General features: G+C 41.9%; 4 protein-coding genes across 4 annotated transcripts; 2 read left to right on the top strand and 2 right to left on the bottom strand.

The window, feature by feature from the left end:
• Window positions 1-4124: 4124 nt before the first annotated feature.
• Window positions 4125-33749, top strand: TMC3 (transmembrane channel like 3). The gene is made up of 21 exons (XM_077829335.1): window positions 4125-4288; window positions 5979-6054; window positions 10155-10236; window positions 12174-12280; window positions 13145-13243; window positions 13346-13488; window positions 15471-15618; window positions 17033-17076; window positions 17237-17384; window positions 18305-18414; window positions 18580-18658; window positions 19195-19449; window positions 23939-24067; window positions 25043-25110; window positions 25355-25483; window positions 27260-27370; window positions 28029-28154; window positions 29869-29947; window positions 30148-30190; window positions 31443-31719; window positions 32428-33749. Exons 1-21 carry the CDS (start codon window positions 4125-4127, stop codon window positions 33290-33292), a joined length of 3282 nt encoding a protein of 1093 aa, XP_077685461.1. The 3' UTR covers window positions 33293-33749.
• A 1028-nt stretch (window positions 33750-34777) lies between these two features.
• Window positions 34778-39700, top strand: STARD5 (StAR related lipid transfer domain containing 5). Its single transcript, XM_077829010.1, is given in 7 exon segments — window positions 34778-34931; window positions 35918-35967; window positions 36105-36237; window positions 37170-37287; window positions 38333-38426; window positions 39060-39217; window positions 39220-39700. Coding segments are annotated over 7 exon segments (669 nt in total). The 5' UTR covers window positions 34778-34841; the 3' UTR covers window positions 39246-39700.
• A 7477-nt stretch (window positions 39701-47177) lies between these two features.
• On the bottom strand, window positions 47178-100320 carry IL16 (interleukin 16). The gene is given in 22 exon segments (XM_077828615.1): window positions 47178-47646; window positions 48199-48324; window positions 49630-49882; window positions 51069-51170; window positions 52307-52490; window positions 54076-54574; window positions 54746-55351; window positions 56488-56626; window positions 59599-60077; window positions 61634-61721; window positions 62678-62810; window positions 65093-65210; window positions 66240-66453; window positions 66543-66616; window positions 69316-69430; window positions 72307-72417; window positions 75620-75762; window positions 78609-78717; window positions 81175-81283; window positions 82778-82914; window positions 91786-92194; window positions 100271-100320. Coding segments are annotated over 22 exon segments (4404 nt in total). The 3' UTR covers window positions 47178-47440.
• A 29737-nt stretch (window positions 100321-130057) lies between these two features.
• CFAP161 (cilia and flagella associated protein 161) lies at window positions 130058-143875 on the bottom strand. The gene is made up of 7 exons (XM_077829094.1): window positions 143789-143875; window positions 136871-136960; window positions 136446-136684; window positions 134727-134811; window positions 132792-132950; window positions 131301-131374; window positions 130058-130253 (listed from the first exon to the last, which is right to left on the bottom strand). Exons 1-7 carry the CDS (start codon window positions 143873-143875, stop codon window positions 130058-130060), a joined length of 930 nt encoding a protein of 309 aa, XP_077685220.1.
• Window positions 143876-144179: the final 304 nt, after the last annotated feature.

Genomic DNA, 144179 nt, shown 5'->3' on the forward strand with positions numbered 1-144179 from the left:
CAGGAGGGACAGAGCAGAACTGAGGAGGCAAGAGGGCAGCGTGCTTGTTTCATGAACAGAAGACCACAGCCAAACCTGGTTGTAATACACTGGCAGAATTTAGGGTGAGCTTTTGCTCCCTGTGACATGACAATGTCTTATTAGTTAAGTTTAGAGTCTAGAATGCATCATATGATTTTGTTTTATTTGTCACCCTTTTTTTGCCAGTATTTCTGCTTACTACCATTTGAATTTCTATTTTTTGTTAAATAAATTTATACTTGCTTCCTCTACAAACAAATCTAAATGCTATGTGTTAAGCAGAGCTGTGTTTTGTGGTGTGCTGGTCCTTTTTGGAAACAGAGGATCTAGGAAGTCCGTGTGTGTCCAGTGGATTGGGGCTGGGCACTATAGAGGGATGGTTGGAGGACTTGGGGTTGATGTGTTCCTATCATTAACTTGTAAAGCAAAAGCGAGACCTGGGAGGCAGGGCTTGATGTTGCCACAGCCTGGTGGTGTAGGAGGACTGACATGCAGCACGCACAGACAGGGCTTTCACATGGTAAGGTCAGATAGTAGCGAGGTGCCTCATAACTGTGGCTACCCCTAGGAAGCATCACAAATGCCATGTCATGTTTGTATGATATATTTACATATATGTTTTGCACAAGGTGCTTGTATTAATGTATGTATTTTGTTAGGCTTGCTACTGTATCCTAGGTCTGCGCTGATATGGAATTGAATCCATGGGGTCCATGATTGATGTGATTCCGGATGATAAATATCAGAGTTTACTTTTTAACAAATAGGCTAAATAAAAGGTGTGATCCTAGATTTTTGAGTAAAGCCCTAGTCATGATTCCGTAAGGGTAGGGTGGGACAGAATCCTCCCTCCTTCCCTAGTTGGGAACTTCAGGGCATTCTTCTGCAGCCACTGCTACAGCACACAGCCTGCTGTAACAGCCACGCCCAATGCACATCCCAGGTGCAGGGATTTTGGCCAATGGAGCCACATAACTGTCTAGGTCCATCCCACAACCACTGCTACTGTGATGACATTAGCCCTGGGCCATGTTTGGTAGTTTTCTCCCAAACCTTTTCTGAAATCGTAAGGGGGCAGGAAGAGTGTCTGCTGTTTATAGGTGCCTTGATCTGCTGGAATTACCTGCTTTAGGAGTCAGTTTAGTCATTACCTAAGGCTTGTCAGGCTGGTGAACTAGGTACTCCTCTCTCAGCTGTTTCTATCAAATGCCCTACCGACTTTCGTGCTTTGGCAGTTCTAACTCCTACACCCAATGGCTGTGTGAACATGATAGGTTTTTGCAGCCTGAAGTCCAGAAGAGAGTGAGGATTCTTCAGTAAATCAGAGTCTATTTCCATTTTGCCTGAGTCTTCCCCAATGGGGAAAGTTCAAGATCCATAAGTTATGTGGGAAAAGGAGATCATATTTTCAGCTGTTAGTAAAGACAAAGAAAAAATGTTGACAGCTCTACTTTGCCCGAGGCCCTCTTGCAAGGTGGTGAGGCAGAGACTCTGGCAGCCTGGCCAGTGCATTTGATTGTCTTACTCAGATGTTAATATGAACTTGTGCTTTCACCTCAGTGCAGTGGTGTGGGTTCTGGCCCTTTAAAGGTATGTCTGCACTGCAATGTAAGCCCAGGGTTAGTAGAAGCCATTTGGTTAATGAAAACCAGGGCTCCAGGTGAGGTTTGAAGTCACAACTTCAGCATGTCTCTACTCAGCACTGCTCTATAAGTACTAGGGGGTAGCCAATTGAGCCACTGGAGCACCCTCACCCTTAGCAGACCCTGGATTTGTTAACCTAGGACTTGTGAGTCTACACTCAGTTGTAACCCCAGGTTAGGAATTGTTGAACCCTGGGTCCCAACCTGAGGGTTCAGCATCTTCACTGCATTATGCAGGCCTGCATCCAACTACCCGTATCCCAGACTTCCTTGCACCTTCCCAAAAGGAAACCCTTTGTTCATGATCCAGAGTGGAAAAACTTGACTGTCCACCAAACTGGACTGTCCAGGGGACATAAAAAGTCGGCCTGTGGGATTGTAGAATACTTTTAGTGGACCCCCAGAGCATGAATCCAGTGGGGCTGCATCTACACTGCAAAGCAACAGGGCTTGAACACTGGGTCCCAGCTTGACTCAAGCTCAGACCCTCTACCGCTGGGGGCTCCTGGAACCCTGGGGTCTGAGCCTAGGGTTACCACAATTTGTGTGTAAACAAATGGGGTGGAAGTGGTTAGACTTCAACCTGAGTTTGAACCTGGGCTTACACTGCAGTGCAGACATATCCTAGAGATTAGTCACTATCATACGTGGCAATGGCATCTGTGCTCTGGATTTTGGACTGCAGGATGCCCAGACACACTCTGGGAAACTAGGCAGAATGCCTCAAGGATACCAGACTGAGCATCTTGTGTACTGCCACTTTAAGACTATCTATGCGTTGCCAGGTTTCAGGTCTTTCCCACTCTTAGGAGCACCAGATGCAGGCGAGTAGCGTTCTGCTTCTGCAGGGCTCGGGAGTCATTTTTTGCTCTCTAGTTCCAGATAATAAGGTTTGCTGTTTAAGGTACTCACCTGTGAGCCTAAGTCTTCCTTCTAGCCTTCCAGAATTCCATCTGCTGCAACTGGGGCTAACATAGCTTCAGGTATTGCCAGAATGACAACAGTACGTGGGTCTGCTGCAGTGAAAACTACAAAGTCCTGCAAAAGGCAAAAAAGTGTGAGGCAGCATGCCAGCATGTACGCATACAAGGAGCCACCCCACAGGTGAGAGATTTTCTTCTGTTCCACTTGTAATGCAAATTGGATAAAATTATTATTGATCTGAGTGAAAAGAGGCATCACCCCTCTAATGTTTTTTTCTGCTATAATCTATCCAAATGATGAATAAGAACATGAAGAGAGAGAGGAAACCTTTCATTTTATTTTTCCTTAAATCCTTTTTTTTTTTTTTTATAAATCGTGTTCCTTATAGGACCAAAATCATCTCCAGTGAGATGATTTCCAGTGAGGATTTATTTGAGTGATTCCAAAGGAATCATATTTTTCAGCAAAGCTGCAGGGAAGTTTTAGTGGGTGTCATTCCCAACAAATGTAGGAAGCTGATACGAAATTTTTGGTTTTGTTTCATGTAGCATTGCAATTTTGTTTATATAAAGGAAAATCTTAATTGCCGGAGCTCCCCTGTAAGCATGAACATTGTTTGTTCTTCACTTACAGTACACAGTATGCGTTACAGACAGGGACTGAGAGCCTTAGCTCCACTGTTTAATTTGTAATGAAAGAGGTGTCAGGGTTCAAGTAATTTTTTTTTAACATTCATAACAGATGCAGCAAGCCCAGAGGTGCCAGGGCTATGAACAGCCAAGCCTAGAGGTGCCGGGGCTCAGTCTTGGCAAGCCCTAGAACAAATTAAGCACTGTTTAGCTCAACATATACACTAACAACATCAGAAAAAGATAATTATCTGCAGAAGCCAGTGTATGGGTACATGTTTCATTTTCAGGGATGTGCTACTCTTACAGTACCCCTGTAACAGGGGGTCCCACAGTTAATCCCCAGTACTCGCAGTGTGGAGGATTGAAGAGCTAAAGCACTCTAGGCATTTGTTGTCCCCATTTTAACAAAGAGACACTGTATCCTAATCACAATCAAAGTAGAAGGTAGTGCTGCTTCTGGCAAATACATTTGTATTAAGTGCACTTGCTGGAAATGTTTACATAGCACTTAGTTCCTGAAAAATATACTGAGGACAGGACAGCATGGTGTTTCAGCTGTATGGTTTGAAATGTGGGGAGCTAGAAGGTTTGAATTCCTGTTGAGGGATACAGGGATACCCCAAAATGCTTGATACTGAGTGCAAGCTGGTGCATTCCAAAGGCAAAAAAATTGCTCTTCAGAAGTATTTTTCTGAGCTACAGGGATAAATGTCATCTCTGGCGTTGATAGTCTAAGAGTAGCCAAGGAAAGCGGTGACTCCATCTACAGCAGAGAAGTCAGCCCAATCCTCCCTCCAGTCTGGTGGGCTCCTGTTGTTATGCTGTTGTTATAGACTGGATTGTATATGTGTCTATTCTTTGCAATAGTTCTGAATGGCAATAACTTGTTTTGTGTTTGTCCCCCATGGGTCTGGGTCTCTTCAGTAACTCAGGTGATGATAATGGTGATTTAAATACTGACAGCAATGACCCAGAGCAGATCTTCCAGAATATACAATTTCAAAAAGAGATCATGGCAAACATCCGTTGCAGACCATGGCCTATGAGACACAAGCTGAGGGCACTCAGGTAATGGAGTTTTCATGGACACTTTCAATCCCACCATTTATTGCTGCTTTTCCAGCTCTCACAAATTTGTTAACCTAAATTAGGTGTGAGCATGGGAATGGTTTAGAATTGCCAGAAAATCATGCAGCAGCTATCTTTCTACTACTCCATCATAGAGTAGTACAAGGTTGGGAAACAGGATTTTGAAAATTAAAAAGCGTCTAAAAGTTGATTACAGCTCATTTTTGTACGTATTCATTGAACTTTGGATCAGGCCAGAAGAGCTTTGTCTTTATCTTTGCCCAGCATCTACAGGGTGCCGTAGGTATCACACAGCTCTTCATTCTTTACCATTTCAGCCTTGTTTCTGGCTCCAAATTCAGAATCTTTGTATTGCTGGTTAGTGGTGATGAGAGATTTTCCTGAGCCATTTGGAATATTAAAACTGTTCAATGATTCTGCATTAGAATGCTCAGGAAGGATCACTGAGATGTCACCATATGTATTGTACAATCTGTCAAAGATACTCAGCAATATGTTATCAGCCAAATTTTGTCCTCGTGCTCTGTGAAACACTGTCAAAAACAGCACAACTTCCCACTATTCAGGAAGGCTGTGTTTGAAAGTAATGAGGCGTTGGTGGATGAGGGGACAGAATTTGGCACTTCCGATTTTAAATTATGTTTCAAATACCAGAGACTAGTACCCATGTTTGCAGATTAATGAGGTACATGTAGACTGTTGACAGCATGCAATGTAGTATCATCATGACAACAGAGTTTAAAGCCATAAGTGTTAATGGTTCCAAATTTGAAACACAGTATAAAAGTTCATAACTTTCTCCAATATCTTATCTAAACTGCATCAGTCCTTTCACTGTGCATTCCATTTGACTTTTGTTTCCCCTTCTATGAAATCTCTCCCTTGTCACCTCACTGTGTGCTGGAATGGCACTTTACTAACAAAGTAGGTTCATTTTTCTGCCCACCTTTGCCTTGTCTTAGGAAGCAAAGGGAGAATTTTCTCATATCCCTGGAGTGAGAGTCCGTAATTTGCAGCTAAACCCGAGCTGCCTTCATGGATGAGCAAATGCTCTGTTCCTGTCCTGTCTGATTATCTATGGTCCCTATTCAGCTCCCACAAAAGTAAAAAATTCCCATTAACTTCAGTGGAAGTAGGATTAGGCCTGTATGCATATCTTGTCCAATACCTCTGATTAAAATGTAACCAGTAGTTTAATATTAATCAATTGCTATATTGATAAACCCCAGGCTTTAGACTATACTTTCAGAAGAAGTGTTGGTATCCACATAAACTGAACTGAATGAGGTATTATAATGCTTTTACTTTGAGATGATTTTGGTTACATTATTACAGAAAAATTCTAGAAACCAGGGAGCAGGGCACAGGAAAAAATTTTACAGAAGCTCTCCCTAAAGTGAAAATCTTACATTTGTTTTGCAAACTATTGGGATCTGATCCTGTGGTTCTTTCTCAGACAAAACTCCCATTGATTTTAAATGGCTAGCAATACTCTTATTTTAAGGAAATGAAGTTTTGCCTGAGTAAGGACTTCAGGATTGGGCAGGTAGTCTGTTGTGACAATATTTCCCATTACTTGGCAACTTTCATTTATGTGTGGTATGGCCCATGTTCAGAGTGTAATAAGATTTTTGGTTACATGAAATGAAGATTCTGTCTTCCTCTGCAGACAAGCTAAGGAGATTGTGTTGAAATATGAAGGCAGGCTCACTAGAACAAGAGGTTACCAGGCAGCTGGTGCAGAGGTATGTCTGCTTTTCATTAAAACTACAGCTCTTTCCTATAACAATTATCTGGAATTCTCATTTACAGAAGTACCTATTTTCTGTGAAACACTGCTCCCCAGTTCAAGAATTGTGTGGAAGAAAAATCCAGTTATACGCTTCTTTTTTCTATTAAGAATTTAGTAATTACATTTTTGCAAATTAATTTAATGTATGAGGGATGGGCCTCGTTCCAGTAACATGAGTATTTTTTCTTTTCAAATACTCCAGCAAATAATGAGGGTCTGCCAGAAGGTTGGTGATGGGAACAGGAGCCAAACAATTTGTATTCTATAAAGAGTTGTTGTGCTGAAGTAGGAGACCGAGTACAGTCGTTTAGTATGAAGAGTGTTTCTGCCTTTTTGTTTTCAAGGTAATGTTATGAACGCTTATGGTAGAGATCCTGTGGAAAGATAGTATGTGATCTAGGGTTGCCACCTTTCTAACGACTGGTAACCCAACCCTCGAGGCCCAGCCTTTGCCCTGTCTCTTCCCCCAGGCCCCACCCCTGCTCCGCCTCTTCCCCCGAGGTCCTGCACCTGTCACTCACAGGGTCTTCACCAACACTGCCGAGGCTGCTTTGTCTGCCACCTGTGGGCTGCACAGGGCCACGCACCACCACCAGCTGCATAAGCAACTGATGCTGCATTGCCTCCTTCCTTCCACTTAGGATTGCCACCTTTTCCACAGATCAAAAAAAAAACAGACATCAGGCCTTGTCAAATGGCATCCAGGGACACAAGCAGAAACCTGGACTGTCCAGGTGAAAACCAGACAGGTGGCAGGCAACCCTAATGTGATTGTGTAATTAAAGACTGTATCATAATGCATACGCACAAGGAGACTGATTAAGCAACCTCTGTTCTGGTACTTCCTAATTTCTGAGGGCTTGCATTTACAAAGTTAATAATGTGCTTGTACTTTGGGGCGGAGTGTGCGTGAAATAGAATATAAAATGCAGTGCAGCCAACTAAAATTTCTAAAGCTAAATATTTATCTTTTTTTCTATCGACACAACAGTACTTTAGCTTTGCTCTTATGTCATCAGAAACAGTTGATAAAAAATACAACCTTCCTGGATAGTGGAGATTGTGTTTTATTTAGCTGTCTGTGGGGTCGGGCACATGTGTGCACGCACAAACACATTAGGCATTATGAGTGAAGTTTTGCCATTGACTTCACTGGGGCCAAAATTTCATTCGGTTTGAAAGATTTGAGTGCCTAAGGACTCTGAGCATGCAGACAACTGCTAAAATGCACAGGGTGGACTCATCATTAGTTAATACTAGCTATATTGTAACAAATTTTTGGCTTTCACTTTATACTTCACAATGCCCTCAAAGTCTGTGGGTATCTCATCTAATTATCCATGTTGTGTGTTTTTACTTGTTTCTGTTCTGAATACATCTATATATTTCAGAAGTTAGTTACCAGTAATTATTGTGTTTGGCTTTGCCGGCTATGAATTAGGGAAACTAGAAAGACTTTTTTTTTAAAAGGGTTAAATTCAACAGCAGAAGCGAGAGAGCTGAATTGTTCCTTAAACTAGGGAGACAGGTTTAGACAGTTTTTTTTTCCAGAAGAATATTGACCGATGGCCCATTTGGCAAACCATGAAATACACAATAGGAGCGTTACACCACCAAACTAAGCATTCACTGGTTGAATATCCTGAGAGAAGGATACTTAATTAGCAACTTGTAAGAGTTTACCAACCCTTCCATAGGTTTTGCACCCATCACTGTAGCCGTATTTTTTAAAAAAGAGCTGGCAAATGTATGTAGTAGTATTTTCTAGCAATTAGATAAAATCACTTCTAAAGTATTGTTCCTTATGATTAAAACTAATAGATCAATGTTTGTTCATCTAAAAATTATACAGAAACATGACTATGAAGGTGATCAGTATGCAGGACTAGAAGTAATTTTTTTTTTAATCACTGCTGCTTGAGGTTTTTTCACATTGACATCCAGATATATATAATTTAAATACCTGCAGTGCAACCTGTACAAGTTGCTTGATCCCTTTCTCAGCCTTATGAACACTGCCTTCCAATTAAAGTAGCAACTTTGGTGCAGTTCATAGCATCTATTAATTCTTGCAATAACACCTTAATAGCATCATAAAAATTAATTAACTTTGACCATGTGATGCATTTGTTAATTAAAAGTTTGCTTCTGCTTTGGCTTTAGCAGATTAGACTATTTGTAATATGTTGACATTGCCATTTGCTAATATATATATATATATATTCATTCAAAATAACAAGATCTACTGTAAATTTGTGGTTAAAAATGACTAATGTACATAAATGTTGTTGCCATCCTGAAATTCAGTAATGAACAGAATATACAATATTTCTCTACTTTTGACTAAACAGAAGCAGATAGCATAAGAAAATGTCTATGAAATTATCTTGAATTACCTGATAAAATACTGCACTTGCATATAGTCAATTTACAGTAGATAGTAAAGTTATCATTCATTTCTGAATTAAATAAGAAAAGTTATTATAATGTTTTGTGAGTAGAGGTTACCGGCATGAAATAATCTGAGTGCATATTTAAGGTTATATTTTTATTTCAAGGACTTTCAAAATTTGTCCTCAGTTGCGCACACAGTGACTTGTGCAGTCTCATTTGCACATGCAAATGCCATTGTGTGTGAAAAATCTACCTATTGTCTATGAAAATAATTAGCCACACACAAATTAGAGGCTGAATTGAGATCCCTTTGAAAATGTGTCCAATGGGTTCAAAGTAAATCCTCATACATAGAGTTGAGACCGTGTGATTATGCCGCAGTTCAATATTAATGATCGCTGTCTCTAAGAAGAATTAGGACTTAGCTCAGAGTTACTTGCTCTTATACATTTAAAATTAGGTGTTGTATTCATTCATCCAATAAGAAATCTGGTTTCTTATTCAGTAGGATTCCTTAATAGATTACATAAACACTGTGATGCTGCCTTAGTCTGGTGGTAATTTCTGAATCTGTTTAAAATTCTTTGTGCTCATAAATTAATCTATTCTTGCATTCTCTTTCTGATGCATACTTTACTTCACTTAAATGTTCATTTTCCTTGTCACAGGTTTAGTTTATTCTTATCTTTCTTATTTCTTGTCTAAGGGCCACAGGGTGCCCTCAGTCACTTTTGTGCAACTCTCCTTGAGTTTATCCCTGATGATGTTCTGTAGATGGAATTTGAGCTTGAGAAAGAGCAATGTTTTCATCTCTCTAGAAGAAGAGTCTCTACAGAGTAGGCAGAGGGGGCAAATAAGGCATGATCCCCTACATCAAAGCAAAATAAATCTTCTTGTTCTGTTGACCTACATGTTCCACAGCAAAGCTCTTACCATGTAGGATATGTAAGTGTAACAATTCTCACCCGCAGTGAACTTGGAATCTTGAGCACTGAAGCCCAGGCCTCTATCATTTGAGTTAAAGGAGTAACTGCATTAGCTGAAAGCAGAGGTAGGGTGTTATCCTCAGTGTGGACATAGACTTTAGAGGTATGTTACTTGAGGAATTCCTTTCAACTTAGAATGTAACTCTTATGCAAAGCATTGAAGGTTCCTTTGCCGCTGTTAATATATACCGCTTCAGACAAATAATGTGCTGATATATGAAAATATATCTCAGGTATATTTCAAATGGGTCTAAATTTAAAATATATTGTATTTTTGTGTGGGTACCCTCATTGGTGGTTCCAGATATAAAAAGAGTGGAGGAAAATACTCTTTGTATGTATTCTCTTAAGATCTTTAAAACGTCTCTCTTATATATGCATGTGTGGTTTAGTGGTTAGAGCATGCACTTGGAAGTTGAACTCCTGGGTTCTGTACCTGGCTCTCTGACTTCTGGAAAGTTTCTGAACTGTCCATCCCCCCACCATGACTCAGTTTATGCATCTTACGTACCTCACAGGAGAGCTGTGAAACTTTTTAGTTGGTTTTTATAACATGCTTTCTGATGCTAGATGAAAGATGCTACAACTGGACAAAATACTCTGACACCTTTTTGACAATTATTGCTTTATGTGCAAAAGTTACAAATCTCTTATTTCTGTGCCCTTTTCTTAGCTCTGGAAGAAGTTTGTTCGGCTTGCATATAACTTTGTGGTAATCTTCATTCCTTGGGAAATGAGAATAAAGAAAATAGAAAGTAAGTATGGAGATTTAGTGGGATTGTGCAATGCAAACCAAGCTGAAATACTAGGCTTAAGGGTTATGTTTGAATTCACTGAATTAGTGAAAAATACAACCATATTATAAAAACATTCAAGTTTCATCAAAGTCATGTGGTTGTCATTAAAAGTCAACACATTTATTACTCTTGGTGTGTTAGATACCACATTCGTTTGTCAGTCATAGTCTTTAGCAATACTAGTATGATGTTACTACAGTGTGGCCACTACAGTTTAAAAGGCCCTGTAGTGCTATAAACTGCTGAAGTATTTTTGCAATACAGACATAGGGCCAGATGTCTGTACTGGGTCTGGCCCAAGATGTGCTCAGCACAGGACATGGAGTGGAAAAACTGGATCAAAGCCATCTATCCAGCCATTTGGCCTCTGGTATAATTTAGACAGTGGCAGTTCAGGCCACATTTGCTTTTGACTCTTGTCCATCCCTGACCTGCCTCTTACATCAGCAAGCTGGGAGCAGATGTCACAGAGCCAGCTTTGTAAGGGAAATTCCCTAAATCAGAGAATCTCCACTTGCCCTGTCAGAAGCAAAGGGAATGGAGCTGGGAGTCAAGACCTCACATATAGTCTATATTTAAAAATTAAACTTTCCCTGCAGTGTAAAGTGCTTTGAGATCTATGGATGAAAAGCATCATATAAGAGCTAAGTATTGTGATTGACCACCTGTAATAACTATATTAAAGGTGGTAAAAAATGGAAAATGTATTTTCCTGACAATGTTCACATCTAGCTCTAATCTTGTTCTAAGTGGAAGGGATTTTTCTGTATTGCAGATATTTTCACGTGGATAAAAACTGCTCCACAATTATGACAATTTATTGGCAACTACTGTATTTATTTAGTTGTAAAATGAATGTTCAGATCAGACCATTCAGACTCTTTACACTGCTCCCTGTTTGTAGCAACTAAGGGAGCCAGCAGTGTACGTACCAGTGGGCTCTTCCTGCTCCTTCCAGGTGACAGGCAAACATCCTCCCTGTCTACATGGTGGAGTATTCCCTCCCAAAATGCAGTGAGGGCCTAATACAATCTGCCCCCACCCCACACACCTAGTTGTTAAAACCCTTCTGACCTTCTTGAAATTACAAGCACCCGGACTGCCCATTTATCCGCTTCTGCATCACCTTAATGACCAACATTGTTGACCCAACCAGTCGTGTGCTGGGGTCCCTACTCCCACCTATATAATGGAGATTGTGGATGTCAGTCTGAGGCCCCACGTGACTTGCTTTGCACAAAGCGTGCAATACTTAGGACCAATTGTGATCATGTGGACAGTGGTGGAAATCAGAATTTTTGTGTAATAAAATTGTAAACAAAGAGGGCCTGATTCTCTACTCCTTAATGGTGTTATGACTTATGAATAGTTCTGCTGTAGCCAGTGAAGATGCACTGTGAAAATCAGAATTGGAACCACTATTTTCAGTCCAGACAAAATCAGGAGATACTGGAAATATCACATTTTAAAAAAAGACTGATCTTATTAAATTTCCAGCCTGATTTACAGACCAAAATGGTTTGCATAAACTTAAGATGAGAATTCTTAGATGCTGAACTAAACAGGTGAGATTAACTACTACTAATAGCTACACATGCATTTTGACACAAGTTTCTGTATAAACAGCAAATAAGAAGATATGTATAGCCTGAACCAAGAAGATTCCTGTGATCATAACTACTTCACTGTAAATATTTGTTGTGATTTTTAAACCTATGAAGAGCAGTTTATATTACAGTGCGGTATATTGATGTTATAGCATTTTCTCCGTCTTGATCTGTGCATTGCAGAGAAGGAAAAGTTGTTTTTTTTAATGATCAACTAATACTTCATTAATAAGTGATACAGCTTCTGACAGACTTCCCAGCTGATATAAGTATTTCCTGTGGTTTCAGGTCATTTTGGATCCGGAGTTGCCTCTTATTTCATCTTTTTGAGATGGCTATTTGGAATCAATATTGTGCTTACCATAATGACAGGAGCATTTGTGGTCTTACCAGAGGTTAGGACATAACTCCAATATCTATAGGAAAAACACTGAGTGTAGCATTTCCCTTCCTAAATTAAATAAATGTTCTGCTCAAAGGCATAAATGATTTTTTTCGAGTGTACAATTTAAATTATTTAAAATACCTTCCTCTGTTGAGCGTTATTTCTGCCAGAGGAGAAGAGAAACTTGCCATTAATGTCTCAGATGACATGACATTATACCAACCGACCAATGTAATGTAGATGTTTCTGATTGCTGATATAAAGGACCCAATCCTGCAAGGTGCAGAGCATGTGTTAAACACCCAAAGCTTCTCTTCACTTCATCTGGAGAAATCAGTGCTCAGCATCTCTCCGTTTTTGGCCCTTAGAGCCTGATTTTCAGATGTTCTGAGCATCCACAACTCTGACACTTCAGCTGGAGCTCTGTGTGATTGTCTGTGCAAACCAGGCCTTTAGAGTCTATATTTTCTTATTTATAAAGAGAAAAAGTCTAGCACACCAATCTAATATAATAGGAAGCAGGTGTTAATGTACATCAGTATAAATTATTTAAAAATTGATCTTCCCCATACATTAGACTGTGCTTTAATAGCTCTTAATGTCTATACAGTAATAACTTACCTAAAAATTAGACTTCAGGGGCTAAATTCTGCCATCAGATATACATGACCAACACCCATTGACCTCAGCAGGAGTTGAATGCAGAATTTGTCACTATGCTTCTAGTTTAGGAGAGTGAATGACAGTAATAGTATTTCTGATACTTCCCCTCAGGTAGGCAGTTTGTTGCAGCTTGTTTCAGGCTGTGCTTGACAGACCATGTGATAGAACTGTCTGCTTTACACAGTTTTTAAGACCTTTCCTCTCTTATCAGCTCCTGGCAGGAGCGCCATTTGGAAGCACTATCAGCAAGACCATCCCAAAGGAGCAGTTTGCATCAGCACAGGACCTGGACACCATCTGGTCACTGGGGGCAAGGCTTAAAAGCACACTTCGTTGCTTTGTTGCATGAATTCTTCATGTGTTAATTTAGTCAGGTGTGGGTGCTGATGTTGACTGTATGTTGTCTTTACAGGGTTATCTCCAGTACTCTGTTTTATTTTACGGCTACTATGGCCGAGATCGGAAGATTGGGAAAGCTGGGTATCGGCTGCCCCTGGCTTACTTCCTTGTTGGAATGGCAGTGTTTGCTTATAGCTTCATCATCCTCTTAAAAAAGTAATGTTTCCCTTTTATTGATGTTTGCCCAGAGATATATATTCAGGCTGTATGAATGATATATTCTTTCCCCTTCCCTCAAAGAGTTCCTCCTGTATTTAATTCTGTAATTCCTGTATCGTATTCAAGCCTGCTAATATCAGAGAGGTATCTTTACTGGTAGATTAAGGACAGGACCGGGATCCAGGAACTCCTGAACTCTAACTGTAGCATGTTCTTTTGCTGTCACTTACCCTCTCTCCTTCAGCTTCCCTGTCTACAAAATGAGGGCAATGTTTAGCAGACGCTCAGGGTGTTGTGGGCGTTATGTAGTTAATGTCTGTACAGTGCACTGAAGATGTGGGGCCTGATTTTCACTGAGGGCTTTATGTGGCAAGTATTATGACAAGAAACTTAAACTGCTACCTGTACATTTTCTGTACTATGATTCCCATCCAGTTAAATACAAAGATAAGAATGCTGTCATAAAACTCTTGGTATTGCTTGCACTGGAACACTGCACAGTACTCAAATGTGGGCCTATTTATTTCCTTTGTTATTTAGGTAGAAGGACTGGAAGTAACACAGGCAAGAGAGCCTGCCAGTGCTGACCATAAATCTAAAAATGTGCAGTACTTAGTGGGGCAAGGTCACTTTATCCTCTCTCCATTCACTTTCCCTTCCTCTCAGGGTAACTAATTGTCTGATAAGTTGCAGCCCAGGAGGATTTTTAGTATGAGCTGTAATAGCTGTGTCAGACACAAAAATTATCACTCTTCTTTTCATTAGATGTGTTATTTTAGGTCAGGATGGTCAGTGTTTTGGACACTGGTTCACACAGTGATTACACATTCAGGTTCTGGATGAAGTTTGCTTTTCTCTACCTGCAAAGGGTGCTGCCTTAGGTCATTGACTCTTTGTTTGCCCATCTGTTGTGACCCTTCTACCATTTCCTATCTGAGGTGAAACAGTTCTTATTAGCCTCTGGTAAGCCACACCAGATGCACATTGTATTCTGTTATGTGAAACATCTGCGGAATAATACATAGTCATATGGCAATGGCATACGCTGGTAGGCCCATATGGCTATTATGTACCCAGACGGGCCAAATGTCCAGAGAAAAGGAGGAGGTGACTGAATTTCTGACTGCTACGCTGATCCAATGAAGACAGTTGAACCAACTATTTGCTGTACAGTAAAATTCTACCTATTTAATTATTTTCTATGATACTTAGAGAGAAACATGGTCTCATTTAATGTATTCTACAGCACAAACTCATATTTAATATTCTGAAGAAAACAGAGCACAAATATCTTTGATTAAAACAATATAATTTATTTTCATATTGTTGGGGTAGTTTTTTTGTAATGATCACCTAACTTCTTTAAAGACCTTAAATTGACTTATTACATCCTTAAGAAGGTCTACTCAAGAAGGGTGGACTATTTTTTAAAACAATAGCTGAGTAAAGTATCACTAGTTTTTTCATCTATCTGTTGTCTTTTTACTGTGCCATCACTATTGTTATCTGCATTCATAATACAGGATAACCATCGATCCTGTGTAAGATTATCACATTTTTGCCAGGCTATCTCTTGATCATAGTGATAATGCTCTGACATTGCTATGACATCTTTCCTCCAGTCAGATCCTACACAGGGGCTTTAAAAGTGAATTTAGTCTGGTGAAAGGTGTAAGATGGACAGCCCTTGAGACTGAAGTCTTCTGTCAGACACAGGCAGCAGTGCAGATTTTCCCATACAATCCAACCAATGTGCTTCAACTCTGAATTGAAGTATGCATTCTTGGGGACAAGGAATAGTTCAGTCTCTGTATCTTTCTCTGTTCTTAGGTTCTCTATTGAGATTGCCAACAAAGATACCAGTTAATTCCAATTTTGGTCATTTTTGTGGTATAGACACCTGTGAACCAATTCACATCACATAAACTGTCACACATTTACAACAATTAACATTTATTATTATTATTATTCTTTTCCAGAATGGCAAAGAACTCAAGAATGAGTCTAGCAAGTGCCTCTGATGAAAATTATACTTTCTGCTGGAGAGTGTTCTGTGCTTGGGACTATTTAATAGGAAATCCAGAGGCTGCAGAAAGCAAAGCTGCTGCAATAGTTAATAGTATCAGGGTAAGCAATTAGACTCTGAACAAAAGCATAGTTTAGGTCTATTGCTTTGTAAATAGCAGAGTGGTTTTTCATCCGTTCCATTCCATACTATTTCTTTCCTGTTGTGCATTGTTTATTTCTGACTCTGATTACCTAGCAGAGGGCTAGTATCAAATATCTTATTGCTGCTTCATGCACTTGATCTGTGCGCCCAACTTTCACTGATGACATGAGTTATGGTCAACAGGCATGATATGTAAATTAGAGCTTCGGGTCACTTTGTCATGTGACATTTTTGTCAACAGTGTCATTCAGTTTCATTTATTGTGTGATGTTCCGACAGCAACATCTTAATCCCCATTATTACATGTGTTCTTTAGAGTTAAAACCTTGAGACAAATTCTTCCTTGCTACAAATCTAATGAATCTTTGAATCAGGATCCTTTTAATATCCTGATAATATGCATTTATATTGTACTTTCGCCAAAACAGTTCAGGGGCATTTTATAACTAGATCAACATTAAAAGCTGCATTAAACATGAACCTTTTCCATTTAGATTTTTAAAAACAGACACAGCTTTCCTAATATCCAGAAGTAATTGATTCCATAACCTTGGCACATCATCACTAAAAGCTCTTTGTCCAAATGACTCCAAATTGTCTAGGACAAACCAATAAACACTTTGATTTGTATCTCAAACACTGGGATGATTTATGCTGATATTATTTTGTAACATCTACATGTGGGTGTAACATGCCTCATGGGAAACATGCAAGTGATGTATGCAGTGTTGTTGTAGCTGTGTTGGTCCCGGGATATTAGAGAGACCAGGGTGGGTAAGGTAATATCTTTTAATGGGCCAATTTCTGTTGCTGTGAGAGACAGGCTTTTGAACTACACCGAGCTGTTCTGAAATGCAAGCTCAAAAGTTTGTCACTCTCACCAACAAAAGTTGGTCCAATAAAAGATATTACCTCAGCCACCTTGTCTCACACGGGTGATGTGTCCTTTCTCTGAACAACTCATAATCTAAGGGTCCCATCCTACATTAATAACTGCTAGTGGGGACCTCAGGTGCAGTCCTATTGAAGCAAATGAGACAACACAACCCACAGATCCACATTAGTGAATCCTAGAACAGGACTGGGATCTAAACAGTGAACATATTAGAAAGGAGTGAATATAGCATACACCAGGAAAGAGAGGGTGATAAAGTTCTTAATGTCTTTGTTCCCCCAAAATCTCCTTTACTGCTTAAACCCACAGCATGCACTACTCTTATTAAGTAAAGAAGCACAGAGCCGTATGTCAGCTGTTCCCTAATGCAGTGCAGGATCTGGCCATTTTAACTTCTATGGTTTGTAATGGGTAGAGGAAATGTTTATTGATTTTACTGAATGCTGCTAAAATGGTAATTCTGTGTTTCTTTCAAGGAGGCTATATTGGAAGAGCAGGAAAAGAAGAAAAGCAAAAACCTGTATGTATACATGGCTGAGGCTATTTTCAAAACCACTGTTTAAATGCAGATATAACATAATGTTGACCTATTTGTTTTATGATCTAAAAAAAAAATGCAAGAAACACCTACTTGTGCAAGGTGGCCTATCTGTAGCATTTGTTGTGTGACTCTTTTCCAGGGCTGTGACAATATGCTTAAGGATTATTGCAAACATCCTTGTGCTTCTCTCGCTTGCTGGAAGTATTTACATCATTTACTTTGTTGTGGATCGATCCCAAAAATTAGAGCGCACCAAAAAGGAACTGACGCTTTGGGAGAAAAATGAGGTACAGTATGTCAGAGGTATTTGACCTCTTTGTTAGTCTGTAACTGTGCATTCTGGTTAGAGTTCTGTGTTCTGCAAAGTCTTCACAAGCCTCTTGGCTGGTTACAAATTACTGTTGATTTTGCTGATATCTGTCCATAGTATGGGGAAAAACTCTGTCCAGCAGCCCCTCAATGGGTATAGATGAGCCATGGGATTACTCCAGGTAGTAAAGTTAAACACATGCGTAATTGTTTCCAGAGTCAGGGCCTTAAACCTATGAAGGAAGTGTACACTTCCTATGCGTCATGGAGCACAATTCTCCAAGGGTCGATTGCACTGGCGTTTTAGGGCTGCGAGAATAGGTCAGGGGAGACATGGGGGTGGAACTTCTGCTATATGGATCCCCTGCACAATTACCACCTCCACTGCACAGCGAGGGGTTCTTAGTGGCCACAGTGGGAATGGGGATGCAGCAGTTCCTCAGGACACAGGGCCTGCAATTCTACATGGGCCGCAGAAGGAGGAAGCTCTCTGTGCATCCACGTTAAGAGCCAAGCAGATGCTGGTCCATGGGCAATAACAACTATTTCAAACGTATTAGCCTGAGGATAGCAACTGATGAGTCAGATCTGAGAAGAACACTCTTCAGATTTCTTATTGTTAATATAAAGGTAATACTTCTATAATAACATAACATAAACTATAATTAGTTACTAAGGTGAGAGGCTTCTTAGCAATATTCCAGATCAAAAATTCTGGGTCACAAATGTCCTTACTCTTGTCAATGACACATTTAAAAGTAGAATTTGCTGAGTTATCGCAGTCATCACTAAATATTTCTACTGCATCGTCAAGATTTCAATCAGCAAGCAAAGAATTCTTAACGTACCAAAGAAGGCTATGAAAAAGCATCATAAAGACTGTCTTTCTATTCTGTAGGTGAGTGTTGTTGTTTCACTAATTACTATGATTGCACCCTCTGCATTTGAACTTGTGGCAGCACTAGAGATGTACCACCCTAGAACCACTCTTCGCTTTCAGCTTGCCAGGTAATAGGCATATTCAGTATCAAAGCAATTTTTGGTTTGTTTGGTGGGAGGGAAGAAATGTACTGATGACACATTTTACTTCAGCCAGCGTAGAACATGAATAGAAGTCTTCAGAATAACCCTGCTGGATGACTCTCCCCCATATACTATGCTTGTTGTTTTCAGGGTTCTCGTTTTATATCTGGGAAACCTCTACAGTTTAATTATTGCTCTGTTGGATAAAGTGGACAGCATGAGTATCGCTGTAAGTAGAGCTGCTATTACTGTAAGTCTTAAAACTAGCTAACTTTACACATAGAACTATTATTGTAGCATATTTAAAGTCCAAAATAAATTTGTTTGAAACCCAAATATACCTATTGAAATATAGTGGAACTCTGATTAGAAGATCAGTTGTGGTATTCATTTATAAATCTTTTCAGTCATCTAGAAATTCAGATCCATAGGGATGCTGATAAATAACACAGATAGCCATTCTGTGCATCGTTTAACTACTTTGGTAAACTGGGTCACCATTTTAGACCAAATATTTCAACCTGGTCTAAAATCAACTTCCTGTTTTGTGCCTACAAAGCTAGTAGATCATTTGCACATACAAATCAGGAAATTAGGTGCCTAGCCACCTAACTAGTCCATGAAATTACATGGCTGAGCACATAAATGGGTGCCTTTGCAATTTTGGACACATGGACATCTGCACAGTTTTTCAGACAAATGGAGACCACAGCTGAAAATGTAGCACTTAGACACTTAGATTAAACTTCTGTTCCATTCTTTCAGGAAGCTGAAGCTAACAGCAGTGCAAGTAACTGGATAGATTCTACCACCTTCTTAGCAACCAGAACCCTTCCCGAAGAAGACAACTTATCTACAACTATCCCTGATATGAGAATTAGGAGAAACAGTACATTGACTCTGGAAAAGAGTCATACTCAGAACTACACAATACCTCTCGTGCTGGTTAACCAGACAACTTCCCATCCCTACAACATGCAAAGTCAGAAGGATCAGTGCTGGGAAACATATGTTGGTCAGGTAAGTCCCTTTTTTCCCTATTAAGAAAAATAGACTAAATACATTGCTTTGCTTTACTAACAAATTAAAAAATCACATGGAGGTGTTATAGTTCTTTCCAGAGACCTTATCAAGGCCAGACCTAAGAATATACAGAGTGACATGGATCTAAAATAAGTAGTACCTGTTGTCTCTCTCTGACCAACCCTCCCATTCAATTCACCTGGTAGAACTTCTGCCCTTATACAATGACAACCCACCTGATTTACTATTTATATGCCAGATTCAAAGACAGAAAATCCAGCTGTTGAATCAGACTTGATTTAGCCAGCAATTGTGGGGGCACAGAATGGGGGCTCTCTCATCCAAGCAGGGCATCTCTAAGAATGCAGAGGAGCATGAATCCCCCTGCACTCAGAGTCATCACCACAGCAGTCCCAGGGTGGCTGGGTGGAGTCCCTGCAGGGAATTCCCCTCTGGTATTTGCAGTCCTGCTGGGTGCCTGACAGAGATACATAAGTGGGAGCTGGAATGAATAAGGAAATCTCATAGAAAACCCCAGGTAACTATTGCCACTTACTTTCAAGATTTAAAAAGTAAGATGAGTGCCAGACCCCACCAGTCCTTGTTCAGGCCTCGTATCCCTACCCTACTCGGGCAACTGGCATTCCCCTGGGGGTAAAAGGAATTCCTGGGTGGCATAGAGGGCACTTTTGGACAGTCCAGGACTGGAAAGAGGCAGAGCACAGCACAGCACACTGATCTGGTGATGGCCAGCCAGAAGAACAGTCCCTAGGGAACCTCTGTAGATGATGTAACTTAGATATTTGTTTCAGACATTAGGAGATTCTACATTTGACAGGGGGTGGCCTCTAGTCAGACTGAGGGTCAAATCAGTGGAAAGATGGCTTGGAGTCCTTCTTCCTGCTCCAGTTATAGATCCTGCATTGAACACAGCTCAGCTAGACCTGGTGCATCAAGCCCATAGGGGTGTACTACTGTTCATATCTTGTCTCTTAGGGCTTGTCTACACTTAACAAGGGATCGACGATCAATGCATCGGCGGTCAATTTGGCGGGTCTAGTGAAGTCCGACCCGCTAAATCGACCGCAGATTGCTCTCCCATCGACTCCTGTACTCCACTGAATCGAGAAGAGTAGGGGGAGTCGACGGGAGAGCATCTGCCATCGACATTGTGTAGTGTGGACCCCGCGGTAAGTAGATCTAAGCTACATCAATTTGAGTTATGCTATTAACGTAACTCAGATTGCATAGCTTGGATCGAATTTCCCCTGTAGTGTAGACAAGGCCTTAGACTGAGCAACCAACCAGCACATACTCAGGATACTGAGAGCACATTGCAACTAGAACTGTGTGAAAATTTTGCAATGAATTGCCCAATGGGCAAAAGTTGCATATTTTCAAATTTGGAAGGGTGTGGCGGGGGGGAGTTCCACATATCAGTGGCAGTGCTGTGAAAGTCTGTCCCGGGGCCCAGGTTGGTTAGGGGATGGACCAAGGGGAGGATCTGAGCTCTCCATCACTTTCTCTGTCCACTTTGCAGGGATGGATGTGGACGTTATTATTCATTATGCTTTGACAGTGTTTCTGTGTTGTGAAATGTCCTTTTCTTTCAGAGCTTATACTCTAAAGCCCTGATCTTGCATTCACATCTGCACTGGAAGACCTCTGCAACTGTGCACAGACTCAGAGATCCACCCGGACAGATCTGAATGCAGGATTGAAACCTAAACCAATCAGGTGATTGTGCACATGCACATTGTCCCATGTCTCTGCATGACCTATTCATTCTGTTCTTTAAGCCAGAAGGGAATTAGATGTTCTCCCAGTACTTTACACAATAGGAAACTTGTTTTCAAAACCCTGCCAGTCCATCAGTATGGATGCATGGGATAATGGTTGTTGGTAGATTGCCCCTATGAGAGGTTGGGATTTGTTTGTAGCCCTTATTTTGGATTGCTGATGATAGAACAAAAATACTAAGGGGACATTTGAACTAACTCTACTCCACCCATTATGTCTCAATGTGTTTTGGTCTCAAAGGGCTTCATTTATCAGTGCCACACTTCCAGTCTGGTGGCCTGAACCTCATTGGATTAATGGGCCTCTGCATTGTTTAGTCCCTTGTTCAAAAACAACATAAGAATGGCCATACTGGGTCAGAGCAATGGTCCATGTAGCCCAGTATTCTGTCTTCCGACAGAGGCTAGTGCCAGATGCTCCAAAGGGAATGAACGGAACAGGGCAATTATCAAGTGATCCATGCCCTGTCATCCAGTCCCAACTTCTGGCAGTTAGAGGCTTAGGGACACCCAGAGCACCAGGTTGCATCCCTGAACATCTTAGCTAATAATTTATCCTCCATTAATTTATAGAATTATTTTTTGAACCCAGTTACAGTTTTGTCCTTCACAACAACCCCTGGCAACGAGTTCCATGGGTTGACTGTGCGTTGTGTGAAGAAGTATTTCCTTATGTTTGTTTTAAACCTGCTGCTATTAATTTCATTGGGTGACACCTGGTTCTTGTGTTATCTGAGGGGGTAAATAACATTTCCCTATTCACTTTCTCCACACCAGTCATGATTTTATAGACCTCTATCATTTCCCTCTTAGTCATCTTTTTTCTAAGCTGAACAGGCCAGGTCTTTTAAATTTCTCCTCAGATGAACGCTGTTCCATACCCTAATCATTTTTGTTGCCCTTCTCTGTACTTTTTCCTATTCTATTATATCTTTTTTTGAGATGGGGACCAGAACTGCATACAGTATTCCAAGTGCGGGCATACCATGGATTTATATAGCAACATTATGATATTTTCTGTCTCCTTATCTCTTGCTTTCCTAATGGTTCCTTACATTCTGTTCGTTTTTTTGACTGCTGCTGCACATTGAGCAGACGTTTTCAGAGAATTATCCACAATGATTCCAAGATTTCTTTTTTGAGTGGTAACAGCTAATTAGACTCCATCATTTTGTATGTATAGTTGGGATTATGTTTTCCAATGTGCATTACTTTGCATTTAACAACATTGAATTTCATCTGCCATTTTCTTGTCCAGACACCCAGTTTTGTGAGGTCCCTTTGTAACTCTTCACTCTTTACTTTGGACTTAAATATCTTGAGTAAATTTGCAATCTTTGCCACCTCACTGTTCAACCCTTTTTCCAGATCATTTATGAATATGTTGAATAGCAGTAGTCCCAGTACAATTTCCCTGGGGGACGCAGCTATTTACCTCTCTCCATTCTGAAAACTGACCATTTATTCCTCCCTTTTGTTTCCTAGCCTTTAACCAGTTACTGATCCATGAGAGGACCTTCCCTCTTATCCCATGACTGCTTTGTTAGCATAAGGGCCTTTGGTGAGGGACCTTGTCAAAAGCTTTCTCAAAGTCCAAGTACACTATATCCACTGGATTACTCTTGTCCATGTGCTTGTTGACCCCCTCAAAGGATTCTAATATATCGGTGAGGCATGATTTCCCTTTACAAAAGCCATGTTGACTTTTCCCCAACAAATCATGTTCATCAAGCAAGAACTCTTTATTTAAAAAATAACAAAAATATTGGGTTCTTTAGTCTGGTTTGATCATCTGGGGCAAAATTCTCCTTCCGGATTTGTCTCGCAGATCTCTATTCTGATATTCTCCTTGCCCTATAGGCATGCAGCTCCCAATGAAATCATTAGGACCTGCACACTTGTAGGGTGAAGAGAATATTGATATCATAGTGGTCACTCAGCTAGTTTAGTGTAACTACATCCTGCAGGTTCTATTTATTGTCTTGTGTTTGGGGCAGTTGAAAGATTTGGATGATTGGAGTTCTTAGAGGAATGAGGTAGTTATTTATAATTGGTTGACTTTTTAAAAAAAGTATGGGCCAAAATTGTTTGGGGCTGGAGTTTTCTTGTTTAATTATGTGTTTGAATTGTGTATTTTTTAAGACTCTGTTAAAGTCCCATGAACCTTGGATAGCCACACACAGATACAAGTTGTAATAATAAACAGATCCAATGTGCCTCTTTCAGAGCACTGTGATCTCATCTTTAACTGGTTATGCTCTTGGTAGTTAAGAGGCAGTACTTCTTAGCACTAATCAAAAATGCGTTAAAAACAACCATGTACAATAAATCCAGAAGCATGACTGCTATAGCAGAAGTGAAAAACTTTGTTAGTTAATAAAGATAACTTTTCAAAACAGACAGATTGAGTCATTAAAAAGAACATTCTAATCCACTATAACCAGTACTTTATCTGATGCAAGCAATAAGCAGCATGATGAACGCTGGCACCAGACGTTTGCCCTTCCTGGAACAGAAACATGTAAAGAAACATTAAAGCAGGAAAAACTAATTGAAGGGTACATTATAGATTCAGGGTATGTTACATCAGGATTGTAAGCATGAGTCAAGTGCAAATATCTCTAGAGCTTTATGCAAATCCTTTGCTTTGAACATGACTCAGTAGCTTGGTACAAACTGTGTTTCAGGAAATGCTGAAGCTTTCAATTATTGACATGATTTTCACAGTGGCAAGCATCCTGCTAATAGACTTTTTCCGTGGACTATTTGTCCGATACTTAAGTGATTGCTGGTGCTGGGATCTGGAAAGCAAGTTTGTAAGTACAGACTTTTATTTTAGTAAAATCATTCTGAAATATGATGAAAATTGGACAGGCTAGGTCTGTCCCTTAAGGCCCTTGAGTTCATCAATAGTTTCTCTGGCAACAATTAGGTTATCCATATGGGCACAGCAAGCCTAAGGATATATGTACACTTCAAGCTGGGGGTGTGATACTTGCACTAGTCACTGCTCAAGCTAGTGCACTAAAAATAGAACATTGCCGTGGCAGCACGAGCAGCGGCAGGGGCTAGCCACTCCGAGCGTGTGCCTGTCAGAGCATGCTAGGTTAGGTACTCAGGGGGGCTAGCCACTCACACTGTCATGGCTACACCCTGAGCTAGCTCAAGCATGTCTTCTTGAGCTGGGAATCACACCCTGAGCTCGAAGTGTAGACTTGTCCTAAGGGCATAGGTAGGCTGAATTTAAACTGGAGGGCACAGAGCAAACAGTGAGATTACTTCAAGCTCGCTGCCAGCTGTGGCCAACGCACTGACTCCCACATCATTCTCATAATGAGATCATGGATCAGTCCCACAGTCAAAGATGACTAATAGATGGACCTTTTGAAAATGGAGAGAGTGGGTGGCTTCTAACTTCCTCTCCAGCTATGACAATGCCCCATGAGATATCAAGTGATGCAAGACACAATAATTATAAGCACACAGTCCTGAAAAATAAAGATCACAGGAAGTAATGCTTGGCTAGAGAGCAGCTGTTGCCATGAAATCCTGATATACAGTCTTGTCTTTAGTAGCTAATTTAAAAAGTGGAGTGGAGTGCAATTAGCTTGAGTGTCCCAACCCCCCAAGTGCAGGTTTGACTACATGCCTGCTGCATGTCGAAGAGCGATACTTACACTGGAGATTTCAGTCTGCAATCTATTCCATGAATTTATATAGGCTCATATTTTAGATAGTAGATATTAAAAATATTGAAACAAGTTATTCACCATTCATTGTATTTCTTGTAGCCGGAATATGGAGAATTCAAAATTGCAGAGAATGTGCTACATTTGGTCTACAACCAAGGAATGATTTGGTATGTAATATATATAAGCATTTTTCCTGTCCTTGGTTGGTTACCAAGATAATTTATTACCTAAACCTCAAACTCACGATATATCCAAATAGGAGTTTAGTAAGGGAGCATTGCATGATTATTAACATTTTCACACTGATACAACATGAGAGGTTATTTAGAACTACTCATATACCTTACTGTAACATAACTAAAATTGACTGAAGGCATGTTGATTACTTTGAAATTATATATTTCTTTCTAGGATGGGAGCCTTCTTTTCACCCTGCCTCCCAGCATTCAATGTTCTGAAGTTGATTGGGCTTATGTACCTGAGGAGCTGGGCTGTGTTAACATGTAACGTACCACATCAGCAGGTTTTCAGAGCTTCAAGGTTAGTTAAAATAAAGACAATATTCAATGTAAGGAGAAGAAATGTATTATCTGACTAAATGAAATGAGTAGCCTTGAATGCTGGAAATAAAAAGTAAAATTAGATTTAATATATTAACTTTGAGGCCTTCAGCAAAAATCTGTAAAGGAAAATATAGTAAGTGAAGAGAGGGAGGTAGAAAGCAGCATTGTATTGGAGAGAATTATCAAATGAAAGTGCATCACAAGGGCATAAAGGGACCTGTGTAGCTTGGGATTTGTGATTATACACAGAACCTTTCACATCTACGTCACAGGGTCAAAGTCAGTAGTGACTGTAAGTTACTACTGGATGCCTGTTGGGGTTTGAATCTGGCCCTTTAAGAGTAAATCATATGGAGTATCCAATTTATAGAGTACAGTAGATGCAGCTTATACTATCAAAAAAATGTTTTTGCTGTATAGCTTATACTGGTGTCCACAGTAAAATAAGCTACACAAGCAAAAGCATTTTTTACATCAATATAACTGTATCTACACACTAGAGCTTTTGTGGGCATCGAAACATTGCAAAAAAAAATCATACTCCAAACTGTCATTGAATTCAACCATTTAAGTAAGTGTTTGCAAGATCGGTGCCTAGTGTTTCTTTATGTATAGGGCCCTACCAAATTCACGGTCCATTTTGATCAATTTCATGGTTATAGGATTTTAAAAAATCGTAAATTTCATGATTTCAGCCATTTAAATCTGAAATGTCACCGGGTTGTAATTGTAGGGACCTGATCCAAAAAGGAGTTGTGGGGTGGGGGGCCACGGCGTTATTGTAGGGGGTGTTGTGGTACTGCTACCCTTACTTCTGTGTTACTGCTGGCAGCGGTGCTGCCTTCAGAGTTGGGCAGCTGCAGAGCGGCGGCGGCTGCTGGCCGGGAGCCCAGCTCTGAAGGCAGAGCTGCCACCAGCAGCAGCGCAGAAGTAAGGATGGCCTGGTCTGGTACTGCCACCCTTCCTTCTGCGCTGCGGCTGACAGGGCTCTGCCCTTAGAGCTGGGCATCAGGCCAACAGCCACCACTCTCCAGTCACCCAGCTCTGAAGGCAGTGCAGAAGTAAGGGTGGCAATCCTGTGACACCCCTAAAATGACTTTGCGACCCCCACTCCAATTGCCTTTTGGGTCAGGACCCACCATTTGAGAAATGCTGGTTTCCCCTGTGAAATCTGTATCGTATAGGGTAAAAGCGCACAAAAGGCCAGATTTCACAGTACATTTTTCATGGCCATGAATTTGTTAGGGCCCTATATATGTACTATGAAGTATCAACTACTGTACCTTACATTACACAACAGTGTTACCTTTGTTACATTTTTTTCCTCAATACCTCAATTTCTTGCCAAAAGGTAAATAATTAAGGACTTTTTTTCAAGACTTTAAAACATGTCAAAAATAACATGTTCTTAAGATCTAAAAATAAATGAATACCCAAACCTTCATAAATATTTTTTAAACAGAACTTTGAAGCAACCTGAGTTTTTGCAGTGTGGATACTATAAATAGTTATCTGGATGTATAAGTGATATCTAGAGAACACAGCAAATAGAATTTTGATCATTAAGAATCTGCGCAAGGCCAGTGTGTACGGACTGCCCAGATTTATTTCCTGACCACAACGGAAAACAATGTTGATGTTTCAGAAGTGCAGCTCTTGCACTTGTCAGGTTGATGTAGATTTGTATCCTGCACATTGGCTCTGGTTGTCTGTATTGTTAATACAACATGAAAAATGTTATGTTTTCTTGCAGATCTAATAACTTCTACTTGGCTATGTTGCTCTTTATGTTATTCTTGTGCATGTTACCAACTATTTTTGCTATTGCCCGATATAAACCATCTTTAAGCTGCGGTCCATTTAGGTAAGTTGTACTGAAATAATAACTGTAGTGAGTTGTTAGTTCCCTTATCTCAATAAATTAAACAGTTTTCAATGGAAATATTGCTGGATTACTGATAAATAAAAGTTAATTTGATGTCCTACTTATAATTAATATATGGTGTCCTACTTATGCCAAAAATGTCTAGTTCAGACATAAAATGGTGTTAAACTACCTGAATATATACAATGGTATCTGACCCAAGTCTTTTAATCTATTTTATCAGCTGCAGACATTTTGTCATTATCTGCATAGTTCAGTTGTAATATGTTTGCATGATGTAATGGAATTTACTACAAGTCATATCATCTCTGAACATCAAGAACAAAAACAACAAGGAGCTCTTGGGGCACCTTAGAGACTAACAAATTTATTTGGACATAAGCTTTCGTGGGCTAGAACAAAGTATCTCATGTCAGACACCCTCAAACTGAGGCACCCAAAATTGGTGAACACATGGAAATTCTGGCCATATTTTAAAAATAGATTGATTCCATTCAATTTTGCCATTGATTTCAATGGGAGCTGGATTAGTCATAATGGTCTTGCATAAAAATATGTTTTATTCAATGCAATATTACTTTCAAATGATAAATGCTGACAATTTTCTTAGAGTTCAATTCAACTTTTTCCCCCTTAGTGGACAAGAGAAAATATATGATATTGTGTCTGAAACAATTAAAGCAGATTTTCCTGTATGGTTCAACACAGTGATTAATTATATCAGCAGCCCTGTAGTTGTCCTCCCTGCATTATTACTTCTATTGTAAGTATTTTACATTTCATAGTGATATTACTCTGTATCAGTACTGTATCTATCTGTAAATAGTTAAATCTTAATAGTTGGGGGAAAATATTGCGTGACAGTAATTTTATAAAACCAATTGGAAAAGTCTTGTTGAATTTATGGATTAGGGATCAGTCGGGAGTGGGAACATGCTTGAAGCATAACATCAAATGTTTAAGATAAACACTTCCTCCTTCAATTAGTTTCACTGGAGTGAGTGCTCTTAAATATTTGATGGCATGATATGGCCATTTGATTTTCATATGATTCATATGAGCCAATCTATGTTAGTCTTTAATTTAAACAACAAAACCTAGCACAACAGCCCTTTATGGGTCCAGCAAAGGCCAGTAGTGGTAAAGTGTTGAGACACAGTTAACAACCATTGCCAACGACGTGGAATACTGGGTTTGCTCTCCCAGTGTTCAGTAAGGTTACTTGCTGTCAAGGCTTGGCCTAATAGTAGTTCTATGAGCTTTCCAGACCTCTGTTTCTCTTTCAGGAGTGTCTCAGAAACCAATCTTCTGTTTATTATTGGTCAGTAGTTCAGTATATGACTGCACACAGGGCTTAATCTGTCATCTATAGAAGCTACTCACTCATCCTGATTACTGACAGGATAAATTAATTATCAAGGCCTGCTCTCAAATGTTAATTTAATATAGTTTTCTGCAGTCTCTCCAGTCCTTTCCACCCCACTCCTTAAATAATCACATCTGGGAGTTGATATTTATTTTGAGCTGTTTGAAAGATACATCACTTTCACAAAATATCAGTCAGCCCATATTTTCTCCTTCATATTCATTGGATATGTTAATTTCCTATGATCAGGCCTGGAAAACATTAACCTGGTCACTTCATTTGAGCCAGGCAGATGGGCATTTCCTAATTAATAACTCCTCCACTGTTCCCTTAAAGATCTTTTGTACCTTATCTCTGTTATTGTTTTGTTTCCTATTAGTTTCCACCTAACATCCTTGTTTGATTTAACTCTATGCAGTCAGGCAGGATAACAACAAGCAGGTAAACCGAGGTGTATATGATATTCATAAAAAAAACCCTCATGCACACATTCTCCACAGAGGGTGAGAAAGATGTTAAGAGAAATAGCCATTGCATAGCAAACACTTCACAATGTGCAGAAGCATTATATTATACTAAGTTGCACTGTGTATCGAATATGCAAACCTACTATATTTTGTATGGTGTCCTCAAAGCTGCTCCTATATTCTGCCCATCTCCACAAAAAGAACTTAGTTTTGAAAGCTAAAAGAGCAGGGGGAGGGAGTGAATGCCACAATATGTATTATTTTGTTTCTGTGTGCAGTACTCAGAATGAAGGTCTAGATTCTCAGCTAGTGTGAATCAGAGCAGATCCATCTGGTCCTAAATATGTTAAACAAGAAGGTGGGATTTTTGCACGTGAAAATAATGCATGCACAATTGGGAATGTCTGTTGAAAATTTAGTTTTTAATGTCACCTATCTGTTAAGCTGTGAAACTCCAAAGAATTAACTGCCAGACCTTCAAAAAGCTTGTTTGTCTTTTGCATCCCTGTCCCAATGCAACGGACAAAGCTGGAGAGGAACAGAAATCATATTCCATTTCTGTGCCATGTGAGCCTTTCTGAAAGAACATTGCTAGGAATGTTTCAGATGTGATTCACAGATAGCCCTGTGTTCCTCTCTTCTAGCATGCTAATTTATTACCTGCAGAGTATTGCAAGGTCATTAAAATTCACCAACAGGCAACTGAGGATGCAGATCCAAAGTGTAAGTACTGATTGAAAACATTTATTACACGCTTCTTGGTGGCTTTTCACAAAGCACTAATCTTAACTAAAATTCTAAAGTTGATTTAAGTGTTTTGTATCATAAAACTAATCCTGTATTCATACCTCTTATTTGCTAACTTGTTTGCCTTCTAACATCCAAACTATTAGTTAATCATCCATATATTTATATTTTTTTAGGAAAGAACCGAAGACAAGAAAAAGGTGGTTCACATAGCAGTAGGTAAGTTGGGAGCTTTTATAAATACATCTGTAAATAAAGCATTTGGCCATTTTTATCTCTTGTATGCACAGTAAGTACAAATAAAAAATATATTGGGTGCAGTATAAACCTGCTACTTCTAGTGTCAGTTTTAGCATAAGCCTAGCATTCACTGTAATTGTTTTTATCCTATGAGGTGATTATGCGATGAGGAAATTATTATACATTTTACAACTGATAATAAGTGAAATGTGGATCTCTCTAAAGACCTTCTAAAAGCTTTAGGTTGCCTAATCAAATTAAAAGCATGGGGCCAGATTCTGCTCTCATTCATACTAGTGTCAATCTGTAGTAACTCATTGGCTTAAACGGAATTTCTGTGGATTGACATTGATGTAATGAGAGCAGAATCTGGCCTATATAGTGTAAACTAGTTTGAATTATTAGCACTGGACTAGCAAAAGAATTTAAATCTAGATGGAATGTTCAGTTTCACCTTTATCTACTAATTACTGTGTAACAATGCTGGTAGCGTTCAAACTTATACATTCATGAAACCCCTCATTCAAAAATAAACGTTTCTTACTGGGCCAAATCCAACAGACACATTAAATGGTGGTATATGTTATTTGTTGGGTCAAGAAGTAGGAATGTAGTATGCAGCAATAGTATACTATTTGTAATAGAGAATATAGTATACAGTAATATTTTACAATTGGTAGTATACAGTAAATTAGACCAGTATGGTTTGGGGGGGCTCAAATTCAGCTCTTGGCATTGGTGGGTGCAAATGCCACTGAAGTCGATGGAAGCTTCGCCCACTTACATTAGAGTTTAATTTGGCCCAGCTGCTGTTAGTAATGGTGGAACATAAGCTCAACTGATGCTCTTGGGAAGAGAAGGCCTTATCTTTATATCCTCCAGTTGGTTTCTTTTTCCTATAATCCTCATTTCATGGATTTGGTGTGTAAATTACACTAATTTTGCATACGTACTAAATGCCAAATCAGTGCAATTTACAATACTTTGCCACTTGCAACAATTTTCTGATCAACAAGCACCTGACATGCATTGGGCACCATCTATCCAGCTGGGTTCTTATACTGACTCCGATCACCACACCATCTCGGTGCTCAGTGCTTGTCTCCACTGAATTTGCCCAAAGGATTCTATGGGAACGCCATCCATTTACTGCAGGCTGAAGTTGAACCAATTTGTTTTCCTTCTTAAAGGTCTGACAGCTCAAGTTACAATCACTCTCTGCTTTTTCTAGCCAGAATCCAGAATTTAGAGGGAAATGACAAAAGACCAGAGCAGGAGAATGACCTCACCAGTCAGGAGTCCTCAGCTCGGTCATCAACACCCCGAAAGAATGGCAGTGTCTTGAATTTTGAATCTCCAATGACCAAAGGCAGCAGAATACAAACAATCTCACAATCTGTACCGCAAGCTGATATTTCTAGGCCAGTGAATATAACTCCAACCCCCTTACCACCAACTCCCACTGTTCCTAGCATACAGAGGCGTAGAATTGAGCAGGTTGCAAACAGGTGAGGCTGTCTCCTAGTTCTGAAATGAAATGTATTTCAATATGTCCATGAAATACTTGTTTTTATTTACAAAATCTGTGTAACCAAATTAACTCTGTCACGAACAAAACATTCGCAGAATAGTTTTTAAAAACAGCTTTGCTCACAGGCACTTGGCTACTATGGAATGGTAGCAATCACCTTTGTTTGTTAGAGTGGATTATAGTACTTTTGTGCGGATATAGTTTATAAAGTTCCTAAACTTGTTTAAAGTAAAGATAAAACCCTCCAAATTACACTACATTAAAAAGCAATTCAAATAGCATATTCTTTTCATGAAATTGACAAATATAGTAAAGGTGAAGCAATATGTCAGAGGATTCTCTAAGCCTTAATGAAAATTAATTGTTACATATTTTGGATGGCTTTGTGATTAAGGCATTTGCTTGTTGCTTAGGATGTCTGAGCTGGATTTCTTGCTCTGCCACAATTTTCTTCTGTGACCTTGGGCAAGTCACTTAAGGCCAGATTATGAATGAAACTCACAGTGTAGATCACTTGCTCACATGAGTAGCCTATTTGACTCCAGTAGGACTTGTGTAAGTAAGGGATTCACAATCTGTCCCCAAACCTCTGTGCCTTAGTTTCCGCAGCTATTTAAAAAATCGATTATTTACCTTCATTGCAAGACTATTTTGGGGATAAATATGTTACTTCCTTTTTTTAAAGGTACTCAAGTGTTGTACATGGAAGTGCAAGTGAGCTCTCTAAAACAAAGCCCTACACTCCTGTGACTTTCAAAAAGCGTGTTGAAGATGTTCATTCTGAGCCTCTTTTTAGGAAAGGTATCCCACAAGTAAATCCAGACACTCTTGGGGCAGGAGCTCCAGCTTTTGAGGGACGCAAAGTGCCCACCACACGGTATTTTATTGTTAACGAACATGAATCCCGCAAAAAGCTTCTCCGTTCCACTTCCCGGCTCCCAAGGCATTTCAGAATGGAGGAGTCAGGAGACATAGTTGAATTATATCCAAGGAACGTCAGAAGATATGTGGTTCGAACACCACACAGGACATACTTCCCTCACTTCAGTGAAGAGGAAGAGGAGGAGGAGGAGGAATTAAGGAGAGACTTGATAAGCAGATCCTACCGTCCACGCTCACTCTCAGATCTTCGCCCAGCTCCCCGATTTTACATTGGTGAACGTGTGGACAGTCAAATCCTTACTGGCAAGAATCTAGCTAAACTGCACTACAAATCCTGGGACGATGGCTTTGAGCTAGAACGAGAGAGGCACCCACATTCCCACAAAAAGTCACACATGAAACATGTGGATGTCGATCAGCACTATCCAGAGCATCAAGTGAAACCTAAATCCAAGCATAAACATGAACAATCTCTAACAGAGTCGGATTCCATTTCCATTGGATCCAGCAGTGATCAGCAAACCAGCAGCAACGACCAATACATCCAAGTCATTCATAATAAGGAGAAATACCTGAAATCTGGGGCAAAGCTTACCAGAAAGAAATCAAAGACCAGCATTGACCTAAACATGTCTGAATCTAATGAACTGATATGTTCAAATGTCTAGGAAAATGCTCCCTTTGTTTTGTGTTATGAACATATGTATTTGTGGAGACCTTTTGGCTGCCATTTGAACCACAGAGAACCGTTGAAATATAGTCTTCTGAACAACAGTATATGCAACTGCTTGATGTGGAGAAAGCAGTATTTAGCTTTCTGTTTAATTTTAATTGTACCCAAGTACAGTACGCATCACAGATGCATTACAAAAATCTGGAGAGAGAAGTATTTCTGCATTATTGCTCATTACTATACAGTAAAAATAAAATATGTACATGGGGCTCCAGGAATAATTAAACCCATGCAAAAGTATGTCAGGGAGGTTTATTTTACCTTCTTCAAGCTCTCAAATATGTGCATAATTTTCCCAGTCCCAACTGAAAATGCCATAGTTTGAAGAGGTCTGTGTTATCCTAGGAAAAAGATATCCAGCCCATCTCTCTGAAAATAAAGGCTTCTTGCTTACAGTACATTTTATAGTTGTGTGTCAGTCTAGCAGAAAGCTATGTTGTAGCTGGAACAGAAGGTATGGGCTTGATTCAGAGGTTACTGGGTGAGGTTCCATCGCTTGCTTTATGCGCGCGCGCTCGCTCTCTCTCTCTCTCTCTCTCTCTCTCACACACGCACACACCCATCCCTCCCTCTCACACACCCTCTCTTCCTCTCTCTCTGTCACACACACAACCTCTCCCCCTCTCTCTCACACCCCTCCATTCCTCATACTCTTCCCTCCCTCACACACACCCTCCATTCCTCTCACTCTTCCCTCCCTCACACACACCCTCCATTCCTCATACTCTTCCCTCCCTCACACACACCCTCCATTCCTCTCACTCTTCCCTCTCTTCCTCTCTCTCTGTCACACACACAACCTCTCCCCCTCTCTCTCACACCCCTCCATTCCTCATACTCTTCCCTCCCTCACACACACCCTCCATTCCTCTCACACACCCTCTCTTCCTCTCCTTCCCCCCCACATACACACCCTCTTTTCCTCTCCCTCCCTCCCTCTCTCACACACACACACTCTCACACCCCCCCTCTCTTCCCTCCCTCCCTCACACACACCCCTCTCTTCCTCTCCCTCCCTCACACACACCCCCCTCTCTCACACCCACCCTCTCTTCCTCTCTCTCCCTCCCTCACATACACACACACCCCGCCCCTTCCTCTCACATGCGCCCGCCCCTCCCCTCCCCTCCCTCTCAGCCCCGGCCGGCTCGGGAAGAGGGGGTAGGGCGCGCTGCTGGGGGCGGGCCGAGCGGGTGGAGCAGCCCCCAGGGACCGAGCCGCGTCGCGCCCGCCACGCTGGGGCGCTGCTAACCCCCCGCCGCCGGGAGCAGAGGCTGGCGCTGGCGGCCTGGGGAGGCCCGCCCAGGAGCCCCGGCGCCCCTCCCCCAAAGGCACGGGCAGCGCCATCAGGTGAGTGGGAGGCGCTGGGCTCGGCCCAGGCTGGCAGCGCCTATCGGCGAGAGCCCGGCCCCCTGTGGGCGGGGGCTCCTCCGGCCGGCCCGGCGCATCGCCTCGCCTCGCCTCGCCGGGGCCCGGCGCTCGCCATGGCTTACCAGGAGCGGGTCCGCTCGCTGGCGGACACCGTGCAGCTCTACCGGAAGGACCCGAGTGGCTGGCAGAGCTGTAAGCGCACGGTGAGCAGGCAGGGCCCGGGCTCCGGAGCGAGTCCACTGGGGACACGGCAGCTCGGCCGCCCCGCTTCCATTTCTGCCTCCGGTTCCCGTTCCTCCCTCGGGGCAGGGCAAAACCGGTCACTGGTTCATCTGGGCGCTGCCGCAGGAGGGTGTTGGATCCGCTGGGGGAACATTCAAACCGTGGCCGGCCCTGCGGGGTTCTGGGTCCCGCTGCTGCTCTCTCTCTGGTCTTCCTGGATGCCCATCACCCTCGTGTCTGGGCGCCAATGACAAACAAGGGTCGGTGGCCGGGGGACTTAGTAGGAGGCGCTCAGCCCCCTGCAGACTAAGGCCGGAAGTTATTTCCCAGATTTGTGACTCTCCTGGCAAAGTATTGGCAGCTAACAATGATCAGGACTTTGTTGTGACCGTTCTGACTTTTATACAATTCTGCTAACGGTTAGCTCTGAGGTAGGATTTGTAATTAAAATCCTAGGAAGTTATTTTATTTGCCAGCCCTTTAGATGGGTCAGTAATCACTGACAAAGAAAACTAGCTAGCACAGTTGCCAACTTTCACGCGATAAATAAGCACCCCGACTTTCACAATATGCCAAAAATCAAGCTAATCCCATTTCAAAACAAGCAAATCCCTAAGAACCCCAACACTCTATGTGACTAGATTCCCCCCAGCATGCAGTCTGGGAGTGTGGTGGGCCCGCTGTGCACCCCTGCTTCCCTACCCCCTCACCCTGCCCCTGCTGCCAGGAGCCAATCAAAAAAAAAAAAAAAGGAACAAGTTGCAACAAGCTACAAGCAAAACAATCTATAAGCCAAAAACTAGCCAACAAACAACTCACAAGACAATTAAACCAAAAATAAGCCCAATTTCTGTTGTTTTTTTTTCATGGGTTTGGCATGTCGACTAGCTAGCTGTGGCAAAGAGATTAGCCTGTTAATTGCTACATGAAGTCTGAAGGCTGTCTTCACTTATTTCACTTTTGATAGAATGAAGTTTCAATTTATTGGAGACCATCAACTGAGTTTTCTGGCAACATGTAAGTAAGGTATTCAAAAATTACAGGGGTGAGGGCGGTGTCTGTCTGTGTGTGAGTGAATAACTCTTGCCTGTTGGGGTAAAGGAGCAGGAGAAAAATGCAAATTTAATTTTAGTTTCATGTTTGTTTTCTTACAGATACAAAGGAGATGGAATAGTCTCTGCAAGTCCTGAGGCTGTCTGGGAGTGCTTAAAACCAGAAGCTGGTGGACTTAGAACAAAATGGGACCAAAATGTGCAGGACTTTGAGCTGATTGAAACTATTAGTGATGTAAGTTCCATGAAAATGTTACGGAGCATTGTGGTTAAATTCCCATCACATCACATAACTCCAGAGTTATATTGTTTTATCATGCTTACTCTCATAAGTGTTCATTCATAATATTTTAAACAATAGTTATTGGTAAAAGAAGGTAAACTTAAAAAAATAAAATATACACATCTGTGTTTAACTAATGAAGAGGTTTCTCACCACCCAACAAATGCAAAGTCATTTATATATTTAACTCTGAGCTTGGAGTTTAAGGCATTTTGCCACCACAACACATACTGCATTGAACTCATCCTGCCTTTCTTCAGTACCGAAGCACACCAACATGAGTGCAGGGAACATTCAATTGAATTTCAGAGCCTTTCATTTTTATCAGCTTGTGAGAATCTTCACGTTATTTAGAATTAAATACAAAAAGATACATTTGTAAACTACTTATGAGAGAGTCTTCCATTCTGTATGTACAGACTTGTTCAGCTTATATAACATTCACCATTGTGGTGGAGCAGATGTTTAGATACAAGGGAACTGTGTTAAATTTCCTGTGGGATAATAGGTCTATACACCAAGTTTGATGCAACAAAGTTATTATCTCCCTGAAATTGGAGTTTGTAAATTACTACATCTATGAGTATATCTGTGGGTGACTCTCTGCTTAAAGAGCATTGTGTTGCTTGTTCTTATGGCATTGGATCCACCTCGCATCACTGCATTGTCCCATAAAAATGCCCTTGAGTCAAGACTTAGTGGATACATTTATTCACGCTGAATAGTAAGTTATTCTACAAATTTGTATAATTGAAATAAATGGCACTGCTTGTCAAGTAAGCATGATAACAGTTATCACAATCTCTCACTTATTATGTTAGAAGCACATCACTGAATTTATATGTACATATACAGTGTGATTTAATGCTGTTTGTATTTTGTAGACTATCTCTATATGCAGAACTATTACCCCATCAGCCTTCATGAAGATTATTTCTCCAAGAGATTTTGTAGATGTGGTGCTAATTAAGCAGTATGAAGACGGGACTATAGCATCTGCTGGTAAAATAGTTAAATTTCCAATCCATTTATACTATATTGTATTATATTTTATATTAACGGTAAGTTAGTGAATATAACTGAAAATCTTCCAGGATATATTCTTTTTGTTTTTCAAAATATATATGTTTGTTAGATATACAATAAAAATCTTGGTCAGAGGATGCTTAGTCAGTAGTTATTAGCTTATATTAGTGCTTAATTACATCATTATCGCCATATAGAATATCAGCAATATTTACACTCTTCAGTCAGTGATTATACCGTTTGCTTATTGTTCTTTTTCATAGCGTTCTTCTGGGAAGGAATAGATATTTCAGTTAGTATTCAGCTGTGTAAATTTTTTAGAGCTTGTAGAAGTGCCTAAGAAAGTTCCTTTGGAGGCATTGCCTCTGATCACTTCATAAGATGTACTGAAAGCTGTTAAATTTTGCTTAACTAAAGCCAGTGAAGAGATGTGCCCATAGAGTACCGCACTAGTGATTAGTTTTCCTGCAGAGAGCAACTGTTTCAAGCTGCTGGTACTATGTGCATATATTCATCTTTCTTTCCTCACATTCATTTACATCTTTCATTAAGTCTTAAGTCAAGAGTGTCCATGCCCCAAAATGCCTCTTTGGATCACCAGGCAGGAATCTCTCTCGCGCGCTCTCTATAGATAGATAGTGCAGTGAGCCTGTGCCTTCTCAAAAGACCAAGAGAGGATCATCTTTGTGAAATGCATTTATCTTTACTTTTAGATTAGAGTGCAAGCAACTCAAGTTACTATTAAAACACTGTGGTGCCATAATACTGTACAAGCCCAGTAAATGTCTTGAAGTGCCTTGATGTACAGTCCATACCAGCAGAAATCATTCCTATAATGCATGCAGTACTTTGATTTATAGATTTGATGACCAGAAAGGAATATTATGATCACCATGCATAACACAGGCCAAAGAACCTCAACCTCAAGAATCTTTGATTAGCTTTCATCGTAAATGCTTGTCAGCTGGCGGTGTTTACTGTGGTAGAAAACTTTTACTGTTAGTGATTTTTTTTCTTACAGCAACCAATGTGGAACATCCACTCAGTCCTCCCCAACCCACATACGTTAGAGGGTTTAATTATCCCTGTGGCTGTTTCTGTATACCTGTTCCAGGGTAAGAAGTCTATTTGAATATTACATATGCTGTACTTGAAAGTCCTATCCATAGCTATCGTGTGTGTGTTAATGTGCACCATTCAACAGAGAACCCTCTGCCAGTTACTGGTTTATATCTGGTTGTGGCTGGGTAGACATTGTCATTTAAACTTAGTGATGTTCAGTGCCCTACATGAAATGAGTTAGTCTCTTTTTTCCATTTCCTAGCGGACATGTGTTAACATTACAGAAACTATCATCACAGTGGGTATCCTCATTGGCATTCTCAGCTGAGAAGCCAAGGATTAAGAATCTGACCCAGTAGAGCAAATAAACATGTGCTTAACTTTAGGTATATGGGTAGTCCCACTGACTTCAATGAGGCAATTTCACTGACTTAAAGTTCAGCACATACTTAAGTGCTCTGCTGAATCAGCCTAAATTAACTGGGAAATTTACTATCCTTTCCTTGTAGGGGTAGGTAAAGGCAAATTGATGGGAGAGTAATTGGGACGTTTGCTTTGTGCCCATTCTATGGAACAGGCATAGAAATATTTGTCCACAGATAACACGTAACTGAAATATAAGAAATCTTATAAAGTTTTACACTTCTGTTTGTAAGATGAGTTGCACTGATGTGTTGTTTTTCCAGGGTACCAGACAAGACCCAAGTCCTCACTTTCTTTCAGACTGATCTTGGTGGCTATCTTCCCCAGACTGTAGTGGACTCATTCTTTCCGAGCAGCATGGCTGGATTTTACAGCAATTTGTCCAAAGCGGTAAAGACAGTGAAAACTCAACCGGCATTTTCTAAAGGAAATATGAGTCTCGTTGCTGAAACTTAGAAGGGAGGGTTAGAAAAGCTATGATTGGTGGCATTACAGATTAGATTAAGATAAAAATGGAAGAAACGATGGGATCAGAAACCGACCTACAATGCCTTTCTAACAATATAGATAGGTAGGAAAGTTGAAGTGGGAACAGTTCCTTGTCTCAAAGTCCATTTTTAATATAGGATTTATAATTTTTGTACCTGCTTTTCTGTTTAAAAATGCACTACCTTGTGATACTGTATTTTTGTAACTATTAAAATAAGTGACATTATTCCAGCAGTATTCCAGAGGAAATTCTGCTGCCCCCTCCTGGAGGAGAAGCCACACTTCAGGCCTGTTTATGATCATACTTCATCTGTGTAAACCAGGTTTCAGAGTAACAGCCGTGTTAGTCTGTATTCGCAAAAAGAAAAGGAGTCCTTGTGGCTTAGAGACTAACCAATTTATTTGAGCATGAGCTTTCGTGAGCTACAGCTCACTTCATCAGATGCATACCGTGGAAACTGCAGCAGACTTTATATATACACAGAGAATATGAAACAATACCTCCTCCCACCCCACTGTCCTGCTGGTAATAGCTTATCTAAAGTGAGCAACAGGTTAGGCCATTTCCAGCACAAATCCAGGTTTTCTCACCCTCCACCCCCCCACACAAATTCTCTCTCCTGCTGGTGATAGCCCATCCAAAGTGACAACTCTTTACACAATGTGCATGATAATGAAGTTAGGCCATTTCCTGCACAAATCCAGGTTCTCTCACTCCCTCACCCCCCTCCAAAAACCCACCCCCATACACACACAGACTCACTCTCCTGCTGGTAATAGCTCATCCAAACTGACCACTCTCCAAGTTTAAAACCAAGTTAAACCCTACCAGCAGGAGAGTGAGTCTGTGTGTGTATGGGGGTGGGTTTTTGGAGGGGGGTGAGGGAGTGAGAGAACCTGGATTTGTGCAGGAAATGGCCTAACTTCATTATCATGCACATTGTGTAAAGAGTTGTCACTTTGGATGGGCTATCACCAGCAGGAGAGAGAATTTGTGTGGGGGGGTGGAGGGTGAGAAAACCTGGATTTGTGCTGGAAATGGCCTAACCTGTTGCTCACTTTAGATAAGCTATTACCAGCAGGACAGTGGGGTGGGAGGAGGTATTGTTTCATATTCTCTGTGTATATATAAAGTCTGCTGCAGTTTCCACGGTATGCATCTGATGAAGTGAGCTGTAGCTCACGAAAGCTCATGCTCAAATAAATTGGTTAGTCTCTAAGGTGCCACAAGGACTCCTTTTCTTTTTGTGTAAACCAGGTTACTCCTAAGGGAATTCTGCCCCAAAAATTTAAAATTCTGCGCTAAAAAATTTCTGCACACAATATTTTAAAATTCTGCAAGTTTTATTTGTCAGACAAATGTGGAGGCTCCAGCATGGCAGTGGGGAGCACAGGTCACTTGCTGCCCAGCCTCCCTCCCTCCCCACTCCCAGGACACTGACTCGTGGTGAGGTTGCACCCAATCCTGACACAGCACCAGGGCAGGGCCGGCCTCAGAAACACCCCAGGGCCCTGATCCTCCGTGCCAGATGTACCAGGTGTGGGGCAAGCAGGCTCAATCAGACAGGATCCAAGTGTGGAGGGGCTCGGTGTGGGGTGAGAGGGTTCTGTATTGAACAATCTGGATGCACAGAGGCTCTTTGGAGGGGCGGTTCCAGGTGCAGGTGGTTGGGGCTCAGCAGCGGGTCTGGGTGTGGGGGACTCAGTGGGGGGGGGGGGGAGTCTGGGTGCTGGAGGAGTGGGGCTTGGGGATCCAGGTACAGCTAGCTGGGGTTCAGTGGGGTGGAGGTCAGTGGGGGGGGGGCTCATCAGGGTGGTGCAGTTGCAGGGGGTGGTCTGGGTGCAGAGGGTGGGGGTCTGGGTGCAGGGGTTTAGATTCAGCGGGGTGAGGTTCAGGTATGGAGGGCTCTGGGGCATCTGGGTGTACGGGGTGAGGTTTGGAGGGCTCTGAGTATGGGGGGTTCAATACAGGGGGTTGGGCAGACAGGGGAGCAGCTCCCCGTACAGCGACCCCTCCCCTGTGGCTGAGGAGCGATGCTGGCAGAAAGCAGGAGAGGATGCTGAGCTTCCTACAGCCAGGGAAGGTTTCTGGGGTGGGGTCTAGCAGCTGATCCCAGGTCAGGGTAAGAGCCACTATAGTGATTTACCTCTCCACGAACTGCTCCGGGTGCCTGAAACGATGTGCCTGCACTGCTAGGGAAGGGTGCGTGACCACTCTTGCAGCTTCCCTTTGCTTCCCTGTCAGAAAATCATTTTTCTGCGGGGAAGCAAAGAAATCTGCGGGGGACATGAATTGTGCGCAGTGGTGCAGAATTCTCCCAGGAGTAAAACCAGGAGCAGCTCTGCTGAAGTCAATATAGTTCCATCAGTATAAGTGAGATCCGAGGGAGCCCTGTTATATCTCAGATTCTACCTAATGACCAATATGAAACAATGTTCCTTTCTGAAGGGGGAGAGCTAGCTCCTTTGCTGCTGACATCAATATAGTTTGAGATATTACATTGGGACCAACCCCAAAAATGGGATAAACCACAATGAATTGGGTAGGTGAGAACCTATGGACCCACTCATTTTAGACTATAAGGGCCTGATTAAGCATGCACTGAAGTTCGACTGAGTTCAGTGCTAATGTTAAGCATATACTTAAGTGGTTTGCTGAATCAGGGCCTAATATCCTCAACCAATTCACAGATCCCTGGGCCTTGTCCTCTCCCATCATCCCCTTTCTACCAAAAAATTCTGATTTACAAAATGTCATAAATCAAACTGCACTGACATAATGGCAATAAATAAAGAGATGTATTAAAGTACTTTACTTGTCATTTTTCTAACTGCATTAGAAATGATCATGCATTTGAACAATTTTCCAATATGTTGTTGACAGTGTTGTGAACTTGTGAATCGTCCTTTCTGTAAAGTATTGTGGACTAATCTTGACTGACTTGTTCATAAAAGTAAGACATTCTTGTTTCCGTCTCCAAGACGGACACACCTCAGGGCATATCTTAGGAAATCAGCTATTTATGTAAAATACAGTGATGTGTGCAGTCTTCAAAGGTATTTATATATCTGGTTACTTAGGTAATGTCAGAAGTTATTATAAACAGCATACTATTCATTTATCCTTTTACAAAAGAAAAAATGATCATTTGTGATTGAGTTGGAAACATGTTAATCAGGTTGCATTGTAGTGCTTTTACTTTATTATGTATTTAAGTATGTTAATACATTTAAATTTCTGTTCATGTGTTGTGGTTTGTGGGACATTTATGTACAAATATTTCCACTGTAGTTTTTAATGTATGTAATAGAATTTTAGGGAAGGGGGGTTAAATTTAGTTTCTTTTGTGACTGAGGCTTTTAAAACTTGCCAGTGGGTGTAGCAAATTAAATAAACTATTTTCTGTTTCACATTTCTGTTCTTCTGAATTATCCTTTAACTCTGTCATAGTGTCCCCTCAACTCCCATTGCCAATGAGACTTAAAGGAGCTCTGCACCTTTCAAGATCGCTCTGTGCTATCTTGGGGCTTTAGGCCAATCCTGTGAGGTTGGAAATGCCCTTAGCTGCTCAGACACTATGGAGATGGCTGCAGGATGAGGTAGATATTTTAGTGATGGGGGTGGGTACTCAGCATCTTGCAGGATTGAGCCCTTCAGCTGTTGTCTAGTCCTGTTTTTTTTTTTTTTTTTTTTAACTTGGACTGCTGCATAGTGCAACTATGAAGAATGACAAGTGCTTCTGTGAGGGAGAGGTTTGGGCCCCTGTCCTGCAAAGGCTTATGTTCATGCTTAACTTTACACACCGTGAGTTGTCCTACTGACCACTCACTGTGCATGAAGTTAAGCATGTGTGTAGTCTTTGCAGGATGAGGGCCTTGTGTTTTTTAAGTACCCAAAAGATCAAGGGTTTATCTAAACCTTAGGCCTGATCCAACCACCTTCACTCATGCCTGTAGTCCTTTTGAGGTCAATGGCATTACCCATGAGTAAATATTACTCAGAAGGGTAGAACCAGAATCTGAATAATTTAAAGGATCGGTCCTGTGAGGTGCTGAGCACACTTGGTTCAATAGAATCTGAGGGTGTTCAGCCCATCACAGGACTGCTCCGTGAGCCCTCTACTCTGCCAAAGTAGGCTGGAAATTTGTAAGTACTGGCTGTCTTGTAAGATTGCTGGGACTTCCTGCTTTTGGGGGAGACTGGAATATTGGGAGACACTTCTGTTTTACATGGGACATTGGCATTCCTGCTTTTGGTCTCTGCCAGAACCGGGAAATGCAGAGGTTCAGAAACCCAAAAGACTGGTAGCCAGAAGAGGGAGGAGCACACGGGTGATCTGAAATTATTACAACCTTTGTAAAGCTTGGTTCAAGTTTTGGATGATTTTTTTGTTAATGACTAAAGCTGATGCTAGCGCAGGCCGCCCTATACAAGGACTATTATCTAATACAATCTTTCTTTCTGCCCTGTACAAGGTCTGTTATCTAATACAATCTCTCAGGCTTTCTGAGCAAGGCTGTGAAAACCCACAAAAAGAGTTTGACCTGGCTTTTGCAGACTTGAGCCAGAACAGAACTAAAGAGCTCAGGGCCTGCTTGGCTGTACAGCCGCTAAAGTGACCACTGATTCAGATTTTTCATGTTACCTGTGTCAGTGGCTCTCAACCTTTCCAGACTCCTGTACAGGAGTCTGATTTGTCTTACGTACCCCTGAGTTTTACCTCACTTAAAAACTACTTGTTTACAAAACAAACATAAAAATACAAAAGTGTCACAGCTCACGATTACTGAAAAACGGCTTTTTCATTTTTACCATATAATTGTAAAATAAATCAATTGGAATATAAATATTGTACTTACATTTCAGTGTATAGTATCTAGAGCAGTATAAACAAGTCATTGTCTGTATGAAATTTTAGTTTGTACTGACTTTGCTAGTGCTTTTTATGTAGCCTGTTGTAAAATTAGGCAAATATCTAGATAAGTTGATGTAGCCCCTAGACCAGAGGTGGGCAAACTACGGCCCGCAGGCCACATCCGGCCCACTGGACTGTCCTACCCGGCCCCTGAGCTCCTGGCCGGGGAGGCCCTTCCCCTGCTGTCCCCCCTCCCCCGCAGCTACACCGCCACACAGGCAGTGCGGCTTGCGCCCGCTCACCTCCCAGGCTTTCTAAGAAGCCTGTCCTGCTGCTCTGAGCAGCATGGTAAGTGCGGGGGGGGTTTGGAAAGGGGCGGGAGGTCCTGGGGGGCAGTCAGGGGACAGAGGGCGGTTGGATGGGGTGGAGGTTGGGGGGGTCAGGAGACAGGGAGCAGGGGGTGTGTGGTTGGGGCGGGGTCCCGGGGGGGTGGTCAGGGGACAAGGAGCAGGGGGCGTTGGATGGGTCAGGGGTTCTGAGGGGAGCAGTCAGGGGGCGGGGGCCAGTCTGTTTGGGAAGGCACAGACTTCCCTACCCGGCCATCCATACTGTTTCGCAACCCCGATGTGGCCATCAGGCCAAAAAGTTTGCCAACCCCTGCCCTAGAAGACCTCTGCATTCCCCTAGGAATACGCATATTCCTGGTTGAGAACCACTGATCTGTATAGACAGCTGCTTTAAAAATGTTGATCCTCCTGTATATACACTGCGGAAATGATATTTACTTAGAAGTGGCTAACCAGGTGAGATTTCACATGTGGGGAGAGAAAGAGAGGGAGCTAAACAGGAAATTGTAAAATATGTACTGTGCAAAAAAAGGAAATCATGGCTTGACTAGACTCTTGTATTGCTTATCTTCGCATGGCCTATTACTACAATATTTCTTTTGGCTGTTGATTAAAGAATAACAATTGCTTTTGCCCTTTAGGATTAACACTGTGGTATGTAATAATCAGTGATCTTAATGTTATGTCCCTATATTAACAAGGCAGGTCTGAGGAGACCAAAAGGACCACAGGGCAAAGAGGCACTGTCTTGACCAAACTAAGCAGCAACTTTAATCTCTCATAAGACAACTCTTTGGAGCAAGGACTGGCCTTTTGTTCTGTTTATACAGCATCTTTCCGATAAGCCCCTGCTCTATGACTGGGGCTCCTGGGTGCTCTAATACAAATCCTAGTGATAATGCAGTGTTAGGTGCATGTACACAAGAGACTTATTTTGAAAACTTGGGGCCAATAAAAATATGTAAAAACTTGTCTCCGTGTTTAAGTCCACTGCATATTTTGAAAATAACAAAACCTCTTAAAATTCTACTAGCAGTGGTAACAGTGGAACAATCCGTGGTTGGTGCTGCTTTCAGCAACATCTCTTTAAACAAACGGGGGGAAATAATTGGACTGTTGAACCATAGATTCTGATGCTCTTAGGGCTTTTTTTTTTTTGTCATTAGTATTGGTCATACATTCATTTACTGTATATGAACTAGCATGAATCACAGAATTTGTTCCCCTCTTGTCTTTTAGTTTTAGCACAATAATAAATTAAGTAAATAAGTTACGGTTGCATTAACTTTTTGTTACTTTAAATTCTATTGTAAGTGCTAGAAATATATAGAGGAGGTCAAGGAGGTAATATCTTCCAGGGCACTGTACTAGTAGGTATTGAAGACTGGTCAATTCTTGGGTGTACCCTGACAAAGATGCTGTAGTACGCTATCAATGTTTACACAGCACTCTCCCTTTGAAGCAATGGCATGCCTTGTGTAACCATCAATGCCAGATCTGTCCCCAAGGTATTTAGTATTTCCAGTCACCAACTGGCTCAACAAGCCTTAAATCCCATAAGCAATCATTGGTATTTTCGTTTTAAATACTAATGCAGTGATGTTAAAAATTACACAAACTATATATTCAGATAACCAGGTTCAGTTCTAAATGTCCTTGTTACTCTGGCCCAGATTTTTAAAAGCATTTAGGTATTGCTTTGCTCAGTGTTGCAAGGCCTAAGTGACTTAGGAGCCCAAGTCTCATTTTCAGAGGTGACTTCGACACTTAGGGACCCATTGACTTGTAATGAAATGTAGGCTGCTAAGTGACTTTTGATGACTTAGGCTCCTGCATCATTTAGGCATTGCAGCGCTGAGCAGAGAAATCCCTGAATGCCTTTCAAAATTCTCAACCCTGTACTTAAGATATTTTTAATTCACAACGCAACGCCTGGGCATTGTGAGGGCTTTTCAGATTCTTGTTTCACAGTAAATACTGTGCTGCGGTACAATGTTCTTCAGATGCATGTGCTTAATTTCCCACTCAGACAAATGAGTTTTGCATCTATATTAGCTTGATTCTCTACTCTGTCCGATTTAGGGGTCGGAGCGCTGCAGGAAACCAGTCACAACTCCTGGATTCAGAGCTGCTTGGCCACTGAGCAAATGATTGCTGTTCAGTGCAACTCTAACTTACGTGTCAGGGCTGTTATGCCAGTGGAGGATAAACTGGAGCTCTACTATGTCCTGTCCCGTCCTCTCTTCTCCCTCTTCTGACCCCAGAATATCCCCAAACAGCCTCTTTTTCCCCCCTTACAATGGGGGTGTGGGGCAACTGGCGTAGGAGGCAGCAGAGCCAGCTTTATGCTAGCAAAGAATTCCTCTTTATAAGAGATATTCTCTGCTGGGCGGCCCTGGCTCCTTTGTGCTGGATAGAGCCCATCCTTCTTTGGCTGCTTTCCCTGCCTTCCTCCCTTCCCCATGTGCTGGAAGCTGTGGGGAGGGAGATTTAGGAGCCAACCATTTCTATTCTGCACCCACTGTTACGCAGTCCCCAGCTAGGGTTTGTGGTTAGTCTCTGGAGCAGGACTGAGAATCTGCCCTACGGTTTTGGCCTGTTTCTAATTTTCCTTAAATTTGGTGGTTAAATTAACTTTGCACACTAGTCTGTGACACCATCAAATGGATTTATATAAGATAGAGAGTACTGCAATTTTCACACATTTTATTACACTCATCATATTAAGACCTTTTTTTAGCATTCTAGAATTTGCAACAGCTGCTTATGAATATTGTAAAAGAAATTGTATAACCTTCTCTTATTCTGGACAACTTGCTTTGAGGTTGCAAAGAGACCTGTAAAACTTGCTATATGATCATCTGCACTTTCACAATATTGGTGCTGTGTTGGTAAATGGCTTTAAGTAATGAAATGTTATGGGTTGTGTTTGTTTTAATCCTGGCAGCAGTTTCATACTTCTCCTTGCAAAGTTTCAGATGATGTGGTGGTAACAGAACTTGGATTTTTCCTCTTGATGGTAGCAGTTATGGGCCCATCAGGTAATGCCTTGATGATATTCCAAGCTTCAAAACGGGTGAGTCCTTGCATAACAGTTGTGTGCACTTGCAGTAGCTCATCACCAGGCTGAACAGTATTGCTCTGTTCTGATGCAATTCCTGTGAGGAGACAATGAATTTACTTAAGTTTTTCTGTGTGGGGAAATCTTTGTTGTTGTAATTATGGATAGCTGTACTAGGATGTTACATGGAAGATGTGCACATCTGATGCACAAATGGGAGAATCAAGTATTTGCCACAGTGCAAATGCAGAGACCTCCAAACCACTGAACACATTGTGGACAAGTGCCCCCTCTTTCCATTTCCAGGAGCTATCGCAAAAGCGCACTCTGCATCTTTGGAAGGCCTCAAATGGATTTCAAACCTTTCTGCTAACTTGTAAATGTTGCCATTTCCATGCAAAAGAAGAAGTGTGTTTCTGTATAAATGGTATAAAATGCGTCTGGTCTAATTCCAGAGCAAGGAGTTCATCCCACACAACAAAATGTCATGCTGCAGTTTCAATAAAAATTATCATGGGCCGGATCCTCATCTGGTAGAGATCAGTCAATGGAACTACTCCAGTTTACCGCAGCTGAGGATCCGACCGTGGGGGTGTGTGTGTGTATAATATACATATAAAAGAAAGAGAGAGTGTTTAAACACCTCTACCTTTAAAAATCCTGTTGATGATGATGGGTTTATCTCCATGGATGGAGCCTTTCCCTCCTTCCAGACTGAATCCTAAGCCAGCAGGTGTCTTTTCCAGAGTTACAGTGCAGATTGTCTCTTCGGTTGCTGGAAAGAAATAGAATGGTATCAGGAGGGGTACAAAATATTCTGAAAAGTGAGAACATCTGAACAAAGAATGAGTTTTTGTTTGTTCAATTTTGTGTAGGCATGTAAATGATAGAGCAAAACAAGGCAGAAAATGACCATTTGCTTCATCTTTTTGGTCACCGTAAAGTTAATTGCTCCTACAGAAGGTTATGGCAGGGGAGGGGGATGTATTTTTTATGTGTTGAAATCTGAGCCAAATGAAAAGGTTGGATTTAATATAAACGGCATTTGCTTGAATTACATAAACATGCTAGAGACACATTAACATTTCGATATACTGTATATATTCCAAAATTAAGTGTTCAGTACAAGTGACCTGATGGTAATATTAAAACAAATATTACCTAAACAGCCAGTAATGTTTATTTGGGGTATGTAAATAGGATTACAAAACTCTGACTTCTGAAAAAGAAATCCTAAGAACAAAGATCATTCTACAAAATTGTATGTCCTCCATATGTTTTGAATATAGCCAGCTGGTGTGTTAGAGGCCAGAGTATGATTTAGGTAATCTGGAGAAAGTATCCTTTCAAATAAAATATTTTTCAAAACACAGGAACTTTTAGGGGCTTGAAATGAAAGTTCATTACTGCTCACATGAGTAGCCATTATACATACAGTTAGTCCTGTTCACTTGCTTGACATTATCTGAATTTTTTCAGAACTCCATTTTGAGGAATCTTGCTTTTTGGTGCAGTTTAGTGAATTATGTAAGGTGTATATATAACTTCTTAGTAAAACTAACAGATTTATAATATCTTTACTTATTGCATTTTTCCAGCATACCTTTCCCCCACCAATATTAATTGATTTTTTGTTCGTACACAGCTGAGCCCCAAATCAGCACCTACCACATAATTATACAGAATAAAATAGCATATGTTGTTTTGCATGAAATTGTCAATATTTTATGTTACAAAATTGCAACTCTGATTTATATTGAAGACTGCATAGATTTCAATCTGTAATTTCATAATGATTATTTATATATACACCTAGAATCCTGATCCGGCTGATAGATTTTGCAGGACTGGGACTTAGGACAGCAGAGAGCAGTATCAACTGAGTAACAGGTTGTTTAAAGCCGACTTCCTGGATTTTTAAACAGTTGTACAACTTTTAATCACAACTCCAATATTTGTCTAGCTAAATCCCATGCAACCCTTTGTAAAGGGCAAGGATTCTGTAGTGGTGAGAACAGGGAGGTATATAAATATCTAGATAGGTAGCGGATGTGATTTAATGCAGGAGTAAAGTACTCACTAGCTTCTGTTGTGGTTTCACTTTCTGTAGAATACGTAGTAGAGTCAACGGAAACATTAAGACTTTTTTCTTCCTCTTTAGCTTTTTTAGTCACTACGACAGCTTGCCTTGGCGGTCGAGCCTGGCGCATGATCGCCAAGGCATCGTTGTGAGTGGCACCTTTAAGAGACTTTCCATTAATGGATAAGACTTCATCTCCTTTCTGGATAGTTCCTTCCTGAGATGCTAGTCCATTAGGAAATACTCTGTGAACCTATTAGAGACCCCAACCACCACAAAAAAAGAGAAGATGTGACTAAATCTCACAGTTAGTAAAGTTTAGATGTGACACATTTTCATTTCTTAGCAAGAAAGAAAGCTGATTTTTAAGGATCATGTATTGTAATTGTTGTGGTAGAAGCCTATTAAGATGCAGGAGATACTGGATGGCTTGTAGCTGGTACCAGCTTATGCTATCAACCATCAGATTTCACAGAGTCTAACCAGGTCAGTCATCTTGTCCTGAACCTGCACCATTGACTTAAAGCGAGAGAGAGAGAGAGAGTCAGGAATCTGAAAAGAGGGACTGGTTATTTAGTAGGTGACCATCTTCCTCTGAGTCCATGCTGAATCTATGCTGCAGTAGGTATTGTGCTCCTGAAGGCCTTGATCACTACTGATGATTAAATATCCCATTGCACTTAAAATAGGCATGTTAATCCCAGTTTTCTGGCAACATTCCATTCCAATTTGCTAATTATCTTCTGCAACGATAAATTCCCATTTAGATATTCATATTCTTTTCCATTTCCTGTCCTATGCTGCTTATGTAGGGTTGCTGGGTACTGTTAAGGAGCTACATTTTTTTTAAAAAGAAGTTCTGAAAAATTGGAGTGGCAAAATTAATTCCATTTTTCTTTTTGTCACTGTAACTTTTTCAAAGTTCAAAAAGTTCCAGAAAGTAAAACATGAGGGGAAACTTAGATATTGTTTATTTGTTTGTTTGCATAAGGTGACAAAAAGGGGACAACCCAAAACTCTGAAAAAAAAAATTTGAAAACCAAAATGAAATGACATAACCCCAATTCAAAATTCAAATTTTGTTTCAAAATTTTCCATTTGAAATATTTTTCTGCAGAAAGTGTTCATTTTTGATTAAACCCCCCCTTTTTTTTTTTTTTTTTGAGAGAGAGAGAGAGAAGATTTTGCAGTTGAAACTACATTGGCTGGCTCTAATTTTCTAATGTTTCCTTGTGTATAGACTGTTACCATTCCCACCATATTCTTATTTTCTCTAGCCTTGAACTTGCCTAGTTTCTTTAATCTGTCCTCATAGGTCTTAGCTTCCAAACCTTTTCCATTTTTGACGTTCTCTTTTCAACCCATTCCATTTTTTCTGCCACCTTTTTTTGGACTGAATGCTTATTGTGGGAGTATTTTATGAGAGTGACGCTACTTACAGTAACAACTTTGTTTTCTAGATCGATTCCTCCTGCCAGGCTGAATCCAAGACCAGCATCTTCTTCTTTATGCAAAATTGTAACCTGAATATCATCAAATTGCTAAACACAGAAAAATAAAATAATTTCAGATACATCCTACTATAATTCAAGATTACTAGAAGAACTGTATATTTTCTCCTGTATCCACTGTGTATTCTGCAAACTCTGTCTTTGTTTTTATTTAATGGGCTAACTTCACCTTGGTATCATAACTTATGAATGAATTTGTGTCTAAAAGTTTTGCTGCTTCAGTGAATGTGCTGTAAATTACAATATATTAAAGATCACTGATCACTAATGAAATAGAAATAGAAAATATTATTGGCTCAGTGGTGAGAACTGAGTACATGGTCTTCTAACTCTGAGAGGAAAAACTTTTGTTATCCACAACTCGTCCTACTCAATGAATAATGGTCTGTGGCTCAAAAAATTACTTCTAAGCCTGGTTGCTATTTTTAATGTACATTTGCTAACGTTTTAATTGTAACAGTAGCCTGAAATGAGCTGTTTCAGTCTGTTACCCTTTTAGATTACAGTTAATATGAGGGAAAATATCTCTTTTTAGTAGCATATACTACAGTGTTCTTAAGGATTCAAGTATAACACTTTTTCTTAAGAGAAACTGATTCACTGATCTTTTCTTGTCTCATAACAATGTGCTTTTCAGTAGCTGGATGCATAGTTTGGTTGACAGGCCACTGAACTAAGAGTGAGAATGCCTGGATTTTATTCGCCACTCTTCCTCTGTTTATGATGATCTTGACCAAGCCATTTAGACCAAAGTCTTCAAAAATGTCCACTGCTATTGATTGCCCAAACTGGAGACAATTAAGGCCTGATTTTCTGCTCTTCTGAGCTCCCACAACTCCTTTTGAGTCAAATGGGTGTTCGCTGCCTCTGAAAATCAGGCCTCTTTAAGGTATCTCTAATTGGGTACCTAAAATTGGTGCACACTTTTGAAAATGTTGGCTTTGCCCTCTCTGTACCTCAGTTATCCCATCTGTAAAATCGGGCTGATAATTCTAAGCCATCTTTGTAAAGTGATTTGAGATTTATGGCTGAAAGAACTGAGCATTACTATTACATATTGATACTGATGTGTTTGTAAAAATTTCACATAGCAAAGATTAAACAGTAGCATCCGCTCCTCAGTTAGGCTGTCTTTGAGCATAGTGTGTACAGAAAAGTGGACTTACCTTTAAGGTAGCCTCATCTAGTGATTTTACTTCTTCTATAAGCTTCTTTAATTCTTCAGGGGAAAGCAGAGAGATGACTGATTGCCCGGACACACCAGATGCTTGAGATGAACAGTGTTCCTGTTTCTCTTCCTCTTTCCCGCTGTCTGTTAAACTCACAGTGTAGTCTCTCAGTTCAGAAAGGCTTTCCCATTTTGAAAAGGGAAAAAAGAAATATTAATTTGTGATAGCAGCTTCCACACCATGGCACAGAACAGGCAATTCTGGAATCTTCATCTTTTGATCATACTAGAGTTTACCTGGTAATTGGCCAAGTGGTTCAGATCTCTATTTATTTGTTCCCAGTAATACCTACTGTAACATACCAAGAGGTGGCAGGGCTGTCTCAGTAGGGTGACCAGATGTCCTGATTTTATAGGAACAGTCCCGATATTTGGGGCTTTGTCTTATATAGGCACCTATTATCCCCCACTCCCTGTCCCGATTTTTCACACTTGCTGTCTGGTCACCCCATGCCTCAGTGATGACACGCCTGTGTGAGCATTCACGTGAAGGAATAAGAACCCTCTTGAATCTTTGCCCCCAACCAAATTGAACCTTCCCTGAGCATTGGAAAAAAGTTCAGATAACTTTTTTTTTCTTTTTTAACGTGACTCTGAACTTCCCAGTTATACCTGGGATTGGAAACGGGTATCAAAAGTACCACACTCTTGTGAGAGAGGTTGTTTTCACTGTGTTTCAAATTTGAGCTAGGAAATACCCTTTCCACTTTTGCAGTTACAAAAAGTTCAGATAAGTACCTGAGAGTGCAAATGCTTATCCAAACCATAACCCCAAGGCCCATGACATTAATTCATCACAAACTATAATCTTTGCAAAAGCCGTTAAGCACATAGCCTCCCACTCTTTATTTAATGACACTTGTCATATCAAACTAGCAGCACAGAAGGCATGTCTGCAAAACAGAGACTAGACTAAAAAATTTTCTGTACAATATATTTTGAATTACATACTGGATCACCCTTGGAGAACATGAGGCAAAGTTTGGGAGGTTCATGTCCTGCTTTTAAAATAACTTCCCCAACTTTTTAATTCTAGTTTATTTAGCTAGTCTTTTCTAGATTCCTCACCTGGTTAGATATTTATAAAATATTATGAAAAAACAGTTATTAAAAAAATCTAATGTTGATAACCTGAACAGGGCAAATCCTTATAAGAGGCAATACGTCTCTGGTGCAATGCATTGTTTTGGGGGAACGCATGGAACCCATGCTGGCTACTTCATCTGGTGTAGCAGCAGTCAGACCTTCTCCTTTACTGATCCAAAAAGACCATCAATGCACCAATGCGCTAATATAATAGCAGAACTTGGCCTGAAATGTTGGCAAATTGGTAGCATTGAAATAAAGGGGCAGGAGCAGCTGTATGGACTTATTCTTGAAACTGCCTCAATATTGGGATTAGCAGTATTGGGTCCATTCTTCTCGCTCCAAACCATGGAGAACCTAGGGATATTGTTCTGTGGCTCAAAGAAGCTGGCAGCATAAAAGCTTAAAAATCTGTTTTTATTAACGGCAGCATGCATTCGACTGATCCTTTACATTCCTCTGAGGAGTTGTTAACTCTGTCTACACTCTAAGCAACCTATATTCCTATCTAAATTGCCTGAGGTACAGACAAATTGTTTTCTGCAGTGTGTGGTGAGGGGAAGGAGCTAGTCTATTTACCAGCACTGCTTTGCAAAAATTAACTTTAATATGGTATCTTACTTAAGGGAAAATCCAGTGTCTGAATGATGACTCTCGCTTGTAGATGAGGGAGGGGTCCCATTCTCTTCCATGGAGGGCTGAGATGATGCTTCCAATGTGCTCCATGGATTGTTCCCAGAAAAGAGCGGCGACTGAGGAAGGCAAAGCAAAGATTTCATTAAAGCAGATGACACTTGATTGCTGATGGAATAGATTTTGCTGTATTTTTCATCATTTGTCTTCATCATCTCACAAGACTGGTTAGCAGTAAGGGGGAAGCTTCGTGTTCTTTGGCTCTGTGCTTTTGCTACTGGACAGTGAAGTTCAGTGGCTTGTGAAGTTAGTAAATCCAAGGAAATTTCAGTACTTGTGCTGTTGCTTCTCTTTGGACTAGGAGCGAGTGCCTCTTTGGGAGAGCAGGACCTATGTAGGCTCAGAGTCTCGACTGTAACCACAGATGGAGTTGATTGTAGTTGGCTGTTATCAGAACCTTCATTATAAGTGGCTTGGTTTAAATGAACTGCAGGTGATTCTGGCTCTTTTGGACTGGGAGAGTTTTCTTTTTGGACTGATGGCTTTGGGCTGGGAGAATTTTCTCTCCAGACTGATGGCTTTGGGCTGGGAGAATTTTCTCTCCAGACTGATGGCTTTGGGCTGGGAGAATTTTCTCTCCAGACTGATGGCTTTGGGCTGGGAGAATTTTCTCTCCAGACTGATGGCTTTGGGCTAGGAGAATTTTCTTTCCAGACTGATGGCTTTGGGCCGGGTTTTCTGTTTCCTTTTTCAGGTGACTGAGGAGCACTGAAAGTTTCAAAGGAGTTTATTCTCTGTTTTATTGATGATCCTCTGGGTGAGGCCCGGGATATATTGGAGCCCCGTTCTTTGCCAGAAACACTCTGGAGGTCAATGGAACTTTGATCTGCCTGTGTGTTGACATCTGAATTTCCTTTCTTCAGACCTTTTAGACTTTGACGAAACCAGGCTGGTTTAGGTGCTACTGGAGGGCCCCTTTTCCCAGTGTCACTTTCATCTGAATTGTGTGCTTTTGAACCATCTGCTTCTGCTTCTGATTTCTGCAGCACTACGTCTGGACAGCTCGGACTTTGATTTTCTTCATTTGTGTTGTTCTTGGGATTTAAGTCTAAGTGACTGCTTTCTTCACTCATAGTAGGATTAAACAAGCTTTTGATGCAATCAGAAATTCTAACCCAAGGGTCTTCTGCTGTAGTATCAAGACTGTAATCTACCCGTGGTTGTCTTCTAAGTACAGGCCTTTGTATTGATGAGATAGGATTTCCTGTGTTGTAGAAACAATTATTATACATAAGCTTTCTTTTCATTCCCTCCATATATCCCTTTCCATGCATCGCTGATGCTTCACTGCCTGTGGGCTTCTCTACACTCAAGCCTCCAACAGGTTATTTAAGGTTACAACTCTTAATCTAAAGTTCTGCTTCATTGTGGCAAACGCCATCTTGTGCTGATACTGGATTTAGCTGCAAACCCAGGCTCTTTGGGGCTGGCCACTTCCCTAAAGGGACATGTAGCCTCTACAGGTAATGCTCTCTCCTGACATAATGGGACACTGAAATCGTTTTGCATGCTCAGCACTGTCATGTTAAAATATAAGACTAAATTTATGTCATCCCAATTACAGCAGATTGCACTAGCTGGTATCGCAGCAGATAAAAAAAAGTTATTCTTCTCTTCCTGCATTTTAAAGCATGGTCTTTAAATATTATCTCTCAGAGACCTCTCTTTGATTGATTGTCTGCATGTCTCTCCAAATGGTTCTTTGCACTTTTCTAGTGTATACCATTTTCTCTTTGATGTAGGATGTTTTATATATCACAGGCTTATTAAACCTCTTACTGACTATTGGCGCAGAGAGGACAGTGGTGAAGGTTTGGGGGTTTTTTATGATGATTTATTTCAGTACAATGAAAAGAATAAATGTTCAGGAACGGTTGCCATTTTAAATACTACTAGCTACCTTTTCACTAACAGAATCAACAGTGCATCAACTTCACATCAATTATCTATATTACATGCTGTTCAGTTTTGAAACAAAAAATCAAAAATGTCCTGTGGTCCATGCTAAAAATAAAATTCAGTAACACTCAGTTTTTAATATAAACAAATAAACAAAGTATCATCTGAAAACAACTAGTGATTCTTGTACGCCTATTACCATTTATTCTCTTTAATAAGAGACAATCCATTCATCTTCTTTTGGTGTCATTCACACTTCGAGTCAGAGGTAGTTAATACACAATTGTGTAGAAATTTGTCTGTTCACCCAGTAATTTACCGTTTTGCTGCAGTCTGTTTTTTAAAGATGGAATTAAAATGAATGCAAAACTCATTAACCCTACTAAATATTTTATGCACTCATAGAGGTTGCTTTTGAAGCAAATGGAATGAAACACCTACCTGGGTTTGCTTTCCTCTCTTGGTCTCTGTCTGCTGACACTGCAGCTGAGTGTTCAGTACCTCTTGGTGTTATAGAAGTTGCAGAGAGACTGTGGGTTATAACTGTTTTATTTCCCTGTAGCAGCAGGTCTCCTGCTTCCTGTGGAATAAACAGGAAATAGAACCATGTCAAAACGTAATTGCACAAACCACATTATAGTTGAGCATGTAGAAAAATGCTCTTCATTTTCTTGTTTTTAATCTGAGAATAAATATTAAACTGCAGAAAGACTGATTTGTTCTGTGCTCCAGGAAAGGGAGCAAAATATTTTATGTATGCCTGTAAACACACAGGAAAATTTTTTTGTTAACATCTCAAATTTTGATCGATTGTGTGTGTGTGTTGTGTACCACAACAAAGCAAGATATTGGCTGCTACAATTTTAGACTTCTAAAACCAGCCACACAGTAATCCCTTGCAAATCAGTTAAGCAAAGACAGAAAATGAACTGTCTAGCTTCTGTCTTTATTTTACACAGTGCTTTTCTTTGTGGGTCCTTTACAATTTTGTGTTTGGGGGTAATGAACCCAATTCGTGGCTGGAACTTCAAGACCTTTTCCCCTTTTGTTCTTGGTTGGAAATGCAGAATGAGAGGTTCTGTTCGAGGTCACAGTACATGCTACTCGAGGCAGCCATTAGCAGATGCTCTAGAATTACCAGATTACTATGTAACTCATTAGACTGACCCCCACCTGGTAAGGCAACTCCCATCTTTTCATGCACTATGTATAAATATACCTGCTTCTGTATTTTCCACTCCGATGAAGTGGGTTCTAGCACACAAAAGCTTATGCCCAAATAAATTTGTTCATCTCTAAGGTGACACAAGGACTCCTCGTTGTTTATGTAACTAATGTCACAAAGTTACCATCTGCCAGAGCTACAGGGTTACTCACAGGAATCGTAAACAAGCAAGAGAGAGAAATTCTGAAACAAAAGTGAGATTATCCTGTAAACATCCAACTACCTGGCAACTCTTGAGCATTCTGACAGTGATATGGTTTGCACTTACCCCTCACTATTCCAGTAAAGAGTTTACCTCTGTCAAGTCCCTGATCATTGCTGGCCTTGGTAGTCTCAATCTGGGCTCACTTTCTAATCACCTTCTGAATGGCAGCACCTTGTGTTCAGTCACCAAGAATGACTTCTATCTTTTTAATATGGCGTTACCTAAACTCGCATCTCAGTGTGAGCTTGTCCCTCACTTGAGACCACATCATAATAGTGCAAATGGTTAGAGTAATAATGAATGATTTTCATAGGGACAGAAAGTAAATTATCCTGATTCAAATTCATTTTAAGCATTCCAATGCAACTAGCTTTGAATTTTAGTAGCTTTACATCTTTCTTCCAGTTAGGAGCCTGATCTTGTGTAACACTGCACACCCAGATCTTCAGTTGAAATGAAGTGGGAATTCTGAAACACACGATTGGCTCCAAGTGACTGTGTGCTCCTGGCTGGTAGGGACTGTATCTACTTGCGTATTGACACAGTGCTAAGTACACTGCCAGGGCTTTACAAATAATTGTTGTGATCTGTAAAATATCACAGTTTAAAGTCAACATTTTAAATCAAATAATTTTGGCTTGAAAAAAGTAAGCTCACAATCTGCAGACACCACACACACAACTGTGACCAGTACTTCTCAAATTGAGTAATACGACATGTTTGAGGAATAAAGGAAAATAGAGAAGGGCACTAATAAATCTTTCACTTAATTATCTGAAATACATTCTGAAAAGTAGTAACCTTGTTTTCCATGCAGCCAGCTGCCTAAGAGACATCAAAAGTCTTTCCAAGGAATCTTTCTTTGAGTGCATTAAATTTTGCTTAGTGCATATTGATCTCAGGATTTCTTTTGTTCCCCTTAGCACTGCAGAATCACACTTGCAGCTTAATAACCAAGAATTGCATTGTTTCTCGGCTCAAATAATTACTTGCTTTAAATGGGACCTCAGAGAAACTGTTTTTCCTTGTCTTAGCTGTGTTCTCCAACAAAGCTGATTTTATAGTAGCTGTGGATGTGCATGCATGTATTTCTACTGCACTCCATCTTAGATGATAGGAAAGAAGTCTTATTTTAGATGCTAAGCAGAAATGTCCTATTAGTTTGCTTTATGCTATACTTTAACCAAGGCCTTTACTGTTGTGTAGGTTTATTTTAATTGATAAGCCTTGAGCTAATGGTTGCTCAGTTTTGCTTGTTTCACCTAGCACTAAATTCTGTTAATTTCTACTAGCCTATTACTAAACCCTGGGTAAATGGGTTCCTTTTTTTAAACAAACCACAACTCAGTTTCCACACACACATCACAGAACTGTTCACACTTATGCAAATTTGCTTCTCTGTTTCTGTTAATTCTTTTGGGGGTAGGAGGGATGTATATCTGATTGTGTAGAGTAATTCAGTTCATTTTAAAAGACTTCAAAAGAGCTAAATTAATCAACAAATAGGAGAGTTCATGGTTAGTTTAACCTTATATCTAAAGCATTTAGGCTTTGTCTACATTAGGAATTTTGGGCAAACTCTTCCCAGTGTTACTAATACCAGTGCATTTCCTCCAGTGAGCATGCTAGTGCGGTGACTGTTTCATATTATTGTTCTTGTAGTTTACTGATCTCACTATTTATGGAATGGCTTGGCTCTGAATTTGGTGTTAGGGAGTAACTATAGCGACTTGACAGTAGAAGTGGTGCAAGCTCTCCCAGTCCTGGCTTGCAGTCCACTGCTGTTCCCGTCCCGTTTGACCAAAGACTGCCAAATGCTCTAAATTGTTTTGTACTGATGCGGCACGTTCACTAGGGGACTCCAGTGAGAACTTCACATTCATTCTCATTCCTATCTGCATTTGGATTTGAACACAGTTTTCCAGACCTGAAGGACAAATGCATTACAGCACTCCTCTGCCTAACACCCCTCATTTTGGGGGGTCCTATTTAGAACTGAGGTTCAAACCTCACTAAACAGATAACATATCACTTTACCTTCCAAATATAAGAAAATTCTAAAAGAAAAATACCCCTGCTGTTTTTCCTAAAAACCCTGAGAACTATGCAGGATTTGCCTCACCTGAACATTGGCAGAAGATGGGCTTCCATCGTCTTGTAGCATAGGCTTCTCTTTCATGTCTGTGTTACACTCGTCAGTGTCTGTACAGTCTTGTTTAAAATACTTTCTTGGTGGAGGTTTGGGCTTTGACGATTTAGGTTTTCTAACAAGAATCTCCATCGATTTTTTTATGTTCTGAGAGGGATGGCCTGCTTCGTTGCCAGTGGGAGGGGAATGGTTCTCCAAACTGGTTCTGGACAATGAATCCAGCAAGCCAGGCTGTCTGGTAATTGGTACATCAATGCTGTGTACTTTTGCCTTCATGTCAGCAAGCTGGTATGGGGTGCCATTACTGCAAGATGACCTGGGGTTGTAACTACTGTCACTGCTGGAACGGGTCATTAGCTTCTGAGATCTGCGGTTGCAATAAGCAGTGTTCTTCTCAATATGTTTTTCATGCTGGTATCTGCCATGCCAGCTAGTTTCCAGTCTTTTAACACCTGTATCAGCAACATGATTAAAATATATAAAATGCAGCATATAGCCTGATGAAAACACTCAGATACATTCAAAGCATTTACTTCTAGGGTTGTAAATCAAATCCACGGTAAAACTAAACCAGTTGAGTATAGCTATCTGATCAGTGTACCATAGCGAAAAGGGGGGAAAGCATTTGTGGAGGCATTTTAGATCAAGGAATCATTTAATTGTTGGACACAAACAGTACTACCCCCTCAGATATACTGTTCTCCCGTATAGTTTGCTGTTGGTTCAAAGAAAGAAAGAAAGAAAACGAAGGCAAAATGTATCTCATATTATAAAGCATTGTGATAATAGTACTCCACATTGGAACGTGGCAAGTAGCCCTAAGGGGAACCTAGTGTTCCTTTGCCAACAAGGGAAATGGGATGATTACCCATAGATAGGCTGCATGTTATACGAACACCACATTATTTATCTGCTGACATTGGGTCAGATAGCTTCAGCCAGTGACAGGAGGTTAGAAAGTCTGAACAAGCCCCAGAGGAAGTAAGCACAAGAAAATGTAATGGTTAAGAAAAGTGTGAAATGAACATTATCTAGTCTGTTTCCGACAGGAAGTAAGTCAGAAACAGAAAGTGAAATCACAGTGAAAAATTTTCAGTAGTGCAATCCCACTAAAGTTTCCAACCATGCCACCTTTTTGAAACTTTTACCCCTTGTCACCTATGCCATACCTTGGGCCCAGCATCTGAGTCTATCCCTTTAAGTCAAGGATGCAGCTCTTCCAGGAGCCCCTCAGTGTTGCTCCATCAATTGAACAGAGAGTGTTACTCAGCCATGAGGTTGATAGGGCTGGACACTGTTCACCCCCAGAGCCAAACCTGTTGCCTCTGCAGTAGTCCCAGTGTGGGGATCAAACCCAAATTCAGTCCTCCCAAATGGCAGAGTATTGCTCTGGCTGTTCTTATCAGATAAACAGAAAATTCTTGTGAAGCACGGTAAAGGCTGTTTTCAGTCGTGAGAGAACAGAGGGCAGGGTGTGAACTACTGAGGGAAGAAGAGGGCAAGAAGAGGGAGGGAGTCCGAGGGGTGCCACAAAGCATCAGCTTCACTGGGGTTGAGTCTCAGAATGTTTGGAGTATGTCTACACTACAGCTGGGAACAAGCCTCCCACTCTTAGCCCGGCTCAAGCTAGCATGCTAAAAATAGCAGTGCGGACATTGTGTCTCAGACAGAGACTCCGACTAACAACCCGTGCTCAACACTACCACACTGAGCCCAGTCTCTGCTCAAGCTGCACCATCCACAGTGCTGGTTTTAGTGTGCTAGCTTCAAGCCCCCATAAAGCAAGCCTGTCTACATGAGCTGCAGTGTAGACATACCGTTGGAGGTCAACCAGGTGTCTTGAGCTTTTTACACCAGTCTCTGGCGGTATGTCTCAGGATGGACTTCAATAGTACAGCTCTATGATCTTTCCTCCTTCTTTTCCTTAAGCTCCAGGTTACTTAACTAGTCTGGTATCTCTCTCCATGCTAAGTCATAATGTCTCAGCCAGCTGAATGAATTCCCTTACCTTCAGTATTCCATTGTTGCCTCTCCCTTCCAAATCTGTTGTTTTCCACAGCTTGTGAAACAGCTTCCTTTAGCTGCTGTTCAGATACCTATAAAATGTCGTGTCATTCTGGGTCTTGCAAAGCTCACCAAAAGATTGGCTCACCACACAACTCTCCATTCCTGCAAACCCTTTCTCACAAAAATAGTCCTTACTCAGGCAAGTGGTCTCAATGAATTTAATAGGCCTAAGCATGTGAGCAAGGATTACGTGCACGAGGAAGGGTTTGCAGGCCTTTAATTAGTAATATATATTCAGTACAGTTGAAACCTCTGTATTGACAAGCTAGATAAACAGGACATTTTTCAAGAATAAAGGGTAGCTTATCCATTGTACAAGATGCACAATTCCGGGTTTGCCATTATAAGGTATCTGGATGGTGTATTTTTTTGGTGCACAAATTAACCCAGTAAATAGGTCTAACAGACTATTAGAAAACATTTCTGAAAAAAAATTCCCATAAGAACAAAACATTTCTTTCATATCACTCAATATAATGGCAAGAATTGGCTGAGTAAAATTCAATCAAACCAAAACGCTGACTTTTAATTACCTTCTGGGAGAGTGGCTTAAAATCAATAATATTGAGTTTCACATTCGATTCTTGGTCTCTATTTCATCTTTCCCAGTTCTTACTCCTCAGTGAGAAGTTTCATTTGAATGAGTTTCAGAAACTCTTGTTTTCTCAGAAGCACATGTTGTATAGCATTGTTCCTGAAAACTTATTTCTTTACCTTGTTTATTCAAAGCACATGAACTTTCATGTAAGACACCCTCTCCACTGATCCTTGCACCTCATATATCTCTATACATAAGACAACACACTATTTTGAATTTAAATATCTTGGGTTTGCACCTTATCCTGTATCTTAGGTAAAACCAGAGGTACTGCATGGACATCGGCACATTATTTGCCAAACTGATTTATACCAATTCTGCTTCCAGTATTAGTGTTAGTTTGTCAATATTTGCTTTATTCAAAATCAGAAAAATGTGGAATGCTACCTGTGGATCAGGGTGTCTGCTAATAATAATCTGCACAGCACCAGGACTGCAGTGGCTTAAAACAGCATAAACTTCATTAAGTGTCATATTTTGGACTGGTGCTTCATTAATTTCTATGATTTCATCTCCACACCTACAAAGGGATAAAAAAAAAAATCCAGCAAGAGGAGCAGACTTTACATTGTTATTTCTAGCGTATTGTTCCCTCATGACCGTGACCGTGCAAGAAACATACATTCATGTGGTTGAGCTTTGTTATGGTCCCAGATTAAATTAGTGTGTTTCACTGGGTTCCTTCCCTGAAAATGGAAAGGGAATCAGCACTGAGACATGACGTTTCCTCATTTGTGCATTCTCCACGAATCTGAATTCTCTGCATTTTCCACTGTGCACGTTTTGTATTATAATGGCAGGACAGACAGAAAATGACACAGAAGGCTAGCCTGTTGTGTACTGTCTGCACCCACAACTTCCTTCCCACCTATAATGTAGCATTTCACTTCTTGTTTGTGACAAGTCTACAACTTCTACTGAAAGGGCAGAAAGGACAGTAACAGTGCTTGAGACAAGCTGGGTGAAGTAATATCTTTTATTGGACCTACTTCCAATGAACAATACGACCTCACCCACTTTGTCTCTCTAATATCCTGGGACCGACAACACTGCCACGTAATACAGTGTCTGTCCTTTATGTTAAATGCAGAAGAGTAATTTATTAATAATCAGCTTTTAGATATTAATTATTGGAAGCCCTGTCCACTGTTGAACTCTGTCTTTCCTAATGAAATTCCAGCATGGCACAGCTGGGTACTATCATGCCCTCTCTCCCCTCTTTCCCAAACACGCACATGGGTGCTGAGGGTTTCAAAGTTTCAATCCAAATGTTGCAGAACTTGCTGCATTTTCAGCTGAGTTTCCAGGTACATTCAGGGTGCAGAACAGGTGCAGAACTCAAAGGATTTTTGTTTTAACACAACTCTAAAAACACACAGTGTACCAGGTCCTCCTAACATTATCCTCTGGTGATGAAGCTCTCAAATCTGATGGGATAAATTTCTGTTGGTGTGGAAGGTCCCAGACGCAATAAAGCTGTATTTCTATCATACAGTCGGGGATAGAATTTGGGGAATGTGTGCAAGACCTCTGCAATGCCATCTGCACCTGGGAACACTCTGGGTGCACACAAGTATTGGGAAGGAAGGGGCAAGGCCAGTGGATCAGTGACTATACAGATCCTCTAGTCATTTCTCCTGGAGCCAGAGGTGAAAGTAAGCTGGTACACCCTGGTACGGCGTACCGGCAAGAGCTTCCCCAGGCGGCAATTTAAAGGGCCCAGGGCTCCCAGAAGCGGCTGGAGCCCCGGACCCTTTAAAGTGCCACCAGAGCCCCACTTCCGGAGTCCCGGGGTAGTGGCGGCGGCCGGGACCCCCAGGACTCCAGCGGCGATTTAAAGGGCCTGGGGCTCCACTGAGGTAGCGGTGGCTGGGAGCCCCTGGCCCTTTAAATCCCCACCAGAGCCCCGCCACTGCTACCCCAGGGCTTCGGCAGCAGGGCTCAGGCGGCGATTTAAAGGGCCTGGGGTTCCAGCTGCCGCTACCGCCCTGGGCCCTTTAAATCTCCACCAGCTCTGGCAGCGGGGTTCTGGCAGCAGTTTAAAGGGCCTGGGGTGGTAGCAGCGGCCGGAGCCCTGGGCCCTTTAAATCACCGCCCGAGCCCCGCTGCTGGAGTCCTGGGGTAGTGGCAGCAGCCGGGACCCCCGAGACTCCATCAGCAATTTAAAGGGCCCAGGGCTCCACTGTGGTAGCAGCGGCTGGGAGGCCCTGGCCCTTTAAATCACCGCTGGAGCCCCCAGCCACCACTGCTACCATTACCACAGCCAGAGCCCGGGGCCCTTTAAATCTCGATTTACAGGGCCCGGGGCTCCAAAGGCTCCGCCTCTTCTGGTTGAGGCCACTCACTTTCTGGTTGAGGCCACGCCCCCCTGCTGAGGACTCCGGCGTACCGGTAAGTTCTTTAAGTTATTTTCACCCCTGCCTGGAGCAGGGGAATAAACTGGTCCCAGAAATGATTCCTTCCATGCATCCCATCTAAAGGCCCATGTACTGCAAAGCCCATTTACTTGAACTTTGTGTGGGAGAAAGGGCAGCATTTGGCCCCATGACAGACACTGTCAATATTTAAGTCAGTCTGAGTTTGATCCTCAGTTTTCTCATGTATCTCTTTTCATTCTCAGTTCCTATTTTCCTGGATTATAATCCCATTTCTTGCCAGCTCATCCCCGTTCCTGTATATTGCAATACTTAGACTCCTGCTTGGAGAGATGAGAGCTCCATCTGAGATGACAGAGCTTATCTGGCAGGGGAATGTGAAACTTTCATTCTGAAAGGTTCTTTGATAAAAAAACATTCAACATACCTGAGCCTCCCATCCATATGAGCCACGGAGCCTGGTGAGAGGGTATGGATAAATATCCCGGAAATGCACTGGGTGTAAGGGACACTGCACAAGCCAATTCCTAGGCCAACGCCAGCTTCTGAAAGGGTTCATCAAAAAGATGCATAAGAAATGTGAACACCAAAATAATTGGGGAGTACTGTTTCTAAACGGTGGCCGCAAAACATGCTTGTTGAAAACAGAGCCATATCCTTGCAGTTATGCATTTTCCACAGGCAAATGCAGGTTTTTTTGTATGTGTAAGGAGGATGCACACAAATGTTTCTAGCCACATTTGAAAATTTAATTCACACATTCATTGTTAGCATCTTACGGATACAGTGCAATGCAGCTTTACTTTGCAAAGGCTCTGTCATGCAAACTGGATCCCAGATCATTTTACAATGAGAAATAATAACAGAGAGAGGGAGAAAAAATAAGAAGGAAATGTGGTTGTGTGTAGCCTGAAATTGTACTCTTTTTTGTTTTCTGTGCAAAACACCTTTAGATTTCTAAGAGCTCTTCCTCTTTACAGAGACAGCAGCCATTGAGTTGATACAGAGTTGATGCAACCTATGCAAGAGACGAGTCACACTTATTTATTTTTGTTCTTTGTTTTGGTGCATCCTGTCTTCTAAACTAAGTCATTCTTTCAATGTCTGTGCTTTCTTTTTGTGTATGGAAAAACACAGCAGTTGGGGGGAAGAGACAAAAGAAATGGCTGTTTTACAAAGCCATGAATTTTCACACTGAAATAGAGAGTTTGTATAATTAAGAATTAGAGTTGTGTAATGTACTTAATTAACTGAGTTTGAACACTCAGTGAGTGGTGTCTCAGAGGGATTTTGCCTTGTAAGGGGGTGAGGAGAACTGAAAGTGTCAATCTAGTGCCTGAGTGGAACAGTGGGTGGAAATATGGTAGGCGAAAGACAACAATAGATAGATAGCTTGGCAGGATATCACGGTAGGCACTGAGTCTGTATTAGGTGAGTTGAAAAAAATAATCTGTGCAAGCAGGGGAGGAATTAGGATAGAGTGAGGACAAACATGCAGAAAGTAAATGAGCCATCAGTTTGTGAATCAATGTCTTGTTCCATGTATTCCTTGTTCAGTTTATTTTAGCACTTACCTTTGTTTAAGGAAACTTCCATTATGACCCTGTCATTGGGCTTTGTGGTGCTTAATGAGACGGCAGCACCATCTGAACTGAAAGAGCTGTTTTCCTTGGTTATCCGAGTGCTGGAGCTCAGAGACCGACATAAGTGTGACGATAGGTAGCTAGAGGCAGAATACGGGGTGCTAAGGCTTGTCCTGACTGTAAGGGTGAGGAGACCCTTTTTGGCCTGCTAGAAAATAAAAACAATGAGTGGGCTGAGCTCACGTGCATCTTTTGGGTAAAGATAGAAATTGTGCTGTGAGGAGAGTGTATAACCTTGAATTTTTGTAAAGCATCATAATGTGTTAATCCGTACATTGATTCTCCATTCAGTTCCAGAATTTCATCACCTGTTTTAAAAAGGAATAATTAAACTGTGTTACTAATTGCTATTCCCGAATTGTGTGAGAGACAAATAGCCAAGAATGATCATGCAGTAATGCATGGAGACGAAAATATACCACTTATAGCACTGATTTCAGTGGGACCAGATAGAGCCCTTCGGTGAGATTAAAATGCTGCTATAAATATTTTGTGCTCTAAATCAAATGTGTGAAAATTAAGTTAATGTTAGACTCCTCCCCGATACAGGAAATGATTGGATTTTTACATTTTCAGTATTGCCAACTCTCGCAATTTTATCCTGACTAGACATTTTGGATTGGGACTTTTTTCCCTGATTCATGAAAAGATACAGTTGCCAACTGTCTAATCACACAAATCCAAACACCTTTGTCCCTGCCCCTTCCCAGAGGCATCGCTCCTACTCCAACCCTTCTCTGAGGCCCTGCCCTGTTCACTTTATTCCCCCCCCCCCCCGGGTGGCTCGCTCTCCCCCACCCTCGCTCATTTTCACTGGGCTCAGGCAGGGGGTTGGGGTGCAGGAGGAGGTGCAGGCTCTGGGCTGGGGCCAAGGGATTCGGAGTGTGGGAGAGGGCTCTGGCCTGAGCCTGGGGCAGGGAATTGGGATGCAGGAGAGGGTGCAGGGTGCAAGCTCTGGGAGGGAGTTTGAGTGCTGGAGGGGGCTCAAGGCTAGGGCAGGGGATTGGGGTGTGGGAGGGGATGAGGGGTGCAGGCTCTTGGAGGGAGTTTGGGTGCAGGAGGGGGCTCCGGGCTGGGGCAGGGGATTGGGGTGTGGGAGAGGGTGAGGGGTGCAGGCTCTGGCTGGGTGGCACTTACCTTGGGCAGCTCCCAGTCGGTGGTGCAGCGGGGCTAAGGCAGGCTCCCTGGAAGCAGCCAGCACATCCCTGCAGCCCCTGAGGCAGGGGGCAGAGATCCTCACATGCTCCCTGAGTGCCGACTCTGCAGCTCCCATTGGCTGGGAAATGCGGCCAATGGGCACTGTGGGAGCAGAGCCTACCTTAATCCCGCTGCGCTGCTGACCGGGACGGGAGCCGCCCGAGATAAGTGGGGCCAGGGGGCTCCATGCACTGGCCACTCCAGGAAGTGGTAAGCATGTCCCTGCAGCCCCTGGAGGGGAAGGGAGGAGGCTCTGCAAGCTGCCCCGCCTGCAGGCACCACCCCTGCAGCTCCAAGTGGCCGGGAACTGCGGCCAATGGGAGCTGTGGAGTCGGTGCTCGGGGCATGGGCAGTGTGCAGAGACTCCTGCCCCCCTCCCCAGGGGCCGCAGGAATGTGCCGGCCACTTCAGGGAGCAGTGCGGAGCCAGGGCAGGTAGGGGCCCTGCCTTAGCCCCGCTGCGCCACTGGACTGCCCACTCGCAATTTTTCCCTTTGTCAAAATGGCCACCATCTCCTTGTGCCACTCATAGGCCTGAAGCCAGCAAGATAGATAGAGTCTATCAACTTGTGGCAATCAGGCTGCCATTTATAAAGTTGGCTGCCACCTCCTGTTTTGAATGAGACTAAGGCCATTCCTACAGGCAAAATGGCTACCACTTTATGGCTCAGGGTACTAGTCAGGACATATGGATTGCAAGGGGCAGCAGAGACTCTGTAAAAAGTGGATGGGGGAGGGGAAGCAGGGCATTGGTGACAGCAGGCGGCAGATTTAGGTGTTCGGGGGGATGTGGGGGTGCAAAGGACAGTAACGGGGTGGGAGATGGAGAGATGGAATGGCAGCTTCCCTAGCTTGGGGTAATGATGGTTAAGGGGAGTCCTCTCCAAGCAGCCAGGGGAAGGCAGTGTCACAGTGTTGCCAACTCTCATGAACTGATCATGAGTCGCAGGATTTTGGCGCCTGTAGGAGGACCTGTTGCAATGATGCCAGGAGCTCCTCCAATCCCATAATTTTCAGAGAGGGCACGTGGGCAGAGTTCAATGCAAGAGCCTTGGAGCTGAGGACACAGACCTGCCCTGTCACTGAGCCCTGCCTTCATGTATAGCCCTAGAGCAGAGTGTCCTAGGGGAGGGGGAGTTGGGGAAGTGGTGCTGCTGGGTCCCAGGCACAGACATGTTGCTCTGGGGTCAGGGCACTAAGAGGAAATGGATGGCAGTTCCTCTATCTTAGGGGTGAGGCTTGGGTAAGTGGTGTCTCCATCTGAGCAGCTTGGGAGAGGCATGCATTTCTGTGGTCATTAAAGCTTGCCTTTTTCAGCTTGAAATGATCACATATCCACACTGGAAGAGGAGTAGAGGGAAGTCAAAAGACACGCTAAACAACATGATCAGATTTTTTTTAAAAAACCCACCCTCCTGATTTTGTGGGGTCTGGCTGATGATTTTTGATCTCTTGAGGTTGGCAATACTGCAGCTGAATGGCTACAAACTTTGAAATTTCATTGAAAAATGAAAATATTTGATTTCCCCACTCCAGTTTTCTGCCTAGTTCTATTACAGTGGCCAAAAAGGTAACTGAGTCACTAGCCTCTCTTCTGAGATTGTAAATAGAGGAGCCATGCCAATTAGAATGTGGATATTTGCCATGCAAGCAATGAAATTAAACTACCACCTCATTTCACAGCAGTCACCAAACAATCTTCAGGGGAAAACAACTTTCATTCACAACCAACCTGAGCTGGCTTTGACCCTTATGTCACCAATCCTACAAGCAATCCAATCCTCTTTTGTCCTACATTTTAAATGTCCTACCTTCTTGTAACCTTCCATCATCAGCAGCAGCTCCACCTGGAAAAATGGTCTTTACATAGATACCAATGGGCCCATAAATGCTGTCCTTCCCTCCAACAATACTGAAGCCCAACCCCTAAATTATGAAAGAGAGAGAGAGAGATCATGTTTATTTCTCATAATGGTTACATTATTTTCCCTTCTGTACTAAGATGCTACATGGGCAATAACAATTGGCAAAATTGTATGATGGACATTAATATGTTCATTACAAGATTTAAAACAAATGTGGATATAGTGATCCCCAACTTAAAATTTCAGTTAAATATCTTCTAAGTTCTTCTTTATAAAAGTCACAAACCATTAATTTGATACTATATATGCACTGCAATAGTAACTTCTGATGATTAGAGCATAGGTTTAAGTTCCATACTCCTGACTCTGCCACTAACATAATGTGTGGCCTTAGGCGAGTCACTTAACCTCTTTTGCCTCAATTTCCCAACCCATAAAATGGAACTGATATTCACCTCAGAGGGATAGTCTGAGACTTACTTCTGGGGGAATTCTGCAACGCTGCTCACACGCAGAATTCATGTCCCCCACAGGTTTTTTTTCTCCACAGAAAATACATTCTGCCAGGGGTTGCCGTGGCACCAGAACAGAGGGAAGCCAGTTCACCAGCCACAGGGAGGCTGCCAATAGGGAGGACAAGAAGCTGCCTTTCTCGCAGTGCTCTGCCTGTGGGACCAGGTGAGGAGGCGCAGGATATGGCGGGAACAGACAGAGCAGGGCAGATGGGGCTGCTGGGGTTCTGGCATTCTGAAGGGCTAGCTGTGGGGGGACATACTGGGGCAGGGGATGAATGTGAATAGGAGTGCAGGGCCATGAGCGCATGGGGGTGGCTGAGTGTGGGTGCAGGGACAATGGAGGCGGTAGGTGGTTGAGTGGTGGTGTAGGGACACATGAAGATGGGGGAGGGAAGCATGGGGATCGGGGAGTGGGGGGCAGGGGTTGTGTGGGGGCAGAGGGTGGCTAAGTGGGGGTGCAGGGACACATGGTGACAGGGGGAGGAGGATGCAGGGCCACATGGAGATGTGGAGAAGGGGTGGTTGAGTGGGGGGTGCAGGGACACAAGGTGATGGGGGAAGATGTGCTTGACTGAATGGGAGAGGCTAGGGGTCAGACAGGATCTGCATGGGGGAAGCGCCCCAACTCCCTAACAATCTCCTCCCTCCCCAAAAAAACCCTGTTCCATACTTCTCCCACTCACATCCAACAACCCTCCAGGTTCACTCCAGGCTCCTTCCCAGCAATTACTTCCCTCTCCTTCAGCTCCTCCATTATCCCTGAGTTTCCCAAACCCTTTGTCCTGCTTCTGAGGAGGGAGGGAAATATGTTTCCTTATTGTAGTTTAAACGAATTATTACTCAAAGTTTTGTATTAATATGCCTAGTAAGAAAACTATTTGTCAAAAAAATTGAATTTCTGAATCTTTTTTGTTATCTTTGTTGTTATAGACATACTTGACAGGCATTTTGAAATAAATTGAAATTGGTGTGATAATATTGTGTTATTTTGACCAAAACAATAAGCAGAATTTTAAAATGTTGTGCCCGGAATTTTTAATTTTTTGGCACAGAATTCCCCCAGGAGTAGAGATTGTACTTACTATTTGTAAACCAACTGGAAATCCATGGATGAAAAGTGCTATAGAAGTGCAAAGTATTACACACAATGAGGCCCTGATACATGACTAGGGCCCCTAGGTGCTACCGTACACAATACAGATGATGATCATAATCATTTATTTTATTGAATTCCACAGAAGGACTTTCTGATAGTAGTCACTACATCTGTAATGGACATTGTTATTTAGAAAGAGATCTTAATTAGAGAATTTACAGGCCTAAAAGGCATCTGTTTAAGTTCTAGCTTCCATATTTTATGCATCCCAGTTACAAATGAAAGTCAGTCAAAAAATAATCACAAATAATGCAAATGTGTGGCAGACAGAGAGCAAGAACACCCCTTTGGCATTTTTATTTGTAAGAGTGATAGCAATTGCCTTCTCTCTGTCTTGCTAGATATGGTCTGTGTAAATCTAAGTTTTGTTTTTGTGCATGTGTACATGATTTTACTGAGGGTCTTGCTTATGTAACTATGCTTTATCACTGACTGCATCTTGTGGAGTTTCCTGGCTTAACAAATCAGGATGATGCAAGCTGCAAAGCACTAGATGATATAAACAAAGCTGGTAATACGTTGCCATGGAGAACATGCTCTAGCTACTGTGCACACATGCGATTCCCATTAGCCTCAATGGCAGATATGCACGTGCATGGAGAGTGAGCCCTCACATAGAGTACAGTAGATGTGCTATGAAATACTGCAAAATCCGAATCGAGCTGAAGACAAATTGCACTGAAGAGCCAATCCTGCAAGGTGCTGAATTCCCTCAATTCCTTTTAAATCAGCAACTAACAGGATAGAGTTCAGCTGTAATCTTGCTGTGTGAATGTTTGGTGTTTGTGAAAGGTGACAAATCAAAAGGTTCTGGAGGCTGCAGTCCTTTATTTACCTGGAGGTCAGATAAGGCACAAGCAGTGCATTCTTCCCCACACTGCCAGTCCACCACTGTCTGTCAGCTCTGACTTGGAGGGAGCATCTCGAGAAGGGAGAGGCTAATTCAGTCTCCAGACCCCATTCAGTCAGTGCCCCTGGTTGTTAAGAAGGATGCCAGTGAATGTCAGCTGTTGGTGGTGATTGTGTCTATTAGGAACTGGCCTGTGACCACCAACACACGGCACAGACCACCAAACAGTCAGCAGAGGATGGTGATTTTTAGTCACTGGCTGCCCAGGCCCAGATTGGAACTGGCAACCCAGAGGCGAAAGGCTCCCTGTCCCATTACCAGCCTCCCTGCACCATTCGCTCCCCATTTGATATGTACCTTTATACCGGGGAAGGTGACTAGCATTCTGTTTATGGTAATATACACAAGCATCTCACCTTCCCTTGGCCTTTCATCAAAACAATGTTTGATATTACGGAAGCCTGTGAGCCACAAGACGTATGCGTTAACTGAGCAGTGCTCAGTGATCTAGAGGGTCTTGAAACAGCCTGCAAAGAGAAAAATAGTTTTAATGCAGTGCCAGGTATTTACATACCAGATGAATGTGTGCAATTGCTCTGTGAGAGTATAGTCATCATGGAACAACAAAGATCCCACAGGCAGAACATGCTGGGTTTTAAAATGTTTGTTTGCATGATTCAGACAGCTCGTTTCTCCAGGACCCAATGGGCTACAGAATTATCTGGAACATGTCCTGGTACTTTAGTCTTTTTTCAGATGCATAGGATATTCAGCTAAAACCCTGAGGTCCTTATCGACTATGGGCTTCATTTTGAAATTGCTTAAATCATTTCTATGCTTGTCTAGCTACTGTGATCCAACCAGATTTAGAATCTAGACCCTAGAAGTACTCTCTCATACTTGAGTCATATTATTTGTGTTGGCATTTGATATTCCCATGCCAAAATTATGTGGTTGCACATTTGGGTCACAACAAGCACTGTTATGTAAGGGCCTGAGTACAGCACTGTGAATCCAGATCATCTCCAGATTTCTATTCTTATTATTTACTGCTATTACTCAAAGCTCTAGTCTAGTCAAAGCTGTGCAATCCTGATTTTGCCATTGACTAGCTCTGTATCCTTGTCACCATTTTTCTGCCCATTTCCTTTGCCATCGAAGGGTGAAAATAATATAAACTTTTACCCATAGCATCTTGTTGTTGTACACTATTAATTAATGCCTTTATAAGTGCTTCAAAGATGTAAACAGCCACATCCTGAGATTAAGTACCAGTACAGAATTCTTCCAGTGAAAGAAGTAGTTCCGTTTTGCTTGGATCTATTCAGTGAGAAGCTGATAACCAATCTGCAAGTAGTCTGCTTCCCTCAGTTTAATAGATGGTGGATTTCTTAATTTGTTTCCAGCCCATCAGGCATGACCAGTTTTAATATGAGTCTGTATCTGTAGTGATATACATGTAAGCAGGGTCTGAATGAGCTCTACCCTGACACCCAGCGATGAACTGGGGAGCAAGACTTCAGGGGCAGACCATACTTGCCCTAGACAGAGCTGCTTTGCCAAAGTGATCAATTTTGGCAGGTTTGGGGTTACAACCCACTCTGAATGCAGGGGTATCCTTATTGCATGAGTAAAGGGCAGCAGAACTTAGTACTGTATGCCTTGACTGAACCTCCCTTGCTAAGCAGGGAGTAGGGATGCCAAATCCCAGTAACGATGAGAGCGGATGGGGACTGGTGTTCCTACCCGGCGGTGTGCGCTCTGCCTAAAGAGTCCTAGGCCCCATTTGACCCTCCCCTCTCCAGTGTTTAAAGACAGAGCGGATTGGACTTGACTGAGAGGCCTTGTTTCTGTTCAGTGATTACTAGAGCTGAAACTACTGATGAGCAGGTCTAGGAGCTAAGCTTTGGACGTGGGGTGGGGACAGTGTTGCCGTGAAAGACAATGAAGAGGAAGCAGCACCGAGGTTCCCAGGTACCCAGTGAAATCACTGAGCGCAGGACTACGTTGGGGGTCCCCAGACCACGGCAAGCCGCAGTGGCAGCGATAACAGTGGCAGAGATGAGGGTGGTAGAGGTGGCAGGAAGCGGCCAGCGATGGCAGAGATAACAGCGGCGGCAAGCCGTGGCAGAGATAGCAGCGGTAGTGAGCCAGCTGGAGAGGCAGCAGCAGCAGCTAGGGCATGGCTTGATGCCCTGCCCCCCCATCCCCACCACGGGTGGTGGATAGACCCATGTGAACGCACCTCTGAACTCCGGGTCTTTGCTGACTAAGGTCAACCAACTGTGAGTGGGGAGCAGTGGAGGGAGAGAGGAAGGGCGTGTTGAAGGGACGATCATTCGTTGGGAGTTTCACACCACGCGATGGGAAACTGAGGCAAAGGACACCGCCCAAAGTACTGGGGGTGGGTGTTTGTTTATGGCTACATGCTTTTGAGCGGTGGTTGTGGTGTTTTCTCATATGAATGCTTGGTTCCCTTTCCTTTTTAATACAAGATTTTCTTTTGTTATACACAGACTCAGTGCTTGCAACTGGGGAGGTATTGCCTCTTAGCGGTGCCCAGGGATGGTGTTTAGTTTTCTCAGGTTACTGAGTGCGGACTTAAGCCACTTCTGTTTTGTATTGTTCAGATGAACCCCTAGATATTGAACCTTGTTGCTGCCAACTCCAGCTGGCAGAAAGGTTACATACATAATGAAGACGTCCTATATGAACATTAGCACGAAGCTTATTTAAGCACTGAATCAAGTTATTATCTAATGCTAAGTATGCATGAAGTTCAGCAGGGCCAGAAGCATGTGCAGAGAAGCTCAGAGTTCTGATTTTCTACAAATTTGTTTATGCAGCGATGTGAAACTAACAGCTGCATGAGGATCTAATGTATGGAACACCCATCAAGCATTCAGCTTCTGCATATGTCAGGAAATGAGGCTTGACAAGTACATGAGAATAAGCTTATTCGTACAGTACCATAGAGAGAGTTACGAATGTGAATATCTGGGAGATGGCTGTGTAATGCCAAAAATATACTCAGTGAAAGCTATATCTCCGTCAAAACCCTGGGCGGTAGCCCATCTTCCACTAGGGACCTGAGATATGTGCAAGTTTATACACAGTTTGTTGAAATTCATGCCCCTGAGGAAGGGCCTGTGTAAAGCTCTTCAAGGTGCAGAAGCATTGCAATTTCTATATGTGGCCAGCAGGGTGGATCAGCCATTCAGGGGGCCTCTTCTGCTGTCACGGTGGTAGTGCTCTCTCCTAGCTCCAAATAGGTGAGAGGGCTATGGGGGTGACCAAGGGAAGGGACAACAGCATCCACTCTCCTGTGGATCCATTGTAGCTGGAAAACGTGCATAGGGGATGATCAGGAGCAGCAACTGCTGGAGAAAGGACAACGGAGGGGCTGTGCTGTCATAGAGCCTTTCCTCCATCTCTGGACCTGCACCTCACACAGTCAATTCAGTGTGTGTGGGGGGGAGGGGGGAGTAGGCAGAAATTTCACCATGGGGAGGGCATCCCTTTCACTTGGGATGGCCCTCTGGCAGGGAGCATGGCTGGAGCGACTGAGGGATGCACTGATTCACTGTATCCCTAGTGCAGTCTCCAATGGCAGGGCCCCTAAGGCGGGAAAGTTTTGGCAAGGAAACTAAGTGCAACTTAGCTGGAGTGTTCTTGTTGAGCCTGATGAATGTAACTTTCTAGTGGTGTGTGATTTCCTGTTGCACTTACCGGACCTCTTCCTACCAAACAGTCTAGCTGCTGAGAGAGTGACTTCCGGTTACTGTAAAGAGAATGGGGCTGTCTGTCTCTATATGCTGTTGATTTCTTTGTCACTGGATAGTCAATTTCCCCCATCCAGTAAGGATTTACACCTACAGGAGACAGAAGGCATGACACCGTATTTTTCATGAGCATTAGCTTCAAACACTTCTGCATCAAACACTTGACTCAATAAATTCCGTTTAGAAAGATTTTTCAAGTTGTAAATATAACTGTACCAGGCAGTGATGGGATTCCCTGAGCCACCATTAAGAACCAAACCTCACAAGCTTCAGTTGCACCCAGTGACTTCACACGATCAACTGCTGGGCACACTCAGCTAATAGAGAGAGTTCTGCATGGCAGACACACAGGGCCTTGTTCAAAGACTGCCTGCTGCACATACATTCCATTCACTTTTATGCACAAGCTTCTGCATCCATAACCCTCTCTCTCCATATCAGGGGCTCGTTACAAGGGAGCATCTTAATTGCATCACATGATGCACTGAGAGCAAAATCACATTACCCCGAAGTAAAGAAGACAGATACAGTTATCACAGAATCAAAGATGATACAGATGAAAAGACCTGTTAGCTGAGCCAATTCCTCCTTCTGCCAATGCAGGGTGAGACTATTATATGCATTTCCCCACTTTCCTTGAAAGACTATTCCACAATCTAACAGACTTCACTGTTCGGCAGACTTTTTTTAGTAGATACAGGTTTTCAAAAGACAGTAGGCTGGATGTGTATTTTTTTCCACAGCAAAACCCTGGGCGCAAGATTGTGGAAAATCTGCCCACTGGTGCACTGTGTCTACACGGCTCTGCTCCACTGAGGGACTTGCACCCAGCCTGTGCTACCACAGTGGTGCTGGCCAAGTTGTGCGGGGAGGGAGAGAAAGGAGGGGATGTGCTGACTCCGCATATCCCCAGGGCAGCCTCCGCCAGTGTGGGATCCTATGAAGCCCTGACTGCAAATTCAAGCTCCATCCTTGGGAGAAGCAGCTGAGAAGCACAGCGGTGCAGACACTACCTACACTTCCCCAGGGGTGAGACCCTCTAGGACACAGCAACCCCAGCTGTCTTAGAAGGGGGTAATCAGGCCCAACCACCTAATGCTAGACTATGTGTCCACAAAGGGGTTCTGCTGGCATAAGCCATGAGGAGGAGATCAGGCAGCTTGTACCTGGATAACGGTGGCATTTCTATCTGTTACAGGCTTTCACAGTTTGAATCACTGGAGTGTACTTCTGTTCATGTCACCTATGCCAAACAATCATAGGAGGCCAGAACCTGATCCAGCCTTTCTGGCTATAATAAACTGCTGCATCAATGACCACCCTCTGGCCTATGTCATGTCTAGTAGAAGGAATATGCAGTGCAGGGGGACTGGGCAGGTAATTCACCTGTTTAAAATTTTAACATGCTGACATACAGAGTATAGGATTGGGTTTTCTGGCTGTGCTCTGTTTCACTACTGCTACCCTTGCTATACTGTTTCTATGCTTTCACCTATGCTCTGTACAGGCACATCTGGATTTTATTTTATTACAAGCTATTTCAGCTACTGCACATCCCCATAAAGTTTCTTTTCTGTCTGTTTATATCTATCTTTGCATTTCCAGTGTGCTCATTGCCATGGTATCTGGGCAAAAGTGAAACGTCTCCTAGAGACTCAGCTAAGTTTTAGTTTTAACTATTTCACTCGAAAGGCCATGTTGATTACATTCAATGGAAAACAGACAATAGCATTGTGAATAATCATCTCCATCTGACAAATATTTTACCAACAAAGCACAAAGTAAACTGAAAGGGTTCATTATTTGGGGAACATGTATCACTAGTCTATACATTTGATTAGAGAATAGATACTGTCCTCAGCCCATCTGAGTATCCCGGAACACTATTACTTTTGTTTCCAGGAATTACAACCAGAAAGGGAGAGGACATCATAATGTAGTTCATAAACTTTATGTCCAGATGTCTCATTTAATGCAAACATTTAACACAGCCTAACACTAAAACTACAGCACAGAAGTTAACACTGAGTTAAAGTGACATTCCCAACATAAAACTGATACATTTTAAAATGTCACTGCCCCTATTACTAACAACACTCGAGAGTATGGAAATATAAATAATTTTAAAGATCTAATATATTTCTCAGCATTTATGCTGCTTGTTTCCTTTTTGCATTTTCACTCATTCTCTCGAAGGGACCTTCAAAATTGAACCTACAAATCAAGCTCATGTGCATCTTTGCACACAAACACAGTGGGTGAAATCCCAGTCCTACAGAAGTTAATGGGAGTTTTGGCATTATCTTCAGTGGAGCCAGGATTTCACTTGTGTACCAGCATACATCAAAACGTCAGATACACTGTGCGTATGTGTGTGTGCAAATAGCTACACAATGAAATAGGTGTGCCCATATTTGTGACTACAAATCCGAGAGGCACACTTTTAAATGTTACCCGTATTAAAAACTTGTTTATAGTCAATTGCAATACCTGCTTCTCAAGTATTGGTATATGTTGCCTTTGGGAATGATAACACTTAAGAGGAATGTTTAAATTAAAAATGTTTTTTTTAAATTACAAAAGTGTTTTTGTTAATGTTAATTTTAGTAAAAATTAACCAAAGCTTTCCCCCACAAAAAATAGTCTGAACCAGTTCAGGGTACCTTTAAAATATGCAAAATGGTGTGCATATGTAAGTTGATACATAATTTTTATGTACAGGGATCATGACTGATAAGTATGCATGGATATCTGAATCCATTCTTTAATACTAGCTTGTCATGTAGCATGAGTCTTACAGAAGAAACTAGCTAAAACCCTCCAGAGTAAAGCTTGGCAAAAAAAAGCTGTTTCTTTCAACATCATGATATCGTAACCTGAGAAAGTTTCATGCATTTAAATTTCCCAAGAGAATATATTTCCTCTTAGAAACTTACTGGTTGAATTACTGCGAGTCCTTTGGCAGCTGGCTTTAGAGTGCAGAAAACAATTAGTTTGTATTTCCATTTTAACAGGCCTTTCATTACAGACACCTGTTGAGGATTCCTGAAAAGAGACCCAGAATATTTTAAATACAAATCTGACCAGCTATGTTTTTACTGAGAGTGCTAATCACTTCACCAAGTGCAACAACAAAAACATGGAAGTTAATCTCAATTTTTAAAAAAAATTCTCACAATTCAGTTTGCACAGACTTCAGCCTGGATTTTAACTTATATCCCAGAACTTGGGCAGGAAAGCAGTTTATCTGATATAAATGGAATGATAAGGGATGGTGATTCTAAATTATTTGTTTGATCGCATTTCTTTCAAAATATCAGAAGTAACTGTAACTTACCTGAGGACTAGTATGGAAATACATGCAGTTTAGAAGTTACATTCAGGATGCTAGGTAAAAATGAGTCTATCTCTCTCTTCTTCCCCCACCCGCAACAAACCTACAAGAATATTTTCATTTCTTGGTAACTCCAGATACGCTGCTCTAAATATCAGATGTGACTAGTGGTTTGATTTTAAAGGGGCCTGATTTTTGGAGGGTAGATGATTAGCACTTTCTGAGAATCGGTCCCTTTCAAGGAGTTCCAAGATAGGCACCCAAGATTACTTTGAAAACAGTGGCCACTGTGTTCAGCATTTATAAGCTTTCAATTAAACAAATTTGTCCAAAATAGCTTGGGAGATGGGAATACAAATACAATGGGAAAAGTAAATGATTACACCCAACTAGGAACCTCGACTCTAAGCATACTTTAAAAATAAGAAGTTTCGTCCATCTATGGATCTAGGGAATGCAATTTATTGCAATTAATAGGATTACTGAGCCTTATCAGTTCTAAAAGAATGATAAAAGGGCACTAATTGCATGGAAAAACCTCTCTCAGTTAAATCATTGGGGAAATAGCTATGACAAAATCCCATGTATGTGACAAACTATCACTTTGCATAAAAAGCCAAGCCAGTTTTACTCAAGGGAATCTTGCAGGGGCTGAGGAGGCCACAAAATGGTATAGGAGCAGGGTCTATATGTCATAAGATGTTGAGGGCCAACAACAAGATGTAACTTACTTCTTGAAGTCTAGTTTTAGTAGAGCTGTTTGGAAGTATCCTGTCACAGTGAGCCACTGAATGGTAACGCTCCTCTTCAGCAGCAAGTGGCACCATTGCCAAATCATAAAAAAATACATCCTCTTTCCGGCCTGCTTCCCCTAGTGAATTCTTTAGAATAAGAAGCACAAAGAAGAGTCTGAAGGGTGCGTTGTGAAACTGATTTTTATAGGTTTTGGCTAAGCAGCCGGTTCCAGAATCTCATTTCCAAAATGTTTTCTGTTCACTTTTAGTTTTATTTTTCAGCCAACATAATGTATGTTTTAAAGTGCACAGTGGGACCTAACCAGGCTGAAGCTGTTGGCTGCTACCACAATATAAATGTTAAATATAGTCTGCCTTATAAAACATAAGTCCTCTTTGATTTTGAAAGGAAAAAGAAATAAACCCCTGGTTAGAGTCTAACAGACCTCACGGTGATAGACAATGTACAGTATGAAGATGCTAAAAAGAGGCACACTCTAGGCAGGACTGCAGACTTCAGTTCTCATTTCTCTAACTAAGCCTGTACTAGCTACGTGAGTTTCCTGGGCTCTAGATAACTGAATGTTTTTTTCGTTAACGTTTAGGTCCCAATCCTGCAATGAACACCTGCACGAACACCATTGACGTCAAAGGGGCTCCATGCAGATGTAAGGCAGGGAAGCACCCCCCTGGAACTCACTGCAGGAGTGGTGCCTTAGGGCTTGTCTACACAGTGCTTCAGTCTGTACTAGCGGGGTATAATGCCTTTTTTAATGCCTTTACTATATGACAGATTATTGGGAGAGCAGCAATAACTAAATTAGGGAAATACAACCAGCACCACTCAGATGTGTGCTTGAGGGTAGGTTTAAACTGTGAGATCTGGATCCAAATGGTCTACCCACAAAAGATCAAAGGGCTTCCACTGGAAAAGGGCTTGTTTGTAATACTCCTGCCTCACTGTCCTGTTAATGCTATCTCGTGCTCTCTGATCCCGATGGCAAACCCTAGCACTCTGTAGCAGTGGGTCCCACAGCTATAGAGCCTTGGATCCAAACTTGGTGGGTCCTTGGCCCTTTCCCAGCCCAGGTCCTGGATTCATGGATCTTCCATTCATCCACCCCAGCTTTGGTCAGTCTGTACATAGAAAACACACAGTGGTGGGGTATGTGCTTATGAAAGGAGTGACTGTATAGTCCCAGCTAGAATTTCTAAGGGCTGATGGCTCCCCATAGTCTCTGTTTGTCCTGGAAGAGCTACACTGAAGGTTAGCAGACTTAGACCACGTGAGGTTTGCGGGAGAAAAAACAAATGTTCCAGATATTCAGTGCACTGATTCCTCTTGCCTTTCAGGTAAACACTTTTGAAATGCCAAGGAGATGTGGAGTGGACCACAGCCCTCCTTCTTACCTTGTTAGCAATCACCAAATTCACCAGTCCTGTTGCTGATTGAATGAGAGATTCAGCCTCTTTGTTGGTGAGCTCATTAAGTGATTGTCCATTTAGTGTTAACAGTTCGTCCCCTGGGCTTAGACGACCATCCCTTTAAAACACACACACACAGTATTACAGACCCAAGAACAATACAGCATAATTGAGATTGTTCTTGGTGTCTCGCCCACAAAGGCACATGAAATCTCTCCTTTCCCCTGCCACCTTGAACACTCTCATGCAGGGGCTGGCTACAATCACAGATGGCTCCCTGCAAGCACTCCTTAGTGCACAAAACATCCCAAAGAGCTCCCTCTTCCCCCACCATTCTAAGCTGTGGAGAGGACTGTATACTGTGCTCTCTAAAGAGAACCCAGGGCCATAATGCCTTCCAGTACATCTGGTAGCCTGGTGGCCTTTACCAAGGGCTATTAAAGAGGGGACACCATAAATCTTTTACAATGCTCAAGTTAGCCTCTTTCTAATCAATGATTAGATAATGCATAGAGAGTACACTTATAAAGTTTGTGAACGATACCAAGCTGGGAGGGATTGCAAGGGCTTTGGAGGGTAGGATTAAAATTCAAAATGATCTGGACAAACTGGAGAAATGGTCTGAAGTAGATAAGATGAAATTCAATAAGGACAAATGCAAAATACTCCATTTAGGAAGGAATAATCAATTGCATACATACAAAATGGAAAATGACTGCCTAGCAAAGAGTACTGCAGAAAGGGATCTGGGGGTCATAGTGGATTGCAAGCTAAATATGAGTGAAGAGTGTAACGCTGTTACAAAACAAGTGAATGCTATTCTGTAATGTTTTAAGCAAGACACAAGAAGTAATTTCTCCACTCTACTCAGCACTGATAAGGCCTCAGCTGGAGTACTGTGTCCGGTTTCTAGGAGCAACATTTCAGGAAAAATGTGGCAAACTGGAAAAAATCCAAAGGATCGTAACAAGGATGATTAAAGGTATAGAAAACATGACCTACAAGGAAAGATTGAAAAAATTGGGTTTGTTTAGTCTGGAGAAGAGGAGGTGGGGGTTGGGCGGACGAGAACAGTTTTTAAGGACATAAAAGGTTGTTACTAGGAGACATTGTTCTTGTTAACCTCTGAAGATAGGAAAAGAAGCAATGGACTTAAATTGCAGAAAGGTCAGTTTAGGTTGGACATTAGGAAGAACTTTCTAACAGTCAGGGTGGTTAAGCACTGGAACAAATTACCTAGGGAGGTTGTGGAATCTCTGTCATCAGAAATTTTAAGAAATGGTAGACAAACACCTGTCAGGGATGGTCGAGCTATTATGTAGTCCTGCCTTGAGTGCAGGGTATTGGACTAGATGATCTCTCGAGGTCCTGCACCTCTATGATTCTATAATCCTTATTTGCAATTAACATTGAGAAGAGTTAGAGCTGAGCATGGCTGCATGTTTTATTTCTAATATGTTTATCCATTTCTTCAGCTCAGTGCAATGTAAGATGTTTCCTGTGCATCACTGCGTTCCTTTGGATTTAAGATCTTAAAGTGCAGCTGGTGTCAGACGATGGGTCCTTCAAAAACCATCAAGTTAGTCCATAATAAAAATTATAAATGAAGTACCTGTGGGCAGCACCCCCATTGATCACTTGGCTGACTGTGAACCCTTTCCCAAGAGAAGTGCAGTTGGGGGTTCTCGAGACTTGGATCCCCAGGCCATCATTTCCCGTGGCTATACAAAGCCTCCAGATGCAGCCATCCTGGTTCAGGAAGATGAAGACAAAAACTCTTTATTGCATCAAAGTAAATATGCAGAGAGTATTTAAGTTATTTACAGTTTGATTTTTTAAAGCATCAATTTTCTTGTTCCTAGATCCAGATTATTTCTAAACACAAGAAAAGTAGAAGCTGAATGCAGCTCACTTCTGGGTAGATGCTGTTGTGTGAGACAAACATCTCAAACAATTCTTCTCCATGGGACTGCAATGACTTCTGATTACCATAGGAAAAGATTATAGTATGATGTGTTTTGCCATGAAGAGGCAAGAGAGCAGCTGACAGATTTTGACAATAGGGATGTGTGAGATTTTTTGACCATGCCAACTGGAAGGAAAGGGAGAGACAAAAACACTAAGTTAAGTATGCTGGGACACATTTATACTTGAAGTCCATGGAGTATTTTTCCCTCTGTTTTATTGATACAGTTAAGTGTTTTCTCCTTACTACACTACAAGTGATTAATGGTCCTGAAAGAAGTATCAGCCCACCCCGGGGGAACAAAAAGAGAAAGAGTGAGAGATTGAATTCCAGTAATACGTTAAGAATAATCAGCCCCTAGTGGCATTAAACTGCCATTTTTATTTTGTTAATTTGGCTTTATGCACTGCTGAGAAACTCATGTGAATACAAGGGCAAATTTTGCTTATAGAAGCATACATGAAATTCACTAGGAGTCACTCATGCTTCCAAAAACTAATGTGGGATCATAGGGTCTGGTGAGATTCTTGCACTAGGTTCATGGCCAAATACCTACAACCTGGTAAAGCCTGTGCAGTTGGCAGTGCCATGGGCTGGGACAGCTAAGGATAAAAGCAGTAGTGGCCGTATGGTCCGAGGAGGTGCCCGAACAATGTGTGTTTCATTTTATATGCCGAATTCAGGCTTGGATCTTGCAAACCTTTTATCACAAAAATACTTAGTCCCATGACTAGCTCCTTTGAAATGAATGGAAGTGCTCACATGAGCAGTGAGTGATTCTTCATACGTGTCAGGGCTTGCAGCATTGAGCGCTTACATTTGGAGGATTTTATTTTTTGACTCCTCAGGGCAAATTTTCAGCCAGTCTCAAGCTCCACTCTATTCAGAGACACCTCCCCCCATTGAAACCCCCATGTGGTCATGCTCCGTTCCCCAGCTTGTGTACAGGACTTAGATTCCCATCCTGCAAAGAGAACTGCTTGATTTCGAGTTGAGTTAGTGGAGCTCCATGCAGGTGGCCGCATGGTTTTCTTTGCAAGATCAGAGGCTTAGATTGTAAATTCTTTGGGGGCAGGGACTATCTCAATATATGTTGTCCATATATGCAATGGGGACACTATCCTGACTTGGATTTCGAGGCAGGTGCTACGGTTATTTAAATGTCAAATAATAATAATAAGAGGTGATTTGGATATTTTTCTGGGCCCAATCATTTGTATGCATTAAATTAGTGAGAATGCAAAACTGGAAGCAAGTTCTGTTGTGTGTCTCACAAAAACTAGAGAACAGCTATAATTTTTGTTTTAAATCCCTTTTTTAACCCCATCAGGTTTGGTTAATTTTCAGTTTAGCTCTATCTGTCAAATACATTAGAAATTAATTTTTGTTGGAGGGAGGTGTAGCAATTCGTGTGTGTTGTCCGCATTTGCAGTTTGGAGTCCCGGATATAGATCATTATATTAAAATCCAAGTTCTAGCAACATGACACAAAAGCTTTAAAAAATAAATATTAGACTGGCCAATGTTACAGCAGCCAATTTGTTTGGGCTTTGCTCTTTAATGTCTTTTATTTCCTGTCTCATTTATTATTTTATATGTAAAAATGCTCGCTGGTGCTTCCAGGAGCAGAGCAGTTATTAGTTTTGCCCCTTTTTTTTAATGTGTCTTGTTGGTTTTGTCCAGTGACTCATAGCTCCAGGCCTGGCAAACGTAGAGAACATGTTAAAATAAAGTTGGCAGGTTTGGTGGGTGGGCAGGTGGGTTCCTCCTAGGGCACCAGACCTAGTCATTACTGGAATGTATGTTTAATGCATGTCGGTTGCCAATGAATAAAAAAATCTTTCACTTATAGGCAGCTTTGCCATACAGAGCTTAATGAAGCTGGTGAAACATGTATTTCACATCTGTTCAAATTTTATTGACCCCAAGCATGCAAATAAAATGAAGGCCTTTCAATAGTGCACTGTTAGTAAGATTACATTTAAGCAAAAAATCTCAGGCTGAAAGAAAAATCTAAATCAAAGGAATATCGCAGGATTTTTTTGGAAACTTTTGTGTATAGATTCAGCTGATCTTTCATGCTTTTCATTTTGCAACCAATTTTCTTCATTCTTATCATACCAAAGGCCAAATCTCAGGATATTTTTATCTCTGCCATTTCAGAGATTTCCTTTTCCATCACTTTCTCATTAGACGTTTCTAGCTCAGAGTCCTGTCTTGAAACATCTCCTTCCAGATGCTGTTTTGAAATAAGCGTAACCAGGCCTTCGCTGGAAAACTGAAACACTTTCGTGCACTCTGAATGTAACTCACAATAGTTAGATTGTCTGAAATGAAATACATGGCTGCACATGGGTGGTTCAAGGAAGATCTGGTAATCACTTAACCAGGCATATGATGATAACCTGATTGACTCTGTTTAAAAAACAGTAATAACAATATAGCAGTGAGTGCTTAGGCTTCTATAGCCCGCTGAATACTAAAGAGCTGTGATTTCTGAGTCAATGACCGATTAAGAGAATAGAGCCTTTTTGAATTTTCTTCCAGAGAAATTGTATTATGTCAGTTTTGAAAAATAGGGCCAGAGGCCTCACTGGTGTAAATCAGCAGAGCTCCATTGATTTTGATATGTTCAGCTGAGGAACTGGTCCTTTAAAAACTTTTAGACAAAATTCCATTTATTTTCCTAGCATCTGTCTGGGAATTCCCTTTGAAATTAATAAAGGTACCAGCTGGTACCTGTGAAAAATCCATGGGATAGTGGAACTGTGCCATTGGAGGTAGCCACCCCCTCCTGCCCTCTCTGTTTTACCTCCTTTTCACCAGTTGCCCTCCTTCTCAGTAGTGAGATTATGAGATCAGTGGTACATGAATTAATCAGCTGATGCAACAGGTGGGGCTTGGGATTCAGGTTCCCACAAAACCCTGGCTATCGCTAGTTGATGGATAGAGAGATGGGTAAACAGATCACGCAGTATAAATAGATCTGTCTATTCATCAGCTATCCTTAGCCATGTTTTTTCTGGGAACCTGCCCTACCTGTTGCATCACCCACTTGCTACATGTCACCTCACTCAACAAGTTTAAGAGATAACCTGTGTCTGATCTCACAGTCCCATTTCTGGGAAGGGCAGAAGGGAGAGAACGGAAAGAGAGAGAGAGCACAAATGAAGAAACAGAAGGAATAAATACAGCCTCCCTCCCAACCAAGCTTGTCCAGCTGTCATGCCATAACCCTGTTTCTGAGACATCACAGTCTTCTGCCGTGGAAATCATCCCATCACAAAGAATGGGTCAAATCATCCTCTCCTGGAAAATGGGAAATTAACAAAAAATATGCCTGGATGATGATGCAAAAATAGTGAGTTGTTTTTTTCTCTCAGGCATGAAAGATTGAGGGCCACATGGAAAAGGCCGGGGTCTGGTTCTGGAACCACACGGAGCCATACGATCCACTGAAATTCTGACTCCAGTCTTTTGGCTGTTGGGCATTCACGCAGAAAACCTTCCCCTCAACATTGCACGCTGTCCTGGATACCCCCTCTCCCTCAGTAGCCCTATTGCCATGGCTACTATTACAGTGATTGGGTGTTACATGCCACTGCCCAACATGGGTGACGGTGGCATGTGCAGAAGAAGCCACATATCATAATGTAGTGCTGCCAGAAGCAGTAATAAACTAGAAAGAGATTACTGCTTGAAATTGCTTGGGTGCTCAAAGGACCATTCCAGCTCGGGTGAATGTCCCTCGTCCCACCCATTCCTCACCATGACTGACTGTGTCTCTGATTTCTCAGTAGCCCTATCAGATATACCCTCCTTCCACAGCTTTTGCCTGAGTGTCAGTGCGCCAAGTGTCATCAAGAGCAGAGAGGCTGTAAAACAGATCTTCGTATTTACACACCAGTATCCTTACCATTTGGTGCACACACGGAAAGCCAGGAAGTTACTTTGAGCAGCACACGACAGGCGAACACATTCAGAAAGGAGCATTCTTTCCCAGTGATCATCCCACTCAGCGATGTTATAGACTACCAGCCTTTGGCTTGCCATTCCATTTTCTTTGTTGCTTTTTTAGCCAAGGTCATAGTAGTTTGAGTTGTCTGCACTTTTAAGTACTGGATGTGTTGAAAGATCACAGCACACCCAGTAGAACTTACTTAACAAAATCCTTAACATTTGTAACACATAGAAAGAGAATTCCAATGAGTGAGAGAGGTCAAAATAGCCCATATCACTAGCCTCCCAAAGCTGCATTTTCAGACAGCTACCAACCAGCACAATATTTAATGATCTTAGGATTCCCTTGTCTGACATCAGAGATTCACCAATGCTAGACTTTAAGGCCAGAAGGGCCCCTTGCGATTGTCTAGTCTGACTTCCTGCATAACACAGGCCATAGGATTTCTCATAGGACCCATCCGGATGAAGATTGAGGTGCCTTCCTCGCTTGGTGAATACTATTAAGAAAACTCTGAATACTATTCTTGCCATGAGAGTTGATCAAAAATAAAAAGATTATGTAGGCATCTAGAAGATTTGGAAAACATTTTCATTCCATGGCATTTCCAAATGGACCAATTTTCATTTTCCAGACAACCTTTTGTATGGATGTATATTTTTATAGAGATATAGGGAAGTTTGTCTCAGATAATATCAAACTCACTTAGAACATAGCTTCATGCCAACCAGAGTAATCAATGAGGGACCTTTGTTTCACCCCAGGCCCATCTACCCATTGGGAACATAGAATTGCATACACCCCAGTTTAATCGCTGAGTATGCATTCTGAAATTATTAACGCTTTAGTTGCTGGGTTAAAATAATCCCCAAAATGCATACTGGGGACTAACCGTGCTTTGAATATTCCTCCTTGAAAGCAAAGGCAAATGGTTTAGAACCATAATGTAATCAGAACGTCAGAAGAACCTTTCCATGATGTTTTCCATTTGAATTTACATCAAAGTGTTTGTTTATTTTCATAAGCGGAATAAGTGCCGCATAGTGAGACTGTTACACAAATTACAGTTCCCGGGATTCATCTGAAACTCAGCCACCAGGTATCAGTTATCAGAATTGGCACAGTAGACTGAAAATGTTGTGACTTTGCCTAGAAATCAGTTATGAAGCAAACCTAATACACAACACTGTCTGCTACTTTATAATAATACACATATCAGCGTGGTGAAAACTGTATGTAACCACACACCTAAATGCTGTGTTTTCTGCACTATTGTTGCTTTAATGGTACAAATCACTAAGATGGAGCTGGGATAATCTGCAATGGCACAAGTCACTTGTTACACTAGCGCCATTGTCTGCACCAGAAGGTCCTGATTTGCATTGTGCTAAATTTCTGTTTGTTAAGTAAGATTCTCAAATGAAAACCATTTTAGAAGAGCAAATTTTAGAGTAGTAGTATTCTCTGTAAGCTCTGAGGATAGGACAAGACGCAATGGGCTTAAATCGCAATAAGTGCACTTTAGGTTGGACATTAGGCAAAACTTCCTAACTGTCTGGGTGGTTAAGCACTGGAATAAATTGCCTAGGGAGGTTGTAGAATCTCCATCACTAGAGATTTTTAAGACCAAGTTAGACAAACACCTGTAAGGATGGTTTAGATAATACTTAGGACTGGTCTTCACTACAGAGAGATGGGTGCTGCTGCAATCGATACAGCAGGGATTGATTTAGTGAGTCAAGTGAACACCCTCTAAATCGACTGCAGACCACTCTACGGTCAACCCTGATACTCCAGCTCTTCGAGAAGACTAAGGGAAGTTGACCGGAGAGTGTCTCCCGTCGATGCAGTGCAGTGAAGACACCGGGGTAAGTTGACCTAAGCTACGTCGACTCCAGTTACTTTATTCATGCAGCTGGAGTAGTGTAACTTAGATCAACTTACCCCAGTCATGAAGACAAGCCCTTAGTCCTGCCATGAGCACAGGGGACTGGACTAGATAACCTCTCAAGGTCCCTTTCAGTCCTATGATTCTGTGATTATGATGCAAGTTACATACAATTGTCAGGGTCTTAGTAAGCTGTCAGTGTGGCCCTAGAGACCACAACAAACAAAATAAAACATGTCTTCCAGGGATAACAAGTGTTGCCTTAGTTTCCACGCTTCCGCCTACTCACAACTGCTCTGTTTTGACAAATGACAAAGACCCTTGTAGTACTTTTATTATTCTTGTTATGGTCACTGGTTATCAAAATTATTTTTATGTAATATAAATGATAGCTGTAATCAGATCATGGAACTTCCTATTATACTTACTGTACTGTGTCGATACATAGAACTTGCCAAGTATTTGCGACAAGAGTATGTACCTGAAACTGGTTGCCTGAAATAAAGTGATGCTGGAAACACTTGTAATTTAATCAAAGTGAGAACACTAGTGAATCATACACGAACAACAGTGTAAGGCTCAGACAGGAACATGAATTCTTCCACTGCTGGGCCTGGAAGGAACTCCTGTTTGACAGTTCAGTGCTCTGGATTTTTGTGGAGGGTGTTCACACCTTCAGGGTCATGGGCACCAGGCAAACGGCTGCAGGTAGTGTAAGGCAGAAAACTGATGGACTAACACAATAGTCTGGCACAGCTGTGTGCCCCAGTAATGTAACAGAAAAATGGATTCTGATTCCTTGAAATGAGAATGGGCCATGCATTGACCTGTGAATTTCTGCAGCTGATTATAGAGAGCAACAGAGAGCCTGACGCCTTGGGACCTGAAGAAAATCTCTGACTCTCTTCTTCTGGATATTTGAGGATAGGGGTTTTAAGAGAGGGCCAAGTGCTCTCTAATGCATACTGCACTAAGGAGCCGGTTATGACAGACCAGTGCAACATAGAGGGGATGTATCAATCACCTCACTGCATATTGCAGAACCTCAGCAAGATGACACAGACAGGAGAACAAGGTAGATGATGCCAGCATCTCTGCTCCCGTAGGAGGAAAAATGAAGACTTGATGGCATCACCATGATTCCACACAGTATACAGAAGGTTAAGAAGTGCCACCAGGGAACACTTACATTGCTAAAGATGAATTAATGTATAACTGTTCTCCAGCGGCAGCAGCTAACTTGACTACCATAAATTCAAGGCACCTGGATTCTCTGACTTGACTATCTTTGGTAAAATGGTGAGAAGTCAGATGCTGGGAAACCTGGTGGCAGTTATTGGAACTCAGGGTGCTTTGGGTTTGTGGATGGACAAGGTGCAACAGCTGACAAGCACATGAGAATGCACTGTGCAAGGAAGGTAGAGTGGAATCCTTTGGCTGGCAGAGGCCAGCAGCCTCCTTTCATTTGCAGAGTGAGCTCACCAGCCAAAATGTGGAATGTTTCCATGCTGGAGGAAGGGTGTGGTTTTGCAGAGCTCCATTGTGATTGGGCGTCTTTTGGGGCTGGCTCAATTTAAGTCATTTTTTTTCTTTCCGTTGGAATGCAGTAGAATATTCCCAGGGGGAGGGATGGGGGGCAGGGAGGCTCTGTTTTGAGACTGAAATGTGCACTATATTCTCCTGATTCCCTTTTTGTCAAGTTTGGGCTATGTGCTGTGATCATTAGAGAGAAGCTCAAGTGGCACAATGGAGATTTGGATTCAGAGTTTGAACACCATAAGCATTACTTGGTGTTTGGATATGAAGTTCTGATTTGAGCCCATTGCTAAAGAAGATATGCAAAAATGAATGGAAGGAATATTTAATACAAAGGAATCAGTTCCCTCATACAGGTCAATATTTGTATCGCTAAAATGCATATGATGTAATAGGCATTAGGATACCATGGAGGTGACCAGCTATAAACTACCTAGGTATATAATGTATATTTAGTTCCTGTCACCAAGAAGGTTCTCAAAGTGCTTTAGTCTTTACTAGCTGAGTGGACAGACTATGTACTGTGTATTAGCAGACACTTCGCTTATGCCTGTAATGCAGCCACCTCTGGGATGAAACAATGTAGCTGCTTAACAGCACACAGCAACAATATACAACACCTTAGGACAGAAAGTGACAAAATATGCAGCATCCAACTGAAATTGTAGGGGGAATTTATTATAGGTATCCAGAATGTAATCAGTCAATTTGAAAAATGGCCAGAATGGTGGGATTACTACATTTCCTCTTGATAAAAGCAGCGTCAGTTTTTTAACAACCAGAGGCACTTAGGGTCTCACTTTTATATCTGTTAAGAAGGTGACATCTCTAGCAACATAGAGTCTACATCCTTCAAACTCAGACAGATCATTTGCCTACTGGATCACCTGAGTTTCCCCTAGTACTAACCCAGCTGCACCTCACTTAGCTTATAAGCTCTGTCAAGAGCACTGTGTAAAAAGGGTCTGTGCTGTAATGACCCCGCTTTCTATTATGGCCGCTGGTCTGCTGCATTCCAGGTAGAGTGCAGCTCCTGAATGCACTGAGCATGGCTTAACATTCCACTGACTTCAATGGCATGTCAGTCAGCAGAGTGCAGTGGAGAGACCCTGCAGCCCTAGATGGAGTGTAATACACTTTCTGTGCTATTTATGCCGAGTTGGACCGCTGCTGGCTCATGATCTCTGAGAATCATGGGGTGTCTTCTGTGCCCTGAGATTCATGAAACCATTGAAACATGAAATAAACAATAGTCAGTGAATTGCCTACCTGGATGAAGAACTTCCTTCTCATATTTTTGCAGCTTTCACTTCCATCATCTTTGGACTGGATCATGCTGGTGATCACAAGAGGATAAGGAGTGCTGTCATCCGGTTCTGAAGTGCATAGCACTTGTAGTCTAGGGCAACTGTCAATTTTCTCTTGATCCCAGCTGGTAGAAATCTCAATGGGATCAGGGCATTTCTCATCTGGACTCGACCCATCATCAGTATCCTTGGTATTACAGAGTATAAGTGATCTTGAAATGGAGCGAAACTTTTTTGATTTCCTGCTCCCAACTCTGCTCTGTCGATCCACCTTCAGTGAGCTGGTGATGCTGCCCTTTTTCCTCTCATGTTCCCATTTGTGTGGCATGACAGTGCCAAAAACTTTCTCTAGTCCTCAGCAGCTAAATATCCTCCCAGAAGAGAAATATAAAAAGTGAGTTATAATTGGCCTCGTCCTATTTCCCCTCCCAGTAACCTACACTACTGAAAAGTTGTGATGAACAAATTGAGTCAACAGAGCCTTTCAGTCCACTAACAACCATGTGATGTCTTATGATTTGCAACATTTATTTCTGTGCAGTGCTGTACTAAATTCTCCTTCACCATTTCATTCTCTTCCTATGCTCTCCAAGCACAGAGGAGTGCTTTAAACAAATGTTTTTGAGGCTTCTGTTGTGTTGCTTCTTCCTGGTTTCTGCTGAATTTGCAGGATGAAATCCCAAATTGAAAAGAAGATACACAAAAGCACTATTCTATCCTTCAAACTCACATAGAAGGAGAGGCTCTGCTTGGAGCCTGATTTATGACAGCGTTGTAATTCAAATAGGATTAATCAAATTGTTGAGGTTAAATTCTCTGCCTGGCACATCTGATTTGTAAGTGGTTTAGCTAAAGTAGATCTTGGCCATGAATAAGGAAGGAATGCCAGGCTGGAGTGAAACACATACCTTTGGACAGCTAAGCCCACTTAAAAGAATCTGTGTGTAATTGCAAAAAAGAGATCCATTGAAGCCATTTAGATGTGAATACCTGATTAAGGATTGAACCTCAGAAAAGAATACAACTCCAGCATATTAATGCAAAAATAACCCATTAAAAGAATTATTTTTCCACTGTATGTTTCTGCATACCAAATCAAAATAAAATAGAGCAGAAATGCCACGGAGTAGCAATGTGACATAAAAATTGGTACTTTATAAAATGAATATTAAGTAAAGGAATAAGCATATTAGAAAAATTAAGAAAAACTGGTCAATAAATTTTCAGCATAACCTTTTTCCATCATAAAATGCAATTTAGTTGAAATTATTATGGTTTTCAGGAGCATATTGATTTTTGATGGATGAAAATTTAAATGAATCATTCTGACTTTCTCATTTCATTTTGATAATATTGAAACATTTTGTTTTAACTTTATCATCTCAAGTAATTTCATTTATACTTTTATAGTATATCAAAGTATTAATTTGAATCGTATATTTAAAATTATATGTTTATTGTGATATATCATTATGTTTGACGTTATCTAAATTAAATGTTTTGACCTTACTGAAACTAAATGATTTTACATTAGTGAAATAAAATGTTGCTGATCGTTAATTTTTTGGAATTTCCCATTTCACAGAAAATTTTGACTTTTCATTCCAATTCTAATGTAAACAAATTTTGAAATGTTGGAATTTCCTACAGAACAGAAATTCTGTTTTCTGGCCAGCTCTAGTAATAAACTTACGCAATTATACAGGGTTTATTTCTCCTGTTTTTATCTTCCTTTTGAGCTGTTTATTAAAATGCACAGGTCCAGGAAGGTTATGGAATGTAGTTTACATTAAATTGAAAAGCATATTAAAATAAATCTTTTAAAGTCTGTATCTTTGATCCATGGAATTTGCACAATATGTTTTAGACTGGGATTTATTTCTTTCTCTCTCTTTTAGTGACTCTAGTGCTGGTTAAAGTTGTAAAACTGGCTGGAACATCTATTTGGCCCCGAACAGGTCCACCCTGGCCAGGAAGGAAAGCTCTGAGAGGGTGGTTCAATCTCCATGTTCCATTCAGTCCTTAGTATCTCTGCGAGTGCTAGCAAAGGTGCCAGGTAATGCTAATTACGATGTAATGAGTTGAGGATTTTGTTGGACATTTTTAAAAATAATGAAATGTTCTTATTATGAATGTTTAATAGCACAAAGATCACGGACAGTGCAATAAAGCACAGAAAATGTATGCACAGGGAGATGATACTGTAGGAATGCTTCTCAGTGGGCTCAGCTTCACTGTTTACAAGCACAAATTGCACTTGAAAAAAGGTGCAAAATTTGCACCTATGTTTTTTGTGTCAGCAAATGAATTATGGGTGTAAGTCATAAGTTGCATGTTACAACTGAGATTTCTACCCACGGCTCTGCTGGTGATGCAAAAATGTGGGTGCAAATTTTGCACAGGCAAATTGCAGCTGCAAAAGGGAGACCAGCCACCTGAAAATGTAGGCTTGTAGATTTTACACCAAGCCAGCTCCACTGTATAATAGAACCCTACAAGACAGCCTCAGATCACATTCCTCTCCTCTACCCCTCAGACAAAGACCCATAGAAACCAAACCAAACACTGAGGAAAAGAAGGAAAAATGAATAATGTGTAATAGAGAACCTGAGCAAAAGAGCTATATGCTGGGAAATATGTAGCTTCTAGAGGAGTACAAGATCCAGTCTGCATCAAAGTTTGTTTAATTTTGTAAAAGAAAAACAAACACTGCACATAGCCTTTTCATGAGAAGCAAAGAGGTCCCTTTATCCATCATTGAGAAGTATGCTAATACATATGGTGCCTTGAAGAGATTCAGGCATTTTGATAGGTGATACTCTTTTATAAGAGTTTAGGATAATTTATTTTCTATCATAGTAATAATAATATCCTTCTGCTTCACAGTGTCTTTCATCCAACAGGATCCCAGAATACTTCACAAATTACATACTAGCACTATGTGAGATTTTCCAAAGGAAGGTTCTTCCGTCAGAAAATGCCGATTCATTGAAATCAAAATGTTGTGTTGGAACGTGTCAATTTCAATGAAAATTTTTATGGAAATCTGCCAGCTCTTCTGCCCACCTCTCAGCTCTTTGGCAGCTCTCCTGGTGTGCTGGCACAGAGACTGGGCTCCCTGGGCTTCCAAACTCTCCGGTTTCAGTTTTGAAGGAATCTTTCAACATCTAATCCTAATGTAGAGCTGTACCTCCCAGCTCTGTAATCACGCAATGCTTTACCTCCCCTAGTTTCCATTTATTGTTGAATGGAATCCTTCTCTATGAATAATCCAAGTACCTGTCTCCTCTTATTGCTCATAGTTTTGTCCAAAAGGATCAGCTGAGTGAAGTTAATAAGGGTCTGGTCAGTTTCAGGGCTGCTATTCTGAGGTGGACACTAATGAAACTGGCAAGGATCATGATCATTTCAGTTAGCAGCTTCTTGGGAAAACTAGAAGCCAGGCAGAGGGAGGTACTGGGGTTATTCATAGAGAAGGCTTCCCCAAGCTCTGAGATACCAAGGAGCATGGGGAGCTGGGCCTGGAAATCTTTGAAAAAAATCCATTTCTGTTCTTCCAATATGGATTTTTTTGCTGTGAAAAAATTCATAGATCTGGTTGTTGTTTTTTTAAAGCAAAAAAGCCCCAGGACAAGCTCTGACTCTTATAACACATGACAAAGGAAAAAAGGCCTTGATTTAGGAAAGCATGTAAGCATGTGCACAAGTCCCAAACACATGCTTAAAGTTAAGTACATATGTAATTGTTTTGTTTTGTTTTTTAACGGGATGCTTTCCTGCCTAAAAATCCGGACAAACAGTAAAACGTGGAACTCAGTTAATCCACCTACGTCAGAATAAAAGAGGGTATTTAGGCATAGCTAGATAGACATGGGGAGGCATGATGGTTGAATGGATCAGTAACCTGTGTTCTGTTCTCAGCTCTGATGCTGACTTGCTGGATGACATTGGGCAAGTCAGTTCACCTCTCTGTGCCTCTGTTTCCCAATCAGTAAAATGAGGCCAATGATACTCACCAGAATCCTCTATTTGTAAAGCACTTTGAGATACACGGATTTAAAGTGCAATGTACTATTGTTAGTCATAACTTTAACAGCCTAATCGTATCCAAATAACAAGAAAATATGCACATTGATCTAATTAAGTATCACATCTGCAGTTTGTATTACACTTTTAACATGGAATAATTTGCATTAGTTAACGGTAAATGACACCCACCCATATTATTGTGTAACGTCTTTTGGGGGTTGTTTTAGTTTTGTTGGTTTTTGGTTAAATAAGACTCTTTCATTGCTGCCCCGGTGTAGAAATCAGTCCAGTTGCTACTTTTTGACATAACAAATCCCCATTAGGACCTCAGTATGTTAAGAAATTAATCTTGAAAAGCTCATGATAGAGGTTACATTTCCTGTATGCTTGAGGGTGTTTAGATGGAAGGAGGGACAGATCTTTTATAACAGATGAAAGACAGAAAGTGGGCTTGGATGAACAGTATGATTGATAGGGCTACAGGTATCTCAAATACTGCTCAAGTAAAGATGCAGTTAGTCCAAGTGCATCCCCCTAACATCGGCATAGGAAGCAGTGTGTCTAACCTGCTCAGGAGTGCAAGTAGGATGGTACGCTCTAGTACGCAGTACCGGCATGAGATTTTTAGTGGGTACGGGGTACCGGAAAGAATTGGGGAGGCTAGAACCCCACTCTGGAGGGGGGGTGGAATTGCACTATGCTCATTAAAGGAGCAGAACACAGCTAGGAAAGGCATTTATTCTTTATTTGGATCTAACAGCACAATACATATGCCAACTAACTTAAACAAAGGCTTTGTTTAAGTTTGTTAGCATATATACTGTGCTGTTAAGTTGGTCAGGAGTCCTCAAGAGGGGAGGGGAGGGGAGGACAGAAGGTGTTCAAACAGTGTTTTTGATTCCTGATCCAGCCTCTGGATTATGAACATATACTGATAGGAGCATTCTAACCAAGGGATTGAGGACTTTAAAATAATCTGGAGCCTTCATATTTCCTTGATCCTTTGCAGATGGACTTATGAGTTGGATATGGTACAAAGACTGTTCTAGCCTCATTGATTGCTGATTTCTTCCTTGCAATGGACAAAGTTCAGATGTCTGCTGGCTTTCTCACATGAGTCAGCAGCCTTTGATACCTGTGGTATAAGCAACATAGCCCTTGCTTGATTGGTTTTGTTCTTTCCTCTCCAAATGTCAAAGCCTGTTCCCATTGAACTCAAAAGAAAAACTTCTTTTGATTTCAATGGGATCAGGATTTGGCCCCAAGAGATCAGAAAATGTGATTTTGATCAATTGCTTATCTGTCCAGAGACAGTTCTCATGCATGTTCTGCCAGGCTGGTTTTGATTGCCCTTCCTGTAGGTCATGCTGAGGAAAGTAATCAAACAATTTGGGCTGCAGTTCTATGAAGATGCACATGGCACACACACCGTTCTATTCCTCTTTTCCATCAAACCCAGATGGCGCAGCGTCTTTGCTTTCCTAGTGTCTGGTGGAGAGCAATACTTAGGCCTTGTCTACACTGCCAATTTAGAGCGCTGAAACTTTCTCGCTGAGGGGTGTGAACCCCCCCGACCCCGAGTGACAGTGTGGACGCACTACAGCGCTTTCCATACTGGGCTTTCCGAGGGCTGGTTTAACTGAGAGCGCTCTACGGGCATGGCTACACTTGTAGATGTAGGGCACTTTGAGTTAAACCCACCTTTGTAGAGTGCAGTACGGAAAGCACTGCAATCTGTGCACACTGACAGCTACAAGCGCGCTGGCGTGGCCACATTAGTAACTCTTGCAATGGCCACAGAGAGCAGGGCACTGTGGTAGCTATCCCAGCATTCAAGTGGCTGCAATATGCTTTTCAAATGGGGGCGGGGGTGGGCAGAGTGTGACAGGGAGTGTGTTGTGTATATGTGGGGGGAGAGAGAGTGGGTTTTTGGGAGCCTGAGAGCATGTCAGCATGCTGTCTTGTAAGTTCAGACAGCAGCAGATCCCCTTTCCCCGCCTCTCAAGCAACATTCCACAGTAATGGTTGCTTTGTCCCAGAGCAGATAAGCAGCCAGCTGTCAGAAATGGAGCTTTGAAACGGCATATCCGCATTCCTACAGCCAATTTCAAACAATGACAAGAGTGGTCACTTGACTTAAGGGGATAATGGGACGTTTCTGGAGGCCAATCAGAGCGCAGTAATGCAACACCTTGTTCACACTGACGCTGGGGAGTTTCAGCCGAGACGGACCAAGCGTTATGCTTCTGGTGGAGATGGATTACCAGGAGTGCTCCAGCTGCAGAGTCCAGGGGCTCTAAGTGCCTTGCCAGTGTGGATGGGTCTGGAGTTAGGGCACCCAGGGCTGCTTTAATGTGCTCTAACTTGCAAGTGTAGCCAAGCCCTACATCTGCAAGTGTAGCCATGCCCTTAGTTTGGACATAAAGGAGGCACTGATAGTGTGTTAAGGGAAAGTGGGGTGATGGTCCTTCCTATCCTTCTTCTATTTAAGAAGTTTTCAATTTGAGGGTGCTGCTGGATCCTCAATGACACCTGAGAGTACAGGTGGCACCAGGGGTCCAAAGCATCATTTTACAACTGCATCTGTTTAACAGATGCAGTTGTAAAATTTTAGACAAGTAAGGGGAGTGTCAGAGGGGACGGGGAGTGCGTGGGTGTCCTGGGCTGGGGGCGGGGCAGAGAGGAGTCACATGGAGGGTCATGGAGGGAGGTCACGTGACCCCCCCCTTGTGTCCCTCCCATGAGTGCAGTACCACCAAAAAATTATTTCTACTTGCACCACTGAACCTGCTGCATTTTTAGAATGAGACCACGGAATATGCATCACAACTTACCTCCAGATGTTCAAGGCCTTTCAGATGAGATTGGTTGCCCTTATAATATGGAATCAGTGCTTCCAGGAACTCCTACGGTATATCAACAATAATAACATTAGGGATAGGTCTGAACTAAAAACTGAGATCTGAACAGCTCTGCACTAGGGGACAGTTCAGAGGCAGACAACATCTCTTGTTAAAGGGTTTCAGTGTTTTACAAATATTTACTAAACTTCCCCTCCCCCCAGGAAGTAGTTAATTAAACCGAGCCTTTCTACAACTGCATAAACTGAGCAAGATTAATGGCCAAACTGGGGTGCACCAGAGTAGGGTCCACCATGAGTGAAGATGGAGTGGACAGCAGAAGCCCCTTCTCTGCTCCAGCACACCCATACAGCAAGCAGCCATGCCCCTGAGCACATGCCATACTAAATGCCCTGAAAGGGGCCTCTCTCTACGAAGCTGAAACTGGGGAGAAGTGTATAGTACACCAACTGAAAGGGGCAGGACATGTTGCATAAGCCCCACTCCCCCATCACTTCTTAAGGAGTTATGCCTTATGCAGAGATAACATTTCCCTTCTTCACTGCACGGACAGTACAACTGCAAGCCCCTCCATCCCCAGTGCTCCTTTGCGTCTCGAGACCAAATTGAACCCTACAAGACTTACCCAATATCACACAGCAAGTTAGCAGCTGAGCTGAAGATAAAACCCTGGAGTCCTGATGACTTCCAGTCCCTTGCTCTAAGCACTAGATCATGCCCCTACTCCCAGCTTTTACCAATGCAATGTTCTCTGTAGAGCTGCTGCATAAGTAATACAACAACGGTAGGAAGCACCAAAACACACACTCTATAAGCTCTCTAATACAAATGTCCAGAAAGCAGCAATGCAAGTGCCAGAAGATCCTTATGAATCATCGCCATCTTCCACCAAATTTAATTCAGTTTTTTGTGGGAAAGGCCAATTATTTCAAAGCCAGCTCCCAAAACCATTTATCTTTCCCCTGGTGCGCTTGCTGCTTGTCATATTCTCTGGCCATTCCGGTACCTCCAGCCCTCCTGATGGAAGCTGTCTGTGGTTTGTAACTCAAACCAAATGTTACTTCTTTTTTCAAGGGTTCCCCCCACACCCCTCAGCTTTGTGTTAAAAAGCTCTCTGTCTGTCTTCTGTAAACAATATGCATAATTTTTGAGTAGCATCCATTTGGTTCACATTTTTGGTTGGATATTAAACCAAGCATTTACAAACATAAATAATTTGGAGTCGTTCCCGGACTGAATGGGAATCCTCTGCTGTTAATGAAACAGTGGAAAAGTTAGATCTATTCTTTACTAGCAAGAACACGAAGGCTTTACGTTACTTAGTACTAACAGCATAAACTCTTGCATCACATTTTAAATCTCGATCCTGTGAGCTTTATCAGTCTTGTTACTCAGCTTTACCATAAACATTGAATAAGCACAGAAGTCTAGGGCTTCCAGCCAAGAAGGAGAACTACCTTTTTGTTTTGGTAAAGAGCAAAGGCATTTTGGAGTACTGGATTTACTGTGCAAAGCCTGTAGTAATTATAAAATAAAAAAATAATAAAGAGAACTTACAACAGAGAGGCAGAAAAACCTGACTCCTGCAGAAGGCTGTTTTTCTTCATAGGCCTGGCAAAAAAACAGAGTGAATAATTGAAAACACACCCTCACTGTCACATGACTTAGTTTTAGTAATTTGGTTCAGTATATTGGAATGAGACTATTGTTTCCTAATTGACCAAAATGTCAGCAGAGATAGAAAAACAAAACCAATGAGATACACATCCAGGAAGACTGTTCCTGACTCGCTTGCAGCTGTTCAATGAAGACAGGCTTTCCAGGATTTTATCATTCCCTCTACCCTTTCATTTGAATAGCCCCTGGATATACTGGGGCTTTGAGCATGTTACACCTCTTGAGGAGGAGTGGAACCAAGCTAATTGAATGCAGGATTTCCTGTTGCTGGCCAGCTCAGCCAACACACTTCTCGTAATTTTCAACAGTTATGTTACATGTTAAGTCAATAGGAATTTTATAGGCCACTTCCTTTCCAGAAGCAAAAATAACATGGGACCCTCCAAATATTGATTAACAGAAGCCACGGTGAGTCTAAGTCCCAATTCCCTCTCTTACTCCAAAGGGGATGTAAACTGAATGGTCCATATGACTAGTATGTTCCTTTTGCCTTCATGCTGGCTCAGATGCAATGGCCAGCGCTGGGGGAGAAGCCAAGTCCTTGCCCACCTAAGCCAGCTTTCCCTGTACATGCTGTCCCAATAAAAATACCCAATGGTTGCGAGAACTGATTTTTAAACAGTTATTGTTTATTTGATACAGATTTTAAATAGAAAAGCTTATTTAGAGGCCTCATTTTTCTTCTTGACCCTATAAAATGTACATAATATCAGATCCAGAAAAACTTAACCAGAAGCCTGAATTACCCTCTCACCCTTCAGTGTGGTCCCTCAAGCTCACACTGTCACTGCCCATGACTTATTCTGTGGATACCTACTGGAGAGGACTCCACTTAAGCTTAACACTTAAATGCCTTCACCAAAGAGAAGTGTGATTTGCGTTTAAAAAGTTACTGTGAAATGGTACCATGTTTATTGTCTGTCAATGACTTCTAGATCAAAGCTGCTCCATGTAGGTAGGAAAAAGGGTTTCTTTAACTTCCACCCTTGCTGGGTTCACACGGTGGAACATGAAAGTCAAGCTGAGTTCTTTCCTGTCTGTGCAACAGCCCCAGTAACCCTGACCCAACTTTATAGGTGGTGCTAATTCATAGTTGAGGTGTTCATCATGAGAAGAAAAGCACCCAGCTTTACTTTCATGTACCAGAGTAAGTTGGCAGGGCACCAATTAGCTAAAACATCTATTCACTTGTAAACAGAGCAAATATGATCTAGAGTCACTGAAGGTCAGCAAATATGGAATGCCACAACGCTGCTTTAAAGTCTCATTTTGGAGAAGACCCATGTTTTAAACTGTCTAGTGGACACCGGATATCAAATTTCTCTCCTGTAAAAAAGTAGAATTAGGGAACTTATCTTTCCTATTATTTAACCAAAAAACATGATGCCCTATAATACCTAAATCCTTGCTGCGGCATGGGCAAAGTGTATTTGAATAGAGGGATAGCAGCAGCAGTATTATAGATGTGAAAAATCAGTGAAGAAACTAACAAGTTACACACAGTTTCTCATGCATTTTTACAGTGGTGCACATGTGCTATTGGTAAGGGATGCAGAACTCATTCATACAAAATCTGAAGTCTCAAAGTTTTTCTCCAAACACAGACCAAACTGGAATCTTTTCTGCTCCAAAACATCAGCAATCGTTTTTTCCTTCCCTTTTCATTTTCACACACCAGTGCGCTTCCTGACCATAGGCCAAATTCTGGGGTCCCTAAGTCAATCGGAATTTTGCTTAGTTAAGAATGGCAGAATCTGGCCTACGGCCAGGCAGCAGAAACATAAATATCTTGAGCGAGGCTGCTGATCATGCTACTTCTTTCCATCCCTTTTTAATATCACGTTTGTTCAGTGCACAGTGGTGATCGGAAAAGTGAGCTGTTAGAAGGTACAAGGATAGAAAATAATTCCAGAGTTATAATGCCATTGTATATCTTCACGGTATTCCCTGATATTGAATCCTGTGCGTGGGTCTCGTTACACCATCTTTAAAAAGATTATAGTGGGAGAACGGCCCTGAAAATGATCAGAGACATGAATTCTGTCGGATGGGAAATCATTCAGTACAGAGAAGGTATGAATAAGAAGTGACATGATAAGCAGTATAAAAATAATTAAGTGTATAAAAAGGCTGCTCAGTAGATCCTATTTACCCTTTCCTGGAATACAAGAGAAATGGAATGAAAAGGCGACAAATTTAAAACCAATAAAAGGAAACAGATTTTTTTTATACAAAGCATAATTAATATGTGGAACTCATTGCTACAAGATGACGTCAATGCCAAGGGTGAAATTTTAGCCGCTTTGAAATCAGTGGGGAGTTTGCCACTGATTTCAATGGGGCCAGGATAACACCGTATGAGTGTAGTGGACTTTTTTAATTAGCTGTTCATATGATCAGAACTAGCCAGTTACACTGATATAGAATATATAAGGTATAACATCCCCCTTGCCTTGGAACAAAAGCAAGCCTTGTCTGCTGGGATGGGAAGACATTCCCCCCTGGGCATGTTATTTCATATTTGTCTCATTATGGAGATTAGCCACCTTTCTGTGAAGAATCTGGCATGTGTTCCTTTCTCCCAAACAACTTTTAAATGACAAAGAGCAATTTCCTCTTCATTGCTATTGCTACAGGCCTGAATTAGTCACTTCTGCCTTGATTATTGCAGTCTTTTCTGCACTAGCTTCCCCATATCCCACTGCTGCCCCCTCGGTCCATCTAAAACGTAGCAATATAAAAATTGCCAGCCTGAATCAGACCAGTCCAATAGCCTGTTGCTGACCGTCACTAGCATCAGAACACGTAAGCTGCACTAAGCAATTCTGGGATCACATGCCTCCAAGAAGTTTCCTAGTCCCCCCTTAGTTAGGGGCTGGCTGAAATATGAGGGCATATATCCCTTCCAAAGCGCTTCTTTGTTTTTAACATTTATTATTGTGACTGGATACTCTTTTTATCAGAGGAAAGTGCAAAACCCCCATGGGTGAACAATTATTGTTTAGCCTGCCCATCAGGCAAATTCCTTCCTAATACCTGTCACTTGGTGGTTTGATTATGCAGTGAAGGATGAGGAGAGCTATCTCTTCCAAACACACAATGAATCCTGTGTACTGGAACTATAATTTGCCCTTTTTTTGAATCCTGCTAAGGTCTTGACGTCAATGAGATCCAGTGGCAATGAGTTCTACAAGGTAATAATGCATTGTGTAGAAATGTATTTCCCTGTAATAGTTTTAAAATCTCTGCCTTTCCAGCTCGTTTAGTTCTTGTATTGTCAAAAGTATTGTCCTCACCTCCAAGTCTTTGTGGAATTTTGCTTCCACTTATCTTTGTAATCACTTCACCATGTATCCCCACTTGCTCCTTTACCTTTCTCCTTTTGCCTCCTTCTCTTACTCTGAGCTTCACCCTTCAGATCATCTTGTATGGTTGGAGCACCCTCCTTCTTCCTCAGATCCTTAAAACCACCTCTTTTGTGAAACCTTACTACCTTTAGTCTTACCAATTGCATCCAGGCCCTCTTGTTATTGAACTGTTGCTCGGTGTTGACCACGTGTTGTCTTTGCCTGAGTTAGGTTGTAAGATCCTTAGAGTATGGATCTTGTCTTTCTGTGTGTTTGTGCAATGCACCATGTATACTTACGGTGCTGTATCTGATTGTTAGGTCTTTCACTGGTGGATAATGTCGCTTGTGTTTTAGATGTGCTATCTACAATGCTGTTTTTATGGAGCATAACATTGTCACTGGAGAAGACAGTTGCTACCAAAAGAGCTCATCCCACACAGCTCATCCCTGCTGCCTCACCTCCAGGCCTGATTATGCAGCCCTGGGCGAATGGGTAAATCATTGTGTAGGCAAAATGTGCTGGTTTAAAAAAAATAGCACACATTTGATGCACATGAACTACATGAATGATGCACTGGCTATGCATGTGACTGAGAAATACTGCAGTGAGTGTTTGGAGAACACTGACTGTGTGGGATGTTGAGAACCATGGCATGTGGGGTATGGCAGGAATGTTATCCTTTTAACACAGTGAGGGGTGTTTTTTAAAGGAATATTTGTATTTATTTATAGATCATGTGTAAGAGCTTGGAGGTGGAGTAAAGAATGCTTGCATGTAAGTATGGCTTAATGCTTGAAATCACGCAAAGTCATTCGTTTCATTTCGATTAATTGATTCCAAGTCCAGAAGGGACCATTGTGATCATCTGGTCTGGCCTCCTATATGACACAGTTCTAGTCTCTAGTAAATAGTTGGTGCTGAATGTAGCGTCCAACTATTTTGCAAGTAATTGGCTAGTGTCATAGAGTATATAAATTACTGCAACTCCAGAACAGTAATAATTTATGTGAGTTCTCCTGTTCGGGGATTTTTTGATTTTTTTTTTTATGACTTTGCCTCTTTATTCCACATTTCCAGTCATATAATGTTGCTTTTTCATCTGACGTTGCTTTCCTTTCGATTTATGCACTCCTGAACGGCATACCAAAATAAAGGGCCCTTGAGGTGGAATGAAAGGGGGATTATCAATTGCCAACAAATGTGATTTATCAGGAAAAATTATAGTGTGAAAGAAAAATGAACTTTCTCTATCTGCAAAATCACATGAAAATGGTCTCAGTATTTTTTAAGGCTTCAGTATAAAAGTTGCATTTAGGGCCAGCTATTATTACATTTTATTGTAGGTTCTGGGCTGGCTTCTGGCACCTTTACTGATATGGAGTTAGTCCCTACTCCTCAAGCAACCCCACTGGAATGTCTGGGAGTACTCAAGAAGTGAAGAACTATTCCACATGAGTGAAGGTTCTGGAATCTGTCCTGCGCCAGAGCGCACTGATATCAATGGAAAGATTTCCATTGGCTTCAATGGGCTTGGATCAGACCCAAACACAGGTAGTACGTACTACTGTATTTTGACTGGAGGATTTTTTTTTTTTAAATTAGCATTATCAATTATTTCCACCCTTTGGTGAAGAATTATGCATTCCCCTGCCCCTTAAGTGTCCGTGGCTAGGTAAGATGAATTTACTGTATCTGTGGGAGCAGTTGTTATTTCAGCTTCAAGGGCTTATCAGCAGCCACCTTTTGAGTCTCTGTCATCCTGTGTGCTTGGCAAAGGTAAAGCTATTTAATTCAGCTTCTTCTTCTCTGCATTAAATGAGTTTTGAAACCCCTTCATGTTTACATTGCTTTCCTTTCTCTCCGACACCATGATAGCCATAAAGAGACTCAACTTGTATGATTTTTATTTGTGGTGTCAAAGATTTCAGAGGCGGCTTTTCTTACCAGCTAACTTATTCAGTCCAGAGGCTCTAACGCCAACTGGTATCAGAATACATAACACACACATAACACACTTACATTATAGTTAACAATATTGGCTATCAGATAAACAACTGCATAATAAGGTGCAGAATATTGTGACACGATTGCTTAGTGGTAGTACTGGCTACAGGGACTGGATTACAACAGTGCTCCTGAGATTCCATTGGCTTCTGATCTGCTCCTGGGTGCAATTGACTATGCTGATCTTTAAAGCCCTGCATACTTTGTCCTAGCCTTTGAGTGATTGGCTCTCTCCCATGTGCCACCATGACATTTGAGATCAGCTGATGCATTCGTGCTAGCAGTACTGAGATTTAAATATATCAAAGCTATTGGCAAGGAGTTCTGAGTTGGGGGTTCTTGACTTTGGGAATTGTTTTCCCCCTTGGTCCAACGGATCCTGAGCATAAATTTTGGGGCACAGTAGAAAGCCCATCATCAGCTTACACAGACTTGGAGAGTGGGAAGTGATATCATTATACTTCCTTTACTGCATGAGCCTACATGGTAAATATTTTACTAATTGTGTGTTGCTATGATGACAGCAGTTTAAACATTGAAAACTAAACAATAATGCTGTGTACTTCTACATCATCTTTCATCTGAGGATCAAAAACAAAGTAGGTGTGATAAATCCCTTTTAACAGACAAGGCATAGAGAATTTAAGGCCAAACTTTACTAAAGTGTCCTCTAATTTTGCATACCTAATTTTTGGATATCCACTTTGAGACACCTATGGTCTGAGTTAGGGAGCACCCATAAGTTCAGGGGAAGTCAAATGGAGCTATAGGTGCTTGGCATCTCTGAAATATCAGGAGTTAGTAATGTTATCTTAAGCTGGACAGTCAAAACAGAGGCCAATTTTGACAAATTGGTACTAAGTGACAGCCCAAGATTACCAACCGTATTCTAAAAATATCTTCTTGTAAGGTGTAAATGGACACATAATATCACTCCAAAAAGTAGAAAGCATATATACTGTAATATATGCATGGGATAGAACGATGCAAAATGCAGCAGGAGGAAAAACATTGGTTCAGATCCCTTGCTAGAGGTGGGGGGGAGGGAGAAACTGGTGTAAAGAGACCATGGTGTGCAGTGACAGCGCCCCAGTGTAAATAGAGCAGCTGCTCAAAGCTGTGTGGGGTGCTAACAGCCCCACAAGGCCAAAGCAGCAGCCAGGGATTGGTACAGCATAAGGGCATTCTGCCCCCAGCTGTCTTTTCCAACAGTCATAACCTCTTCACTGGCAGCCAGGAGAGATACCAGAGGATCCTCTACATTGTCTTTGTACCACCAGAGGGTTTCTTTTACACTGGGGTGATCCTCCTAGCACTGGCTATCCCAGCTCTGCAACCAGACTCCACTGGCAGTTCCATCAGTATATAGTTAATATACTATCCCGTACGCTTTTTCTCATAGTGTATGAAGCACTTACTAATAAGACTCATAATAAAAGGAACTATCAAGTGAACATTGTATTAATAACATTGGCAAGGTTCCAAGTCTAGGGATTTTATTTATAGCATATGGCTAAACAAATATGTCTCTGATTTGAGGCTGAGATTCTGGACCAATTTACCGATTTCCTGCATCAGATAACATTGCACTCTGATTCAAGTAAATCGTACATTTGGACTTCTTGCTTGGAAGTATTCTCTGAGAATGTGATGGATAAGCACATTAAAGTTTAATTTTAAAAGGGGTTGCAAATATGTGGCTGTTTTAGACAGGATCTGATACTAGCTTTGTCTGGTTCTCACTGAGGCTAAAATATGCTTGTATTCTTCAGCAGTTTCTTTAAAGGAAAATAAAAATCTTTAAAAATGTAGACTAGACATAGTTGAAATGAAATAAGATTCAGAAATGATTCAGAAAAAGGCACTGGGTCTTAACAGAAGCTTAACAGAAAACCCCCTAACCTTTCCTCTAAATCCTGCTCACTAGGGTTAAGTACCAGTGAGAAAGATGATTTATAGATTTACAAACCCATTTACATAGTGGATGATATAATTTTTTGTTTTGTTTCTATTCTATTTCTCATAGTATTATAAGCTTGAAGAGGACTTGACAGCTAAGGAAAGCTTCCGTTGCGGGAAAGTCCCTACTTTTAAATACGCTTACCTGGGAAAATATTGTCCAGCAAGGTAAGAATATCCTATTTTGCAGGTACTGACTGGCTAAATACACATGTTCCTTTTTTATCATGCGACTACTAATCAAACAACAAGCAAAGATGAGAAGCTATATCACTCCAAATTCCCCCTATCACTTTAAAATAAGATATTCATTACAGTGAACAGAAAAGCAAAAGCACAAAACTCATACAGGAAGAATTGCCCCTGGCTTTATGTTTTATCTATTTACTCTTCTCATTTAAATTGTCAAAGAAAAACACATTGAAAATGAAACATATTTGCATCTTCAAACAGCAGAATAAACACTACTGAGACCCAAACAGTTTGGGATAAATATATCACTTACCATTGTCAAATATCAAAAATATCTTCTTATTTAGGATCATTATTGTAACACCTTGGATATAAAATATGCAGCTGAGTCACTTCACAGTATGTTAAATACTTTAAAAAATAAAAAATACACTGTAAGTCCAGGGTGTTTGGATATTTGTAAGTCCTAAGCATGCAAAATGACTACTCAATATAACAATTTTTCCTCAGCAGAAAATGCCTTTGCTATTTGCCAGCAAATCTTTAATGCTTTAGACTGGGTATTTCCAACTACCGCCCTACTTGCTAGGCAGATGTGTATAAAGGAGATGTTATTTCACTGAATCAACCACTGAGATCGTAACCCTTTTCCTGTACCACAAACAGAAATGTAAAACCTCAATCTTTCCTTTGGACTTTAACTGACTTGTCTCTGTTGTAAGAAAGCAAATGCAACTATTCCAAGGTCTCCTATATGGAAAATGTGTTAAAATGTTTTAGATCATCTTAGAGTTTCAGCTACTCACTCCAGCCACTCATTAGTTAACTGACCCTTGCTGTGTTTATGTAAGTGCAGGGTACAAATACAACACCTAGACTCATTGCCCAAAGTTGAAATGATTAATTTATTACTCTTTTTACAAAACACACATATAGAGAAAGAGAGACAGAGAGAGAACACATAGTTCTCTTTTAACCTGAGTGAAAACTCCTTTCATAAGGTCTGAAAGGGCTTCAGGAGGCTGTTCTTTGGGAAATAAAGTCTGTATAGTGGATAGCAGAGTTTGGCTCAAGGGGAAGCCGACATCAGCCTAAAGCAAACAAAGGGAGCTGAGACTTCCCTTTGTGTGAGAAGAGAGAAAAACTGATCATGATAAAAGAGGTGCAAATGTCATTTTTATCATGTCCCTACTGAGGGGGTTGTTTGTTTGTTTGAGACAATTGCAAATTCTCCTGTCATTTTAATGGTTACACAGTTGGTCAATTTTTATTCAGATGCGCTTTTGTGTGAAAAAAATAATTATTCCCCCCCAGATAGATAATAATCCGGCTTTTCATCTTCAGAGCATTTCACAGTTATTAACTAATCAATCCCCATCATAACTCCCAAGGGGAAAGCAAGACAAAAAAACAAAGGGCCTTTATGCTCAGCCCTGAGTAAGGAGTGGTATATAGGACGGAGTCACAATTCCTGCCCTGCTCTCTTCTGGCTCTGGGGAGATGGGCCAGCAAGATATTTCACCCTCCTTGAGGGTGCAGCTTACTACCCTCTTTTGCCAGCTATGGCTCCACCCACAACATGCCCTCTTCCCACCCACTTGCTTGGAGGAGAATCAGGCATTGAGCCCTCCTTTCCTCCCCGTGTCCCAGACTCAATCCAGTTAATTCTAAAACAGCTGCACGGAGAGGGCCTTTTCTCTACCCTACTCCCCTATGTAGTCACGTTAAACAAGTCAAAATGTAGCCTTAAATGACTTAAGGCCACAGACAAATTCAGTGTGTCTGGACTAGAATTAAGTCATTCCTGGCTCTCAGTCCTATGCTCAAACCACTATTCCATATGCTTCTCTAGAGAAGGGAAATAATGCCATTTCACTGCATAACTTTAATTTTTCTTTTCCATTTTATTGGGTTTAGGATGTGTTAGTTCTGTGTCAAGGACACAGCCTGTCCGTGATCTGAAACAAGCCTGGAATACAGTAAACCTCCAGATCAACAAAATAAAGTTCACAAAAGAAACAGTTAAACATTCTGACTGGCTTCCCTCTGTCACAGAAAATGCTAAACACATATGTAAGTTATATAAAACTACGTTGATTCATATTTTCCCCTCACAGTTTCATAGCCCAGGGTGGCGGAAGGACCTTGTGACATCCTCCGGGCACTCCAGGGCTTGGTAATAAAAATAAAAATCCTTGGCAGAAAACAATGCTGTCTCAAACTACACCCACCCCAGTGCCAGACAGATGGATTTCCCAGTTTCCTCACTTATGCTCAGCCTAAACAACGTTAAATTTACAAATCTGACAGCTATTTATAGCAAACATATCTACTGCAGCAACCAAGGAGGTGGGTGGATATCGCTGGCTATAAGCCAAAGGACAATTTTTCAACCAGGCATGTGTGGTCATTAGCCTAGAAGCTGACTACCTGAATTAACACCTAATATTAACATAAGGCCCTGTACATAGACACAAACTAAAGCCCAAGCTTTTCATTTTCCCCCAGGTAAAATGGTCTTTTCTTTCAGTTTTTCTAACTTACCATTAATAATATTTATTAATAATAATGACAATACGCTTCACTTTTCATCCATAGATCTCAAAGTGCCTCACACAGGTGAGTAAATACCATTATTCCTGTTTAAAAAATTGGTAACTAGAGGTATAAAGAGATTACAAGCCATATTTACAAAAGTACCTTAATGTTGAGTGCCTCAGATTTTGGCATCCTTTTAAAACCTGGCCCTTTATAGAAGTTTGTCCATGCCTTTAATAATTTTCATTGCCCTCTTCCAGGCCATTCCTATTTCTTTTCATAGATAATGTGACCAGAATTGAACTCATTTTTTTTAAAAAAAGAACGAACTATTGATTTACTTTATGGTGTTCTACTATTTTCAGTATTCTTCTCTATCCAGTTTTTAAAACAGCCTAACATCTGATTTGCTTTTTTTGACCACTGCTGTGCACTGAGCAGAAGTTTCCATTAAACTGTCCACAGTAACGCCTAAGTCTTTTTCTTGAGTGGTTAATTTAGAAACCATCAGTGTATATAAGTAGTTCAAATCATTCCTTTCAATATGCATTACCTCATGCTTACCTACACTGAATTTCAACTGCCATCTTGTTGCCCAATCGTCCCTTTAAATCTTTTCTAGGTTTGCCTTTCCAAAACAATTTTCGATCATCTACAAATGTTGCTGTCTGACAGTTTCCCCTTCACTACCCCCCCTCCCCCCACTCCCCCCCCCCCCCCCCACTTACAGGGACACATTCCAGATAACTGGTGAACACATTAAATAACCCCAATCGTAGTACAGATCTTTGGGGCATCCCCTTATTAATACACTTCCATTTTTTAAATGACTGTATAGCCACACTCATTGTTTTCTAATTCTTAACCATTTTCTAATCTATAGTAGTAAGTTATCTCACCCTATGGTAACTTCATTTCCTAAACTGCCTCTTGTGAAGGACTTTATCAAAGGCTTTTAGAAAGTACAGATCAAAGAACCAGTAGGGAGAATTATTTTGCCACTAATCTGTTGACTCATTCAAGGAACTCCAGTAAACTGGAGAGGCACAACTTTCCTTTACACATATAAGTAGAGGGATAGGTGTTTATTATAAGCAGGAGAATATCGCGTAGAAATAGGGAAGTGTCATTATCACTCTACAAGGCATTAGTTAGACCATACTGTATCCATTTCTGACGTTCACCCTTCAAAAAAGTTAAGAAATTGGAAAGGGTTCAGAAAAGAGCTATCAAAATTATCTGAGGTCTGGAAAACATGGCTTGCCATAAAGGATTAAAGAAACTCAGTCTATTTAGTTTATACAAGAGCTGGTTAAGAGGTAACTTGATCCCAGCCTGTAAGTACCTATATGGGGAGAAGATTTCTGATTGTAAAGGTCGCTTTAATTAGCAGAAAAATATAAAAGTTTCAATGGCTGGAGGCTGAATCGTGACAAATTCAGATTAGAAATATGGTCCAAATTTGTAACAATTAGGGTAATTAACCATTGGAACAACTTACCTAAGGATGTGGTGGATTCTCCATCGCTTCAACTCATGAAATCAAGACAAAATGACTTTAGAAAAAATATGCTTGAGCCTGAACAGGGCTTGTTGCAGGAATTCCTGCGTGAAATTCTATGGCCTATGTTATGCAAGAAATCAGACTAGATGATCATAAATGGTCCATTTAGACCATAAAGTGCTATGAGCTGTGCTGGTTTCTCCCTATCGTATTGTATTCATGTAGGCATTTTATACCTACATCTTTAATTCCTGTTTCAACTCATTTGCTTAGTACTGAGGTGAGGTTCACTGATCTGTAATTCCCAGGTTCGCTTCTAGCACCTCTTGTAACGATAGGTGCCAGTGTTTCTCAGTGCCTCTGATGCAGCAGATGATTTTAATGCTCAGGTTATTACAGTTTCAGTTTCCTCCCTGGCAGAGTGACTCCTGTCGTCCCCAAGAAACCACTCTATTCTACAGGGTTAAAACTCCTCAGATTTGGTAACAGCCTTTGGGTCAAACTATGACAAAATTGCCTCCTGAGCAGCCCTGCTCATACCTCTTTTAAAACTGACCCTGGGCCCCAAGCAGTACAAGAGATTCTCTTGCCCAGCTGTACAATAGTTATCTCAGGCTGATACTACTACGATTATTAGTTATTTAACATTTCTGCTGAGGTAGCGCTGAAAGGCCACAACTAGACTGAACCCCGGTCACTGTACAAACATATTATAAATTATGATCTCAGCCCTAAAGAGCTTGTCTGGACATTTATTGCCTGGACTCTGTGCAATTTGCCACAGTACCTGTATGCGCGTGTTTTTATGGCAGATGATTCCACTGTATTGTGGTTAAAGCTCTTACAGCCATTTGAGTTGGAACATATTTCAGTTTGATTCTCTACTAAGAGGATTCACTTCCTTCAAAACCCGGCAGCTTTGGGATTGGAAGTGTGGGGGGAGATGCTGTTTTCCGTTGATACTCTGAGTTATTTGGACAATGGAACCGAGAAGCTGGTCAAATTGGGCAACGCTCTTAATCTTTTGGGGGGAACAGATTTACCTGGCTAAGGACTTGTTTTCTCTGCCCAGCTGAAGCCATTGATTGTCCTTTGTTAGGTGTGGGTCTGATTATCCTTTAGTCTGCAGGCATTACATAGTGTTGGGCATTAAATATGGAGGTAAACAAGATTTAATTTTTATTCCGTTACCTATGGTTTATCATACTGGGATTCTTTGGGATGGTGGGAGCTAGATGACTGCAGGCTATTATTAACTGTCTTGCTGCTCCCTTTTTATGCCTGAAACACAATTATTAAGGTGAACATTTTTATTTTGTTCAAGGAGATAAAGGAATTAAAACAAGAAGGCATCCTGGTCTGGTTTTGAAGGAGAATGGATTTGTATCTCATACATTGGTGAAATGATCATCATTCATTCCCACAGGGAAAGTTACCTTACCTTCATTAAGCTCTGATCATCAGTGTCATCTTTATGTCCATGATGGGACTGCAAGTTTAAGTTTTCTGAGCAGGTTTAATTTGTGCACCTACGTTCAAACATTTTGTGTTCACTCCTCCTTCAGAATGGCTCCTCCCCGCTTTTCATGACTCTGTCAAGTTTTGGACTCCTTCATCTCACTCAGCCAAACATCCTCTTGAATGTCAGGCAAAATAACCCCGGCTGATGAATACTCACTTAATGGAAGTGACACAGGAGTATCACCATTAGTGAGTTACTCAGTTAATTTTTAAAAATTGCTCTCACCCAGCATGTAAGCGTGCTCTGTGTTTCATACAGCAGCTTTAAAAAATGTCTCTAGTCTCCTATGGTTGCAGATAACTTGTTATTGTTCATTATACCAATTCTGAATTAACATCTTTATTTACAGTATGAGCCTTGTGTTATTGCAGAAAATCCAAGTGTCATTGCAGGTTACATGGACTGAACAAAAAAAACCCTTCACTGCTAGTTGGTCTTATATAATGCTTAACTTCTGAAGCTAAACAGCTTACAGTAGTGTTGTGTAAGGGACCTAATGTTCAGTATAAATCAACTTTTCCTGAATTCTTTTTGTGATGAATGAATGCTCTGTTCTGAAAAAATAATTGCCTACAGGGAAAGGTTCCATACATACCCTCTGCAGTGCAAACAGCTGGTCCCCAAATCCTTGTAAGCTAATTTCATAGAGAGCAGGAATTTGTGTTGGTGTTTCAGTATGTTATGTAAAGTCCAGTCCTCTGTAGAAGCCATTCACTAGTTCCAAAGTGTCTCACTGTTTAAAATCAGTAGCACTTCGGGACAAATTCCATAGCTGCCTAATCTGGTACCATCTGTTCACTTAGCACAGGGAAGAGGAAAATGCTTAACTGCAAACACTTTCAGAATGCTGCACAAGTTTCCCTGTAGCAGTGAGAACAAAAAACCATGTTCTGACAAAGGTCTAATATATAATAGTTATTCAGCTGACAGCATGGAGCCCATTTAAAGATGTTAGCATGGATCTGAAAAAGGAGGAACACACGGACAAAAATAGAAAAGATCCAGAGAAGGGTGACATTTTTGTCACTATAAAAAATCAGCCTAAATCATCAAGGTTTACCTGATTTCAGGTCAAAACCACTTAGCTGGCCACAAATTGGCCAGAAATTTGGCAGCCTTGGCCCACATTTCAGGTTTGATACACACCAGTGTGTCATTAGGAAGGTTTTGAACAGCTCTGTCTCATTGGCAGAAGAGTCTCATGAGCAACACAAATCTTTAGGGAGGGAAAGCAGGAATGCTATCCCAGCAGTCGCCCACCTAAACGCGAATGCCATTTAACAGTCACTTCTCTCTTAGGTGTGGACTATTAACAATAGTGATGCCCCCCTCCTAAGCATGTCCTGAGGAGACTTATCATATTGAATAGTTTAGAAGGAAAAAAAGAAGGCAATTCATATGCTGGTCCCAGTTCTGGGCTACTCCTCAGCTCCTTCATGATGCTCTGTTGAGCAGCTGGATCTCTCTCCACTGGCGAATACATCTGACATAAGGAGGATTCCCTCAATAGTGTAGGACTGACAGAACGACCCTATGCTCCCCGCTTGCAGACCATGGAGCAGGAGCGTGCTAGGGGAAGAAGAAGACCCTGGAGCATATCGATACTGGGGAAGGAGAGGCTGAAGCTAGAGTGCCCTGTGCTTGGACTATTCTTCACTGCCATATATTCCTTTGGGGACAGTTACAGCCTGGGCATAAATTAGAGTAGCCCCAGGGCTGCTCAAGCTGACATTGGGAGCCTAAACTAGCCCATGGCAGTGTCAGAATCTAGAAAGTGTAATGATGGTCTAAAGCCACATTTCTGCACGACCCCCCTCACTCCCCCCCCCCGGCCATCCTCCTACAGGCACACCAGACTTAAGCACAGTCTAGAATCAGGATCTCTCTCTCTCTCTGACACACTGACTCCTAAGGTTTCCAAAAGGAGATTTATTAGTGTTTTCAAACGAGAGAAGGGTATTACACTCAAGGGAGGGAGAGAGAGTCTTGCACACATGCACCCACACACATGTCTAAAGCCCAGGTTTTTGTTGTGTCAGTGTTAAAGTACCTACTCTCCCAAACTATCCACAAGTCCCAAAATATGCTTGCTTTCTTGTGGTCAATTTCACTCACTACTTGCAAGGCTACAGTACATCTTGGGTGTTCTGGCCAAGGCTGACACTGCCAAAATTGTCAGCAAAAAGACAGGAAGAGACAGAAAAACTTGAACTGGAATACAAGAGTTTTTAATCTTTCTCCCACTACTGAAAGCTGTGGCTGCAAGACGAGAAAGACCTAGACAACCCAACCAGGAGAGGTAGCAAGAAACCAGGAAGAAAGGATAGAGAATGCTGTCTGCTGTGGATTTCACGAATTGTCATGTTTAAGTCTTTTAGAGATCCTATAATAATAACTTACATGCTGAATATTGTTCTAAAAGTTTAAAGGCTTGGCAACTGTTGCCAAGAAAACAAAAGCCACTAAAGCCTTGATGCACCTCATTTCTTAGCTACTTTGATGTTGCCTCTATTGTGTTGGAGGGCTCTATAAGAACTATGGGTGAAATTTTCAAAAACACTGAAGTGTCATTTTCAAAAGCACTCAGGAGCCTAACCTTCATTGAAAGTCAGGCTTTGTCTACACTGGCAACTGAATGACAAAACTTTTGTCTTTCAGAGGTGTTAAAAAAACAACACCCCCCTCCGCCCCCCCCCAAAAAACCCCAAAGTTTTGCCAATGACAAATGCCAATTCGAACAGTGCTTTGTCGGCAGGAGCGCTCTCCTGTTGACAAAGCAAATGCTTCTTGTTGGGGATGGAAGTGTGGGCTCTCACCTGCCGACAAACAGTGGCTACACCATGTGCCTTTTAGCGGCACGGCTGTAGCGACACAGCTGTGTCACTAAAAGCTGCATAGTGTAGACATACCTCACACGCTTAGGTTCCTAAGACATTTTGAAAATGGGACTTATGCTCCTAAGTTTCTTAGAAATTTCTGAAAATTGTACCTATGACTATACACATATATAACCATATGTGACTCTTATTCCCTTTGGTGGCATTGTCACACCCACAGGGACACCCATGGGGTTTTTAGCCTAGCAATTCCCTTTAATGTCAGTGGAACCTGTGTAGCCAAATCTCAGAACATCACACTGAGAATTTACCAGCTGGTAGGGCTTTATGTCAGGCTTTGTCTACACTGGAACAGCAAGGCACCGGGGTTGGACGGCATTCATCCTGAGATGCTTAAAAATGGAGGCGAAGAATCAGCCATCTGTTCACTGTGCAACAAAATATAGACAGCGGAGAAAGTGCTGGAAGAATGGACCTTCGGTATCAATCAAGTTACCAAAGAAAGGGGATCTAAACAATTGTTCATATTGGAGGGGAGCAACACTTCTATCTGTCAGAGGAAAAGTATTAGCAGCAGTCCTCCTGAACAGAATGAAAGGAAAGATGGATACCAACCTATGTGAACAACAATCTGGATTTAGTGATACATATGGCCTAAAATGGAACAATTCAAGGCTATTTGACTAGACATTGCTGACAACATCGCTCTTATCAGTGAAGGTGCCAACGGACTATAAAAATGCACAAACCAAGTAAAAGAAGTAATGGAGAAGATAGATTTGAGATACAAAGCTAAGAAATGTAAAGACATGTTAATGGGGACTACAGGGACAGAAATCAAAATTGAAGAAGAGAAACTGTAGAAGGTGGACACTCTTACATATCTTGGAAGTACCATCAGCCAAGATGGTACTAATTCTGAGGAAAGAAGAAGAATCGGGAAGGCAAACGCTGCATTTGTAAGATTCATAAACATCTGACAACTCAAAAACCATCTCCCTCAAGACAAAACTGAACGTATAGAAAGCAATTATCACCATCGCAACATATAGCAGTGAGACATGGCAACTTACCAAGAAAGATACGCAAAAGCTGGATGCATTTCATCACATATGTCTGAGAAGAATATTGGGAATAACATGTAGAGATAGGAAGACGAATGAAGAAGTCAGAAAAATGATTGGACACGGCACCCTTTCTCAAATAATGTACAAAAGAAGACCTATCAATCATAGAACATCAGGGTTGGAAGGGATCTCAAGAGGTCATCTAGTCCAACCCCCTGCTCAAAGCAGGACCAATCCCCAACTAAATGATCCCAGCCAGGGCTTTGTCAAGCCTGACCTTAAAAACTTGTAAGGAAGGAGATTCCACCACCTCCCTAGGTAACCCATTCCAGTGCTTCACCACCCTTCTAGTGAAAAAGTTTTTCCTAATATCCAACCTAAACCTCCCCCACTGCACTCCTTGTCCTGTCATCTGGTACCACTGAGAACAGTCTAGAGCCATCCTCTTTGGAATCATCTTTCAGGTAGTTGAAAGCAGCTATCAAATCCCTCCTTACTCTTCTCTTCTGCAGACTAAATAATCCCAGTTCCCTCAGCCTCTCCTCATAAATCATGTGTTCCAGTCCCCTAATCATTTTTGTTGCCCTCCACTGGACTCTTTCCAATTTTTCCACATCCTTCTTGTAGTGTGGGGCCCAAAACTGGACACAGTACTCCAGATGAGGCCTCACCAATGCCGAATAGAGGGGAATAATCATGTCCCTCGATCTGCTGGAAATGCTCCTACTTATACAGCCCAAAATGCCGTTAGCCTTCTTGGCAACAAGGGCACGCTGTTGATTCATATCCAGCTTCTCGTCATTTGTAACCCCTAAGTCCTTTTCTGCAGAACTGCTGCCTAGCCATTCGGTCCCTAGTCTGTAGCAGTGCATGGGATTCTTCCGTCCTAAGTTTGTTGAACCTCATCAGATTTCTTTTGGCCCAATCCTCTAATTTGTTTATGTCCCTCTGTATCCTATCCCTACCCTCCAGCGAATCTACCTCTCCTCCCAGTTTAGTGTCATCTGCAAACTTGCTGAGGGTGCAATCCACACCATCCTCCAGATCATTAATGAAGATAGTGAACAAAACCGGCTCGAGGACCGACCCTTGGGGCACTCCACTTGATACCGGCTGCCAACCAGACATGGAGCCATTGATCACTACCCGTTGAGCCCGACAATCTAGCCAGCTTTCTATCCACCTTATAGTCCATTCATCCAGCCCATACTTCTGTAACTTGCTGGCAAGAATACTGTTGGAGACCATTTCAAAAGCTTTGCTAAAGTCAAGGAACAACACATCCACTGCTTTCCCTTCATCCACAGAGCCAGTTATCTCATCATAGAAGGCAATTAGATTAGTCAGGCATGACTTGCCCTTTGTGAATCCATGCTGACTGTTCCTGATCACTTTCCTCTCCTCTAAGTGCTTCAGAATTGATTCCTTGAGGACCTGCTCCATGATTTTTCCAGGGACTGAGGTGAGGCTGACTGGCCTGTAGTTCCCCGCCATCAGTTTTGAAAGATAATGGCCAATGGCTCTGCAATCACATCCGCCAACTCATTTAGCACCCTCGGATGCAGGGCATCCAGCCCCATGGACTTGTGCTCCTCCAGCTTTTCTAAATAGTCCTGAACCACTTCTTTCTCCACAGAGGGCTGGTCATCTCCTCCCCTTACTGTGCTATCTGACCTCAGTGGCTGGGACATGTGCTGAGAATGGAAAAAGAATGCTTACCAAATACCGCCCTTGAATGGAAGCCAGAAAACGCAAGAAGAAAGAAAGGAAGACTGCGACTAACATGGAAATGAACAGTTCTGAACAACATCAAGCACCTCAACATGAAATGGGAAGATATGGAGAGAAGGGCAGTTGACAGGCAAGGATGGCAAATGTGGGTAGCCCAATGTGCAGCAAAGCATGGGATGGACTAAGGTAAGTGTTTTATGTGTACCTTTATTTATTTATTTATTTATATGTGATCACTTATAATAATTAATATTTATTATAAATTTCTGTATCTAACAACTGTGATTGTCTCTCGCCTGACATGTCCTATTACCAATTTTGCCAACTTTCTACTCGCACAAAACTGAACACGCTTGCCCTGTCCCTTCTCTGAGGCCCCGCCCCCACTCACCTAATTCTCCCCCTCCCTCTGTCGCTTGCTTTCCCCACTCTCACTCACTCTCTCATTTTCACCGGGCTGGCTCAGGGGGTTGGGGTGTGGGAGGGGGTGAGAGCTCCAGCTGGGGGTGTGGGCTCTGGGGTGGGGCTGGGGATGAGGGGTTGGGGTGTAGGAGGGTGCTCTGGGCTGGGACTGAGAGGGTCTGAGGGTAGGAGGGAGATTAGGGCAAGAGCAGAGGTGTGGGAGGGGGTCAGGGGTGCAAGCTCCGGGTGGCGCTTACCTCAAGCAGTTCCCGGAAGCAGCGGCATGTACCCCCGCCAGCTCCTATGTGGAGGTGTGGCCAGGTGGCTCTGCATGCTGCCCTGTCCACAGGTATTGTCCCCGCAGCTCCCATTGGCCGTGGTTCCTGGCCAATGGGAGCTGCGGAGCTGACACTTGGGATGGGGGCAGCATGCAGAGCCTTCTGGCTGCTCCTATGCATAGGAGGAGAGTGGGGATATGCTGCTGCTTTAGGGAGCCACATGGAGCCACAGCAGGCAAGGAACCTGCCTTAGACCTGCTATGCCGCCGACCGGACTTTTAATGGCTGGTCAGCAGAGTCCCTTTTTGACCGCGTGTTCCAGTCAAAAACCAGACACCTGGCAACCCTAGCCTTTAAGCTATTGTTTACTGAGCACTGTGGGTGTATTTGTTCAAACTCAGAGGAAAATATGGTCTCAAAGCTGGATCCAAGCCAGCATGGGGCAATGAAGAGGAGGATATAGATGGCTGCTGCAAGCTGCTCCCAGACCTTACAGCTGAAACTGGACAATACCACTGAGAACCATATACCCTACATGACCTATAACTGGATGGTCTGCTGAGCTTTGCATTGATATACCCTATGCAGCAGTGCTTAACAGATGTCAGAGACCAGGGATTCTGAGATGCCTATGTAAACAAATAGCAGAAATGCCCGTGCATAAATTATCCTTCAACAGAAAATCCCAGTGATGGTTGCATCAGACTCTTTTCATGTTCATGCCTATAACCTAGTACTTACTTTTATGAGCCCTCTGTTGGCAACAAAATTTAGAAACTTAGAGAGAAGAGTTGTGAAGAATTGTTGACAGATGTTTTCTAATACTGAGAACTCTGTTCTTGTGCACAGAAGAAGGAGGCGGTCTTGTGTGCTACCATAAGGTAAAAAAGCACAAGTAACTCAAATGCACTATTGACATGTGCATTTCCTAGTTGCAGTAGAACCTCAGAGTGATGAACATCAGAGACATGAACCAACCAGTCAACCACACACCTCATTTGGAACAGGAAGTACGCAATCAGGCAGCAGAGACCAAAAAAAAGAAGAAAAACAAAAAAGCAAATACTGTACAGTACGGTGTTATGTAAACTACTAAAAAAATAAAGGGAAAGTTTTAACAAAAGACTTGACAAGGTCAGTAAACTGTTTCTGTGCTTGTTTCATTTAAATTAAGTTGATTAAAAACATCATTTTTCTTCTGCAGAGCTTTATTAAGTCAATGTTCAGTTGTAAACTTTTGAACGAATGTCCATAATGCTTTGTTCAGAGTTACGAACATTTCAGCGTTACGAACAACCTCCATTCCCGAGGTGTTCATAACTCTGAGGCTCTACTGTAAATAATGTTCAGGTGTCAAGTATCTTGGATATCATGTATTTAGCATTCCTACTATGGCTCCTCACAGCCATGCTGGAATATCACACTTCCAACAGGGCAGCAGGTATTCCAGTTTCTCCTCCTTGCTGCTAGGAGATGTGGTGGCAGAAGCAAGCTTCTTCTCTTTACTCTCAAAGCTGGATCCAAGCCAGCATGGCACAATGAAGAGGAGGAGGTAGATGGCTGCTGCAAGCTGCTCCCAGTGCTCTGCTGGTAAGGCAGGTAAGGGGACAGAAGGTGGACCATACCAAATTTTCCAGTATAATGCTTGGATATTTTCCACCACTATTGTGTGGAAGATTCATAGGGTGACACTATTTTAAAATTCCTTACACCAGTTACTGATCCTTCTGTTAGTCTCCTCCTCTGAGCCACTAGCTTGGCCAGAACCACTACATCATGTCCATCACTCCAAGGAAAGATAGCCTCTAGAGAGCCTGGTGGGATTGAGTTAGGGACCCAGGGACTAGCAGTAAATACACTAAGAACACTTTATAATCATTGAAAACGTATAAAGTTTGGACCAGGAGGCCAGGTGGAGGAGACATGATGTGAAGGGAGATGTGGGTTAGGAAGGCAAAGGGAGAGAATAGAAAGACAAAAAGTGAAAAGACAGATGGAAATAGAAAAAGCCTTGTTTGGATTTCCAGCTTGCTGTGGTAGCTTGTACCTCTGCAGTTAGCTAGGAGGATAAGGCCTTTCTCTGCTGCTGCAGAGCTTGAAATCTTTCATAACAACAATAATATCTAGCCCTCCTACAGTGCTTTTCATCAGTAGCTCTCAAACCACTTTACAAAGGAAGTAAGCATCACTGTCTCCATTTTATGGGTGGGGAAGCTGAGGCATATAGGTGAAGTGACTTGTCCTAGGTTACCTAGAAGGTCAGTGGTCAAGTCTGGAACAGAACCAAGATTTCAAGCCCCATTCCAGTGCTTTACCCACTAGACTGTGGTGATCTGCTGGTTTAGTGACTCGTATCACTCCTCGGCCCTGAACTGCATTGGCCTCACATCTACATCAAGGTTATGGTTGAAAATTATTCATAGCAAATGACTTATCTGATGAATTTGACCTTTATTTCCATTTGTGAATTATCTGCAGACACATTCATTTTTATTGATGAGTTTGTCATTCAAAAACCTTATGCCAATATACTTGTGAGTTGCTCAGGAACTGTTTGCTTCATTGCCTTTGGCTATTCACTATTCGTGGTGTGTGATTGGCTACGCAAGTCACATGGTGATGGTTCCCCGCAATGACTGGATGACTGAAACTTGGGAAAGGGTCAGAGAGATTTCAAGATGGTGGCATGAACATTTTCAGCATGTTTATATTTGTGCCAGACTTCTCCTTTCCACAGAGATAAAAATCATGCATTATGAATGTTCACGGAAAAGAAATCTGAAAGGCATTTTCGGTGGAGGAGCTTTAGTTGTGGAAACTCACGGTCTTTGGCAGTCTGCCAGAGCCTATGTTTACTTGTGGTAAAAGGGATGTCTTTTTGGTCAAGCATTTATTTGGTTATGGATAGTGACTGAGGAGGTGGGGGTTTCTTATGATGGGTTGGACGGATAAAAAGAGGGAGCTGCTTGTTCTAATATGGACAATCCCATTCAATGGCCGGACAGTTCAAATCAATGTTCTGCTTGTTTTTAATGTAAGTGGTGTACCCAGTCAAGCCAGCCCATAGGCATTCTGCTGCTACAGATGACCTGGAATATCTGTGCCCTACTCTGCTCCATCTTCATTATCCAATCAGTTGGTGAATAAATATGTTGCCAAATATTGGATGGGTTGTTGGACATAAAACTAAAGGTTGCATGTCTCAACCAGTTCAAAAGGGCTGCTATCCAAGCTTCATGGACTGTCCTGTCCTGCTGTGATTATAAAATGGCACAGAGGAAAAAATAATTAAACACAATAATTATTTCTGATTTAAAAATAGTGTATTTCTACCTAAGTTAAAATTGTTCTATATCAAAAGATTAAAAAATTTAAAACATGAAAAATGAAGTTTTATCTGTTGAAAATATACAACAGATATAGAGTGTTGCTTATCCTCCCCCTCCAGTCCCAATGTAAGAGTATTGTCCAGTAAGAAAGTGACATTCTCCCTTCCTCCGGTGCATTAAGGCCCCTCTTGCATCTTTTGCTTAAGCCCTAGCCATCACCAATCATCTCTCTTTCCCATCTCCAGTTATAGGATTCAATTCCTTAATATAGTGCAGAAAAATTTAATCGGAATGATTTTGTTCCCCAGTCTCTATTATTCAGCTCTGCTACTGCTGGAACCATGAGGTACCAATACTGTTGGACCCCATAACTGGTCCAAGCCACCCAGAGACCCTATCAGCCATGGCTCATGCATCCAGAAGTACCCCACCTTAATCTGAGAGTGGGAGGCAAAAACCTCCTGAATCATTTTGCTACAATTATAAAGGAAATTACCCCCTAATGTGAGAGGAAAGGGATGGAGATGGTAACAGGGCTGCCTATAATGGGGATAAAAGACTTGGTGGATTACATTTTTGCCATCCTAGCCAGAGGCCTGCTCTGTCTGTTTGGTGTGGCTGGCTCTGTGTCAAGATTAAGAAGCAAAGGGTGCAGTCGTGCCCTCTCAGAAGGCCAGAGCGGCCCGCGCCACTTCCAGCTTTTGAGGTCCCTAGCCATAATAAAAATAAAAAATGATGACACATGAAAACAAAATAAGGCACCAAAAAAAGAGTGAGTTATAATTTGAATATTTTTTTATTTAACAAATGCTCTTCTAACCTTTTTCTGTGCAAATGCACTAATTATTGAGGAAAAATCTAGCTTTCGTGCAATGTCACAGTTGATATTAAGCATGGCGAGCCCATTCAAACACTCTTGTCCCATAGTTGAATGGTGATAGTTCTTTACCTGCTTCAACGCATTGAAGGTGCATTCACCTGAAGCCACTGATGCAGGCAAACTGACAAAAATACACAATGCAATTTTGATATGAGGAAACATACCATGGAGTCCAAGTTTGAGTATTTCTTGAATTCCTTTGGCTTGCAATCCAATTTAAAGTTCGTGGAATATATTCATTTGAGGAAGATGACCTTGTCACTGAGATCTTTTGAGATTTCTTTGTTGTACTGTTGCTGAAATTGTTCAGCTGCAGAAAGTAGATCTTCATTCCTCAATCTGTTGAATTGCCAAAGAAACCCAAAAAGGATACAAATTAGTTGCAGTGACTCAAATCAATGTGTAAGACCTAACTGAATAGAGTCAATGATGACAAGGAAGACACTGTACCCTAAAATGCTGCTCGCATCAGATTCAGTAGATGAAATGCCAATATTCTGTGCTAATTTGCACTCAGTCAGGATCGCATCCCATTGTTCATGAATCTGTTGAATGTCATTGATAAGACTTTCCGTGTTATCGCTCTCAACATCAAGTGTAGCATTGCATGCTTCAATTACCAGATTAGTTTGGTGGATCATTGAAAGTAGCTTCATCCACAAAGATGACATCAGAATGCATTCAAATTTGGACATGTGCTTCTGAATAGACTGAAGTTCAGTTTGAGCCTGTGCAGTGAGATTGAGAGATTCAAGCTCGTTTAAAGCCTTTCTCACTGAATTCAGATGCTGTGCAACTGGTTGAACACCATCAATCCATGCAGACCATCTAGTTTTGGACATCTCATGCAGGGAAACAGGAAGATATTTGCTTCAGAATTTCCCACCTTTGTGAACTGCAACTGAAGAGATTGTACATTTGCTGAACAGTTCCAAAGTAAGTAATTGCCTCCTTGCATGATTCAGCACAGTCAACACCTACAAGGTTTAGTGTGTGATTTCCACATCTGGAAAAAATACAGTTTGAATTATGCTCAACAGAACTGCTTGTACACCTTTGTATTTCCCAGCCATATTAGATCCACTGTCATAGGCTTGACCAATCGAGACTTGAAAATCTAACTTAAAACCTAGAATTGCTAGTACTCAAGCAGCAATTTCTTTCCCAGTTTTTCTCATTAAATTATCAAACAAAACTTTCTTCAACTGAAAATTTTGAGCTGTCTACAATCTTAACATATCGAATAACTATAGCAGTCTGTTCCTTGTGAGAACAATCTGGACTGGCATCAACAATGATTGAAAAATAATTGGCATTTTGAATCTCATCAAAAATTGTTGTTTGTATGAATGACCCACATAGCTCAAAAAACTCATTTTGTATGCATGTGGAGAGATAATGGACTTGCACGCACTTTTGACTCTCTTGCAATTCTCAAACACGTTTAACATGCTCTGATAAAAGTGAGTCATATTTGCTGAGGAGCTCTACTATGCCTAGAAACTTTTCATTTGCACGATCACCAATACGTTGACTGGAACCAAAGAAAGCCAATCCCCGCTCAGAAAGAAAAAGAATGACATTCAGGATGCTCTCAAGAAGTTTCTTCCAGTTATTAGTTTCTGTAGAGAGTTCAGTCGAGAGTAAATTCTCAAGTGAACTTTCAGTTGATGCTGTCCTACTGGCTGATGCATGCATGAAACCATGCAACACGGTTTTCTCTGTGTGATGTTGAACTCTCATGTGCTTCTCAGTCTTTCAATTTCCTCCAACCTCTGTTGATGCTCAGTTGATGCTGATTGATCAGAGAGAACTGATGCATTTGCAGCACTTTTGATCAAAATGAAGCATGGTGCACAGTACGAAGATTGTTTCTCTGTACTCCAGCATAACCAGTCTCTTGTACAGTTCTCACCATTTGGAAGAGTTTTTGTCAGCAGATGAGTAGGGAAAGCATGATTATCAGCATCTCATGGAATGTTACTTGGAATCTCAAAACAACTAATTTGAAGAAAAGATTGCATTTAGGCAGAATTGCTCTTGTCAATGATTCCAATGTCAATTGTAGTCAAACCTGTAGTACTCATGAATTGCTCTTGCTGTGTAAGATCTACATCTTCCTGTTGCTGTTGAGTTTCTTGATCGCACACAGGATCTTCTGCTGCATCTGTTCTGTTGGCACATCTCCTTCTTGACTACTATCCTCATGTTCAGGTATTGGCATTGAAATATCACCCTTTGCAGTTGCAGAGTTTTCATTATCTGTAGCATTGTTTTGTTGGGTAAGGTGTGTTTAAGAAATGAAGTTATTCATTTTGAGCTCTTAGCTGCTGCTTCGCTAACTTATTTTTGCTGTCTCTTGCTTACACCACTTTCAAATCTCCTCTTTATAGTGATCATCTGATTTATTTACACCTGAAATGTTCTAACGTAAATATGTAGCCTATCCACACTTGAAATATTCTACTTTAAACATGTACACAAATGCTGAATGGTACAGAAATGCTGAAAAGACTTAAAACGAAGGAACACTAATTAAGGGACACAAAATGAAACAGTCAGATAGGTTATTATCCTTACCATTGAATCAAAACTCAAGCACTCAAGGTATAATATAACAGACTGAGCTGAAGACAAAGGGATGACATATATATTGTAAACACAGCCATGGATACAGACAGAGGGATAATGTCCAAACATTTCAAATGTGTGTCCTCACAAAACTCACTGTACAAGATTGTCCTCACAAATTTTCACCTTGAATCTGGGCCTATAGACTATGAAAGCCGATGATGATGGCCAAGCTACCAAGCTAGGGCTCAACCAACCAACCAGTCACCTTTTTTAGCTACCATATGAAGATAATAATGAGGAATTCACATACATAAATAATTCCTTAGTCAACTAGATATAAAACTATAAAGACACTAAAATGTAACTATTCCCAATCTTTCAACACGCACTTGATCCAGCACCAGCCACTAGTGGTGGTTTGTTTATATAATCAGCTGATCTGAGAGGACACGTTCATCATGGTCTAAACTTGTACCATCAGAACTGATATATTTTTATTAATATTTATGAACATTTTAACTCTTTAATATGACAAAATCTTTATCAGTCAACAAAAAAGTTATGTCTTTTACCAAATCATATCTCTTATTTGCTTAAATTTGCAGCTCTAAGCTGAGAGAGTGTGTCACATTTTGGTCCGATAGGGATGCGCATAAAAACAAGTTGTGAAACTTATCAAATGCCAACAAGTGTCTAAATTTGAGGCTCCCTTTGAGCTTGAGGCCCAGGCCAAATGGCCCTCCTGCCCCCACCCCTTCTGATTGGCCCTGGGTGCAGTTAAAAGACCCAATCCTCAGAAGTAAATAAATAACCTTCTCCTTGGAAAAAAGAATCTAAGCAGGGGGCTTTCTGCAGCATGGGGCCAGCACGTAACTCTCCTTCCCTCCCTCTGCACAAAAAGAAGCCAGAATGTTAAGTATATATACCAAGTGTGCACGAAGAAACAAGCCACCATCATGCAAAGAAGTCTAAATCAAGCTTGTTCAGATTTTGAGTCGATATTGAGCCATATAACATTTTATATTAAAGCCCTATATATTCACCACCACAGTGGTCAAAATACAAGTGTGCATGTTATTGAACGCTGAGTTTTCCCAGTGTATCAGATACAAAAATACCTATTCTAAGTAGGATTATAGAGTTTTATTGCAAAAATCTGCAGATTTTTAATAATCCCCAAATATCTCTCTAGAACTAAGATTGCTGTATACAGAGTAGGTAGGTACAGTGGCACTAAAACAGTTTATGCTGTCTATCACATATTGCACCTAGGAGTACTTGCTTCTATGTTTAGAAAATAAAGGAAACAGGTTCTAAAGATACTCTTTCCTATAAACTTGTCTTAGTTCTTGTTTTCCATTCCTGTTAGCTGTCTTTCAGAAACTGACTTCATGTGTCCTTATGCCTAGTTTTGCTTCCGAAAAATTAAATTTCATCTTCTAAAAACAGGAAACACCTAATGGCCTTAATTCAAACCTGTTGTAACTTGATTAAGTTTTGTTGAGATATATATCAGGGATGATTTGGATTAAAATGTTTAAAGCAGTTCAGATGGACTGGTTTTTTTAAAAAGGTTGCCATCGTGTGGCCAGTGTTGAGAACTGTATGATTATACTAAAATCTTAGAAATACAGACTAACACGGCTGCTACTCTGAAACCTAAAATCTTAGAGAAACTCAATTTTAAAAAGAAATTCAGATTTTAAAAAAGAGATTAATTTTGTATACTATAACATATCATGATGCTATTACATTATAAAAATACGGAGTTAGATTGTAATGGAGTCATCTGTTAGAGAAATAGCCAAGGTAAAAAATGTATGCGACTAGTTTATATCTTGTGAAATTCAAATTCTTCCCTGTTATAAAGCACTTGTTTTTCTTTGTCTAACAATATACTATGTTAAAATAGGTTACGGTTTTGGATTATAACTGCAAACAGTAAGATACTTTTATTTTTAGCATTTGTAAGCACTGCAAGCAACAACTGTAGATTGATTAAGGAGGCAGGAAAATTTAGAGGACCATTAACCAGGCACATTGTTACCACTAAACCATCACAGTAGCCAGATCTGTTTGTTTATCATCTGCCATTTGGCATGATCATGGGAAAAGGGCAAAGGACAATTCTATGAACAATATATTTGGCTTATTGTGGCAAGAGACCATCCAAAAAAGTTACACAGAAGACAACCCATTCAATCAGTTGCAAACCAAGTGCTTATTTTTGTTTACTTTCTTTTTAAAGTTATCACTGCACCTACAAGGACTGGAATTAACTAATGTATATGACAGAAAAACTCACTGGGTACTGTAGACCAATATGAAATGTATAGATTTGTACACAAACATCAGTAGCTTTTCAGCTTTGCAGCACGCAAATGGATGATCAGTTTTTCTTAGTTTCATAATTTTTTGTCTTTATTTCTTGTTCTCCAGGAAGAAGAATTTGATAATTTATATTGGATGCAGGCAGTGGTTCAAAAGTCCTAGGCACTGGGTTTGAATCAGACAGACTCTAGAAATAGAGCTCGGAACCATGACAGGGTCAAATCAGCCCTTGCAGAGTTACTTGAAACTTATTTTGGTAAAACTTTAAAAACCAAGGTCTTGTCTGAATTGCATGGACATTAAAGATTCCTCGCCATTTTTATAAGAATAGAGGTTTTTCTTAGTACCTTTGGCCAAAAATTCCCTTTCCTCCCCTTGTTGTGCACCAATAGCTTTTCTGAGTGCTGCTGCTCTTCCATCCCAGAGACAGCTGCACGATTCCTGTAGGCCTTGCAGTTGTGGAGAAAAGCTTGAATACATGATTCCTAAAGGCTCGAAATCCAAAAGGCAAATGTAAAGAATTTTACTATTACTAGTAAACATTACTATTTTTTTTAAAAGTCATAATTTGTAAGCCAATTTTTTGAGGCCTGATTTATGATTTTTGAACACTTGGCAATGCTGTGCTAACCACAGAAAAGAGTGAGTTCAAATGACTTAAGGTTCCTCTGAGTTGGTCTTTAAGTGCCGAAGATTCCAATGATAAGCTGGCATGCCGTCGGCTTTTAATGTTTTGGGAACTACCACATATCCATTATCCTTAAAAAGAAGACAGTGGGTTATTTTGAAAGAAATTGTTAAATAAGTTCTTAGGACTGTTAAGTTAAGGAAATTCCATTAGTGTTACTAATTTCTGACACATCTGTTACCATCAGTGAATGTCAAAATGGGAAAATCAAGCCTTGCTTGTATATGGATCACCAATTTTATTGACCAAATTCTGTCCTCAGTTACATTTAAGCTAAACCCCACTGACTTCAGTGAGGTTTCCCAGTGTAATTAATGGCAGATTTTCATAACTACTTATAAAATAAATGAATCTAGGGTTAAAAATGGAATGTGAATAGAGAAAGTGTGAAGTGCACTCAAAGCTCTAATTATCGTCATCAAAATTAAAATTTTCACTTTGTGAAAGCATAAATAAAATGAAACTCTTTGACCATTACATTCTATGTTCCTGCATAAAGTTCATTCTTCTCTCTCTCTCTGGTCTCCTCTGAGGGAGGCTTAGGTCTGTCAAACATAGTAATTCCATCATCACTGGGATTCGCAGTTACTATTAACCAGTAATTCTTATCTTCCTCAGCTTTATGGGAATCCAGATAGGTGTGACAGATGACTTCATATTCCTTTCCAAAGTATGACCTGTCAAGAGAAAATAGTAGCACGGCTAGATATAATGATTATACACTCCATTCTCTCTGTCTCCAAAGTTAACGGTGAGTCACTATAAACTGTAAATTACTCCTCTAACCAATTTGCAAATACCTTTTCTCATATCGTTTTTGGTTTATTAAGCCATATTATTCATGCATTTTAAAAAACTTTATTTGTCAACTATAGTTTTAGAAATCAAAAGCCAAGAGGAAAAGGCAGCACTGGTCCAGATTCATCCAGCTAAATCCCAAAGCTCTCCAGGGAGTATTCATTCATCCTGAGGAAGAGCAGGTGTTGCTGCTGCCTGCCTTCCTTAAGAATTTCCACTGGTGAATGGCAGCTCTTTTTAGTTGGGGTGCTACAGGTGCCTGATTGATATAGGCTTGCACTGAAAACACCCAGTTCCCCAGCCAACTCTACCGATTTTGGGGGCTGTACTACAGGCTCCCTGGCTATCACCATTTCAACCTCACCCCAGCAAACTTTCTGCCTCAAAGGCCTCCATGAGGGTCTGATATAGATTCTGAGCTGAATTTTGTTTGGAATTAAATGAGAAAGAATTGTTACACTCATGAACAATGTAGAGTCAAAATACTAATTCAATGCAGAAGTTACACTCACACCAATATATTTTCTTGTTTTTTGTGAGAGTTCTATGTATCCTACATGCAATTTCCTGCATTGTTTTAAAATATATTTTTCCTCATACCCAACTTTCTCTCCAAATAAAGGACTACAATTGGTCAGCATATCCAAAGGAGGACCTGAACCATCCAAGAAAGAGAGAAGTCTGGAAATCTGAGGGGAAAATGTGAAAAAGGTTGAGCTGATTGATTGCAGACCCAGGGTAGAACTAAATTACAGCCTGACAAGAAATTGAGAGTGAGTGAGAGTGTTCTGCACTCTTTTTGTTTTCTCACTAAATGTGTGACTTGTCTCATTGCTTATATTCTTGCTATACTGAACTTGTACATCATTATATCATGATTAATGAAAAACATCCCTGATATTTTTATTGTCATAAATTACACTTACCTTAGACAATAGTTCCTAGGAACTGCTAAACCCCGATTTGTATGACAATGAGTGATAAGGACTTTAGTGTTTGCCTAGAGAAAGAATAAACAAAAGAATCTTTTTCACAGACATTTTAAAGACTGCTGTTAAATAGTCTTTTTGCTGTGCAAGTGAAATGTTTTGAGTTAGTAAATATAACATGTTAAAAACACAAGCTCTGATTCTGGGCCGCTTTGTACCTCATTGATACTGGACTGTCTGGGCTGGTCCAGCCCCCAGTGTAAATAAACTGGTTTTACAACTTAACTGCAACGATCCCCAGCAGCCCACAGTAGCTGAATGTATAGCATTCTGGCTATTCCCACTCATAGAATCATAGAAGATTAGGGATGGAAGACACTTCAGGAGGTCACCTAGTCCAACCCCCCTGCTCAAAGCTCTCTCCTCCACTACACTTCTTCCCTTCGTGGGCATGCTCCAGTGCTGTGTAAAGCCACGGAATGGTCCTATGCCACCAGAGGAATCCCAGTTTCACTGGGTGTTTCCTGGTGGAGAGATCCTTCTGGTTTCCACAATAAAATGTGCTGGAGCACAGTCTAGAATTGGGGCCTCTGCATTTTTAAAAATAGATTTTTACTGCATTGTTACATTTTTGCAAAGAGCGCTTTTAATTTATTTGTAAAGTGCAACAAGATTGATCTTAAATTAACCTGTTTAAAAATATTTTTAAAACTGCCATGAAAAGAGAATATAATCTTAAATCAATTACATAATTTTAACCAGGTTTTGAGAGTCAGAAACTTAATAGAAATATATTACAACAGAAGTAGTGGCTGGCAGTGGAGGAACAGTTATATTTATAATATAATATCATTACTTCACATTTCCCTTGAACTATAAAGGTCTTACCTGAGGGATCTCTAAGCATTTTAGAAGCATTAATTAAGCTTCCAGCACCTCTGTGAGGTAGGTATTACATCCAAGTTACAGATACATACTGAGGTTAGCAGCCACATTTTCAAAAGTGGCCACTGATTTTGGGTACCTCCATTTTTGGGAGCTTTGTGGGCCTCATTTTCAGAAGTACATAGCAGTCACAGCTCCTACTGTTAGAAGTGGAATTGCAGATACTCGGTGCTTCTGAAATTCGGGAGGGGGTTACAAATTCAGCTCCAGATTCTGAGGCACCCAAAATCAATGGCCACTTTTTAAAATTTTGGCCAAAATATTTATCCTAATTGCACAGCAAGTCAATCCCAAAGTTAGCATTGGAACCCAAGAGTGCTGAATCCTAGCCTCCTGCTCTAACAATTAGCTATCATTGTCAGGCTGTTTCCCCTCGTAATAACAGTTAACATTTTATATATGGAAAAATTTGCTTTTCACCATGACTTTCAGAATACTGCAGACAATAAAATGGGTGCAACTTTCTTTTAAATGGTTTATCGATAGCATTAATTAAATACTCTTAATATTTACTATTGTTTTACTTTCTATATAATTGCTTACAGGAACTGGAAATCCTTCATATTCAAGACGCAGCTGTGGATCCAAAAAGGTAGCTTGCCAGCAAGTCAGATAGGAGAGCTCATCTGTCAAAAACACTTGCTGAAGGTATGATTTTTTAGCAAATCTCACAAATGATTTATGGTCACTTGCAAGATATAACTGTAAATGGAAACATACATGAATGGCAATATAAGTTTAAATGATTAAACTACTAAGTTACTACAGAAAAAAGAACAATTGTTTGCATTTAGCAATGTCACAAATTTATATAAAATAATTTTAAAACACTCAACTAGTTTTTAACAATTGTTTACAAAAATGATTCTTTTTGAGCACAGAGTCTGTTTTATTCCAGAATCAAAAAAAAAAAAAAAATTGGTGAAGAAGAGTTGTATATCTGTGCAAGCAAAGAAGTGTAAGACCAACATGAAAGAGTATACAAAAAATACCTGTAAAAAACATGGGGTTACCTTTTTACTTCAGAAGTAGTATTGTATTTCTGATGTTGAAATATGTACTTCTACTGTTAGGGCTGATCCAGTGCTCACTGATTTAAATGAGCATTGGATTGGACCCCAAACATATAGCAGTTATAAAAAACAACTGTTTTTTCAACACTAGGAGCAGATACTTTGTGAAAAGTCAGTCAGTCAATTCTCCTGAATTCAAAACTCTTAACTATAACAGACACTACATGACTGATGAGCTTATGAATAGCGTGCCGCATTCAAATTGAACAAGTGACTTCAAAAAGAGTGAGATTATAGAAGTTAAGCACTGATATATAAATGAGATCTGCATTCCAAAAGGTCACTGTGATTACAAAGATACAGGCAAGGTTGCTCGGCCAAAAAAAATTTATAAGTGGTACTTATAGTGGCTTTGTACATTGTCCTCTGATTCTGCATTCTTCCTGTCTTCTGAACAGACACAATATTAACATTTACTAGAATCCTGCTGCCTGACTCAGATTAAGACACTAACATTTTACTTACTTTAAAAAATACAGACTTTCATTCACAGGTTCCAGATTTTCCAAGTCTCTTCCATTTGCAGGAGAGAGTCTCTTGTTCTCAATTCATTTAAAGGCAGAGTTTAAAACATCAGCCTTCCTGCATTTTGTGGTGTGTTTCATGAGATATTTAAAATGTCCCTCACTCAAATCACCTGAGTTTCATAGTCCTGGACTGCATTCCTGATCCCTAGAAATTTGGTAAAGCTCTCTGAATAGGTGTTGCATTTGAGACAAGCCATGATAAGGAAATGCAAGTAAATATTTGTTTTTAGGGGGATTTTTTTCTGAAAGCCCCAAATAGTTTATTCATACAGGATGGTGATTTGGCTATAGGGTACCTTCTATGCAAATGTTAACTGTAGATTTTAATATATTGATAGCTAAACATATATGCTATGAATATGACCAAATGACAGTCACACTATTACTGGCCAGGAGACAGGGGACCAGAGTCTTATCTCAATTACACTGGTGTAAGTGCAGATTAACTCAATTGACAGTCAGTGCAGTTGCTCCCACTGGCCGCGGTTCTTCGCTCCAGGCCAATGGGGGCTGTGGGAAGTGACACGGGCTGAGGGATGTGCTGGCCGCCCTTCCTGGAGCCCCCATTGGCCTAGAGAGGCGAACCGTGGCCAGTGGGAGCAGCGATCGGCCGAACCTTCGGACACGGCAGGTAAACAAACCGGCCCAGACCACCACGGGCTTTCCCTGAACAAGCGGCGCCCATAGTTTGAGAACCACTGCTCTACAGTATATAGCTAATCCCCTCTCCTCACATGAAGTGCTCCAGATTCATTCTTTGCTTAGTAATAACTATTGCATATTTTATTGCAGAAAAATAGCATGCAAAATATGTACAGTAACCTAATTTATAGTATCAATATGTACTACAATTTCAGTTTACACCTGTATTGACTTACCATTTGATCGGTAAAACCGCCTGTTGCCCCAAGACCAAAATTCTGCCCAAATCTAATGGGTTCACCCATAGAATTTCCTTCAACACTGTTAACATAGGAAAAGAACCATATAAATTGAAATATGCCATATGCATTGATGTGTGTGTGTGTGTGTGTGTATTTATGTGTGTGTGTTCAGAATTATTTATTATAGAAGAGGCTGGTGTCACTGCTTATTATTAAGGTTGCTATTAGAAAATACATTATAGAAAGAGTTGGAATTTAAATAATTTACTACATAAATATGTAATCCTCAGAGTGGAAAATTAGGCTCTCAATGCTATTTTTCAGCTGCATACATTAAACACATAGGCTGGGATTTTCAAAGGAGATTGGTGCACAAATATTGTTGAAATTCAGAGGGAGTTCAGCACTTAATTCCCTTAGACTCCATTGAAAATCCCAATCTATATGTTTAATTCATGTATCTGAAAAAGCCCTGCCAAAAAGCAAAAGGAGTGTTTCCCTGTAATTTATCATGTTGTTTAGTTTTCATATCGATTTATCATCCATTTCAATGCAAAAAATAAAAATAAACTCTGCTAATGAAATGTCAAAGTTGAGAATTTATATTCAAAAGTCAAGTTGACACAGTAACGTTAACTCATTTCCTTTGATCATAAGTATTATTCCATAACACTGATATATTTTGTTAAAGGGGCACTGCTAGGCAGTGGTACAACCTCATAAAAAGATAGGAAACTGAAAATGCTTTAGTCCTGTAGTTACATTTATCAGGGCAACAACATGTCCCCATCATCCACTTCAGTGGTTATGACTAGGCCATCAGATTAAAATTACATCATCTTTTCCCTTATCTATATTACCAATTCTGAAATAATTTTAAAAATAAACTTAACTTTACAAAATTTATGCCGTTTATTTACTTTTTTAGATTTTGGTGAGTTTACAGATCCAGGTTTTTTGTTTCCAGTCAATGTCAGCATCTAGTTCCCTTCCATTAGCACAATGATACAACATTTGGCTTTTAAACCCACAGCAGAGAATGTTTAAATAAATAAAAAAATATTTTTGGAATTTCTTTTTAGTTCATGAAAACATTCCTATCTACATAGAAGTGGTAGACTCTATGTACACATATAATAGAAAGACAGCCTCTACCCCAAACAGTTTACAATTTAAGTATGGCATCTTTTCTAACATTCTGAAGAACTATCCAGAGATACTGCTCAACTTTTAGCATGTCAGGGCAGAGAGCCACTCTTTGCTCTTTTATGTTCTTGCACAGAAGAAGGAAGTATGTAAGATTTAACTAATTCTCATAACATCCATGCAAGGTAACTAGTTATGTTTGTAAATGCTTTGTTAACTAAAAATATTGCTCTATGTCAAAAATAAGCTGTAGAATTTATTCAACTTTAAAATATTTGTTAGTTTATGAAAAATAAATACAGTGAGACTGATTCTGCTTTTGCACCAGATTTATACTGATGTAATTTCTTTGATTTCATTGGAATTACTGGATGCACACTGGCATGAGAACAGAATCGGGCCTAATGTGTAATAAAAATTAAGCCATTAGTCTGAAATCAATAAAATGTTCCGCGACACATTGATTTTCATTTTTAAGGAAGTTCATTGTCTATTTCACAAAATAAGATCAAACCTTAAAACAAGGGTTTAACTACTACTGAATCTACTGAATGCAAGACTCCACACCTTAGGATATGAAATGCATTTCGACCAACAGGGTTCACACTTTTTACTGCACTCACTCCACAGGGGACTTGCAATGACTCAGACGTATGTACTGTTATATCATCTGGATTAACAGCCAAAGTTAGATTGCCACACGCTGCAGAGTAATTCTCCGTAGGTGATTTCTTGTTTTCAGGGCTCAAAAGCATCACAGTGTCTCCAAAGTGAATAAATCCATCTTTCGAAACTGATAGTTGCATCTAAGTTAAAATATACATAGATTTGTATAGACTGTTTCAATTTGTTTTAAAATTATTGAAATTATTGTACTGTATCATACAGAATGCTAAAACATCGTATTCTCACTACACAGATGCTAACGATTCACTGCAACAACATTTCATAAGCGGTGAAGCGGAATGGATGAAAGGCTAAGAACTCATTACCTGCTTTAAAAAATTATTTTTAAGTCTCCTTGATTTCTGTATTAGAAGTTCACCTTTTTCTCTTTTATACAAAAAGTCTTTCAAGAGGTCCTGTTCAAAAACAAAAGTGAGAAATTAAACATAGTATCCAGCCTTTTTAAAATCATCTCAGCTTTAAATGCAATTTAAATATTTTTTTAAAATGGCCCCATTTAGGTGGAAATCAACGTATAGGTACCTCTGTGGCAGGTGGCTCACAAATATTCCAGGAACCTGAGTCTGATCTCACACTAGTTTTACACTGAGGGTAAACCCATTAACTTCAATGGAGTTACTTCCCATTTACACCAAGGCCTGGTCTACTCTACAGTGTAAGGTGGACTTAAGGCAGCTTACGTCAACCTATCTATGGGCTTGACTCCACTTACCGGGGTATTGACGTGCGGTGATCGATCCACTGGGGGTGAATTTAGCGGGTCTAGTGAAGACCCACTAAATCAACCACCAATTGTTCTCCTGTCAACTCCGGTACTTCACCGGAAGAAGAAGCATAAGGTAAGCTGACACCTCTATAAGTCGACCTAAGGTACATTCATGTAGCTGGAGTTGCATAACTTAGGTCGACTTAACCCCGTAGTATAGACCTGCCTGTGTAAGTGTCTTCACAAAAATTTCGTTCACACTGCCATAACTGCTCAGCTACGCAGACTTAATAACTCCACCTCCATGAGAAGGATAGAGTCAATGTCGATGTAGTTAGGTCAACATGGTGTTAGTGTAGACCAGTGGTTCTCAACCTGCAGCCCACTTGCAGACCAAATAGCACACAACTGTGGCCCATATGACATCCATCGGGCCATTACAGGTAGTATATATATATTGTGTTGATGTGGCCCATATAACACATAGAGAAGTGCACCAGCCCATAATGGTAAATAGGTTGAAAACCACTGGTGTAGATACTGCATTGCTTACATAAGACAGTTACCTTTTCCGTAACTGGTGTTCTTCAAGATGTGTTGCTCATGTCCATTCCATATTAGGTGTGTGTGCTCGCCACATGCACCGGTGCCAGAAGTTTTTCCCTCAGCAGTATCCGCAAGGGACTGGCTCTGATGCCCCTTGGAGTGGCACTCGCATGGCGCGGTATAAGGGGCGCTGCCGGCTCCCCCCACCTTCAGTTCCTTCTTGCCAGAAACTCCGACAGTGGGGAAGGAGGGTGGGTCATGGAATGGACATGAGCAACACATCTCGAAGAACACCAGTTACGAAACAGGTAACTGTCTTTCCTTCTTCAAGTGCTTGCTCATGTCCATTCCATATTAGGTGACTCCAAAGCAGTAGCCCTGGAGGTGGGTAGGAGTTCACTGATGTGTAGATTGCAACACAGCTCTGCTGAACCCAGCGTAGTCCCTGGCCCGCTGAGTGATGGCATAATGAGTAGTAAATATGTGGGCAGAGGATCATGCTGAAGCTCTACAGATGTCCTGGATAGGGATGTGCGCCAGGAAGTTCGCCGAAGACGCCTGAGCTCTCGTCAAGTGGGCTCTGACAATCGGCGGTGGCAGAACCCCCGCCAGGTCATAACAGGGTGATCAAATTGGAAATCCTCTGCCAGGACACTGGATGACTCTTCATCCTATCCGCTGTAGCGATGAAGAGTTGAGTCAATTTACGGAAAGGCTTGGAACTTTATAAATAAAAACCAAGGCCCTCCAGATGTTCAGGACATGAAGACGCCTCCCTTCACTGGTCTTGTGCGGTTTGGGACAGAACACTGGGAGGAAGATGTCCTGGTTCGTATGGAGGGTGGAGACCACCTTTGGCAGGAAAGCCGGGTGGGGCCACAACCAAACCTTATCTTTGTAGAAGACCATGTACAGCAGTTCTGAGGTCAAGGCTTTAATTTCCGAGACCTGTCTTGCCGATGCCACCGCCACCAGGAACGTGACCTTCCATGACAGATGGGACAGGGAGCAGGAACCCAGAGGTTCAAAGGGTGGGACAGTCAGCCTAGAGAAGACCAAGTTAAGATCCCACTGTGGGACAGAAGCCCATACCTGCGGGAAGAGTCTCTCCAGCCCTCAAGAATCTGACTGTCATGTCATGGGAGAAAACCATCTGTTCTTGGATTGGCGGATGAAAAGCAGAGATGACTGCAAGATGCACTCTAATGGAAGTGTGTGCTAGGCCCTGGTTCCTCAAACGGAGCAGGTAGTCCAGGACAGCCTATATGGAGGAACGCAAGGGAGAGATGAACCGTTCAGATGCCCAGAGGGAAAACCTCGTCTACTTGGCCAGGTAAATCAGTCTAGTTGAGGGCTTCCTACTTTCCAGGAGGACCTGTTGGACTCCTTCCAAATAGGTCCATTTCTCCAGGTGCAGCCACACAGCATCCATTCAAAGAGGAGGAGGGACCCAAGGTTGGGGAGTAAGAGGTGACCATGGTCCTGCGATAACAGATCTGGTCGGTTGGGCAGGGGCCAGGGAAGGGCTGCTGAAAGGATCATGAGCGTGCCGAACCAATGCTGGTGAGGCCATGCCAGGGCGATCATGATAATCTGCGCCTGGTCTCTCTTGATCTTTGCCAGGGCCCTGCTGATGAGTGGAATCAGAGGGAACGTGTACATCAGGATCCCTGACCACATCAGGAGGAAGGCATTGGAGAGGGAATCCTTGCTCAGACCCTCTCGAGAACAAAATTGGTGGCATTTCCTGTTCTGTCTGGTAGTGAACAGGTCCACCTGGGGAGTTCCCCACCTTTCGAAGATCATGCAGGCTACCTCTGGATGGAGTGACCACTTGTGGTGCAAGGAGAAGTCCCTTCGGACTTGAGACCTGGAGCTGCTCTTGACAAGCCAGTCGTCGAGGTACAGGTAGATTTGGATACCCTGGCGCCTGAGGTAAGCCGCTACTACCAACATGCATTTTGGTAAACACCTTCAGTGCTGTCACCAGGCCAAATGGGAGGACTATAAACTGGTAATGGTGGGGCTCCACTGCAAACCGGAGGAAGTGTCTGTGTCCTTGAAAGATCGCTATGTGGAAGTATGCGTCCTTCAAGTCGAGGGCCGCATACCAGTCTCCCAGATCCAGGGAGGGGAAAATAGAAGCCAGAGAGACCATGAGGAACTTTAGCTTCTGTGGGTACTTGTTGAGGTCTCACAGGTCCGGAATGGGCCATAGACCACCCTTGGCCTTTGGGATTAAACTTTGGGAGGAACTTCTTTCACTGCATCCAGCTGTAGTAACCTCTTTACCTTCTGTGCAAGGAGACTCTCATGAGAGGGCTCCCTGAAGAGGGACGGGGAAGGCGGGTGAGAAGGGAGGGTAGAAAGGAACTGGAGGGTATAACCCCATTCCACTGTGTTGAGGACCCAGTGGTCCGAAGTTATAGCGGTTCACACCGGGAGGAAAGTGGAAAGGCGGTCGGACAACACTGGGAAAGATGGATCCGGGGAATAGGCTGGTAGGTCGCCCTTGGGCGCATCGTCAAAACGACCATTTGGACCCCTGCTTATTGTAGGGTTGAGCCTGACAAGTGGAGGCGAGTGGCTCAGGCGGCACTTGTAACCTTTGGCTCATTTATGGGGCTGGTCCTGCTGAGGCTGGCTCCCCTGGCCCTGAGGCTGGTGCTGTTTGAAGCGCTTATGCGCCGGGGCTGAGACGTAGAGACCCAGGGTTTTCAGGGTGGTGCGGGAGTACTTCAGGCCACGCAACTTGCTGTCTGTTTGCTCTGCAAATAGGGCCCCACCATTGAAGGGCAGGTCCTGACTGCTGGGCCTTGGTGGACAACCCAGAGAGGAGAAGCCAAGAGACCTGCCGCATGGAGATAGCGGAAGCAATAGTGTGGGCAGCAGCATCAGCAGCATCGGATGCCACTTGGAGGGACACCCTGGCCGCAGTCGTGCCTCCATTGACGATTGCTCGGAACTCCTTCTTGGAAGCCTCGGGGAGTAACCCTTCGACTTGGCCATGGCTTTCCACATATTAAATTCATATTGGCCAAGGAGGGCTTGGTGGTTGGCCACTCTCAGCTGAAGGCTGGAAGATGAATAAACCTTACGTCCAAAGAGATCCAGCCTCCTCAAGTCTTTATTTTTGGGGGTGGCCCCGGGTTGTCCTTGCCTCTCCTTGTTGTTAACCTCCTCAACCACAAGGGAATTAGGGGCTGGGTGGGAGTATAAGTACTCATGCCCTTTGGTTGGCATAAAGTACTTGTGTTCAGCCCTTTTAGAGATGGGGGCAGAGAAGACGGGTCTGCCACAGGGCATTTTGGATTTTGGAAACCCCTTCATGAAGAGGTAGAGCCACCCTGGCAGGAGCCGAGGACATCAAACAGAGAGTCTGAGGGCTCTTCCAATTCCTCTGCCTGAAACCCCGGGTTAGAAGTGACCCTCTTCAAAAATTCCTGGTGCGCTTTGGCATCATCCTAAGGAACTGGGTGAGGGGACCCTCTGATAGCTTCGTCCGGTGAGAACGAGGACGATGCCAGTGCAGCGGGAACCTCCACATCCATTGGTGGTCCAGCAGCTTGCTCCCCTGGGTCCTCCTGGACCTGCGGGGTCTTACCCCCTGAAGCCTCGTGCACCAGAGGGGGATGGGATACCGAGGCTGCTGGCCTCTCTGAGGCTCCCAACGCTGATTGGGCAGCCTGGGAAAACCCTCAAGGGTTCCACGAATACCATGGCGCCGGCCACTGCGCTTGGGGCCATGGGACAGGTTTCTGTGCTAATAATGTAGTCAGAACTGCCAGTACCAGGGCTTGTCCCACAGTCAAGGAACCTTGTTCCAAGCCGGAGCTACCAGCAGAGTGGTCACTACTGGGCGACCAGGATTGGGCTGAGCCGTGGCTCTTGTCCAACCGGTGCTGGTTGCTGCGTCCCAAAGCTGACCTGCCCAAGTGAGACTGTCTTGATCGGGCTCTTGGGGACCTACAGCGTTCGGTGGATCTGCATCAGATACCTGGTGAGCGTGCCTCCCGCTACTCGACTGGTACCAGGACGTTGAACGGGACTGAGAGCTACTATGGGCCAGTTGCTGGGAGGATCATTCTGAGTAGGGTAACCTCCATCTTGGAGACAGGTGATGACAGCCCGGTGATCGGTGGTCTCTTGTGTCCAATCAGTCCCGGGATCAGTCCCTGGCCCTTGGAGATGGTCGGGGCCGGTCCCAGAGTTCTTGCTGGGTGGCGCATGCCTCAGAGGGTCTGCACCAATCTACCAGCGAGGTATGCCTCAAGTCCCTCGATCAATGCTCCTGGTGTGGGGACCGAAGAGGGCTCCGCTGAGCCTGCCTCTCCAGTCCTGAAGCGTGACAGCTTTGGGCGGGCAAATGCTGGCGGGACATCCTTCTCGATGGGGATCGGTACCGCTAAGGTAAAGAGTCACACATAGGTCCCAACGTGGGTTTTCCCCGAGACCGGGTAACATGGGAGCCGGTGTGGGTAGCACTGGGAGCATCTGGATCTCTTGAGCTGCTCGAAGAGCTTTGAGCATTGACGGCACCTGAAGCTGCCTAGGGCCTGCACCGTTACCTGGGGTTGCAGGCAAAGCATGGGATGGGCTGCACTGCTCAACTTCAACTGGGGCCCGCCTTCCCAAAGGGGGTGTTGAGCTGCCCAGCACAGGTCATGGCTCACCCCCAGCCCTCTCCTTTCCCTTTCAGGAGGTAGGAGATCTTCCCCTCCCAGTCTTTTTCGTCTTCTTCCCCAGAGCCATGGAAGGGGACCAGTGCTAGCTTATGGACGGCGCTGGTGGAGCACTATGCACGGAGGCCGCAGTACTTGGTGTGGAATCGGATCGCTGCTCCTGTGCCGGAGTGAGTGCCTACTCCATTAGGAGTGCTTTCAGCGCTCTTCGTCTTAGGTTTAAAGAACTTGCAGATACGGCACTTGTCACTTATATGCCCTTCGCCTACGCACCTTAGGCAGCTGGTATGTGGATCGCTGACAGGCATAGGCCTTTTGCAGCTATCGCAGGGCTTAAAGCCTGGGGACCAGGGCATGCCCGGTCCCCTGGCTCAGTCCCGTTTGGGACTAACGAAAAGTTGAGAACTACTACTAAAGGTAACTAAGAAACTACTAACTACATACAACTCTACTACAGGTTTTCAAAGTTCACAAGAACAGAAAACAAAACAATGCCAGCCGAAGCAGCAGATGTTCTAGCACCGTCACTGGCGGCAAGAACGAACTGAGGGTGGAGGGAGCTGGTGGTGCCCCTTATACCACACCATGAGGGCGCCACTCCAGGGGGCGCCAGAGCCGGCGCCCTACGGATACTGCTGAGGGAAAAACTTCCAGCGCGGAACAACTGGCTTTCAAAAGCCGTCCCACAGTGCCCCACACGGAGTACGGGCGGTACAAGCTCCTGGTGAGCACGCGCACCGCCGACCCAAGGAGCCAAGAGTCGACGTGCCCTAGCGATGTAATCACTGGCTGTATGCGGAGGTAAATGAGGTCGATTTAATATTGTAGTGTGTGTAGTCAGGCCCCAAGCCACAATGAGATGGGAGTGAGTCTCCGAGGTTCACGGGAGAAGGTTCCCCCCTGAACTGGCAGCAGCGCCTGCATGGGACCCGCTGGCCCCTTCCCAGAGCCGGAGTCACAGACCGGGCTGAACCCGCTGCTCCCAGCCGCCATGGGCACCCAGCGCCCTGCCGCTCTAGGGATTAAGGAGCTGGGCACCTGCTACCCGGTCTCCTTCCCACCCCCCACCCCGGATTAACAACCGGGATGCCCCCTCCGCCCAGGACGCCACCCGGCTTTAGGGTTGCTGCTGCCTAACCCAAGGGGCTGGGGGGGGGGACGGGGACGGTAGAGGGTGCTGGTCAAAATGCGGCGGGGCGGGGGATGGGGACGGAAGAAAGGCGGGACCGCCCCTAGCCCGCCGGAGGTGGGGGGGGGAGCATCCTAGGGACTGGCAGCGGCTCCGGTACCTCCTCTAAGTACGTGTCCTCGTTCCAGTTGGCGATGCGCACCCCCGCGCTGTAGGGCTTGCCGCTCAAGCTAGCCCGGCCGTTCATGTTGGGGGGGCTCCGTTTGGGGGGGGTCAATAGTGGAGTCGGCTCCAGGCAGGCTTCTCCCGGCACGCGAGCCCGCTAGGCCGCGGAGAGTTTACTGGTTGCCAAGGGAACGGTCTTAGCTGGGGATTGGATGTTCTCGAGGGACGAGTCCGCCAATGAGGGGTGAGGGGCGGGGGTTTCCTCTGTTTTCCCAGCGCTCCAACAGCTTCCCAGTGCCGCTGGAGAGAAAGTGGGCTGGTGCTGGGGTGGAGCCTCCCTGCCCTCCCTCCCTGAGGCCGGGAAAGGGGTGTCCGGCCCCCCACTG

This window comes from Eretmochelys imbricata, chromosome 10 (genome assembly GCF_965152235.1).
Source record: "Eretmochelys imbricata isolate rEreImb1 chromosome 10, rEreImb1.hap1, whole genome shotgun sequence".
NCBI classification, from domain to species: domain Eukaryota; kingdom Metazoa; phylum Chordata; order Testudines; family Cheloniidae; genus Eretmochelys; species Eretmochelys imbricata.

Bases quoted from the DNA above. Each gene is read 5' to 3' on its own strand.
- TMC3 (XM_077829335.1), top strand. From the start codon at position 4,125: ATGGGTCTGGGTCTCTTCAGTAACTCAGGTGATGATAATGGTGATTTA. The intron at 12,281-13,144 runs GTTAGGACATAA...CTCTCTTATCAG, and splicing joins CATTTGTGGTCTTACCAGAG to CTCCTGGCAGGAGCGCCATT. The intron at 18,415-18,579 runs GTAATAGGCATA...TGTTGTTTTCAG, and splicing joins CTTCGCTTTCAGCTTGCCAG to GGTTCTCGTTTTATATCTGG.
- CFAP161 (XM_077829094.1), bottom strand. From the start codon at position 143,875: ATGAACGGCCGGGCTAGCTTGAGCGGCAAGCCCTACAGCGCGGGGGTG. The intron at 134,812-136,445 runs GTGTGGAGTCTT...CTATGTTAACAG, and splicing joins AATGCATTTCATATCCTAAG to TGTTGAAGGAAATTCTATGG. The intron at 130,254-131,300 runs GTAAGTGTAATT...TTCTCTTGACAG, and splicing joins CCTAGGAACTATTGTCTAAG to GTCATACTTTGGAAAGGAAT.